The sequence below is a fragment of the Lampris incognitus genome, chromosome 19 (genome assembly GCF_029633865.1).
Source record: "Lampris incognitus isolate fLamInc1 chromosome 19, fLamInc1.hap2, whole genome shotgun sequence".
Lineage (NCBI taxonomy): Eukaryota > Metazoa > Chordata > Actinopteri > Lampriformes > Lampridae > Lampris > Lampris incognitus.
The window spans coordinates 3,024,121-3,162,871 of NC_079229.1; the positions used below are offsets into that span (position 1 = coordinate 3,024,121).

The 138,751-nt window shown below is 46.2% G+C and overlaps 2 protein-coding genes across 2 annotated transcripts in view; both read right to left on the reverse strand.

Moving 5' to 3' along the window:
* tgfbr1b (transforming growth factor, beta receptor 1 b) overlaps nt 1–10,813 on the reverse strand; it is a 66,543-nt gene extending 55,730 nt beyond the window's left edge. Inside the window, exon 1 of the mRNA XM_056299014.1 lies at nt 10,686–10,813. Coding sequence (XP_056154989.1) covers nt 10,686–10,755 — 70 coding nt within the window. The 5' untranslated portion in view covers nt 10,756–10,813. The remainder of the gene's footprint in view (nt 1–10,685) is intronic.
* A 17,574-nt stretch (nt 10,814–28,387) lies between these two features.
* On the reverse strand, nt 28,388–120,787 carry reck (reversion-inducing-cysteine-rich protein with kazal motifs). Its single transcript, XM_056299188.1, has 21 exons — nt 120,590–120,787; nt 93,792–93,850; nt 89,484–89,558; nt 87,632–87,668; nt 81,912–81,997; nt 81,419–81,466; nt 77,450–77,483; nt 72,354–72,551; nt 66,408–66,672; nt 66,089–66,262; nt 61,083–61,295; nt 57,796–57,932; nt 54,793–54,936; nt 54,366–54,554; nt 48,414–48,536; nt 44,905–45,076; nt 39,352–39,547; nt 37,848–38,058; nt 35,926–35,999; nt 32,576–32,731; nt 28,388–28,791 (listed from the first exon to the last, which is right to left on the reverse strand). Exons 1-21 carry the CDS (start codon nt 120,657–120,659, stop codon nt 28,573–28,575), a joined length of 2,880 nt encoding a protein of 959 aa, XP_056155163.1. The 5' UTR covers nt 120,660–120,787; the 3' UTR covers nt 28,388–28,572.
* Nucleotides 120,788–138,751: the final 17,964 nt, after the last annotated feature.

Consider the following 138,751-nt stretch of genomic DNA (forward strand, 5'->3'; position numbering starts at 1 on the left):
TAATGTTGCAAATGTGACATCACTGTACTTTTTATGCTCACCTTTCATAATAGCCTCCACTATTCTGTGCACTGAATTAGTCTCCGTGATACTCAGGCTTACCCTTTTCCATGTAGCCTACGTTACATTTAGGGATGGGACGTTACAGGATTTTATCGCGGATAGGGAGTATTGCAACAAAAAATTGACAATTTTTACACACTACATGAGCGAACAGGACCCATTCTGTGAGCTTGTGTGGCTTACCAGTTTGCTGCTGACCCGTTGTTGCTCCTGCACACTTCCACTTCACAATAACAGCACTTACAGTTGACCAGGGCAGCTCTAGCAGGGTTGTATATTATGAATGGACGTATGCTTAATTTTATGCACCTACCTGCAATGGATGTGGCTGAAAAAGCCAAGTCCACTGATTACAAGGGGTGCCCATATACTTCTGACCATTTAGCGTATCTTTAAACTATGGACCGTGAGATTCGCCCACACACTGAAATGAGTGTCCTAAATTAACAGACACTTGCTTTCTGTCACAGTCTACTACTACTTTCAGCTGTTCCCGTTTGGGGTCGCCACAGCAGATCATCCGTTTCCATCTCTTCCTCTGTCACACCAGCCACCTGCATGTCCTCCCTCACCACATCCATAAACCTCCTGTTTGGCCTTCCTCTTCTCCTCTTCCCTGGCAGCTCCATATTCAGCATCCTTCTCCCAATATACCCAGCATCTCTCCTCCACACATGTCCACACCATCTCCATCTTGTCTCTCTTGCTTTGTCTCCAAACCGTCCAACCTGAGCTGTCCCTCTAATATAATCGTTCCTAATCCTGTCCTTCTTCATCACTCCCAGTGAAAATCTTAGCATCTTCATCTCTGCCACCTCCAGCTCCACCTCCTGTCTTTTCATCAGTGCCACTGTCTCCAAACCATACAACATAGCTGGTCCCACTACCATCTTGTAAACCTTCCCTTTAACTCTTGCTGGTACCCTTCTGTCACAATCGTCACAAATTCACAAAACTGACAAATTGTCAAAAAAAAAAAGTCACGAAAAAAAGTGGTCACAGCGCCACTGGATTTTTCAAAGTGTGCTTTGCATCTTTGATTTCATTCTGTGAGACATAGTATTTTTTATGGGAAAACAAGCTGGCAAAAGCAGTTTTAGCAACATGGAATCTTGTTAATATGGTGAAACAAATCTTTTGATAGAATACAGAATGAAAGCAAAGACAAAATGCACACTGTGAAAAACATAAGTGAAGCTGAGCCACAAAACAAGGCCAACATAGGCTACGCTATGCGAAGTGCTCGTGTTCAAGCGAGCAACTTGGCACTCGAGAACATCCATCCATCCATCCATTATCCAAACTGCTTATCCTGCTCTCAGGGTTGTGGGGATACTGGAGCCTATCCCAGCAGTCACTGGGCGGCAGGCGGAGAGACACCCTGGACAGGCCGCCGGGCCATCACAGCGCAAAATCGCCAAAAGTTCATCATAATAATGGGAAACCAACTTCCTTGTAACACCAATGAGTACCAGCCCACTTCAAGCACTGGTGTCAGTTTAAATGAATGGCTGTTATGACCCCCCCCCCATCATACTCTGAGCGCCCACTGGCGAACGGTACCACCGTTGAGAAACCCTTGTCTATGTAGGACAACAAATACATAAGTTGTAACATTTATTACATTCTTTTGCATAATGTATGTTGTGCATTCTTTTGCAAAACAAGCAATGTGTGCATACTAGCAATTCAACATTTCAACAAACTAAGACAAAAATGGACGACATTGACATAGTGCTCTCCCAGCTGCAACAGCCTCTCAAAGCACATCACAATTCATGCTTCACATCTCCCCACGCCGATGGCACTGTCAAACATTCAAGGTAACAACCAACTCATCAGGAGCAATTAGGGGTAAGGCCTCTTGCTCAGGGATACATCGACTTATTTTCCCAGGAGGAGCTGAGGATCGAACCAGCAACCCCCCAGTTACTGGACGACCTGCTCTACTTCCTGAACAACTGCAGCCCCAAACAATTTAATAAATTAGTACCTTAACTTAATCGATACCTACTCTTATCGCTAAGAAAAACAGAACACACATTAGGACAGGAGTGTGTGTGCTGCAGCAGCACAGCAGGGAGGATGGTACGGCAGCATGGTGCCCGCCGGATCGAATCCCCGTGTTGCCTCCGGCTTGGTTGGGCGTCCCTACAGACACAACTGGCCGTGTCTGCGGAAGGGAAGCCAGATGTGGATATGTGTCCTGATCGCTGCACTAGCGCCTCCTCTGGTCGGTCAGGGCACCTGTTCCGGGGGGCAGGGGAACTGGGGGGAATAGCGTGATCCTCCCATGCGCCACGTCCCCCTGGTGAAACTCCTCACTGTCAGGTGAAAAGAAGCGGCTGGCGACTCCACATGTGTCGGAGGAGGCATGTGGTAGTCTGCAGCCCTCCCCGGATCAGCAGAGGGGGTGGAGCAGCGACCGGGACGGCTCGGAAGAGTGGGGTAATTGGCCAAGTACAATTGAGGAGACAAAGGAGGGAAACCCCCCCCCAAAAAAACTATCAGTTTTTAATTACTTTAAAGACTGCTTAAGTGACAACAGTGGGTTTTTTTTTTAATCTCAGCAACATGAAAGTGAGGTGGCAGAAATTAAACTGTGGCCCCAACAGTTCGATGCATTACTGGGAAACAGTGCTGCATACCTGAGCAGCTCTGCTATCATCATAAGACCCTGTGATTAGGGTGATAGGGTGAAGCTCGTTATCATCTAAAGTTTCAAGCACGTTGACCCAATCACAAGGCATATTCTCTGCAGCAGCCATGTCACAACTGTTTTTCATTTGGCTTTAGTTACGCAGGAGGCGTCTTCACGACTCCTTCCTATTACAGATTCTGGAGCTGGTTTTAGTACCAAGATGCTTGGTGAAATACACTTATCCCAAACATTTAGGAATCCTGACACGTCCATTGTTTTAGGAGTTGCTTCCATATCAGTGAGTTAGGAGCAACTTTTAGAGACGGTATGAAAATTTCATATCACGATTATACTGACCAAAATTATCACGGTTATCAGTATTATCATGGCATTGTTAAAATGTGCTGAAAATGTTCGAAAATAATTTTACCAAGTTGTATACTGAAAACCAGAAATGAACTTAGCAGTAGTATGTACATTGTGTAAACAGTAAAATAACAAATAAGATAATATTAATATATATAATAACAAAATAATAATAACAAATAAAAATAACACAAAATAACCTTATGTGAAATATGAAAACCATATCAAATGAGCAACACCAATAAGAATGGTACCATGTGGCCATGAAAGGCAGGTGCACTTTGTGCACATTGCTGATAAGAAAGCAGCCAGCAGGAAGACATGTCCTCACAGTCTACACTCCGGTCCTGAGCTCTAGTCTGGCAGGGTTCGCAGCACTGGTCCTGCCTGATCGGAAGAGCTCGTAAAGGCAACGTCACCGTTTCATGCATCGCTGTTGGGGGGTTTCTGTTGTGCAGCCAAACTCTGCTATTTGGTTTGCTAACGAAGGGATTTTTTTCATGAAAAGTTTCCCTAGTGCAGGTTTGAATGAACACAACCTTATGCACACAAATCACATGTGCATCAGAAAGCAATACAAACAATCTCTGTGCACGTTCAGCACACGGGGTGACCCTGCTTCCATCAAGTTTCCACTCTTATAAAAACCAGAACACGACCACACTTCAGACTTGTTCTTCTCATGCCTAGTCCACACACACACACACACACACACACACACACACACACACACACGGGTATTTTGAAAACGTAGATTTCTCTTTGCGTGTTGGTCTTCTGTCCACATGCAAACTGCGTTTTAGGTCACTGAAAACGGACCTTTTGAAAAACTCCTTCCTTCCAGGGTGAAGATTTTCACGAACTCCGTTTTCAGTGCTGAAGTGTAGACAGGGACAACAGAGTTTTTGGTTGTTGGCTTTTCTTTTTTCCATTTTCAGGCGTCTGATTGGATAACGTGGCTTTAAGGTTAGGGTTATATCGCCACCTGTTGGTTTAGCATGCTCTTGACAGCGCATTCATTGTGTTGAGTAGCATGTGTTGTTGCATTTTCATTTGGACGGAGATTTTTTTATTTTTAAGAACGATGGAGGAAAAACCCCGTTTTCAAAAATACCCGAGCACGTGAAGGCTAAACAATGTCCACTGGAGCACTGTCACTGCCTTCCGCTGTGTTTTCACTGCCGTAAAACAAACCCACGTTGCATGCTGCGCCTACACACCTGCTTCCACACTCCAGTCCAGTGGGTGGCGGTGGTGTACCTCTAAGCTGGAAGAGGACGTGGAAGCAGAAGCAGAAGCAGAAGCAGAGGCAGAAGCAGAGGCAGAAGCAGAGGCAGAAGCAAAAGCAAAGGCAGAGGCAGAAGCGGCAGAAGCAGAAGCAGAGGCAGAAGCAAAGGCAGAGGCAGAGGCAGAAGCAAAGGCAGAGGCAGAAGCGGCAGAGGCAGAAGCAGAAGCAGAGGCAGAAGCAAAGGCAGAGGCAGAGGCAGAAGCAGAGGCAGCAGCAGAAGCAGAGGCAGAGGCAGAAGCAGAGGCAGAAGCAGAGGCAGAAGCAGAGGCAGAAGCAGCAGCAGAGGCAGAAGCAGAGGCAGAGGCAGAAGCAGAGGCAGAAGAAGCAGAGGCAGAAGCAGAGGCAGAGGCAGAAGCAGAGGCAGAAGAAGTAGAGGCAGAAGCAGCAGAAGCAGAGGCAGAAGCAGCAGAAGCAGAGGCAGAAGCAGAAGCAGAGGCAGAGGCAGAAGCAGAGGCAGAAGAAGCAGAAGCAGAGGCAGCAGAAGCAGCAGAAGCAGAAGCAGAGGCAGAAGCAGCAGAAGCAGCAGAAGCAGAAGCAGCAGAAGCAGCAGAAGCAGAAGCAGCAGAAGCAGCAGAAGCAGCAGAAGCAGAGGCAGAAGCAGAGGCAGCAGAAGCAGAAGCAGAGGCAGCAGAAGCAGAAGCATAAGCAGCAGAAGCAGAAGCAGCAGAAGCAGAGGCAGAAGCAGAGGCAGAAGCAGAAGCAGCAGAGGCAGAAGCAGAGGCAGAAGCAGCAGAAGCAGAGGCAGAGGCAGAAGCAGAAGCAGAGGCAGAAGCAGAGGCAGAAGCAGAGGCAGAGCAGAGGCAGAAGCAGAGGCAGAAGCAGAGGCAGAAGCAGCCCTGCATGTGGGGGAGTGTTGCTAACTTCGGTTGATGTTGGACATTAGTTACCGGGTTTTTCAAAGCGCGGTAATCACACATGGTTTTGGTGATATTAAAATTGGAAACGTTAATATTAACCGTCGGGAATCGTAGCGTGGTTTATCATGAAACCGTTTCATCTCTAACCACTTTTAGCCTTAAAATGTTTTATGAATACAGCCCCGGGTCTTTAAAATGTGGAGAAAAATGGGAGGATTGTAGTGGTTATAGGGACACATAATTCCCCTTATCGAGCGAGTAGGAACGTTTGTCTACAGCTGCTGTTTTCTCGGTTCGTGTAAACTACTAATAAGACACGTTAGTCCCTAGCTAACGAGTCTAACCCTTTAGCCGAACGGTTAGTGATGTCGCCTTGTGATGCAGTACACCTCGTATCGAATCCCGCACCGGGCAAGAAAATAACCGGTTACAACAGTGACACACTTCCGCTGCGCGGGTTTTTGTTGTTGTTGTTAGGTTGAAGGAATAAGTGGTGCACGTTGTGTAGCCGAAAGAGAAAGTTGTCACGACTCCTGATGGAGCTCCTCTCCAGGATTAAAGATTACAAAGGTAAATTCTGCAATCGGCTGTGCACGACTGTAGGCCACTGACTTCCGGTTTCTACTGCAGCGGTCATACCAGTTTCCTTTTTGTTGGCACGTGTTATTGACAATGGCATATTTTTCGTGATGCCTGCAAGATTTACCATGGATAAATGTCAACGACATGCACACAACTGTCCACAAACTTTCACCTGCCAGCAAGTGGGGGGGGAAAGTTTCAAGTTGTACATATCAAGTTACGTCCACAATTACGAGGACGAGCGGACGGACGGAATTGTGGATGGATCGTGCATATTGTTGACATTTACCCATAGTAAATCTGGCAAGCATCGTGAAAAACATGCCATTGTCAAAAGCACACATCAACAAACAGGAAACTGGTATGACCACTGCAGTAGAAACCGGAAGTCTGTGGACTAGTTATGCAGAGTCGATTCATGTGCACAGCAGCTGTTAGGACTGTGGTAGTATGGATTTTTTTTCTTACCATGATGAAAAAGCAACGTTATCTGTAGTTTGGCGGTTTACCATAGGCCTACCTCCTTCGGCAGGAAATTTTGGCTAACACCACAGGTTTGTTAATTTTAGGATGTGGTCTTACATTAGATTTATTTCCTCTCGATACAGTTTTCTTATTCTGTAACACAACAAGAATATACAATCCACTGAAGGTGTGTGTGTGCATGGTCAGCTCTGAGTGTTCATCCATTCAATAGAACAGATTTCTGTCCCTCTTTCTCATGAAAAGCCAGACTCAGCAACTGACCCCCCCCCCCACACACACACACACACACACATACAAAGCAGAGCAAAGTGGAGTGGCTGTTCATGAACGCATCAGTGCCTCTGAATCTAATGGCCACTGGCATGGTTATAACCTCTCCAATTAGTCGTGGTTTCTTGGGCCAGGACAACGAGCATCCAGGGTCACCCACATGCCTGGCATTCCTGCACCACAACTCCAGACCCCTAGTATGGTATTGACAGAAAAAGCAAAAAAACAATGGAACTCAGGCATTTCCCTGTACAGACAACAGCCACAAAAATGGCCTCCAAATGTTGCGTGTATAGGTGTGTGTGTGTTTTTTTGTTATGTTTTTTTTTCGGGGGGGGGGGGGGGGTATTAAATTAACTTAAAGCTTTTCTTCTCCAGCAGCCACTTTAGCAGGGTAATCCATGCATTCACACATGCAATATGTAACCATAAAAAATATGTACGGGGAGGTTTTTTTTTCTTCCTTTTGTTAATTCCAACTTGGCATATCAAGCCTCCATTGTACGCCCACTATAACAGTCTGGGGGGCGGGAGGGACTTCATAAGTTGTACGTGCATCCTCACATTCACGTGGGGCTGCTTCCTTTCATCTACCATCTTTTTCCAGGGCAGCGTTAAATTTTTCCACCAGCACTGGCCGTGCTGGTACCAGAAAACCTTTTCACAAACTAGCTCCATGTTTCCATGGCTGTGAGAAGTGAACAATGACGTAACCAAATGTGGCTGTCACCTAGGAGGGAACAGAAGTCCAGTGGTGATTAATTTTGGCATTAATCTAAGTCATTTTTGTTTTAGTCAAACCTCAAAACACTCTTCGCTGCTCATATTGCTTCTTGTTTAGGCGATGACGGTATTACCCTGCACCCCGACCCCAATGTCCCAGGTTTCTGGATTCTAACAGGACCAGAGTGGAGCAGACTTTGCAAGCCGAGGAGTCGTTTCTTTGCAGTGCAAATGCTCGAGATGGTTCTACATTAGCTTCAGGAGCTGAGACCAGCACCAGCCCCATTTGGTGGAAATGGTGTCACAAAGGCCTTTCCCTCCAGAGCTTCCGGAAGCTGTAGGGCACGCCATCACCTGTAGGAGTCACTAAATGCAAGGGAGGGATCTATTACCCCTAAGAGTTCCCCGTCCAAAAGCACTGCCAATTGCTCTCCCTGCGACAAACCATCAACTTCAGCGTTAGGAGGCTCAGCAACAAAGATCGGAAAAGGAGCATTTTTGTATTCTGGACCATCTGCTTGGAACAAGTTATAAAAGGACTCAAAACTCAACAAATTAATCTTATTATATGATTTTAAATCCAAAATTAAAAAGAAAAATAGACAAACATTTGGATGCAAATATTTTAATCAGCTGTTTGGGCATACTTGTGTATTTGAGACTTCGGTTGTCTATTGCATGTGGTTTGTGACTGATTTTTTTTATTGTTTATAACTCTGTTATTGTGTTGCTGCCAGTCTTGGCCAGGACTCCCTTGAAAAACAGCTTTAATGTCAATCGTGGTTGAGTAAATAGGCCGAAACAAAATTAAAACATATTGGTCTGCTACACCAAAGCCTTACTGACTCTAACTATGACAGTATCAAAAAGAACTGGACCTAAACTCTACATTTGTTGACAAAGGATGTCAAGTTGCAAAACTGTTGGATGACTTACACAGACATTATTCCATGAAAGTAAGTCATTATACAGCCAGGAAGTAAGTTGTTCTGCTGTCAGGGGCGTGGGGATGCTGGAGCCTATCCCAGCAGTCATTGGGCGGCAGGCGGGGAGACACCCCGGACAGGCCGGGAAGTAAGTCATTATACAGTCATGACCAGCTGCCTTTTGCACTGGAAACCAAGACAGGTTGAATATATGATGTGAATCTTTGGCTGTATTTACTAAGCAGGCACTAGCTTCACTAAGTATTGAATAAAGTCAGCAAAGTCAACAGCTTTATCTTTGTAGCCTACTTTACGTTAACCCCCCCCCCCCAATTTGACAGTGGTATGCTTGGCCAACGGTCAGGCTTGCAAAACAGACTCCCTATATTGGTAGCCAGTTGGTAAACAGCTGTGTGATAATAGGCTGAACAAAACACAGGTCAGTATCAAAAATACATCTGCAACAGGTAATCAGTATTTGGAGTGGAAACCAGTACTAACCTTCAATACTGACAGTACTACTTTTGTCTACATGCATAGTGTTATTCTTTAAGGTCCATACTGCTAAAGAGCAACAAATACAACATACCAACGTACAGAGTTATGGGGAATGGAGAAGTAGGCCTACTAAATCTCAAATCCCACTCTCATTTCAGGCAGGGAGCTAAGATGCACTCTCTTTAAATGGCCTGCTCTGGTCAGTGCAAAAGTAAGGACAGAAAAATGAGATGGAGAGAGAATGCATCGCATTTACACAAAGTTATTGGTTTTCATTTCTGATGTGAATTATGTGGGGTTTTTTTTTACCACCATAGCTCGTACAATGACAATCTTACAGTTCTTAATAACATATGGATTTCCCCTTCCTTTTCCTGAGCAAATATGCTGGCTTGCTAGCCTTCTATCCAGCGGTGGGTTACACGAGAGGAGGGCTGGGAGACTGGTCCCTGCATAGGTAAACAGGGCATGGGAATCTCTTTACATCCTCAGCGTTTCTGTGCTAAAGTGTAAGGCAGCATGAATCAACAGCACATAAAGGAGTGTCACACACTAGGAGGCTGGGAGTCAATGGGGGGGAAAATTGCGTTTGAGGGGGAAAATGCACTACCCTTTTGAAATCACATGCTGGGTGTTGAAACAAAGAAATCAAATGTGCTTGCAACGCAAAATGCAAAACCACATCAGCCTCGTCAAAAGCACAACACAGACTGATGCCTCCCGACTGAACAGGGCAGGCGGAGTGTGACACACTGAATAAAAAGTAATTCCACAATTTCCAAACAGGCTGTTTAACATGACGTTTGAGGCGTTAACCATGTGGCCAGGCGGGACAATAAAACAAGCGTCCTTCCCTCTGGGTCTTCGCAGATAACAGGGCAATGCAGTCACCTTGTAGTGGCACTTCTGTTTTCCAGCCCTAAACTGGCATTCCGTAGCTTGCGGGGAAATACTTAGCATTGCCTTGTTTATAACCAAGTGCTCATTTAAGCAGCCCCGAGGAAGCCCTCCGAGCCACCACTGTGGCTCTGCTAGGCAGCAACACCTCGCTAGAGCACGCTGGCAGTTCCGGGCCAGGTTGCGGACTTGGTGGCTGGCGGTGCTCGAGGGCTGTTAGCCAGGAACATGGACGTCTTTGCCACAGACGTGGAGGTGACGGCTCGAACACGGCCGGTCAGTTGTGAAGCCGGACCGAACAACCGTGTTCGGCAACACAAGCCGAAGTACCGCCACGTCTCCGCCGATGTGTCAGTTGGCTGTCAGTCCGAAGTAAAGCTGGAAGACACTACAACGCCGATTCCGCCCACAAGACAAAGTAGTGACAGGGCTGAGACATGGTGGGGGGGTGGTGGTGGTGGGGAAGGGTACGGCAGCACCGTCAGATAACGGTCACCACCCAGCGGACGCGGAGCAGCCCGCCGCCTTCCACCGACGCGCAGCAGGGACGCCCCAACTTCCCTATGTCGGCACGGCTTCGCCGATCCCCCCCTCCCCGGCACCTCCCGCCCGGGACCTGTGACATCGTCCATTTCCACGAGCGACACCGAAAAGAGAGCGGAGGCAGAGCCGCCTCGGCGCGCGGCTGCTAACTTCGCTCTTGCTTCACTGACGCCTCCTAAGCGCTCGGGAGGGAGGAGCCCGCCGATCTTAGCCAAGCGGAGAGCAAACGCTACGGCCCAAACCCGACCCGTGGAATGTGGTTCCGACCGAACCGAGCCGACAGCCCATCACACACACACAGTCCCCCCCTCCCCTCCCCTCCCCTCCCCCCCACAACAGTCCTCCCGACAGCCAGCACTACTGGCGCCGACCAGCGCCATCTTTGTGAGCCTCGCTCGGCTGCTTCAGGCGGCCGCTTCTGTAACAAAGAGCTTCACAAGGGGATGGCCGACCAGCTACACCTTCACCAGCGCACGGAGAGGCGCGCGCGGTGCCTCCGCCGACCCCCCCCCCACCCACCTCCCCCCGGACACGCGGGCACTTACCGTCGCCTTCTTGTACCCTCGTCACGAACAATAGGATAACCAGAACCACACAACACGGGATCGTCTCCATCGTGGCCTCAGACGGACTCCAGACTAGTAGACCGCTGCTCTCTCGTCGCCTCTCACAACTTCTGCTTCGCTCGTCTGTGGGAAGAGAAAGCCGCTGTGATTGGCTGAGGCGGCGGCCACGCCCCGCCCACAGCGCCAGAGGCGCTGTAAACACACTGTTGCTGCTCCGCTTCTCCGGCTGCTCTCCAGCTTCCTCACAAGCCGCCGCCGCCGAAACTAAAGCTCCTCCGCAACTAAAGCTCCTCCAGTATATTAGGTCTGCGCCGGCAGCATCACGACCCTAATTTACTTCATGTTGCTAAAACAAGCGCCAATACATTTAGAGCCAGAAGCTCAGTTAGAACAGCGGCTGATTATGGCACAAGCCGTATTATTCAGTCTCAAACCATCACATGACTCTCCTGCAGATTCGCCCACAATACATATCGTATGTATAATATTCATTACAAACACATTTTGCGCTATATAAAGACAGAAGGGAAGCATGCAGCTATGAGACAAAAATACCCTATGTCACCGAGGAGAACATGTTGGGCCGGCAGTGCGTTGGGGGTCCATGTGCATTGTTCATGCGATACGTATGCATGCACCCATGCACGCTCACACAGAAACACATTCATTCTTCCCCAAACCCCTTTCTTCTCCCGCAGTGTTATGCTGCCTAACCACTCCTTTGTGTCCACACATGCTCTTGCTCTCTTGACCCATCCCCTTCCCCCTACCAAGTCACTGGAGAGTACGACAGAGATTGATGATGGCCAATTATCTGGTGTCCGTCTGTGCAAGGTCCTCGGTCTCTGCTCGTGCACTCGAGTAAGCAAGTAACCCAATTACATACCAGTGCATTAATTTACTCTTGTCCACTACTGTAGATTAAAATAGAATTGGGTTAACCACGACTTCCAGGGGTGCTGGCACCCCAATGCTAGTGTTGCCTCTGGCTCAGCCGGGCGTCCCAGGGAGTATAGTTGGCAGTGCACTTGAGTGGGGAGCTTGTAAGATGATGTGTTCCACTGCAATCAGTGGTTCCTGCAGATTGATCAAGAGTAAATTTGAGCCTCTCTGCAATATCCAAGCTATTTATCCAGTGATCCACCGTCCACCAGGTATAGTTGACATGCACGAGATACACATCAGATGTGCAGCAACTTACAACAAGTGCTCCCTTTCTGCTCTACTTCTATTTTCCTCAACCTTTGTGTATCGGTGTATAGTTTTCTACAAAGTACAAAGTCCTGTATAACTAACCTTGGGGAAGAGGCCCCGGTTGACAGTTTACTTAGCAAGAGATAAAGGATAGAAAGAGACGAGTGGGGATGCAACACATAGATGAGAGAAATAAATGGAGCGATGGACAGAGAGGAGCACAGACACAGAGGCAACAGCAGACAGACTGGAGGGGGAGGGAGGGACGAGACCACAGACATGAAAGAAAGTGTAGGGAAGTAAGAGAGAGCAGAAAGGACAGCGCAGGATCAAAGAAACAACATAAACAAGTAGTAGAAAGAGAGGAGAGAGAGAGAGAGAGAGAGAGAGAGAGAGAGAGAGAGAGAGAGAGAGAGAGAGAGAGAGAGAGAGAGAGAGAGAGAGAGAGTTTCTGATTCCCTCTTGGAGGGGACTGGGACCTAACACATGTGATAGGACATCAGTCATGGTACTGACTGAAGCACTACGCTCATGCTGATAGGCTGAGAGGGCATCAATCAGCCTTCTGGGCTTGGCCTCTGTCGTGCATCTACAGGATAACTGAATTATACAGCGATGAAGGTGTATCTTGGTCTTCCTCTTTTATTCGCTAGACCGTAGCAACATTACAACACGATGCGTTAAGCAGGCACGAAAACACGAGTGACCCTCTTGCTCTGCCTTCTGCCAAGGGGGGGCGCACCAGAGTGGCACGCGTACATTTATACAACACACACAACCAATACACATCGAGGGTCAGAGGTCAAACATAAAATACATATTACTGCAAATGAAAACATTTGCCTTCGTGTGTATCTCCACACACTACACTTTCGAACACGTAAATAAGCAGGACATGACGTAACGATAAGCCATTGTCAATAATCTGAAGTGGTTAACAAATCCACACACCAAACTCAGCCAACAAATCCCCCCATGCATCAGATTATTTGTTACACCTATACACTTATTTCCCCCTCCCCTACCCCTTCTCACTTACCCTTAAATTAATTCCGCTACTATACATTACAAACTCAATAGTCAGCCTCGTCACACTCTCTTCCGCATTCCGACTCGGCCAGCTCGATCATTTCCGGCCAGCACCGGCAGTGATACGGACGACTGACAACAACCGCGAAGCAATGGCGTTTTTCACTCGGCCCCCTCAAAATCCACCCAAACTCACGGTTAACGACGTTAGTCGCGTTATCCAAGAAGCATGCCATACGTCAGTTACCAAAGAGGTGAAGGGCTTCAAACTTTACATTTCAAGCTACAGCCACAATTACGACGGTAAGATCCGGGTGTGTACCGTTAGCACCTAGCATGTTTGTGTACTAGCCAATGCTAGCGTAGTGATAAGGTGCTGCTAACGTTGTGTTGCTGTGTGTCCGTCACTGTTACAGTTTTCTTAACGTCACTGTCAATCTGTTTCAAACACGGGTTCAACGGGAGAACTCTCCAGTAGGTCTGAGCGTTATAGATCCACGAGGAAAAGCCAGAAGCCTCCCAGTTTGAGCGTGAGGGAAAGTTATCCGGTAGGTTCCGTGCAGACTGATTCATGAGACAGGTTCCTGTTCGTCAGATCAGTAACGTTTCTGTGAATCATATCACTGCCATGACTCTAATGCTGTTAAAGGCTACGTTAAATATATTTCATATGATACCCCATACACAACCCTAGTGTGTCAAAATGTGTAAAAGTAATGGGATTCACAGAAACTAGTTCTGTCACTTCTTTAACACACACTCCGTGTTCCCTATTATTTTAAATGAGTAAAGTAGATTAGTAATGATTTGTCTACAAGTTTTGATTTACACATTAGTGCATATCAGCTGTGTGGGGGGGGGGGTTGTTCATTTTTTTCTCATTCATCTAATCAATTCATACATCATTCATACTTTTCTTGCTGTACTCATGTATTCTCCCTTATAACAAAAGTTCACTAATTTATTGTGTATAAAAAGAATGTTTTAATGTTTAACTGCACTTGCAGCAAGTACAGTATGTATTGTAACAGATGTGTATTTTTACAGATTGTACTTAGGGATTCCCATCCTGTGCAGCTACAAAGCTGCCAGTGTACCTGTGTGGCAGGTACAGCTTTATGCAACCATGTGGCAGCACTTCTTTACCAGACTGCACCTTATTCCCAGCTGAAGATCACCTCTGTTCCCCCAACACACAGCTGAAGAGCACCACTGTTCACCCAACACACAGCTGAAGATCACCTCTGTTCCCCCAACACACAGCTGAAGATCACCCCTGTTCCCCAACACACAGCTGAAGATCACCCCTGTTCCCCCAGTACACAGCTGAAGATCACCCCTGTTCCCTCAACACACAGCTGAAGATCACCTCTGTTCCCTCAACACACAGCTGAAGATCACCTCTGTTCCCTCAACACACAGCTGAAGATCACCTCTGTTCCCTCAACACACAGCTGAAGATCACCCGTTCCCCCAACACACAGCTGAAGATCACCTCTGTTCCCCCAACACACAGCTGAAGATCACCCCTGTTCCCCAACACACAGCTGAAGATCACCCCTGTTCCCCTGTTGTTGTGAGGAGGGTGTGTGGACACCCGGCAGGACTAAAAACAAAACCTGTCAAAGGGCGGATGAGTTCCTCTATGAACCAACGGCCATCCATACCTGGAGATGAGATAGGGACCACCAGGTACTCCCCCCCTTACTGGAACACAATGAGGACTCAACCTGTTGAGGCATCAGCTGTAGTCCTACGACCTCCATAGGTTACGGAACTGATGATGATGATGAGAACGAGCCCACAGTTTTTAAATTCTATATTGTGTCAAGATAAATACACAGTTGAGCTATTAATGCATTACATATGTTACTATGTCTGTTAAGAAACAACTGATACCGAAATTAGCATTTTAACAACTTTAATACTATTTTTCAAACTATTTAAAATGGCCGCTGTAGTCATGGTTCGTCTGTAACCAGACATGTTGGACATCATCACACATCAAGTTCAGACCATTTCTCTGCACTAGAGGGCGCTAGTGTGTTTCTAGGACAGAGCAATGAACTTCACGAAGGAAATGATGTGATCAACACACGTCATAAATACTGACATGACGCACACCATCACGCGCAAATTACAAGCGGACATTTTGACCGCTCATGGTCGTTTTAGGTAGATCTTATAACTTTTTTGTGCAATTGATCTAAAATTCATTTGAATTCAAATGTATGCAGTTTTAGGAGCAATCAGGGAGCGGCAGGACTTCGTCTTATTTTTTTTTCTAATTTATTAAACTTTGAAATCCAAAACGGTCAAAATGACCGCCTTGGTCGTTCTTAGCATGTTGGTGTGTTCACGATATCCTACATTATTAACTATCCTTGTGGCTCTTTTTTGTAGTAGATATAATGGTTATAGGTTGGTTTTGCAGGTGTTACCCCACACCTACACACAGTAGATCGGATATGGTCAAATAAATGAACACTAGAGTGTGCAGTGATTTATGATCCAGAATGTGACCCGCTTCTCCCATGACTGCAATGCTTCTTGCCAGCTTTTCTCGCACACGTGTTATGTGAGGTTTCCAGCAGATTTTGTGGTCTAGTATAACACCTCGGAATTTATTTTCATATACTCTTTCTAGGCCCTATGATGGCCTGGCGGCATGTCCAGGGTGTCTCCCCGCCTGCTGCCCAGTGACTGCTGGGATAGGCTGCAGCATCCCCGCAACCCTGAGAGCAGGAGAAGCGGTTTGGAGTTGGACATTGTCAATCATTACTTTAGTGTTTATTTTATAATTTCCAAACATAAAAACATGTTTTGTCAAGATGTAAGGATAGCTTGTTTTTGTGAAAACCACAGTTTTAATTTTTCCATTTCTAGAATGGTAACCCCCTAAAGCTGCTGTAAGTTCTCACCAGAACAAAATATATTCATGTCATCCGCAAATAAAACAAATTTCAATATTTTTGATATCTTGCATATGTACAGAATGGACAGTTTTGGGCCTAAAACCAACCCCTGGGGTACACCATAAGTAATAGCCATACATGACGATTTATGTTCGCCTAGCTTTATAAACTGCTACGTTTTACTTAAATAGCTTTTTAGCCAAAATCACATCCAGCACCCAGACAATCAGCGCTGGTGTCCCCAAGGACACAATTTTACACAATTTTGACTGCAGGTATCCCCACCCGTTATAAACAATACAGAATACAGTTGCGGTCCTGTCCACGTCACCGATCTCCCGAGCGGCTGGCCCATCCACATCATTGGCCTCCAGGTCATCCACCTGCCCGTCCACCAGAGCTGCTGCGCCCTTCAGCCCTGCATCCTGGTCACCCTGCCCCGGACCCCCTCCGCTTGACGCGCCTGGTCCGTTCTTTTGTTCCTGCCCCTGCTTTGCTCTCGTGTTCCCCATTCCCTTGTTTGGCTTGCCATTTCTGTTCCTGCCCTGCCCACCTGTTCCCTATTTCCCTGATTGGCTCCCCATGTATATACCCCCCCCCCCCGGTTTGCCCGGCTCATTGTCGGGTTATAAGTGAATCCAAAGGAGTTGAATCGAGTGCAACTGGACTTGGTATATAGCCGTGAAGACATTTCGCCTCTCATCCAAAAGGCTTCATCAGTTCGTGCCTTTCTGATTAGACCAAGCTAGTCCAGCTTGAAACCCCCCCCCCACACACACATTCCTAGGTACAATTTAGTACCGCCAATTCACCCTACTTGCATGTCTTTGGACTGTGGGAGGAAACCGGAGCCCCCGGAGGAAACCCACGCAGACATGCAAACTCCACACAGAGGACCACCCCCCAAGATTGGACTACCCCGAGGCTCGAACTCAGGACCTTACTGTGAGGCGACTGTGCTAACCACTGCGCCACCATGCTGCATATATACACGTACACACACACCACATTAGTCATTTAGCCGACGCTATTATCCAAAGCGACTTACAATAAGTGCATTTAATGTAGGAAATCAGGAGAACTACTAGTCATCAGAGGTCATAAGTGCATCTAAAAGCAAAACCAGTGCTAAAGTAAAAGCGCAAGACAGTTTTTTTTTTAAATGAGTGAATACAATAAGTGCTAAGAACAAGTAACAGGGTACCAGTAGTTCTTAAAGAGGTGAGTTTTCAACCTGCGCCGAAAGATGGGCAGCGACTCCGCTGTCCTGACATCAGTGGGGAGTTCATTCCACCACTGTGGGGCCAGGACAGAACAGAGCCGGGTCGACCGGCAGCAGGGGCCTCTGAGCGACGGGGCAACCAGGCGTCCCGAGGCAGCAGAGTGAAGTGGTCGGGCGGGGGTGTAGGGCTTGACCATGGCCTGGAGATGGGAAGGAGCTGTTCCTTTCACTGCGCTGTAGGCCAGTACCAGAGTCTTAAACTGGATGCGAGCAGCTACTGGGAGCCAGTGTAGGGACATGAGAAGGGGAGTTGTGTGGGAGAACTTAGGGCGGGTGAACACCAGACGAGCTGCAGCTTTCTGAACAAGCTCCAGAGGTCTGATGGCCGACGCCAGCAAGGAGGGAGTTGCCGTAGTCCAGCCGGGAGATGACCAGAGCCTGGATGAGCACCTGTGCTGTCTCGTCGGTGAGGAATGGGCGAATCCTCCTGATGTTATAGAGGAGAAATCTGCAGGAGCTTGCAACCGATGCAACGTTTGCAGCAAACGTCAGTTGGTCGTCCAGGATCACACCCAGATTCCTCGCAATCAAAGTCGGTGTCACCACGGTGTTGTCAATGGTGATGGCCAGGTCTCGGTGCGGGCAACCTTTCCCCGGGAGGAACATCAGCTCCGTCTTGTCCAGATTGAGCTTCAGGTGGTGTGTCGCCATCCACTCCGAGATGTCAGTCAAGCACGCAGCGATGTGTGTCTCTACTTGTGTGTCAGAGGGAGGAAAGGACAAGACCAGCTGGGAGTCATTGGCATAACAATGGTAAGAGAAGTCATGCGAGCGAATAACAGAGCCCAGGGATGTCATGTACAGGGAGAACAGGAGAGGACCCAGAACCGAACCCTGTGGAACGCCTGTAGTCAGTCTGCGAGGCTCCGACACCGATCCCCTCCATGTCACCTGGTAGAAGCGACCCGTCAGGTAGGATGCAAACATTGAGAATGCAGAGCCTGTGACACCAAGCCCCTTGAGGGTAGAGAGGAGGATCTGGTGGTTCACTGTGTCGAACGCAGCTGACAGGTCCAGGAGTATCAGGACAGAGGAGAGAGAGAGTTTGCTCTCGCAGAGTGCAGTGATTCCGTCACTGCAAGGAGGGCCGTCTCTGTCGAGTGACCCACCTTGAACCCAGACTGGTTGTGGGGTCTGTAGTTTTTGACGTCAGAGGGGTTAAGTGATGGTTTTTTGAGAAGGGAGGGTGACTCTAGCAGTGTTGAAGGCAGATGGAAAGCATCCTGCCTAGAGGGAGGTGATGAGGTGGGTTAGAAAGGGAAGGAATTCAGGTGCTGTAGACTGAAGAACAGGGGAGGGGACTGAGTCAAGGGAGCATGTGGTGGGGCGACTGGATGTGATGAGGACCTCGTTGGGGGAGAGGGGAACGAGGTTGGATAGGGTGGGACATGGAGAGGTGAGGGAGGGTGCAGAAGGTGGGATAGTGCAAGCAGCCCTAACCAGGTGGTGAGAAAAGGAGGATCTGATGTCATTTACCTTCTCGTCAAAGAAGTTAGCGAAGTCATCAGGGAGAAAGTAGGAGGAGGAGGTGGGGGTCAAGGAAGTATAGAGAAGGTTTCAAAGAGTTTCTTAGGATTAGAGACAGAAGATAGGATTTTAGAGCGATAGAAGGAAGCCTTAGCAACAGAAAGGGAGGAGGAGAAAGTGGGAAGAAGAGAAGGTCCTCTGGGAGTTTGCCTTTTCTCCATTTGTGCTCTGCCACTCTTAGGCTCCGTCTGTCAGTACGTACTGAGTCGGTCAGCCAAGGGGCAGGTGGAGTTGGGCGTGCAGGCCAGGAGGTGAGGGGACAGAGATTGTCCAGAGAAGAGGAGAGGGTAGTGAGAAGATGATCAGTAGCAGTGTCAGGGGGTAGGAGAGAGAAAGGTTCAGGTGTAGAGAAGATAGAGGTAACAGAGGAAGAAAGATCAGTGGCAGAGAGGGAGCAGAGGTGTGTACGGGTGGAAACCATGGGGATAGGGGGACAGAGTAGAACATGAAATAGTGGTCAGAGAGCTGGAGGGGAGTAACAGAGAGATTGGAAATAGGACAGTGTCTAGTAAAGATAAGGTCAAGCTGGTTGCCGACCTTGTGGGTAGGAGGAGAGGGTGAGAGGGAAGGTCAAAGGAGGAGAGGAAAGAGAGAAGAGGATCTAGCTTGTAAGTGTGGATGTTGTCACCGAGAAGGATAAGTGCAGAGTCATCAACAGGGAAGTGCGAGACAAGTGTGTCAAACTCCTCCAGAAACTCACCAAGGGGGCCGGTGGGCGGTACACAACCACGATGGTGAGTTTGACTGGATAAGAGACAGTAACAGCATGAAATTCAAAAGAGGGCGGAAAAAACTGTGGAATGGAAACAAGAGAGTATTTCCATTTCAGGGAGATTAGCAGGCCAGTACCACCACCCCGCCTCCCAGCTCTGGGAGTGTGAGAAAAAGAGTACACATCAGACAGAGCTGCGGGTGTGGTAGTGTTTTCTGGCATGATCCAGGTCTCAGTTAGAGCAAGAAAGTTGAGGGAGAGCAAGGATACATAGCCTGAGATAAACTCAGCTTTCGGCACCGCAGACTGGCAACTCCAGAGCCCTTCCGTCACCACTTGCTCAACGTGAGTGGAGAGAGTGGGATAGATGAGATTGGTAGGGTCACAGCGCCTAGGAGTGACCCAACGTCTATGCCAGCCCCGGGAAGAGGAAAGGACAGGAATGCGAAGGAAACACATAGTCTATACTAGGTACACAAAATACAGATGACTGACCAGATCTAAAAAGAGCAGGCCGTGCTTGACGAAGTCTTGGCTTGAAAAAGTCATGCTAACCCTCATTCAACCTAGAGTTGTTTGCCTGATGCTTCCAAGTAGCAGCAGTGATTTAAAGAACACTGATTGCTAATTGTCTGTCAGGAGTGCAGGCCACACCCTGGCCACTTAACACCCAATTGGCCAAAGAGGTACACTGAAAATAGGCCTATTGATCAGAAACTGGTCACTTATGTAAAACTCTATCAAACCTCACACAATACTATTAAAACTGGAAACAGCAAGTTACCAAGGAATATATTTATAAGCTTAAAGGATAGCTAAGTCAAAACAGCTAGGCAACAAGAAATATTTAAGGACACACTAGGTGAGAAAAAAAGAGCTACATCTAGAATAAGACAGCTACAGCTAGAATAAGATCCCACTAGTTCCCACTGGGAACCAGCAACAAATGTATAGAGAAAATGACTAATAGTCAAGCAGCTGGAATAAGACTAATAGCAACTTGTTAAGCAAGAAGGATGATACTTTATTCTAGATGAACCAGCAATACACACACACACACACACACACACACACACACACACACCTACACACACACACACACACACACACCTACATACACACACACACACACACACACACACATATATATATATATATATATCACGTTGGAGCAGGTGGCAATTTCTACAGGAACATGCTTTGGTTGCATGCAAGCAAACAGTCCATGTGGGGGCCGAAAGACGTGGAAGGTAAGGTATTGGCTGAAATGTCATCTGGACCTGAAACACCTACAAAAATATTGATGTTTGTGTATTGTGTGGAGAAATATTTGACTCGTGTGGACTATGTGAGGGCAGTTCATATTTGATGTTTACTTACTTTTAATCTTTCACCATGTATGACCTATACCATGTTTAGCTTCATTTTATATGGCTTAGATAGATGCTTAAAGTTCATGTGTAGCAGAACACAAGTAGTCTTATAAGGCGTCTTCTCCAGGTGCACAAATAAAGGCCTATTGTTAACTGTCGGTTGATAGCAGAGGAATTTATGGAAGACTCACGGAGTGTAGCAGGTCTTTACACACTAATCTGAGAAATGGCCTTGGTGGGGTGAGAGCTGGAAGACATGTGATAAGGAGGGGAAGAACAGACAACTGCCCAGCGCGCATTCAAGCACCTGGGCTTGGATGCGTCTGTTATTAAAATCGTGTGACAGTACTGCAAGAGATTTTTGTCTCGTAACTCATTTAATGTCCGAGTGGAATTAAATAATTGCCACGACAGCTACTTGTGAAGTAATTCAGTCGTAGACGTCATCTCGCCACTCCAACTTCATTCTCGAGCTCAAGTTGCTAATCCGACTGTACAAAATGATGGGCGCATGGAAGAGGAAGTCTTCATAGGAAATGGAAGCGAGCAGCAAGCAGCTACACCACAAACCCCGAAACATTGGCCGTTGCCCCCAGAGGCTAAATCGTCATCAGACGATAGCCAATGGGTTCTGAAACTGGTCACAACGTGGCCGGAGGGAGAAGTCAATGAACTGCAGGATTGTTTCGAATATACTGACTGGAATGTCTTCATTTGGGAAGCTACACAGGGCTCCAACACTGAATACACATCCACAGTGCTGGCCTATGTAAATTTTTTGAAGAGAATGTCACACCCCAGAAGTACATTCGGACATTCCCTAACCAAAACCCTTGAAGGGTGCAGAGGTTCACATCTCCTGACGGTGCGGGACACAGCATTCAAAGCCAACAACCCTGTTGCCCATACTGCAACCAGATCCAACCTGAACAGGGAGATCAGGAATGCTAAATGCAACTATTCTCTACAGATTGAGGACCATTTTCGTAAAAATACTGACCCCCGTCGCATCTGGTAAGGGACCTTAACAATCACAGATTATAAGAGGAAGTACTCCTGCCCCTCGAGCAACGATCCCTCCCTCCTAGGGGAGGTCAACAATATCTATGTTCACTTTGACATAACAAAAAAAGAAATGTCTACCACGGCACAACTATCCCTGGAAGACCAGATGCTCACACTATCCACCTCTGATGTAAGAGGCACTCTATAGAGTGAGCACATGCAAGGCTGCAGGCCCTGATGGCAACCCTGGATGGGCACTCAGGGCATGTGCTGACCAACTGGCTGAAGTCCTCATAGCGATATTTTCAACCTGTCACTGGTCCAGACGGTGGTCCCCACATGCTTCAAGTGCACAATGATTATCCCTGAGCCAATGTGACCGAGCCTAAATGACTACCACCCCATAGCATTGAGACCCATCATTATGAAGTACTTAGAAAAACTGGTTGTGGCCCACATAGAAGCCAATGTCCCTGCCACCCTCGACCAACACCAGTTTGCCTATTGTGCGAACAGGTTAATGGAGTAATATACATTGCTCTCCACTCTGCTCTGACCCACTTGTAAGGCAAGAGCACCTATGTCAGAATGCTGTTTGTGGAATACAATTAAGCATTCAACACTACCATCCCTAAGCTTGTAGCCAAACTACTACACACCCTAGGAATTAGTACTTCCCTCTGCAACTGGACCCTGACTTTCTGACCAACCAACCAAACTCAATCTGTTAGGTTAGGTCAACATACTATCTCCCCTACCTGAGCACTGAGCACTGGGTCCCCACAAGGTTGTGTGCTGAGCCCTACCCTCTACTCTCTCCTCACCTATGGCTGTGTGCAGTCATAGGCCTGATCTCAGACAACAAGGAGAAGGCCTACAGTGAGGAAGTCCAGCGTCTGGTATCTTGGAGCGCCAGAAACCACTTACACCTTACCACCAGATAGACTAAGGAGGTCATTATTTACGTCAGAGTGTCTAGAGGCAGTGGACACTCCCCTATCTAAATCATTGAGTCTTAAGGTGGATCAGGCCCAAAGCTTCAAGTTCCTGGGTGTACACATAACAGAAGACTTAACATAGTCTCTATCCTTGTTTTCCCTGATGAAGAAAGCTCAACAGTGCCTGTACCTCCTGCCCAGCGTATCATTGGCACCCAGCTACCAGCCATCCAGGATGTCTACCACAAACATTGCCTGCAGTGATCCCTCAGTGTCATTAGGGAACCCACTCATCCCCAGCCAGAGCCTGTTAGTCCTACTGTCATCTGGGAGATGCTATAGATGTTTCCAAAACCACACCACCAGGGTCGGGAACAGCTTCTTGCCTGGGGCTGTCACCCAGCTGAACTCCGCACCATCTGCCCTCTATTTTGCTTCATATTGTGTCTACGATTTCCACTTCATTTGCCACCAATTGCACTCCACCTGCCATCTGCAATTCACCTGCTATTAACATCTATGAACTAGGGTTTTTTTTCTCTATAGTGAGACATATTTATTGTAGTCTTTTATGCTTTAGTTGTAGTCCTCTATAATTTAGTTTTTAGTCTTTTATGGTTTAATTTTTAGCTCGTGGCACATTCTGGGAAGACACAGAACTCTTCACATTAAATGTGTACTTGTACATTCCAGAATGGCAATAGAGTTGAACTGAATTGTATTGAACTGAATTCCAGACTCAGCACTTATGGGGCACCTTGTAGCACTTTGGTGCGGTTTTTGGTAACCATGATTTGGTTTTGCATATCAGCTGTGGCGACCCCTAACGGGAACAGCCGAAAGTAAAAGTAGTAGATGACGCACATATCATTTAGGCACAGTGCTTGTGCGGATGAGCCACTAGGACATCATAAATCCTTGTTCATTTTGATTCAGGTCCAATTATACCAAAGACCTATCACAACATAGAACATTCCTTCAATGACAAACTGAAACACTTCAATCAAAATCCTAGACCACCAGGTTGCCTAAAGTAAATTCATCATCAATCATTTTAACAAACATCCATTTTGATTGGCAGTCTCTTTTACCCGGATACCCTTGCATTAGACTTCAATAGTGTGTGCTACAGAGGATGCTTTGTGACTGTGATTGTGTTTTCTCTCAGTAGACTAGAGGCTCTATGTTGAGAGAAAGGAAAGGGAGGGAGCGATGCTAAGAAATAAACTAGGAAATTATAAGTGTGGCAAAAACAAGTGGAACAAAGAGCCACACTGAGCTGCAGACACTATGGGTTTATGTAGCCAGCAGTGAGGATCTCTCTCCCCCTCTTTCCACAGACCTCAACATAAAGAGACAGTAAAACTGACCTCTGCACACCATCCTGAAACGTACTGACTGATCGGTGGCTTACGACTCTCAACCCAATGGTTCAGATAATGTGCTGAGACGAATCAAAAAGACACACATGCACACATTAATATCGAGAATTATCGGTGACCACACATGCAAAACACATTTCCATCTAAGTGTTTTTATACAAATGTTGTCATTTCAGATAAAACTGAATGCCAACAGCAAATACCATAAAATTCCCAAAATTTGCAAAAAGTTTGTACACAAACTTGATTTGATATCTTTATTTAATATAAAGGAATGCGATTAATCAGAATTGAAACGCGCTTTCCAAATAAAGAAATAAAATTAGCATTGAATCACATGGTCAACTGGTTCTGGATTCTAGCCGGTGCGTCGCCCCCCCCCCTTTTCTGGATTCTAGCCGGCGCGTCCTTCTTGTTTCTGGATTCTAGCCGGTGCGCCCCCCCCCCTTTTCTGGATTCTAGCCAGTGCATCCTTCTTGTTTCTGGATTCTAGCCGGTGCATCCTTCTTGTTTCTGGATTCTAGCCGGTGCATCCTTCTTGTTTCTGGATTCTAGCCGGTGCATCCTTCTTGTTTCTGGATTCTAGCCGGTGCATCCTTCTTGTTTCTGGATTCTAACCAGTGCATCCTTCTTGTTTCTGGATTCTAGCCGGTGCATCCTTCTTGTTTCTGGATTCTAGCCGGTGCATCCTTCTTGTTTCTGGATTCTAGCCGGTGCATCCTTCTTGTTTCTGGATTCTAGCCGGTGCATCCTTCTTGTTTCTGGATTCTAACCGGTGCATCCTTCTTGTTTCTGGATTCTAGCCGGTGCATCCTTCTTGTTTCTGGATTCTAGCCGGTGCATCCTTCTTGTTTCTGGATTCTAACCGGTGCATCCTTCTTGTTTCTGGATTCTAGCCGGTGCATCCTTCTTGTGGGTGTCAGAGTACGGTATGATGGAAGACATGTACAATTGCTCAGGGTTTTATTTAGCTAAGCAGATATGATGGAGATTGGCATTATTTATTTTGGGACGATAACTTATTTGCTTGAAAGGTATTCAGCAGTTGGAGTGAAATATGTAAGTGGCTGTGAAGCTGAGCTAGCAGTTTGCATTTGGGTTTTACTGGATCAGAAATTGAATGTCCAGTCCTGTTTTACCAGCTCTCCTGTACCTCTCAACAGTAGGGCGTTGAAGAGGCTCATGTATGGATCAGAATAATTTGAGTAGGGCACTCCATTTTTTTTAGGAACAAAACATCAGAATACACACGTCTGATTACAAACTACACTGATCTGAAGTCAGTCAACAGTTTCACAACACATTTACAAGTCATTCGGAGAAGGTAAATGTTGTTGGATTTGATGTCCAAGGCCACATTAAGGACTTTGAGAACGATCAGTATGAAGCCGTCTTCAGGTCTTGTGTGGTGGATTAAGTGAAGGTTCAGCATGCAGTGTTTAGAAGCAGAACTAGTCCTCATGTGGAACGAGTCTTACAGCACTTCATGATGAAACACTCAGTAAAAACTGCTTGGTTGTGGTATTGCTTTTTTATATTTAATGAAATATGCATTCTATGTTTTTCATGACATCTTTTCAAACTCTGGCAGCTTTTTAAAGTAAAAAAAAATAAAAAAAATGGATGCAATAGTGTGAAGACTTGGATATTTAACAGTCCCTTTCAGCAACCCCACCACTGAACAATGGTGCAACTGATGTGGTCAAAAAGCAGAGTTTCAATATTCAAGACAAAGCTTGACAGACTCAAATTCTGGGCGGATATGATTGTTTTATCCTGCCTCAGGCTCCCAGAGGGGTGGTACAATATTTTGAAAAACATTTGAAATTACATTCAGCTCCGGAGGACACAGAGCTGAAATAATATTAATAACAACAACACGGTCCTCATAAGACACGAGGGCCACGGTGTAGGTTTGCTGCTGCAGAGCTGCCTCATATCATACCCTATATCATATCATATGACACCATATCATACCAGATATGATATCATATCTGGTATGATATATCATACCATATGATATCATATGCCATATGACATCATATCATACCATATATGATATCATATATGATATATCATATATCATATATATAATATCACATGATATACAATATGATATGATATATGGTATGATATCATATACCATACCATATCATATCACATCATATACCATACCATACCATACCATACCATATCACATCATATAATACTGTTAGGCAAGGACACACAAGACGTGGTGACAGGACAACACTCATAAGAAGGTACATACATTCTGGCATAAAAACACCTGTCATCATGCGAGAAGAAAAACAACCATATGTTATAAAACATGGCACATAGGTGATCGTTTTTCAAAACATACAGGTACGTATGAAATATTCTTAGCAAATACAGTTATTGTATTTCATTACTTCATATAAAACACTAAATATGTGAGGAATACTGAGAACTCTTGTGTAAGTACAGTGAGCTGCAGGTAGGTATCATGATTGTCTTCATCATATGGCTATGGCTCCTGCTTTGATAATGTGCCATATGTACACATATACATATGAGATGGACACAGTGCCCGTCCCCTGTGTGCCTTTCTGACGGGCACATCAGTGAGCTGCCAGTCTGCCGAGCCTCACCGACAGCCAGGACACTGTGTTCTGGGACCTGCAGAATATCTGAAGTCTTACACGGGATAGTTTATTTGCTGTTGCTTCATTGCAAATATGGACGTGAAGGGTCGGGGAGTTTCCAGAGCCAGGTGACGGTAAGAAAGCCAGATATGGTTACAGGTCCAAGTTCACTCCTTCTCTGAGCTGCTTTTCCAAAGTGTGAAGCAAAATAGAAAGTTTAATCTGGGCTCTAAATACATTTTTTCCATCAGATTCCAGAGGGATTCCCACTGAATCCAGAGTTATGATACACAGACTGGCCGACTGCACGGGGCATAAGGTTTGGTTCGAGATCAAATTAATCTGAGTTGGCTCAATTTGTAAGAATGGCATAGATACTGCTGAGGTTAGAGGTACAAGCTACGTCAAGATATATCTTGCATGTACATGGATAATGCACTGTTACAGATTAAAATAATAATTTACAATAAGGCTGCTGGTGACCAGTCTCATTTAAGTGCATAATGGTCAGCAGACAAGATCAGGATTCATCAAAATACATGAATGACATCATGTCTGTACTCACTGATGGTATTCAGTCAATTTTACATGGGTGTCACTTTGCTGTGTGTGTGTTTACCTTGCTGACAAGAGTATCAGACTGATCTATAGACATGCAATGGTTTGTCCTTCTGTTTTATAACACTACACACACACGTGCACTAATGTGTATACTGAGACAAATCCATGTACACCAACTCAAGCATTCAAACACACACACACACACACACACACACACACACACACACACACACACACACACACACAAAATGTCCCTTCATTTCAAAAGGGGAGCCTTACTCTCATTCACTAAATAATACATAACAGAGTTTCATAATAGCTTTTTCACCACTTTGATTGTTCACACGCAGGCAAATCAAAGTTAATAAAAATGATTGTCGATTCAATGCTTCTGAAGGCTGTGCTGGTTGTTTGCCTGCACAAAAGTCGACTCTGCTTCCCTGCAGCCTGTGAAGGAAGTCTCGGGCTGGTGTGAATAGCAGGCCAGGAGCAGGACAGGCGTAAGTGCAGAGGTGTAGGAACAAAGGTGTAGGAACAGAGGCGTAGGAACAGGGCTGTAGGAACATGGGTGTAGGAACAGGGGTGTAGTAACAGGGGTGGAGGAACAGGGGTGTAGGAACAGGGGTGTCGGAACAGGGGTGTCGGAACAGGAGTGTAGGAACAGGGATGTAGGAGCAGGGGTATAGGAACAGGGGTGTCGGAACAGGGGTGTCGGAACATGGGTGTAGGAGCAGGGGTGTAGGAACAGGAGTGTAGGAACAGGGGTGTCAGAACAGAGGTGTACGAACATGGGTGTAGGAACATGGGTGTAGGAACAGAGCACAGGGGTGTCGGAACAGGGGTGTACGAACATGGGTGTCGGAACAGGGGTATAGAACAGGGGTGTATGAACATGGATATAGGAACGGGGTATAGGAACAAGGGTGTATGAACATGGGTGTAGGAACAGGGGTATAGGAACAGGGGTGTCGGAACAGGGGTGTACGAACATGGGTGTAGGAACATGTGTGTAGGAACAGGGGTGTAGGAACATGGGTGTAGGAACAGGAGTGTAGGAACATGGGTGTAGGAACAGGAGTGTAGGAACAGGAGTGTAGGAACAGGAGTGTAGGAACAGGAGTGTAGGAACAGGAGTATAGGAACATGGGTGTAGGAACAGGAGTGTAGGAACAGGAGTGTAGGAACAGGAGTGTAGGAACAGGAGTGTAGGAACAGGGGTGTATGAACATGTGTGTAGGTACATGTGTGTAGGAACAGGGGTGCAGGAACAAGGATGTAGGAACATGGGTGTAGGTACAGGGGTGTAGGAACTGGGTAAGAATCACTAGACTCGGTGGGTACCGGAGGCTAAAATGACAAGAAGGCCCAGCAGCAGGCACCGGCTGAGGGACAAAGACTGTGCAGTCATCCCCGAGGAGTGGATGGTGGCGGTTTTGATCTCAGAGGTTAGAAGTGCAGAAAGGGGCACATGGGAGACCAGCGTCGGGCTAGAATAGTTGATGAGAGAGTCAATCTTCTCAGCCTCCTTGCTGCAGGCTTCAATCTGCCAAAGAGAGGACACACATCCAACAGTCACTTGAGGAGGCAACTGACTTGTCTTTGCTGCTGTCCTCTTGTTCCCTCTTATGAATGAAGAACACCAAGTGCATTTACATTAGGGGTGGAATACAACACCACTGGTATCTGTACATGTTTTAGTCCACAAAATATCAGTATTTTAATCTGTTATTCGGAGTTGAACTGGGAGTGGTTGAATAACTTTGAAAGTTACAATTTCTAAGAATTACATTTTCAACGCAAAATCTATCTGTTCACAAAATCTGACAAAAATAAATGACATCAAAACTTAACCATGTGCTACACTGTAGCGCCATTTGATGATAAATGATGAATTTAGCATTTGACCTCCACCCAACCCTCCATCTGGGGAAACTGAACTCTGAAGTTAGATTCATTGAGTAAATTAGACTGAATTATACATCTGTTCAGAAGCGATGACAACCCCCCCCCCGTCATTTTCTGTGATAACAATAAAACTAGACATCCCAGAAAGGTGAACCAGTTCCTCTGGATACCACGTTTATTGACAGGAACGTTTCATCACTCATCCAGGCAACCTCTTCAGTCTCAGCTGACGGCAGGTATCCCCATCATTAAGCAGCCATTGTAACTCTAATGAAACGTCACGCCTGCTTGCACATGAAGCTGATGGTTGGTTTCATACTCCATGCTGCTGGAGTTGTGATGAGGAGTCAGAAGACAGGTTATAACTGCGGGTCTCACATCTCCTCACTTGTTCCCACTGCATCACAGAATCCATTTAAAATGCTGCTCCTCCTTTATGAACCTGTTGATGGTTCAGGGCTGAACTACATCATACATCACTGACCAGCTTGTACAATATCAACCTTCCAGACCTTGCAGGTCATCCGGGCTGCTGGTGAAGAGCCGCCGCGGTGAGGCCATCATGTAGCTTACATGAAGACATCAGACTTGTCCAAGGTGTGAGTACGTTTAGATCCAGGTTAAAAACTGCATTTCACTGAATAACACTTTAACTCTGTTTGAATGTTACATTAATATTATTTTTCGTACAGATGTTCACTTATTTTTCATACAGATGTTCACTTTTCAACCTAATGTAGCCTAGACCACACCTGTAGGCATGCACATGAGCGGTGGAGCGCTGAGTAACAACAGCCATTCAGAGTGATCCAGCGCTGAATCAGGACCGCTGCTGTGTACACTACAGGGACCTTGTCTGAGTGACACATAATTATGTAGTAATTCTTTTAAAAGTTTGTTCTCACAGTGTGCTGTGATGAGGTGATAATGAGGTGAGGCAGATGAGAGCTGATGAGGAGCTGCCACGTGGACACCAGGTCTGGTGCAGAGGGGCAGAAGAGAAAGTAGATGGTGTGTTGACAGCAAGAGAAAGCCGGTTCAAGCCAGCGTTTTTCAGCATCATGAATCATTTTCAGAGCGCCGTGTAGTTTTGCTTCCTTTTAGTATTTCCTCTCAGTGGAACAGCAGCAAGGCCACAGACTGCTGGCTGTTCATAAGGACACAGCGACACGGAAAATAAAAAAGACAAGGTATAAAGAAATGTAAACTCAACGCTCCTATGTGTCCTTCATTCCTTTATACCAATCTTTATCATCCTTTCTTCATACCCTCATTTCTTCCTCCTTCATTATTTTGTTCACCTCCATTTTTACCCATCAACATTTTGCTTATTTCAGTCGATCCTCTCATCCAGAACAAGGCCTCACACAGCACGGTTCCTCAGGTTCACAGCACGGCAGGTTCACAGGATGGCAAGTTCAGCTCAGTACAGGTTCAGTACAGGCTCAGTACTGGTTCAGTACAGGCTCAGTACAGGTTCAGTATAGGTTCAGTACAGGCTCAGCACAGGCTCAGTACAGGTTCAGTACAGGCTCAGTACAGCTTCAGTACAGGTTCAGCACAGGCTCAGTACAGGTTCAGTACAGGCTCAGAACAGGCTCAGTACAGGCTCAGTACAGGCTCAGTACAGGTTCAGTACAGGCTCAGCACAGGTTCAGTACAGGCTCAGCACAGGTTCAGTACAGGCTCAGCACAGGCTCAGTACAGCTTCAGTACAGGTTCAGCACAGGCTCAGTACAGGCTCAGTACAGGTTCAGTACAGGCTCAGCACAGGCTCAGTACAGCTTCAGTACAGGTTCAGCACAGGCTCAGTACAGGCTCAGTACAGGTTCAGTACAGGTTCAGTACAGGCTCAGCACAGGCTCAGTACAGGTTCAGTATAGGTTCAGTACAGGCTCAGTACAGGTTCAGTACAGGCTCAGTACAGGCTCAGCACAGGCTCAGCACAGGTTCAGTACAGGCTCAGTACAGGTTCAGTACAGGCTCAGTACAGGTTCAGTACAGGTTCAGCACAGGTTCAGCACAGGTTCAGTACAGGCTCAGTACAGGTTCAGTACAGGTTCAGCACAGGCTCAGTACAGGTTCAGTACAGGTTCAGTACAGGTTCAGCTCTGTGGGCCACCAAACAGTCCCAGTCCAACATGAGATGTGATGCTGAAGACGCAGACAGATGGATGGAGGGTGCTCTGCATCTTAAACCACATGGCTGGAGGACAGATATTCATCTCCAGCAGCAGGAGTGGGGGACCACTAGACATGGGCATGCATGTGGAACCTGCATGAGGAACTGTGTTGATGTGTGTTGCTGGTGTTTCACCGGCCTTCTGTTGATACGGAAACTCCCAGTGGTGTTTATCTGTGTGTGTGTGCAGCAGCGATCCTCAAACACATCGTTAGTTACAGTTTAACGAGGGCCTGACAGACCATTCACTGTTCTGTCTCTCTTACTGTCCCCTCACACCAAACATTACACAAAGAGTTTGTGTCAACAATTATTTATCTTGAAATATCCTCCCCCACAGCATGTATGTGTGTGTGTGTACACCAGTGCTTATGCTGCAGGTGTGTTGCACACACACATGCTTGCTTGTTTTATGACTAGTCTCATGTACACGGGTCTTTGTGGAAACAGTTTTCCGCAGCGTTGTGGTCTTTTGTCCACTCACACTGCGTCTCAGGTCACCGGAAATGGACCTTTTGTGAAAAACTCCTTCCTGGAGGAAGATTTTCAGAAACTCCGTTTTCAGTGTTGACACGTAGACAGGGGAAACAAGTTTTTGGCCTTTTTTCAGGCTTCTGATTGGCCAACATGGCCTTAGGGATATATCGCCACCTGTTGGTTGGACATACTCTTGACAGTGCTTTACATTACATTGTGTTTCTACATTTTCATTTGGACAGAGTGTTTGTGTGGATGGGATCCCCCCCCCCCTTTTTCTCCCCAACTGTATCTGTCCAATTACCCCACTCTTCCAAGCCGTCCGGTCTCTGCTCCACCCCCTCTGCCAATCCGGGGAGGGCTGCAGACTACCACATGCCTCCTCCCATACATGTGGAGTTGCCAGCCGCTTCTTTTCACCTGACAGTGAGGAGTTTCACCTGGGGGATGTCGCGCGTGGGAGGATCATGCTAATCCCCCCCGAACAGGTACCCTGACCAACCAGAGAAGGCGCTAGTGCAGCGACCAGGACACATACCCACATCCGGCTTGCCACCCACAGACACGGCCAATTGTTTCTGTACGGATGCCTGACCAAGCCGGAGGTAACACGGGGATTCGAACCGGTGATCCCCGTGTTGGTAGGCAATGGAATAGACCGCTACACTACCCAGACGCTCCTGGATGGGGTTTTTTAAGAACGAAGGAGGAAAAACCCTGTTTTCAGAAAGACCCATGAACGCGTGGACTCGGCATCAGTCACCTGCAGCGGGGTGGGCTTCTGGTCGACAGGAGCGATTAGGACCACCAGTTCATGGTTGATGCTCAGATAGCCAAAGACGTCACACTGTGGGATGGACACATGAAGCCGGAGCATATTGAGGACGTCATGCACCGTCACCGGCTGGTTCCTGTTCAGCTGGAGGATGGGGTTAAAGGTCAAACGGAAAGAAGACGGAGACAGAAAGAGAGATGTGGAGAGGTGACCAACATCATAATATCATGAACTGCTCAGGTCAATATGCGATTACACTTTAGATTTTCTCATTCAGGAGACACTTTATAAGAGATGTCTGTGGAGATGTATATCAGTCATCTGAACATGCACTGGACTGTCAACGACTATCTTCTTCAGTTCTCATGTCATCAAGGAAACCTGGCTTTTATTCTGTTCCTCCCCCACATGAAGGGCAGAAGGTTTTAAAAGCCACAGTGACAGTCCACAGTGTGTTTTATCTCATTTTGACCTACATGAGGGAACCAGCAGATAAACTCATGTGTCACCAACAGGCATCACAGTGGACTAGGTAGTCACAAAAGGAAGACTACATGTCCAGTGTACGTAGCATGATAAGAGATTCATATTGTAAAACAGCTGCACAATGCCATCTACCAATATTACCAACGTTACAGCCAACGGTGCCATGTCATGTCAAGGGCAGATTTTACTTCCTGAACACTTGTGGTGTATTTTATGGATTTTGGGCTGCTGATCATGAAAATCATCTTAAAAATGTCCTATCACATACTGTTTTGTAGATATGACTGGCTGTCACTAGCTATGATACCCTAACTGGCTGTCACTAGCTACGATAACATACCTGGCTGTCACTAGCTATGATACCCTAACTGGCTGTCACTAGCTATGATAACATACCTGGCTGTCACTAGCTATGATAACATGACTTGCTGTCACTAGCTATGATACCCTAACTGGCTGTCACTAGCTACGATAACATACCTGGCTGTCACTAGCTACGATAACATACCTGGTTGTCACTAGCCATGATAACATACCTGGCTGTCACTAGCCATGATAACATACCTGGCTGTCACTAGCCATGATAACATACCTGGCTGTCACTAGGTACGATAACATACCTGGCTGTCACTAGCTACGATAACATGACTTGCTGTCACTAGCTATGATACCCTAACTGGCTGTCACTAGCTACGATAACATACCTGGCTGTCACTAGCTATGATAACATACCTGGCTGTCACTAGCCATGATAACATGACTGGCTGTCACTAGCCATGATAACATACCTGGCTGTCACTAGCTATGATAACATGACTGGCTGTCACTAGCCATGATAACATGACTTGCTGTCACTAGCCATGATAACATACCTGGCTGTCACTAGCTATGATAACATGACTTGCGGTCACTAGCTATGATAACATGACTGGCTGTCACTAGCAATGATAACATACCTGGCTGTCACTAGCAATGATAACATACCTGGCTGTCACTAGCCATGATAACATACCTGGCTGTCACTAGCCATGATAACATACCTGGCTGTCACTAGCCATGATAACATGACTGGCTGTCACTAGCAATGATAACATACCTGGCTGTCACTAGTTATGATAACATACCTGGCTGTCACTAGCTACGATAACATACCTGGCTGTCACTAGCAATGATAACATACCTGGCTGTCACTAGCTATGATAACATACCTGGCTGTCACTAGCTATGATAACATACCTGGCTGTCACTAGCTATGATAACATGACTTGCTGTCACTAGCTATGATAACATGACTGGCTGTCACTAGCCATGATAACATACCTGGCTGTCACTAGCCATGATAACATGACTTGCTGTCACTAGCCATGATAACATACCTGGCTGTCACTAGCTATGATAACATGACTGGCTGTCACTAGCCATGATAACATGACTGGCTGTCACTAGCAATGATAACATACCTGGCTGTCACTAGCTATGATAATATACCTGGCTGTCACTAGCAATGATAACATACCTGGCTGTCACTAGCTACGATAACATACCTGGCTGTCACTAGCTACGATAACATACCTGGCTGTCACTAGCTATGATAACATACCTGGCTGTCACTAGCTATGATAACATACCTGGCTGTCACTAGCTATGATAACATGACTTGCTGTCACTAGCTATGATAACATGACTGGCTGTCACTAGCCATGATAACATACCTGGCTGTCACTAGCTATGATAACATGACTGGCTGTCACTAGCTATGATAACATGACTGGCTGTCACTAGCCATGATAACATGACTGACTGTCACTAGCTATGATAACATGACTGGCTGTCACTAGCTATGATAACATACCTGGCTGTCACTAGCCATGATAACATACCTGGCTGTCACTAGCTATGATAACATACCTGGCTGTCACTAGCCATGATAACATGACTTGCTGTCACTAGCCATGATAACATACCTGGCTGTCACTAGCTATGATAACATGACTGGCTGTCACTAGCTATGATAACATGACTGGCTGTCACTAGCCATGATAACATGACTGGCTGTCACTAGCTATGATAACATGACTGGCTGTCACTAGCTATGATAACATACCTGGCTGTCACTAGCCATGATAACATACCTGGCTGTCACTAGCTATGATAACATACCTGGCTGTCACTAGCCATGATAACATGACTGGCTGTCACTAGCCATGATAACATGACTGGCTGTCACTAGCCATGATAATATACCTGGCTGTCACTAGTTATGATAACATACCTGGCTGTCACTAGCCATGATAACATACCTGGCTGTCACTAGCTATGATAACATACCTGGCTGTCACTAGCCATGATAACATGACTGGCTGTCACTAGCCATGATAACATACCTGGCTGTCACTAGCAATGATAACATACCTGGCTGTCACTAGTTATGATAACATACCTGGCTGTCACTAGCTATGATAACATACCTGGCTGTCACTAGCAATGATAACATACCTGGCTGTCACTAGCCATGACACCCTAACTGGCTATAACTGCTGCCAGGACAGTAATCTGTGTGCAACCTGAGTGAAATGTAAAGAAGTTGTAGCATCTTCGTCTGTTACTGTCATCATTACATAATTCAATGTTGTCTAGCAGCCTCATGTCACCACATCATTAAATTATCTACTCATTTTGAAGTTGACATGTTTCAGTTAGCTCTCACCACCAGCAGATGTCAACAATGTGCACACTTATGAACTGCAGTTTTTTTCCCCCTAAAATCATCAAACTGGAAAGTGAAATGTGTACATTGTTACAGTGATAAGATCCTACTTGAATTAAAAGATGAACTGCGACGTTACTCTTACTTTAGCAAAGACGTTCATCTGTTCCTTGTTCCACAGGATCTGCAGCACGCTGGCACACAAAGAACAGCAGGCCCCTGGAGGATGATACAGAGATGATACAGAGATGATAAGGAGATGATACAGAGATGATAAGGAGATGATACAGAGGTGATACAGAGATGATAAGGAGATGATACAGAGATGATAAGGAGATGATACAGAGATGATAAGGAGATGATACAGAGGTGATACAGAGATGATAAGGAGATGATACAGAGATGATACAGAGATGATAAGGAGATGATACAGAGGTGATACAGAGATGATACAGAGGTGATACAGAGATGATACAGAGATGATACAGAGATGATAAGGAGATGATACAGAGATGATAAGGAGATGATACAGAGGTGATACAGAGATGATAAGGAGATGATACAGAGATGATAAGGAGATGATACAGAGGTGATACAGAGATGATAAGGAGATGATAAGGAGATGATACAGAGGTGATACAGAGATGATGCAGAGATGATACAGAGATGATGCAGAGAAGATACAGAGGTAATACAGAGATGATACAGAGATGATACAGAGATGATGCAGAGAAGATACAGAGGTAATACAGAGATGATACAGAGATGATAAGGAGATGATACAGAGATGATACAGAGAAGATACAGAGATGATACAGAGATGATAAGGAGATGATACAGATGATGCAGAGAAGATACAGAGATGATACAGAGATGATACAGAGATGATACAGAGAAGATACAGAGATGACACAGGTAATACAGAGATGATACAGAGAAGATACAGAGATGACACAGGTAATACAGAGATGATGCAGAGAAGATACAGAGATGACACAGGTAATACAGAGATGATACAGAGAAGATACAGAGATGACACAGGTAATACAGAGATGATACAGAGAAGATACAGAGGAAATACAGAGATGATACAGAGATGATAAGGAGATGATACAGAGATGATGCAGAGAAGATACAGAGATGATACAGAGATGATACAGAGATGATACAGAGGTAATACAGAGATGATTCAGAGGTGATACTGAGATCATACAGATGATACAGAGGTAATACAGAGATGATACAGGTAATACAGAGATGATACAGAGGTAATACAGAGATGATACAGGTAATACAGAGATGATGCAGAGGTGATACTGAGATGATACAGAGATGATGCAGAGATTATACAGAGATGATACAGAGATGATGCAGAGATGATGCAGAGATGATGCAGAGATGATACAGAGATGATACAGAGATGATGCAGAGAAGATACAGAGATGATACAGAGATGATGCAGAGATGATACAGAGATGATGCAGAGATGATGCAGAGATGATACAGAGATGATACAGAGATGATACAGAGATGATGCAGAGATGATACAGAGATGATGCAGAGATGATACAGAGATGATACAGAGATGATACAGAGATGATACAGAGATGATGCAGAGATGATACAGAGATGATGCAGAGATGATACAGAGATGATGCAGAGATGATACAGAGATGATACAGAGAAGATACAGAGTAATCACGGCGACAGTTTTTTATGAGCTAACTCAGACTCAGACTTTAACTCAGACTCAGGTTTAGACTCAGACTTAGATTTAGAGTCAGACTCAGACTCAGATTTAGACTCAGACTTCGTTGCAGATTTTATGATTATATGTATCTCGGCTGATCAGAATTGAGCTATTTATGTCCATCTGTACCATTAAAGCACTGTGAAATGAATTTTCATTGAAAAGTGACAGACCAGTTGTCTCACAAGTCACTGCTGCACAATAGTTTAAGTGGAGACAGTATAGGATTAGTCACCGGTCCAGACTTCCATGAGTTTAATGGAAATACCACCGTGCCCAGTGTGTCCCTGACTGTGTGCAAGAGCGTATCCACTCACCAGGCGGGGTTACAGGGACACAGCCAGGGTTTGACAGAGGAGGACAGGAGATGAAGCTGCACCCCGAGTCAGACACAAAGTCAGACACCACCCCCACTGCATGGCATGGCCCCTCATAGTCCACAGCTATGCGGTCTGAGAAGGCCTCACACACCGTGTTGTAGGTCTCACTGTTATGACCACAGATCTGCTGTGGCTTTGCACAGGCATCCTGAGAATAGAAGAGTAGAATAGAAGAATAGAAAAGAAAAGAATAGGATAGAATAGAATACACTTTGTCGCTGTACATACATTCAATGAAATTCATGCTCTCCATGTAACCAGCCTATTGTATAGGAGCAGTGGGCAGCTGCAGCACCCATGGACCATCTCCAGTTCTTTTTTCCATTGCCTTGCTCAGGGGCACAGGCAGGAGTATTAACCCTAACATGCATGTCTTTCTGATGGTGGGAGGAAACCCACGCAGACACGAGGAGAACATGAGGAGAACATGAGGAGAACACATACACATTCATGAACATGAATACACACATGCACGGAAAGACACACACTTTACTGACAGACACGACTACAGTATTGATGCTATACTGGTACAACTACAGTACTGATGCTATACTGGTACAACTGTAGTACTGTTGCTATACTGGTACAACTACAGTACTGATGCTATACTGGTACAACTACAGTACTGATGTTATACTGGTACAACTATAGTATTGATGCTATACTGGTACAACTATACTAGTACAACAACAGTATTGATGCTGTACTGGTACAACTATACTAGTACTGATGCTATACTGGTACACCTATAGTACTGATGCTATACTGGTACAACTACAGTACTGATACTATGCTCTACTGGTACAACTATAGTACCGATGCTATACTGGTGGTGGGAGGAAACCCACGCAGACAAGAGGAGAACATGAGGAGAACATGAGGAGAACACATACACATTCATGAACACGAATACACGCATACACATGCACGGAAAGACACACACTTTACTGACAGACATGACTACAGCACTGATGCTATACTGGTACAACTATAGTACTGATGCTATACTGGTACAACTATAGTACTGATGCTATACTGGTACAACTATAGTACTGATGCTATACTGGTCCAACTATAGTACTGTTGCTATCCTGGTACAACTACAGTACTGATGCTATACTGGTACAAATATAGTACTGATGCTATACTGGTCCAACTATAGTACTGTTGCTATACTGGTACAACTATAGTACTGTTGCTATACTGGTACAAATATAGTACTGATGCTATACTGGTACAGCGAAAGGGCTTTTTATTGTATGGCAGACTAAATTCTACTGCATTTGAGAACATGAGTCCAGGTTTTTTCAACCAGCAGCTGCTGCAGAGATGCTGAGATATGCTGTAAATTGGTGCTCATGGAGGAAGAGTATGAAGGCCTTTGATATGTGGACACAGGACTCATCCATGCCAAGATTCTGTGACATGATGTTTATCCTACCTGGCACTGGCCCATGTATGCCAGGCTCTTGCCCATCTGGTGCAGCTGGCAGAGGCTGGTGTGGACCATGCTGTCTGTGTCACAGGCTGGTTCCAGGTGACTCTTGTCACAAGTTGAAGACCGACCAACACACTCGTACTGGTGACAGGGGTAGTCAGCTATGTCACTTAGACACACCCGCCATTTTGGGATGCATCTGAAGGAAAAAACATACAGGAAGAACAGAAAAACAGAAAGGAGACTTGAATCCACAAACACACACAGCTCCTGAAACAGGCTATGGTTATCTCACGCATTGACTATTAATATTAATTAAGAATTAATTAATTAAAATAATATTACTGTGCCTCGTAAGGCACTGGAATATTAAACCAGTTTCACAGAAAAGAAGGTTAGCTCTGTTATCTGTTAGCTCAGTCAGCTGAGGGTTGAGTCCACACAGTTCTCACCAGGAGTGCAGGGAGTCAGTGCAGCAATCGATGAGCCGGTACAAATCCATAAAATATGTAAACCATAAAATAAATTAAAATAATCCAAAGGTCTCAAGGAGTCACCGAAAGTCATTAAAAGTAAGCAGAGCTACAAACAAACAAACCATAGATGGCGACCGAAAACCACAAGAAAATGGTATCAAACTCGTATGACACCTTTCTCTCCGACGAGAGAACTGAATAGGATGGCCACCAATCTACAGTCTAGTGTTAGTAAGTACTGCGGAGTTTGGGTTCCATGCAGAGGGGCAGCCACACAGTTTCTCTGTTGCCCTCCATGGAGAAAGCATGTAATACTACTACTACGAGACTACTAATAAATAAAAAAGGCTTCTATGCACCCTATGCATTGCCTTTGTGCACTGCCTGTTGAGACATATGTCCTATCGGACTTGAACCTAGTTTTTTTGCATTGTGGCTTCCTGACTAGATCCTTGTTTGTGTTGTATTAACTCTCAGATGTACGTTGCTCTGGAGAAAAGCATCTCGTATCGAATTGTAGCACTGTAACACACGTGTGTGGTTGTTGGGTTCTGTCTGAGAGCTGGTGATGGAGAGCTGAGAGGGAAGTTAAGAGTTTTTGTAAGATATGGCATAAGATTAGAGCCATCAATGTGTGATGCAGATAAGGGTTTGAGAGTTGTGTGTGGGTGTGGTGGAAAGAATAAAAAAAAATAATTATTCAAACACTCAAAAATGTTGACACCATCAAAACATGTTAAAAATGTATTCATATTTATGATTTTTCCTGGATAAAACAGGATTAAAACAACACTTATTATGCTAATGTTATTGCAGCACTTGTGACCACAATCATCTGAAAGAATAAAAGCCCTTCATGCCTGCCAACTAAGACAGCAGGGGGAAGAGAGACAGGTGGGGTGTTCTAGAAAGACAGGTGGGGTGTTCCAGAAAGACAGGTGTGGTATTCAAGAAAGACAGATGGGATACTCTGGAAGGACAGGTGGGGCATTCTGGAAAGACGGGTGGGGCATTCTGGAAAGACGGGCGGGGTATTCTGGAAAGACAGGTGCGGTATTCAAGAAGGACAGGTGGGGTGTTCCAGAAAGACAGGTGGGACATTCTAGAAGGACAAGTGGGGTACTCTAGAAAGCCAGGTGCGGTGCCCCCGAAAGCCAGGTGGGGGGGGGGGTTTCTAGAAAGACAGGTGGGGTGTTCTAGAAAGAGGAAGAAGAGAACGTGAGCAAAAGAATGAGAATCCAGATCAGAATAAGAACCCAGAAAAATCATCAGGAGAATTGTCCAACAACAAGGAATCAGATGAAAAGAGTCTGAAGAAAGGGCTGCGGGAATTCAGCTGAATCTGAGTCTGCTTGGTTTCCATCTTATCTCGCCAGTGGAAGATGGAGGGGACAGGATCTTAGTACTTTGCGTATCCAGTGAAACAAGAAAAAAGTTCAAGTTCAAACATTTTTTCAGCCAATAATATAGCCAGTACAATAATACAGACAGTCAGGTGGGGGACGTGGGGGTGTGGCAGCACAGATGCCCGTCATAGTTAAGACTACAGTCTTACATGACCTCGTTTCCCCCCTGGCTGTTTCTTAAAGCTGAAGTTGATTTTAGCATCATGGAACCGAGGAAAGACTGGGTGGAAAGCAAAACAGATTACTGTGCAAACCAGTATATAAGGAATCATTTCCATAACTGCTTACAGATATTTACTGACTGGTCAAGATCACCGGAGTGAAACAAAGAGATCTGAATTATTTTTGCAACCAACAAATCCTGCAGAAAGCAGCATGTATTTTGGCTTCTTCTGGACATGTTCTTGCAAGGGAATTTTCTCTGTTGCCATCGGGGTGTCATTATGTTTTACCTGCTTGTAAAATTAACTGTTATTCTAAATCATTCACGCCCTCTGCAATTCCACTACTAAATGTGCCGTGTTTTTAAAAAAAATCTGATCGTTTCATTGTGTTTACCAAGTTTATCTAGCCTATCAACATCATTCATTATTTATAGATCTTATAAACTTAGTCCACATTTAGCTGCCTGTAGTGTTCTGTGTTTGTTTGCACGTTTCTGTGTTTTGTGTACAATAAGGTGCTCCAAACATATTGCCCCTAGTGTGAGTAATAAAGTTGTTTGTATTGTATATGACGGAGCTATAGGAATGAGGAGGAGAGATGATGCAAGTGTGCTGAGAAAGATTAAGGAGGTGATTCTAAAAGTAGAACAAAGGTCATACAAATGGGGATTTAAACTTTCAGCCAGTAAGTCTTGCTATATGTACTTCACTAAGAAGAGAAAAATAGATGAACAGTCTCCATTTATATGGACGACCGATGAAAAAAGGAAAGGAATTTAAATATCTGGGAGTTTGGCTTGATGAAAGATGTACATGGAAGATACACATTGAAAAACTAGAAACAAACCCCCTCTTGTAGGGGGTGAAAAGAGGAGCTGAGTGCGTAAGTCGCCTTCTGCCGGTACATAGCCTCTCCGTCACCAAGACTCCTGCAGTGCCTCCTCATGGCCACACACGGTAACTGGGTACTTTGCGGTCCCAGACCAAACTGTAGGGGATCTCGGAGCAGCAGTGGGCCCCAGAGAGAAGCCCACCGGTGTGTGGACACGCCCTGGTGTCTCTCAGCCACTGTCCCAGCTATGGGCTAATAGCAACTAAGTCCTCAACGGCGGAGCGGGTGGAAGATGGTGGCTGTGAGGAGCGCCACAACGGCCGCAAAGGCAGAAGAAGGCTGCAGCAAAGAAGGGCCCCCAGTTGTCTTGGTCTCCATGCCACTGGATCCCGGTCTTTCTATGCCAAGGACTGTGTGGAGGCTGCCTGTGCACCAGCCTCCCCACATTAAAAGATTCCACGCAAAGGCATCCTCCCGAAAGGGAATCGGACCGTTTAACATCCCGGACAAAGTCCTGTGGCGATCAGGAAGTGGTGACGGGGGCAGGACCGTGAAGTCTGGCAGCTCCTTGCCACAACCTGACACACAGGCGGTGGGTGTCTGATTCAGTCGTTAAGCTCTTGGGCTGAGGCAGAAAAAGCTTTTCGGCAGCTGCACCACCCACTACTGAGCAGCCCTATTTAGGATCCACTCTGCTCACCCCAGTAGGGGAAGGGGCTGGAAAAGGTGCCCTAAACATAGCCTGCCTCGAAAACTCCTGTCTGGGCTACCGAACCCAGAGGGATCACCACTAACCGGTCAGAAACGTAAACGGAAGCAAACTTACATTGGAACCTGGAATGTGCGGACCCTCATGGACAACAAACACAGTGATCGACCCGAAAGGCGAACTGCCATCATCGCCAGGGAGCTAAGGAGATTCCGGATCGATATCGCAGCACTCTCCAGGTGGTCCAGTGCCCAAGATCCGGTGAACAAAATGATATCATAACAGGTATACATCATGGTAAAAACCACGAAAACAAGACCCAGGTTGCAAAAAACTGAATTAGGTATTTACACCAACATGGATCTGATTTACACCACCTTGGTCTGAATTACACCACCATGGTCAGTACTGTATACTTTTTAATGTTCCTATTGCTATGTGGACAGGCCTCATGAAAGGAAGTAAACTCCAGGATGCTGCGAGGCTTCATTTCCATTAGGCACATTATATAAGGTATTTCTTCAGGGATATGATCATAAATCAGGAGGGATTTAGCTGTGAGTCACAGTGCATTTAAAAGCTCAAGGCAGAAGCTGGCTGTCCGAATCCACACCAAGTTTTTCCACCTTGCCTTGTGCACTGGAGTCTTGTGGTGTTTCCAACATGTCTGTGAATGTTCTCATTCATCCAGGTCATGGTTCTCCAAAGGAGTTGAATCAAGTGCAACTGGACTTGGTATATATCCGTGAAGACGTTTCGCCTCTCATCCAAGAGGCTTCCTCACTTCGTGCCTTCCTGACTAGACCAAGCTAGTCTGACTGGCTGCTGATGAGACTCAGTATTTATCCTCTAGGAGTCGTTGTCAGAGCTATTGATATGCGTGGCTCTTTGTGATCAGATGTTTACCAACGAGAAGAACACAAACACCTGAGGGGAGCTTTAAAAACCTGCGGCTACCCCAGGTGGACCTTTGTGAAAACTGCAACACGTTCCAGAAAGACCAACCAGGTGAGCGACGAGGAGAAAAGGAACAGAAGGAATAGCACAGTCATCCCGTATGTTTCTGGGGTCTCCGAGAAACTCAGGAGAGTTTTCAACAAACACCGCATCCCGATATACTTCAAACCCAGCAACACACTCCCACAAAGACTGGTTCATCCCAAAGACCGTGTACCACACACCCGGAACAGCAATCTGGTGTATGCTGTACAATGCAATGAGGATTGCACTGACCTATACATAGGAGGAACCAAACAACCACTACACAAACGGATGGCCCAACACAGAAGGCCAAACTCCTCAGGACAAGACTCAGCAGTCTATCTACACCTAAAGGAGAAGACACACTCCTTCCAGGACAGCAACGTACACATTTTGGACAGAGAAGATAGATGGTTTGAAAGAGGGGTGAAGGAAGCCATCTATGTGAAACTGGAAAAACCATCCCTCAACAGAGGAGGAGGTCTGCGACACCACCTATCTCCCACTTACAATGCCGTCCTTTCATCTCTACCCAGGAGACTCCAGAAGCCTAGCCTCCAAGAACAACAGTCGCTCACTAACAGCTCCAACCACTCTCATCACCACTGAACAATGAAGTCGAGACTAACCCCCCCAACCACCGTCGCTGCTAAACAAATGCAAATCAACAGCTCCGATGGCGACGGGCCCGGCTGGACATTGGAGCACAGGAGAGCCACGCATATCTATGGCTCTGTCAGCGGTGTTTCCAACCCTTACGCATAGTTCGATCAGAGCCCCTGTGGGCATCTGCCCCAATCGCAGAGCTACCAGGCCTCAATAAATGTGACACATTGTGTGTAATAATTGGTAAAATGATTTCAGCAATGTTGACTCTGTTTCATCACAAGTGGCTCTGGGAGACTTGGAAGAAGTAAATACTGGCTTTGTTTGATTAGAAAACATACATGTCTCATCAAGCCTACATATTTTCTAACCAGGTGTCTACCTCTGGTTTCTCTGGCAGGGTTTGGTAGAGCAGGGGTCACTGCGGCGACAGTGGCCGTAGACAAACTGGTGATCCTTGAAGCCCATGCAGCGAGCCACACAGGCGCTGGGGTAAGTTCGCCCATTACCAGCACACACTGGGACAAAATGGTCAGGACAGCCACATGGAAGACCTGTAGGAGCACATGATTAGGGGGGGGGAGAGATGGGGGGGGGGGAGAAATAGCAACAGATTGAAGCTAAGAATCATTTACAGCATCAACAATGATATGCAGTGTATTACTCCTTAAGAACATGGCTTAGGACAAAGAGAGGACACATACAAACACATACACACACACAACGTACTAACACACACACTTGTTTTTTTCAATACTTGTGAGGACCCTCATTGACTACATTTATTCACTAGCCCCTAACCCTACCGTTGACCCTACTTGCATAAACTTTACCCTAATCATAACCTAATCCTCATTAAAACCTCAACGGAAACCCAAGTCCTAACCCTAAAAGCAGAGGATGTACTTCCTGCAGCAGCTGAACAAGTTCAACCTGCCAAAGCCGGCGATGGGGCACTTGTTACGGGTCCCAGACTTGGTACCACAGCAAGAACAGGGATATCCTGTAAAATACAGGTAGAGGTCAGCAGTAGTGATGACACGGAGTGTTCTGTTCATCAGCCACATTGCATTTATCCTCAAATTCATAATAAAATACTAAACACATAACATTTCTCTGCGTCAGTCTATATTTCAGTCCATAAATGCCGCTTAAGTGCATAAACATCCGTGAATCCAGTGGTCCCATAATATCTCACAGAGTGTCTCACGTTTCTGGTGTATTTCAAGCAACATTCTGGTACATATTCGGATACTTGTATATAAGGGAATCAGGGCTAATATGATGATATAGTGCAAGTTACAGCAATAATCAACCGTACTTAAAGCAAGCAACGTGTAGTCTGTGAGGAGTCTGGAGTTACACACTTCATTTGAACAGAACTATCATTCATAGAGAAATATAAAACATTTTCAATGTAAAACCATTAGGCTATAATTAAATATCACAGTATTACTTTAACTTGAAACTGCAGACATTACACTATTAACATTCTCCACAAACAAGTGCATCTCTGTAGCATAACTGTTTTGTTATATAAGGTACTTAACAATATACAGATTTTCCGTAGGCTATTATATATGTAGGAGCCCAAACAAAACACTGCAAAGTAAATCAACCTAAAACCTAGTGACCGGCTTGCAAGACAATACTTGGCTGAAAGAAACCCAAACATGCGTGGTGCGGTGACTGCCCACCCAGCGGCATCTGAACATGCCGCCTTTACACGGTGGTGGAATTTCAGTTTTAAAAGTTTGACACAAATCTTAAAATGCAATCAAAATATCCTTTGATATTAAATACCCCACTCACCCAACTGAGGCTAGGCTTTAAGAAGTTGATATTGGTAACTTTCGCCAACTACTAACCTGTAAAATTCAGTTAGAGGTCGCAGCAATGAAGACACGGTGCTCAGTTTGTCATCCAGGTTGCATGTGGGGTGTGGGCGGAGGTTTCCCCCTGAGACAACCTGGGGCGCAACGGCTCCAGTGTCAAAAGTTCCGTGTGGGTGCTGATTACAGTTACCATTTCTCGTCACAATACATATGAAAAATAAAGGACGTCATTGTCACCTACATAATTAGAGATAATATTAGGACCTGGAGATCAAAGAAATTACCGTTCAGCTAGTCAAATTAAATAACACAAAAGCGGTTGCACAATTTTGGGATGTACCACACATATTTAGACTACAGTCATTGAGCCCATCCTCACCTCCTCCATCACCTGGTAAGCTGCTGCAACTGCCAACGACAAGTGCAGACTGCAGTGTGACATTTGCTCTGCTGAGAGAGCGATTGGCTGCAACCTGCTGTCCCTTTATCACCTGTACACCTAGGACACTGAGGTGAGTAGGAAAGATCATGGCCGACCCTTCCCACCCAGGCCATGGTCTCATCAAAACACTCCCCTCTTGGGGGTGACTGGCGAGAGTAGTGGTCTATTCCATTGCCTACCAACACCGGGATCCCAGTTCGAATCCCTGTGTTACCTCTGGCTTGGTCGGGCATCCCTACAGACACAATTGGCCGTGTCTGTGGGTGCAAAGCTGGATGTGGGTATGTCTCCATGGAAATAGTGCCACCTCTGGTCGGACGGGGGCGCCTGTTCAGGCGGGAGGGGGAACTGGGGGGAATAGCGTGATCCTCCCACGCTGCCTGGTGAAACTCCTCACTGTCAGGTGAAAAGATGCGGCTGGTGACTCCACGTGTATGGGAGGAGGCATGTGGTAGTCTGCAGCCCTCCCCGGATCAGCAGAGGGGGTGCAGCAGCGACCGGGAAGGCTTGGAAGAGTGGGGTAATTGGCCGGATACAATTGGGGAGGAAAAAAAAAGGGGGGGGGGACAAAACAAAACAAAACAAAAAAAACAACACTCCCCTCTGGCAAGAGGCTATGGCCTATAAAAATCCGAACCTCACACCACAAGAACAGCTTCTTCCCTATAGAATTAGGCCTTTCTAATAAGCCCCCAGACACCCACAGATCCTGACATTGCCGCCCGCCCACCCCCTTTTATCTTCCCTGTGCTCCCTGTATATGGTCACTCTGCATAAACCTGCACTACCCTGTAAAAACTCATTCTGTAAATAACTTCTTTAAATTCTAATTTAACTTTTTACAAGTATGGCTCCTGCCACCCAGTGCCGGGCATCAGGGGCTGTCACGTGGTCTCATGTTCAACTCTGAACCACTGTTGATTGCACTTTCATTTTATCTTATATGAGACCCAGCAATTCATTTTTGTCCACGATAGTGGACGTAGCGTTTTTGCTCATATCTCTCATACTATATGTACATGCCACTGTATTCAGTCCTGTTTTCCCTTAAAGAGGACAAATGTGCCTTTAAAATGACGTCAAGTGTGTGTGTGTGTGTGTGTGTGTGTGTGTGCGGGGGGGGGGGTGTCCACTACAGTGGACATGTTGTAAAATTTGAACAAAATCAAGTTTTAACATGTTTTTCTTTGCAATGTGTGTTTTACCACCCCAACACTTAATTGATGTACAAAATATAGAAATTAAACAAAATTATTTTTCCTGGGTCTCAGGAGGCTACATAAAATATATATATATATATTTTTTAAACTTTTTATCTTTGCTATTTATTGTTGATTTTTCCCTCTTGCACCAAAATACCAAGACAAATTCTTTGTATGTTCTTGTACTTGGCAATGAATCTGATTCTGATTCTAAAATAGCTCTTTGAAGAGGTGAGGACCAGCAAAAATGTCTTCACTGCAAACATGTCATCACTCCTATGGCTAAAAACTCAAATCGGTCCTCACAAATACAGCTGTATAAGCGCACACACACACACACACACACACACACACACACACACACACACACACACACACACACACACACACACACACACACGTGCGCACGCACCAGTAAAGCGTTGGCGGTCCTCATCAGAGCCCTCCATATTGAGGCATTGTCTGGTGGAGCAGATGGTGTCACCAGCAAAACAGGAGCAGGGGTGGCAGTTGACCCTGAATGATGTCCCATGGCCTGTTGGTCCCAAAACAGCAAACATTGACACATCAGTACTCCCACCCTGCACTCAGCTATACCTCCACCTCTCTCACCCTCAAAACACAGGAGCCCCCCAAGGTTGTGTCCTGAGTCCCCTAGTCTTTTTACACACATGACTATGTGGTCAGGAGCAGCTCCAACACCATCATTAAGTTTGCTGACTACACAACAGAGGTGGGTGGGCCTGATCTCCAGCAACCTTGAGACGGCCTGTCTGGAAAAGATGGGAGGATCTGTCACTGGTGGCGGACCAACAGCCTCTCCCTGAACGTCACTAAATCCAAGGAGCTTGTTGTGAACTTTAGAAAGACAAAGTGAAAGACCTACACCCCTTCTTTCTGTCAAAAGGGTCCCAGTAGAGAGTGTGAGTAGCTTCAGATGGAGACATCACACATCACTGAGGACCTGACATGAACACTTCACACAGACACTTTGAATAAAAAAGCATGCAGCGTCTTTGTCACCTCAGGCAACTGAAGAAGTTTAGTGTCTCCCTACAGATTCAGAAAACCTTTTTCTCTGTTACCACTGACAGCGTCCTGGCAGGATGCATCCCCGCCTGGTATGGGAACTGTACCTCTCAAGGCCAACAGCCACAAGGCCAACACTGGCAGACTCACACGCTTTCCACTTTATTCATTCAGTCTATTTGGAGACCTGTACTTGTACTTGTTCTTGTATTGTATAGTAACTGCACATTGTATATATAAGTCTGGCAATAACATTACATTTCTAATATTGTGCTAAGTTACTGTTATCCTTGCAACAGTTCTTCGAAGTCCCTCGGCTATAACGTTATCCGTTACTGGTTTGGAGAATAGGCTCAACATGTCACGGTGAACGTTCGTGACGGCCCCGGTTATGCTTCGATATGGTTAATCTGTCATTCAGACATGAAATACACATGGCAGAATTACGTCGTGTTTGTCTAAATAATTTGCTTTTCTATGGACATTAGCAAAATCTGAGGCAAAGGCAAACATTCGTGAACATTTTCAAATGCTTTTTCGTTTGCTTTGCGTTCACTGCGAGGGTTTGCTAACACAACGAGGAAGCTGAGGAGGTAGTTGTGGCAAATCATGGACGCTGGACTAGGGGCTGAATGGGAAATCGTCATAGGTTGGTACGACTTCGGTAACGTAGCTTTCTGCTCTCCTTGCATCGGTATGATTATGTTTCTCTCTTTCGCCAGAGACTTTCTATGGCGTTCAAAGCCTTTCTTCCTAACTGCATCTGAGTGTTTATCTTTACAGGTAGATAACGTGGCTCTCGCAAAAAGGCAGCGTGCAGGCACAATAGAGGCCTCTGAGGGCCCCTGGGCTTCACCGGTGGTCAAGGTGCTAAAGAAGGGGGGAGAGTGGTGCTTCTGTGTGGACTACGGGAGACTTAATGAGGTCACCAAGAAGGACTCCTAACCCCTTCCATGTGTGGATGAATGGCTGGCTCCTCCTGGCTCCCCTCCTTGGACTTAAGGAGTGGCTATTGGCAGGTCCTGCTATCTCCTGAAGCACGGCCCAAGACTGCATTCTGCACAGGGAAGGGACTATGGCAGTATAAAGTTCTTTTGTTTTGGTTTGTGCAATGCCACTGCCACATTTGAGTGCTTAATGGAGAGGGTGTTAGCTGGGGTTCTGCATACTGAATGCCTGTTTTTTGGATGACCTCCTGGCTCATGGCAGCTTGTTTGGTTCAGCTGTGAGTGTGCAGCTTGATTTCTTTTTCTTACGGTTAAAATAAGGAGTGACTAGTGACTCAGCTACTGATATGGTATTTCATGTCTTCTTTGATGCAAATCTGCCAACCAGAGTTCATGTTTGCTGGAGTAGACCCCACTGATTCCCTCCCAGCCATAGCTAAATCTAACTGTTTACAGGGGATGGGGCATTGTTTGTCGAAACACCGTTAAGACAGAAGACAATGCTATAAATCACCAACTTATCTTTGCAAACACTTAATGTGATGTAATGTAATGGTTTAATGTAAGAGACAAAACTGTTGAGTAGAAGCTGGCCAAAATGGAAAGGGTTTCTCTGTTCATGATTATGGGGGGGGGTGTGTGTGTGGATTTTTATTTTTATTTTTTAGCTACATCTTCATTGTATACTTTTGTATACACTCAAATAGAAGTGTTGTAACGTGCATGGATAAGTAGACGCGTGGGCCGCTGGCTGACGGGTCTGACCCTTTAGTCGAGCGGTTAGCGATGTCCCCCGCGGTGCGGGCGATATGGGCGATACGGGCTCTCTGGTGCAGGGTTGTTCCTGTTTCAGTTTGGTTTTGCAGCCGAGGAATAAAGTTCAAACTCGCCTTCGTCTCCCGTGTCTTTCCTCATCCTGCCACAGTGTTGAATATAGTAAAAAAATTTAATCCATGACGGTATAATCCCACACGAGTGGCTGTTGCAGCTCGGAAAGTGCTATATAAATGCCATCCACCCATCCATCCATCCATCACTCTGAAGAATGAAAACAATATGCACAGAGAGTGTGGTGCTTTGCTGCCTTCCAGTGTCTATTCTCCTGAGAGGCCTTTTTAAAGTGAACAGAGTGGGTCAGCCCATTTAGGGTAAGGTCACACATGGTGGCCTGTCCAGGGTGTCTCCTGCCTGCTGCCCAATGACTGCTGGGATAGGCTCCAGCATCCCTGCAACCCTCAGGGCAGGATGAGTGGTTCTGATAATGGCTGGATGGATGGATGGATGGATGGATGGATGGATGGATGGATGGAATATTCACCTCCTCTTCACTTCTTTTCTATGCAAGCGAAGGGGCGAATAAAACATTCGCTTCCAGTGGGGAAAGAAATGTGCATCTTGACTTTGCATGGAGTTCAACTCTGGTGAACTTTGACCGGTGAATCTGCAACCTCCACAATAGCGAAGAAGTGTGTGTGGTTGACCCCACTCGGCTGTAATTGGCTGTAGTTTTCTCAGTGAGCCTGGATGGAGACACTTTGATTGTTGCTGTGTCTAACCAGCTTGTATTGTACAACATGAAAACTACAAACCGCCCCACAAGAGATGCTGCCTGGCTGGCAGTGAGTCGCGAGACAGGCACCGAATGTACCTAAATGGAGACATTATTAATAACATTAATTCATATTTCATTTTACACAAATATAACTTGTACAATAATGCTCTTCCTCCACATTTGTCCATAAAACTAAGATAACATGTACATAACATGAGACAATTAGGAGAACACGTTTATCTTTCTCTGGGCTTCAGTGTACATTTTCCCGTCACAAAACCAACAAATGCTCATGTGTGACCAAAACCACAACCACTCAAACGGACCACAACCCAGCAAACCGACTTCCATGTGCGTCACATCCTGCACTGTGCATATTCAGCAGGACCAAATATGAATTTCGCCTCGGCAGGCGATGGTCATTCATTCGCCTGCATTCGCACGTGTGTGACTGCAGCCTAAAGTCTACAGTCCATTCGCTCCATCACAACGCCCCATCAGTTCTCAGCTGATGGGGCGTTGGTCTGTTGGCCTGCTTGCTTTTAACTTTTTACCTTTGACTTTAATAACTAACAACTTAACAACCCCTTGGTGGATTTTACTTGATCATGGGCTCCTGCGCTGACTTGATCACACATAAGCCTCAGATTCTGTAGTGTTGGGTCTGCGTGGCTTGGTTCTAGCTTCTGGCTAAGCTAACCAAACAATTAGGCCAACTTCGCCTTGTGAGGACTGCGTGCTACTAGAGAAAGCAAAGAGACAGCTCGCTGACCTTGAGAGGATGTTCGACGGCTTTCTGGTGAACTCTATAAGAAGGAGTCCCTCTTGACCAGCTTCATGGGCGTGGCCTCTGGCCAGTCCAGACGGACTGCCGCTCTCAGTCTGACCATCCAGGACACAGTTCTGTGGGACCCCTCTACTTGTCGATGGCCTTCCTCCTGCTCGAAACCAAACCACCAAATTGTCCTGGGCCAAAGTGGTGGTCTGCGGCCGCAAGAGAGGCTCCGACGGGGCTGGGGCTGCTCCCCCCCCCCCTGCCTCCCCCCCGCCTATGCCTCTCCCTCTCCCTCTCCAACCGCGATGCGGCTCCGTCTGATGACACTCCGGTCCACCCAGCTGATGTTCCTGCGGCTCTGACGCGTCTTCAGACACTGCAGCTACCCTGCTGGTGGCGAGTGTTGTTCAGGTGGCTCGCTGTCATACTGTGAAGCCAAGAGAACAGCCCTCATCCTAGGTAATGACCTCTGCTTCCCGTCATAAGATCCTGAAAGAGGCCGTGATTAGACGCTCTCCAGGTCTTCTGTGCCCCGACCCGGCAGAGAAATCCATTCTCTGTCTCGTCACAACACTTGTTTGCTCCGACACCACATCCCCAGGCGGCGATGGTTCGTTTACACCCACAGCCGACCTCTCCTCGTCCCCTTCCCCCCCCCCAGCCACATTAATAGTTGGGGATGCCATAATCAAGGACATCATTGTCTCAACGCAGCCGCTCACTGTTCCCCTGGAGCCAGGGTCCCTGATATCCTGAAACTCCCAGGGTTGATCCGCTCTGTCCTGTCCTCCACCAATCAAGTGATCGTTCATGTGGAGACAGACGATGCAGCTCGTCAGCAGTCTGAACTAAGCAAAAAGGATTTTATTGACCTTTTCAGCTTTTTAAGTACTTGTGGAAAATACGCCTCGCTCCACACAGGCCAGTGTGGAGCGAGGCGTATTTTCAGCAGAATCCTCAGCCTGCACACCTGGCTCATCTCCGCCTGCAGAGCTCACGATACTGGTTTTACTGACAATTGTAATCTGTTTTGGGATCATCGCTCCTTCTTCAGATCTGACGGAGTCCACTCAGACAGGCTGGGTACCCGGATGCTAGCGGCCAACCTGCAGCACGCCATAAAGTCCTCTCCACGTGACTGACGGTTTACATCCCACGCTTCCCTCCCGGACCCTCCTGAAGGTACTGTTCCGCCCGCTGACTCCCTCCGCTGGCCTCATCTGTCATTGACCCTCTCACCGGGAGTTTTCCCCATATCATTAGGCACCGTGCCTCTCATCGACATGTCATATCTAATAGTAGAAACGTAGGTCTTACGTGCTTACTGTTACTTTGGATAATTTGTTCTCATTTGAGGCTTTATGCTTTTTTAATTACTGGCCCTCCCCCTTTACTCTGCATCTTAACTTATAGGCCCCCTTATTCAATTACTTTTATCTCATTTCGGACCTTTTATCTATTGTCATGCCACGATATGACAGGGTGCTTATTCTTGGTGATTTTAATATTAGTGTATGTTGTCCTTCCCATTCCCTGACTTCAAATGTTTTGGATCTTACACTCTTTTAACCTCATTCAATCTGTTAAAGGGGCCACACATTCCAAAGGCCACATCTTAGACCGTACTCTCATCTGGTTTCTATCTTGGGTGTCTTAATCTGGTGGACATGCCTGTATCGGACCATAAAGCTGTTGTTTTCAAAGTCTCACTACTACTACTACTACTACTACTACTACTACTACTACTACTACTACTACTACTACTACTACTACTACTACTTTCGGCTGGTGACTCCACATGTATCAGAAGAGACATGTGGTAGTCTGCAGCCCCCCCCCCCCTCAGCAGAGGGGGTGGAGCAGCAACGGCTCAGGAGAGTGGGGTAATTGGCAGAATACTATTGAGAGAAAAAGGGGAAAAAATCCACACCAAAAAAAGAAGATATGTGTATGTGTATACCTCCTCTACCTACTCTTGTCTCCCTACTTTAATGCTCCTTGGTCTGTCCAGTAGCAGACACACAGGTGGACAGATTGCTCGTGAGTGAAGGTCACGCTTACTTTTTTTGATTCCCCCTATGATGCAGGCCTTGCTGGTGTCCACACATGGCATTTCTTCACAGTTCTCTAGACGACCACTGGGACCACAGGAACACACCTCATAACAGCCCACTGGGCCACTCCGAGTTGGAACCTGTATATGAGCATCCTGCTGGACCAGAAACTCTGAGGCCTCACCCAGTTTACAACCTGAACACACACAAACAGGTGAACACAGTCACAAGGGTACACACACACACACACACACACACACACACACACACACACACACACACACACACACACACACACACACACACCCCTTGCATTGGCAACACCAAACCAACATGAAAATGTAGACATCTAGGGATCGTCGTTATTCATAATTGTCATGGGAAAATGTTAGTTGAGAGAGACGGAGAAACCCACTGGAGGCTCTTTTCCCTACCTGGCACACAGAAGTAGGGCTGACAGTTGAACTCATCGTAGCAGCCCTTCCTGTTGACCTGGCATAGGTGGTTACTTGGACAGGGGTTGGGATTACAAGGGTGGATCACCTCTTCAATGAAGCTGTTTCCTAAGGAACTGGGGGCTAGTGTGTGTGTGTATGTGGGGGGGGGGGAGTAGTGATATAATATTTTAATCATGACAGTATTCTTTCTTGGTGAGAACATTAACATGCTCTAACATGAATATTAGGAAAATGTGTATCCTTTGCTGAGCCACCATTTATCATTATGGATATGTATGGGCACACATTACTGCCAATATTAGCTGTAAGATAAGGTTCTTTATAACAAGGTGCGTACTTGTATTATAAGGTGTGTGAAGTTGTAACTTGACTTGCAAACTTGTAAGACTAACACACAAATGTGTACTCCAGTCTGTAAACTTAGAGAGCAAAATGTGTGTGTGTGATGTACAGTGCCTTGCAAAAGTCTTCAACCCCCTTGACGGTCATCAGTAACTTCTGGATTATAAAAGATACTCACACATGTGTTCCTGAACAATATTATTTTTGTGAACCCATAAGCTCTAACAGCATGTTCCCAAAGCCAAAATAAGTTACGTTTCGCTGACTTTTTAAAAAAAATAAATTAAAAACCTAAACATAGCGCTTGCATAAGTATTCATCCCCCACATATCAATACTTTGTAGAGTACCCTTTTTCTGCAATAACAGTAAGTATGTACAAGCTTTGCACATTGTCCTGGAGTAATTTTTGGCCATTCTTCTTGGCAGAATTTCTACAGGTCTTGCAGGTTGGTGGGATGGCACATCTGGACAGTGATTTTCAGTCTGTGCCACAGATTTTCAATGGGGTTGAGGGCTGGACTTTTTTTTTACTTGGCCACTCCAAAACATTGACCTTTTTGTTGCCGAGCCATGCCATTTTTGCTCTAGCCTTGTGCTTAGGATCATTGTCCTGCTGGAAGGCGAACCTTCCCCATAGCTTCAGTGTTATGGCAGACTGCAGCAGGGTTTCTTCCAGTATTTCCCTGTATTTAGCTCCATCCATTCTTCCCTCAATTTGCACAAGGTTCCCAGTGCCTGCAGAGGAAAAGCAACCCCATAGCATTATGCTGCCGCCATGCTTTACTGTAGGGAGGGTGTTTTTTTTTAGCAGTGTTAGGTTTGCATCACATATAACGCTTTGAGTTTTGGCCAAAAAGCTCAACTTTCGTCTCATCTGACCACAAAGCCTTGACATCCCAACTGGGTCTCTGTCATGCTTGGTAGCAAACTTCAAGCGTGCTTTTATATGCATAGCTTTGAGCAATGGGTTCTTTCTTGCCACCCTCCCATGCAGGCCAGATTTATGGAGAGCCGTGATATGGTTGACTCATGCACATTTACTCCAGTTTCAGCCACTGACCTCCGGAGCTCCTTCAGAGTGACTGCAGGATCATGTGTGGCCTTCCTCACCAGCCCACGTCTTGCTCTGACACTTAGCTTTGAGGGACGGCCTGTCCTACAGAGCGTCTGGGTGGTGTGAGACAGCTTCCACTTTCTCACCATGGATCCAACAGTGTTCCATGGGACATCCACACCCTTGGATATTGTTTTGTGTCCCTTTCCCGCCTTCTGCATTTTAATCACTTTGTCTGTTACTTCAGTATGACGCTCCTTTGTCCTCATTTTCTGATGGAGTTCACACCCGGCTAATCAACTTTACACAGAGTGCTTTTATACCCATAAACCAGACCCTTACTTTAACATCTTACAGCCGCACACTAGTTATGTCCCAGCTCCAGTAGCATATTTGTACATACATTTTTTTCTTTCCTGTTTTTTTTTTTTTAAGTCAAAGGTTTTTCACCTAATGGCTTATGGCTTGTGCCATACGACTTATGACTTTTGGCTTATGACTTTCAGCTAATGGCAAATGACTGATGCATTAAATCAAACTGCTGAACCTGCCAAAATAAAAGGAGGGAAATAGGAAAAGCTTTTTGGTCATTGAGTGGGAAAAAACCTTGGGGTAGATGCATCAGTCCCTTTCAGGTGGGGAAGCTGCACATATTCCAGAAACAACTTGACAATGTGACACAATGAAGTGACTGCTAAAGCAAACTGAGATTGGCCCAACAGCAGCATGAGTACATTAGCTATAATGTTTACCTGAATAAATGATGTGTTTTTTATCAAGAGCCACAAAACATACGCGGTTGAAGGGAGGTGTGTTGAAATGCACGTGTTAGATTGTTATACACTCAGTGTGTTTTTATTGTGTATCAGTGATAAATCTCTTTTAAAATGGCAGCAGTTATTTGCTGCACAGCTCAACAGAGGTGTTGTAAAGGGATTAGTTTAGTCTAGTCTAGTCTAGTCTAGTCTAGTCTAGTCCAGTCTAGTCCAGCCCCACACAACAGCAACTGAACATCCCTGTTGAGTGGGGATTTTTGACCTGATTATCGTTTATCGTACTACGAGGTGGGCAGTCTTATCCAGAAAGGGCTGGTGTGGGTACAGGTTTTTGTTCCAACCAAGTAGTTGCACACCTGTGTCTCCTTATCAAGGTCCTCAGCAAAGACTCTACAGGTTGATTAGTGGGATCAGGTGTGTCACTGCTTGGTTGGAACAAACACCTTTCTGGATAAGACTGCCCCCCCCCCCACCGGAAGAGTATGCACATCAAAACACAAATTTCACATGAATTTCATTGGTTTAAAACATGTGCTTGTGTTGTTTGTGACTGCTGAGGTTGCTCCAACCGTCAGTGGAAGGGTAGAAAGTGAGGAACAGTGTTGGAGCCTATATCCTTCTGGAAAAAAGATATATGTGTATATTTCAACATGCACATATATATCTGCAAGTACAGTTCATCAAGTATATGGATGAATATGTGTTAATTATAAAAGAAAAGTTACAATCACAATTTTCTAAACCCCCCCCCCCAACACACACACACACACACACACACACACACACACACACACATTTGACTCACTGAGGTATCTGTGAAGAGGGATGCAGCGTTCTGGGTCATCAATAGGGGACAGCAGCTCACAGATTTTCTCTGGGGTCTGTCCCTCATGAAAACGCATCCTGTCTCCACACTGGGTCAAAATGTCCACACAATCTGATCTAAGACGAGACAAGAGAAGAGAAGACAAGAGACCATAGAAAACAGAGCATATATGTAATGTATATGAGATGTGCTCATATGCACGTCCTCCCCCACACTGCACACAGACATGACATGGTAGATCCTGAGCAATGTTTACCAGAGGTTCCACATGTCCATGAAGACCCAGACAGACATATTATCTTGGGTTCTGTCCCGTTTGTTCAAATTACCAACTACATGTCTGCTTTCTGACTGACTGTGGGAAGGGATGAAGGAAGAGAAAGAATGCAGAAAAAGAAAGGTCTGTTTCTCTGCAGAGAGAGGGAAGACAGAGTTGACGGGTCAGAGGTTTTAGTGCTTGAAGTGGGTGGGTACTTACTCATAAACTGTGCAGCAACTTCTACATTTTGCTGTTAGGAGTACCAGAATTTTTTCTTACCACTTGTAATAAAAGTGTTCATGCCCACACCAGTTTGTCTCACCTATTTGCTCTCTCGCTCACCCTCCTCTCTGGACCACAGCCTTGGAACATTTAGCACTACGTTGCCTGGGAGAGATTTTTATCATTTTTCTCCCCTTTTCATCCCAATTTGACATGCCTAATTCCCTTTTCTCCTAAGGCCCCATCTTTGGCTGACCCCTGACCCCTATGATGGGTGGGAAGGGTGAACACTCCCACTTTTGTTGTCCCATACTCATGGAACCGGCTGCGTGCTTCTTCTCACCTGCCAGCTGCAGGTTTGTTGAGGAGGGTTCCTTCGATCCCCCCACAGTTGTACAGGCACCCTAGGAGTTACTGTTCACAGTGCTGGACATGTGATCCCTCCTGGCTGTTCACCCAGGAGCAGGGCTAAACAACACATAGTCTCAGACTCTATATGGCAATACACACATGTAGGGCATTCAGTATCACGGCTCCTACATTTTGGAATTCCTTCCCACAGAGCATCTGCAAGATTTCCACTATTACATCTTTCAAATCTCATCTCAACTCATCTCTTCTTTCAGTGTCACCCCCTCTCCTTTCATCTCACATTCCTCTTATTGAGTTATGTCTTATTTCTTGGCGGTCATGTTCTGATTGTTGTTGCTTGTGTTACGTTGATTCTCACTATCGCTAAGTCCCTTTGAGCTCTGGAAAGCCGCTATATGAATAAAATGTGTTGGTATTGTTATTATCATTTATAAGTGCAATAATCACAGTGCAAAGAATGCAATGTAAGGCTGATGAGCCCAAGAAACTGATAGAAAATAAAATGTAGCAAGGTCCACTCTTTTATGACTACGCATAAAGACATTTATTCTAGCACTTGTTACAGACAGATAATATAATGTAATCTGTCTGAATAACTTGTTGGTCAGAAGCCTTATTTCCCTTTTAAAATCACCCTAGCCAGTAACAGAGTGTTAGAGTCTTTGCAAATGGAGCTTTGAAAGTTAAAAGCTGCACACATCTGGTGAAATTATTTAAGTCTTTTTGTTTTTATTCTTTAATACTACAATACATATTGAAAAACTATTGAACAACTGCAACAGGGATTTTTTTTCATTGTTGTTCAGCCCTACCCGGGAGCATCACTGACTGAGCCCTGTGACAGCCAGCCAGGCCAGAGCCTGCCAGGGACTGACAGAGCCAGGCCAGAGCCTAACAGAGCCAGGTGAGAGCCTGACAGAGCCTGACAGAGCCAGGCCAGAGCCTGACAGAGCCTGACAGAGCCTGACAGAGCCAGGCCAGAGCCTAACAGAGCCAGGTGAGAGCCTGACAGAGCCTGACAGAGCCAGGCCAGAGCCTGACAGAGCCTGACAGAGCCAGGTGAGAGCCTGATAGAGCCTGACAGAGCCAGTCCAGACCCTGACAGAGCCTGACAGAGCCAGTCCAGACCCTGACAGAGCCTGACAGAGCCAGGCCAGAGCCTAACAGAGCCAGGTGAGAGCCTGACAGAGCCTGACAGAGCCAGGCCAGAGCCTAACAGAGCCAGGTGAGAGCCTGACAGAGCCAGGCCAGAGCCTGAAAGAGCCAGGTGAGAGCCTGACAGAGCCTGACAGAGCCAGTCCAGACCCTGACAGAGCCAGGTGAGAGCCTGACAGAGCCAGGCCAGAGCCTAACAGAGCCAGGTGAGAGCCTGACAGAGCCAGGCCAGAGCCTAACAGAGCCAGGCCAGAGCCTAACAGAGCCAAGTGAGAGCCTGATAGAGCCTGACAGAGCCAGGCCAGAGCCTAACAGAGCCAGGTGAGAGCCTGACAGAGCCTGACAGAGCCAGTCCAGACCCTGACAGAGCCTGAAGCCAGGTGAGAGCCTAACAGAGCCTGACAGAGCCAGGCCAGAGCCTGACAGAGCCTGACAGAGCCAGTCCAGACCCTGACAGAGCCTGACAGAGCCTAACAGAGCCAGGTGAGAGCCTGACAGAGCCTGACAGAGCCTGGCCAGAGACTAACAGAGCCAGGTGAGAGCCCGACAGAGCCTGACAGAGCCATGCCAGAGCCTAACAGAGCCAGGTGAGAGCCTGACAGAGCCTGACAGAGCCAGGCCAGAGCCTGACAGAGCCTGACAGAGCCAGTCCAGAGCCAGGTGAGAGCCTGACAGAGCCTGACAGAGCCAGGTGAGAGCCTGACAGAGCCAAGCCAGAGCCTGACAGAGCCAGACCAGAGCCAGTCCAGAGCCAGGTGAGAGCCTGACAGAGCCTGACAGAGCCAGGTGAGAGCCTGACAGAGCCAAGCCAGAGCCTGACAGAGCCAGGCCAGAGCCTGATAGAGCCAGGCCAGAGCCTAACAGCCTGACAGAGCCTGACAGAGCCTAACAGAGCCAGGTGAGAGCCTAACAGAGCCTGACAGAGCCAGGCCAGAGCCTGACAGAGCCAGGTGAGAGCCTGACAGGGACTGACAGAGCCTGACAGGGACTGACAGAGCTTGACAGAACCTGACATGGACTGACCAGGACTTGTTGTAAGAGTGGTAGCTAGGTGGGCAGGGTTGCTTAGCCTTTCCTGAACAGGTGGATAATATATACTTTAGTCCTGTAAATTCCAACAGTTTATGCAGATTATGTAACAGTTTATGCATCGTGCATATCTATACTAGGTTCAAACCATTTCCAGTATGATGAAACATGACAACCAAGGGGTTAGGAACCTTTTTTATGGGTTTTTTTTTTAGGGTTGAATGCATACTTGCAGATGACACTTCCCCTGGACTTGCTATGGCAGGGTTTAATCTGCAAGGCACAGGCCACAGCCTTCCACATCTCTGGCCGACACTTCCGGATGTCTAGAACAGGGATGTTCATAAACGGCATCTTAATCGTCCCATTGGACCACAGTTTAATGTCGTTCATGGCTCCTTGGTCTGACTGGATGTTGCAGCTGCGAAACAGCTCTGTCGGCCTACATGAAATGAGAAAAAGCACATCAAAATAAATACAATTCAAGATTTAACTATTGAATTATTGAATTACACCTTGCAACGCCTCAGCATTGATAAAAATCAGGAATTGCCAATACTTGTCAGACAAAAGTAGTTTACAGAATGAACAGAAAACTCATCCTTATTAGGTATTAATCACAGATATGACTTTTTATATGAAATAAGAAATGTATCAAAAAGATGGCCTCCTTTTGGAATATATGTAGTAGATTTTTTTAATGGGTGTTCTTAATATCAGAGCCAGTGTCTGGGTTGTTACTCGCAAAACAAAATATCACAACATACAAATACAAAGTATTACTTATTACACTGTTCAAATACTACATCACATTACGTATTACTTACTCCCAGAAACAAGGCGAGTGTGTCAATCAGCATAAAACGTGTTAGGCCTGAGTTTTTACAGGACATGTTACAAACGGCCAGTGATTCGCTCTGACGATGGCTGTTCAGGACTCAAGACCAGCAGAGTCCCACATGAAAGGTGGAGGGCTTTCCTTCTGGTCTTGCTGTAGAACTCCGGGTCAAGGTCTAAGATGTAGGTGTGGCCAGTGATACTATCTTATCGCTCAGTTGCAGCTCATCATCTGGAACGTGTCGTGAGACATGTCACATCACTGAACGGTGGCGACTACCATCAAATGATGTTTCCATCGTGGAAGAAGCGAAGAGAGTGGGGTGAGAAGATTTGGACAGTTGAGGATTTGAACCCTCGGCATTTTTAAAAGGGCTTTGGTTTAGCTCATGTTCACATTTTGGGTGTTCTTGAATTACGGGACATGGAAATCAAGCTGCAGAGGCAGAACTAGAGTATATCCCCAGAGGTGACGTCAGAGCCGTGTTTCTCCAACCTCCCAGCAGGATCTTGTCTGCAGGGCTGGGCTGAAGTGAGTCAGTTAATTGGTAGGTTCAGAAGGAGGTGGATGGAGGGCAGAGGCAGAGGTTTGGGTGTGGTTCCACCACTGTGCTTGCCTCTGATGAATGGGTACTTTGCTTATAACCCATGAGTGTGTGTGTATGTGAGTACATGAGTGTGGGAATACACGTGTGTCTATTTGTGTACATGTTTTTCGTGAAGTTTTGTGTGTTTGTACACACGTGTAAACATAGTGCAAGTTATTGGAGAAATAGGGGAAACTCAGCGTGGCAAATGAAAGCTAAAAACGTAATCTGAGGCGATTTGAGGGGTCTCTAACAACACTGTTGTGCAACTATACATTTGTGCATTTCCGTATTCTGTACCATTTACAATATCGTGGCCTCCCACAATCGGTCAAACACCACCCACCAGTACACCATCCTTGTGATCCCCATAGGCCTGCGTTCCCCCACACACAGTACTAGCAGCACCATACCATATGTATCATAATAGTTCCCACATACCTGAAAATAAAAAGGACAACTTGTTGCCTGTTGTTGGAAATGAAAACTATGTGTTTCACTGTGCTGGGCTAATACTAATACATAAGCAGGCATAACATTTTAGCACAGTAGCGCTACAGATGTAGCCTACTACACAGCCTTTCCACACACCTTTTTCAAGAGAACCCTTAGCCTAATCATTTTTCTTTGGGGGGGTGGTTCCCGCCTTTTTCATACTTGGTCAATTACCCCACTCTTCCGAGCCGTCCCGGTCTCTGCTCCACCCCCTCTGCTGGTCCGGGGAGGGCTGCAGACTACCACATGTCTCCTCCCATACATGTGGAGTCGCCAGCCACTTCTTTTCACCGGATAGTGAGGAGTTTCACCAGGGGGACGTAGCACGTGGGAGGATCACACTATTCCCCCCAGTTCCCCCTCCTCCCCGAACAGGCACCCTGACCGACCAGAGGAGGCGCTAGTGCAGCGACCAGGACACACACCCACATCTGGCTTCCCACCCGTAGGGATGCCCGACCAAGCTGGAGGTAACACAGGGAATCGAACTGGCGATCCCCGTGTTGGTAGGCAACAGAATCGACCGTCACACAACCCGGAAGCTAGCTTAATAATTTTAATAATATTAGGATATGGGCCTAACCCTAACCTGCTTAGCCAACACTAACGTTGGCTAGTTAACGTTAGAACAGTCAGGCACCACTGGTGACCCATGCTAGGCTACAAAGCCATGCTAAATAGCTTGTTCTGTGCTATCTGGCATTGGCTGACTGAGTGAGCACCAGCAGTGGCTGATGGTCTTACTTTATGATAGCATTACGATTATGTCATCTTATGTCATTATCATTAATTCAATTATTCATCATTCATCATCATCATCATGGCTTGTCACACACACTACCCCCTTGTGCCCTCCCTGACAGTCCCTGTTTCCCTGCATGCTGCTCCCTGCCCACCACTTCAACTACCCTCTCCTCCTCTTACTCTCTTCCTTGGTCTTCCTGTTGCACGCCTGCTCCTCCGCCTTCTTCTCTAAATGCTCATCTGCCTGCTCCTCTGCCTGCTCCTCTAACAGCTCCTCTGCCTGCTCCTCTGCCTTCTTCTCTAAATGCTTATCTGCCTGCTCCTCTAACAGCTCCTCTGCCTTCTTCTCTAACAGCTCCTCTGCCTGCTCCTCTAACAGCTCCTCTAAATGCTCCTCTGCCTGCTCCTCTGCCTGCTCCTCTGCCTTCTTCTCTAAATGCTCATCTGCCTGTCCTCTGCCTGCTCCTCTAACAGCTCCTCTGCCTGCTCCTCTAACAGCTCCTCTGCCTGCTCCTCTAACAGCTCCTCTAAATGCTCCTCTGCCTGGCAGTGGCCATGGCCACCCACCTTCCCTCCTTCCTTCCACCTGTTGCTGCACAATGGCGGGTACTGCTGTCGCAGTAGATGTTGAAGCTACTGCTGCTGCAGCTCCAGCAGCAACATGTCTTGACGCATGCTTGACGCATGCTTGACGCATGCTTGACGCATGCTTGATACTGAAACTGGCTGGTTTAAGTGGTTATGCAGCTGTGCTGTTTATCAGTTTGGGGATCCCTGCAGACAGCTGAGACTGACGAAGTCACGTAGATGAGTGAGGAAAGGGGTTGGGTTGTTGTTGGCCTTGGGGGGAAGGGGTGGGTGCTTCTCTTTCTCGTCTATGTTGTATTGTATCATACGCTGCTGTAATGGTACCGTTTTAGTGTCTTCACGCGTTCAGTTGGTTGCTTGTTAAGTTGGAGATCTCAGGAATGTAATTACTGCACTGCCCTTATCTTTATATTTAAATCTATCTGCCTTACATTTACTGTCTTCTGAAAGCACTAGTGCATCACTGTGGCCTCACGCTTCACTTCCCCCAGCTGCATTTCAATTGGCTGTTCACTCAGTCAGTCAAGGGTGGCTTTGACTGACAGAATCCTCCCAGCATGCACCCTGAATTCCCAGCCTCCCACCTCCAAGTTGTCCTGATTGGCCACATCAAATCTATGACGTGGAGAAGTTAGCAGAGCTCATCTTTTCAATGTAGGGGGTAAAGGTCAGACCCATATTGAGGCTACTAAATGCCTAAAATGTGACATCAGTTTGTATAGAATAAAGTTTTGTATTTTCAAATGACAAATTACTTGTATTTTAATTAAATACATTTTCTCATACCAATATTTTATTTAGTTTATTTATTTTTTTGAGGTGGGGGAGATTTCCCCCCCTTTTTCTCCCCAATTCTACTCGGCCAATTACCCCACTCTTCCGAGCCGTCCCGGTCTCTGCTCCGCCCCCTCTGCTGATCCGGGGAGGGCTGCAGACTACCACATGCCTCCTCCCATACATGTGGAGTCACCAGCTGCTTCTTTTCACCTGACAGTGAGGAGTTTCACCAGGGGGACGTAGCACGTGGGAGGATCACGCTATTCCCCCCAGTTCCCCCTCCCCCCCGAACAGGCACCCCAACCAACCAGAGGAGGCGCTAGTGCAGTGACCAGGACACATACCCACATCTGGCTTCCCACCCGCAGACACGGCCAATCGTGTCTGTAGGGACGTCCGACCAAGCCGGAGGTAACACAGGGATTTGAACCAGCAATCCCCGTGTTGGTAGGCAATGAAATAGACCGCTACACTACCTGGACACCCCTGTACTTTATTTTGATACATTTGATGAGCAAGTATCTGTAACAAGATACTTGTTGATGTATTTGTGCCATGTCTGATTGCTAGTGTAGTGTATTTATACTGCAGACATTACATGCGTCTACATGGTTGATGTTGCTGGGAGTCAACACATCTTGGTCTTACTATGTTTTAGTAAGTCCTGACAGTTTTCAGAAGTATTGTCTCTTTGTGCTATTAAAAACACAATACAAAAAACTGACCTTTAGGACACACAACCTATCAAGAGAGGCAAACTGATGCACGGATGAAGTGATGGTGTTACTGGAGAGAACGCTATATTTACAAATGACTATCCAGATATTTCTTTTTAAAAATTTTAGACAGAATGGTTTCTGATAATGCTGTCTAAAATCTGTATAACTTTAATATAATGTACAACTCTAACACTCTATATGAAACTGGGTGAATGCTTTTAAGAAGAAGAGGAAGAAGGCCACTTTATTTTGTAATTTACAAGGCCAACGCAATGCTTGCATACATTTCTAGTTATGGTAATTAGTAGGGAAATAAATTTTTGCTGAACTTGATAGTATTCCATCCAATTAATATTGGTGCTACTAAAGTTTTCTGATTTGTTAATAAATATACAAATAGTTTTTGACATTGTCAAGAAAATCATCACCAATTAGATTACAGATGCAGTATTCAAGATGAAATGCAGCTCTTCAGTTATATTTCTGACCTATTGTTGAAGTTGGTGCAGTAGCTGAGGTCCTTGCAGCCCAGCTGACAGGGCTCTCTGACATCAGCAAGGCAGGTGATGAGCTCTGACTCCACTGGGTTGTACTCACAGAGCTGGTCGAACTCCTGCCATGTCTGGGTGCCCCAGTTAGTACTTATCTCCTGACACATGTCCCTATGGGGAGATAGGTGAGCTTATACCACTGTATGCAATGGGCTTTAGGGTGAAGTGGCAACTTTATGATAAACACAAGAGGAAAAAAGCATTAGTGCTCTGCACTATCCACTGCCAATCCAGACAGTTGATGAATTGTTTGTACCTGCAGAGTGTCGTGTTGGCTTTGAAACAGCAGTGCAGCTTGGCACAGTCCATTTTGACTGGAGGTGAGGCCTCCATATCAGTCTTGGCGGGGGGATGAGCACTGCCAAGGAAGCACTGCCACAGGGGATCTTGGGGAAGAGGTTGGGAGCCACACTCCCCAATAAGACCCTCCATGATTTCATGTTCAGTGGTCATTGTGCGCAGAATGCGCCGGCATGCCACCTGGCAGTGGGTGTCTTCTGCCCTGTCGCAGCAATACAGGCCTAAGAGTGAAAAATGGAGGGATGGACAGAGAGAAGGTAGGATGAAAGGGTAAACAGATGTGATTAGATCGGTAGGTGACATTCCCCCAGGAATTGGTGGGTACTAGCTTGAGGCCAGGTATGGTTGCCACACCATTCCAGGTGTGAATGCAGTAGATGAGGCACATGAAAGAAAAATGTTTACATATACGTATTGAGCTAGCAGCACAGGCTAGGGAGCATTGATGGAAAGCTAGGGTGCAGCCTGGAGAGATTGGATACTGAGGATTTGTTATTGAAATTACTATGTAATTCCTACTTCAAGTAGGAATTTGTGAGTGGAATATGTGACAAGTGGTAAAGTATCTTTGAGAGGCTGCTGCGGAAGCTGAGAGGCTGAAGTTGAGGAGGAAACATTAGTAACTAAATCAAGTCTGAAATCAGGGGGGCAGGTGCAGTTAGCAAGTAGCTAGTTAGCATACAGTAACCTCTATGCTAAAGTGGCCTCGTGGTTTTTAGATTGAGTGTTGAGAGCTGCCTAGTGCTGAGTTACTCTTACATTAGTGTAGTAGGATGATAAAAATAGTAACTTATTAGTTGTATTAGGATGGTTTTGGATAGTAATTTATCACCTTGATAGCCATATTTAGTTAGTGTTTGTTAGGTTGCTGGAACTGGCATAAGTAGGTATCCCTCAATAGCTGGCTAGTATATGATTAATACTAAGCTGGTAGAGCTATGTTTACCATATTAGCTCATATTAGTCAACAGACGAATCTTATTGCAGTATTATAGTGAGCAATAAATAGGCCTTCTTAGACTGGCTGTAGAGAGGCTTAAATTCCTTATACAAGCTGACATAAAACAGCAAAGAACTGCAGCAATCGGAGAGGGCAGTCGCTCTGACTGTCGGCAGTTCTGCACTGGGGAAGCGCAAGGGATTCTGGGACTGTTAAAGTTCATGTTCAAATTGTTGTTTCAGTGATGTGTTCATATTTTAGTTGTTGTGGTTGTGTTGTTTGGGTTTCGATTTGGACTAAGTAGACGACAATTTTATTGACTGAATGACTGTAGGACCGTGACCAAGCCTAATGTTTCTAATAATGACCGCGGGGGGGCTGCAGCCATTTTTGGTGTGTAAATAAAAGAGCACTCCCAGGGTCGTGCGATGTATGAGGCAAGGGAGCTGCCATTTAAAAGAGATCTCTGCTTCTTGACTCCTTCCACACCAGCTTGCCACAGTATAATTGGTTGTAAATCCTTTCAAACATCCTACACTGAAGTAAGCAAGGTATTACATTAAGTCTAGCTATGCTATCCTATGTGCTGGATTTCAGGATTAGGTTTAGCTATGTATCAGATTTGCAGAGTTAGTAGATATTATATCAACAAATATGTGGCAATGTGGCAAAGAGGGAATATGGAACGAGTTACCAAACTCAATTCGATCCAGAGTCCCTCTCCATTTTTAAGAAGAAGCCAAAGACCCGGCTCTTTCTTAAACACCTCCATACCTGATAGTATCAAAAAATGGCTTCTATGCACCCTATGCATTGTCTTTGTGCACTGCCTGTTGACACCTATGTACTATCATACTTGAACCTAGTTTTTTTTATACTTACTTGCATTGTCACCTTCTGACTAGATCTTTGCCGGCTTTGCTTAGCTTGTTGTATTAACTCTCAGATGTACATCGCTTTGGATCAAAGTGGCTGCTAAATGAAATTGTGGTAAAGTTAAATCATTCCACGTCCCATGGAATGATTTAACTTTAAGACCAGAGGGTGTGCTCCAAATAATCAGGTCATCACACTGCTCAGCCAACCTGGGAAAGTCTACTCTAGGGTGCTGGAAAGGAGGCTCCGACTGATGGTCGAACCCGGATCCAGGAGGAACAATGCGGATTCTGTCCTGGCTGTGGAACAATGGACCAATTCTTTACCCTTGCGGAAGTGCTGAGGGGGGCATGGGAGTTTGACCAGCCAGTCTACATGTATTTAGTGGACTTGGAGAAGGCTTAGGACCATGTACCCCGGGGCACTCTGTGGGGGGTACTGCGGGAGAATGAGATACTGGGGCAGCTGCTACAAGACATCCGGTCCTTGTATAACCAAAGTGAGAGCTGTGTCCCCATTCTCAGCACAAAGTCAAACACGTTTTCAATGGGTGTTGGGCTCCACCAAGGTTGTCCCTTATCTCTGATTCTGTTTGTGATATCCATGGACAGGATCTCAAGGCACAGCCAAGGTGAGGAGTGTGTCCATTTTAGGAACCACATAATTGCATCTCTGCTCGTCGCAGATGATGTGGTTTTGTTGGCGTCATCAGAACGTGACCTCCAACGTGCACTGGGGCGGTTTGCAGCTGAGTGTGAAATGGCCGGGATGGCCGGGAGGCCACAGTTCTCTACAGGAAAATGGTGGATTGCTCCCTCCGGGTCGGGGATGAGTTGTTGCCTCAAGTGAAGGAGTTCAAGTATCTTGGGGTCCTGTTCACGAGTGAGGGTAGGATGGAGCGAGTGATTGACAGGCGGATTGGTGCAGCATCAGCAGTAATGCGGACGTTGTACAGGACCATTGTGGTGAGGAGGGAGTTGAGCCGGAGGGCAAAGCTAGCGACTGAAAGGGTGAGATTGCGGATACATGCAGCTGAAGTGAGTTTCCTCCATAGGGTGTCTGGGCTCAGCCTTAGAGATAGGGTGAGGAGCTCGGACATCCGGAGGGAGCTCGGAGTAGAGCCGCTGCTCCTTCGCATCAAAAGGAGCCTGTTGAGGTGGTTCGGGCATCTGATTAGGTTGCCTCCTGGACGCCTTCCTTTGGAGGTTTTCCAGCATGTCCAGCTGGGAGGAGACCCCGAGGTAGACCCAGAACTCGCTGGAGGGACGACATGTCCAGTCTAGCCTGGGAACGCCTTGGGATCCCCCAGGAGGAGCTGGAGGGCGTTGCTGGGGAGAGGGACATCTGGAGTGCCCTACTTAGCTTGCTGCCACCGTGACCCGAGAAGCAGATGATGATGAGATGAGATGAAATTTTAATCAATCAGTGAATATTCTGTAATTGAAGGTTTTTCTTTTTTACAATTAAATAGTTAAATGAAGAAATGTTATTCTTATCAATTCATGCATCAATTCATGTCATTTCATCGTAACACGTAGGCTTGGCCTACAGGACAGAGCAGTTTATATGCTGACTGTTGTGTTGATCATGCTATAGAATGATTTATTGCTGTGTTTAGTGGATAACACGGAAGATAATGTACTTTGAAACAAAATTGCATACTAAATCGCAATATTGGCCTAAAAAAAAAATCGCAATTAGATTATTTTCCTAAACCATTCAGCCCTAGTGGACAACCACATCAAGTTCACCAGGGAGGATGTGAAAAATGACAGGGTAGCCTTCTTAGACTGTGAAATAACAATTGGTGATGGGGGACATTTGCTTGTTGATGTTTACCGTAAACCAACACATACCGATCAGTACTTAAGGTTTGACTCTCATCATCCACTGGAGCACAAACTAGGAGTCATCAGGCCACCGGACCCCCGAGCTGACAACATCCCCACTGACACAGGGGAGAAATCCCACATTAAACAGGCCAGGTTAAGTGTGGCTATCCTTTTTTTCTTTAAATGTATTTCTAGTTTTCCCCTTATCCCAGCCGGTTAACCCAGCGGCATATAGCCGGAACTCTTGTGGAATAACTCCCCTGGCTCACGTGTCCACAGGAAGGAGATAGGCGTAACACCAGCTTCCTTCCAACTCGTGTCGCTGCTCTCGCTACTTTACACACTGAAGCCTCCTCACATGGATTGCGTCACCTCCAGGCCATGAAGGAGGCGTAGGGGGAATGCTTTCGGTTGCTTGGCTGCAGGTGCCCGGATGGGCCAGAGGGGTCGCAGGAGAACGACGAGTCCCCGAACACTACACCGATCTACACCCACTATCCCTCGGGTAAGGGTGGCCTAATGAATACCTTACCCCGTGGACGCTCTGGCCAGGACCGGTTATGGCGAGTCTGGGATACGAACCTCCCAGCCACGTGACGAGCGGACTGCAAGAACGGCGGGTTATTCCGCTCGGCCACCAGAGCGGCAAGTGTGGCTATCCTAACTGGGTGTTTGTCAAAGTCAGGACGACGCCCAAACAGTGCACCAGCCGGTCGAAGAGAGGTGAAGGACGACAGCTGTGTACGCATAAACCAGTGGTGATTCTGACCGTGTCACCGTGAGAAATTGGTCCAGACAGAGCAATATAGTGGAGCTGTTAAGTGCCGGAGAGATTGCCATGAATTTTACATCGGGGAAATCAAACGGACACTGGTCAAGAGAATGGCAAAACACAGGAGAGCTAACACGTCAGGCCAGGACTCCGCAGTCTACACCATCTATGCAGTCTACACCATCTACGCAGTCTACACCATCTACAGGCCAGTGGCCACTCTTTCAAGGATGAGGATGTGCACGTCGTTGATAGGGAGGAACACTGGTTCGAATGGGGAGTCAAAGAGGCCATCTATGTGAAGAGGGAACGACCATCCCTGAACTGGGGTGGGAGGTGGTGGTGGTGGTGGTGGTGGGGGGGTGTTGTTTATAAGGGTGGGGACGCCTGCAGTCAGTGAGACAGAAGAGGTCACTTAGATGATGATGAAACGTATCTGTCAATAAAGGTTGTGTCCAGATGAACCGATTCACCTTTCTGTGATGTTCTAACCTGGGTTACTGAGCATGCAGAAAGACCAATATATGCTTGAGAGTTAACACATTTCCGGCAGAAATCAACAATTTTGAGTGAGCATAGTGGAGAAATTGTAGGTTACAAGCTTAACTTGCTTGTAACCTACAATTTCTCAACAGTGCCGTAGGCACCTGACATGTATTGACCTCTCACACCTCCTGTTTACACGGTGAATGATTAAAAAAACCACTTTCATTCTTAGATTGACAAGACTGGGGTTAGAGTCAGTATGAAATGAACAGGTCTTGCAGCACCTGGGTCTACATGTTGACTGTATACATTCAGAGACAGTTTAGTTTACTTTCAGAAGGTAAAACAAACAGTATTACGGGCTCACAAACAGACACAGCTTTGTAGTGTTCCTTTTTTTTTTTGTATTTGGTATTTTTCCTCCTTTGTCTCCCCAATTGTATCCTGCTAATCACCCCACCCTTCCAAGCCTTCCCCGTCGCTGCTCCACCCCCTCTGCTGGTCTGAGGAGGGCTGCAGACTACCACATGCCTCCTCCCATACATGTGGAGTCACCAGCCGCTTCTTTTCACCTGACAGTGAGGAGTTTCACCAGGGGGACGTAGCGCGTGGGAGGATCACGCTATTCCCCCTATGCCCTGACCAACCAGAGGAGGCGCTAGTGCAGCGACCAGGACACATCCACATCCAGCTTCCCACCCGCAGACACGGCCAATTGTGTCTGTAGGGATGTCGGCCAAGCCGGAGGTAACGCGGGGATTCAAACCGGCGATCCCTGTGTTGGTAGGCAACGGAATAGATGGCTCCGCTACCCGGACGCCATAATCTTTGTCGTGTTATATTACCTTTCCAAACACTGCTGTTGACTTGTGATGATATACGCTAGACACAGAAGTCGAAGCTTGTTCATCTGTTGCTGTCATTTTCATCTATTCGGGCTGTTATTGGTACTGGGTTATGAGCTAAACTTACAAACTAAAATGTAAATGTACTCACTGTCTATAGGGCTTCGTATGGGGTAGGACTTGGTGTAGTTGCTGACACAGCTGATGAGCTGGGCACTGTGGCTCTGACAGTACTCTTTGATGGCGTTGATCTGGGAGATGGTTGGGGAGGAGTCAGTCCTGAAGATGGCCTGGCAGTAGTCCCTACAGGTGGTGTGACGCCCTGCGTAGCTGCAGCATGTTGAGCCCACTAGAGCAACATAAAGCCATAAACACAATTAAGTTGATGTAATGATGGAAGAGATGAGATATGATAGCACATAAAGAAAATGTGTGGTTAATACAAATACATTCCAGAGATAATTACCAGACACTCGTTCTTAAAGAGTAAGTAAACACTTGCTCTTAGCCCGTCCACGCCAACTCACATTTAGAGATCGGTGAAAAAAGGGGTGTAGAATAAGAGAAGAATAACGGATGTGTGGGTTAGAATGAAGGTGGTAGTGCTGCAGTAGAGCCCCAGCTTCTTACAAGTCTACCCAGTTTATTTGGCTGAAATGTGACACACACTACGTGACTTGAGACGCTTTCTATTCAGAGAACATGTCACAATTAAGGACTGCAATTCACTGGTCTTCATGTCCTAGAATATGTCACATTTCACTGGTCTTCATGTCCTAGAGTATGTCACATTTCACTGGTCTTCATGTCCTATAGTATGTCACATTTCACTGGTCTTCATGTCCTAGAGTATGTCACGTTTCACTGGTCTTCATGTCCTAGAATATGTCACATTTCACTGGTCTTTATGTCCTAGAGTATGTCACATTTCACTGGTCTTCATGTCCTAGAGTATGTCACATTTCACTGGTCTTCATGTCCTAGAGTATGTCATGTTTCACTGGTCTTCATGTCCTAGAATATGTCACATTTCACTGGTCTTCATGTCCTAGAGTATGTCACATTTCACTGGTCTTCACGTCCTAGAGTATGTCACATTTCATTGGTCTTCATGTCCTAGAATATGTCACATTTCACTGGTCTTCATGTCCTAGAGTATGTCACATTTCACTGGTCTTCATGTCCTAGAGTATGTCACATTTTACTGGTCTTCATGTCCTAGAATATGTCACATTTCACTGGTCTTCATGTCCTAGAGTATGTCACATTTCACTGGTCTTCGTGTCCTAGAATATTTCACGTTTCACTGGTCTTCATGTCCTAGAGTATGTCACATTTCACTGGTCTTCATGTCCTAGAGTATGTCACATTTCACTGGTCTTCATGTCCTAGAATATGTCACATTTCACTGGTCTTCATGTCCTAGAGTATGTCACATTTCACTGGTCTTCATGTCCTAGAGTATGTCACATTTCATTGGTCTTCATGTCCTAGAATATGTCACATTTCACTGGTCTTCATGTCCTAGAGTATGTCACATTTCACTGGTCTTCATGTCCTAGAATATTTCACGTTTCACTGGTCTTCATGTCCTAGAGTATGTCACATTTCACTGGTCTTCATGTCCTAGAATATTTCACATTTCATTGGTCTTCATGTCCTAGAATATGTCACATTTCACTAGTGTATTTCACATGTCACTGGAAGTCGCTGGGGTTGACAGATAACAAGACTCCCAGAGACCCATACTAATGAAGCCAATCTTCTTAATGCACCATAAGAAATAATGTGAGAGTGCCTAATTTAGATAGTCAATCAAAGTGCCCTACCCCGCGGTATAAAAAGCGGTACAAGGATGAGGAGGCGGTTTTGCTCCTCTCATGACCGTGACACCCATGGTAGATGCTGTTATTGTTGTTTTTGGAAATCATTGTTATTGTTTTCACTGGTCTTCATGTCCTAGAATATGTCACATTTCACTGGTCTTTATGTCATTTTTGCAAGAATTGATAACTACAGATTTTCTGATGTAATTATATGATTTTTCCACAAAAAAATTAAATAGCAACTGGTCAATGTTTTGTTGTTGTCAGTTTTGTTATCAAGCACAGATCTCTTTGTAACCAGCAATTAAATTTATTTTCCGTTTTTTAATCATTGGACTAAAATTAAGAGTGCATCTGTCTTGTTGATCCTTGGTTACAAGAATGCCTAAATAATTAACCTTTTCCTTGACAGGTATATCATCAATAGAGGTTATGTCACAGCTTTTTAAAGCAAATAACTCACATTTGTTTAAAGTTAGACAGACACCTGAAGCTCTTGAAAATACATCAATAATTTGGATTGCAGGCTTTACCTGCAGAGCATTTTTCAAGAACAAAGCTGTATCATTTAATAAACTATTTCTACCTGCAGTAGAGACACCTTCTAAGTTACTTGATTTTATGTAGTGACAAAAGGCTTGTGCAACAATAAGGAAGCGGTAAACAGAGACTGGACAGCCTTGGCGTATGCCTCTTTCCAGACAGACTCTGAGTTGTACCGTCACTTAATTTCACAGAGTTGTTCCCATTTGCATCGAGGGTTTTCATTGCATTGCAAAAGTATGTACCAAATCCAAAATTTTCAAGACAATATAAATGAAGGGGTGCTCAACTGTGTCAAAGTCTTTGTAGAAGTCAAGAAAAAAACAAAAACAAAAAACAAAACTGTCGTCAGTAACTAGTTCAGAATCATCAATAAGATCAAAAACCAGTTTTGTGGTAGTGGATATGTCTGTTCCTCATAAATCCAGGTTGATTTTAATCTATAATTGAGTCCAGAACACTTTTAAATCTCGTGGCAAACACAATAGCAAACTATTTATAATAATTATTGAGTAAACTAATAGGCCTCCAGTTGACAATTATAAGCAAATCTTTTTTCGGTTTAGGTATTAGACAAATTACACCCTGTGTCATGCTGGTAGGAAGTATAGATTTGGCAATGCTCTCTAAAAATACATTCAAAAGGAATGGTGCTAGCAACTAAGAAAAAGCTTATAAAATTCAGAGCTGACTCCATCATTCCCTGGTGACTTATTATTTTTTAGATGATTTACGGCATCTATCACTTCTTCAATAGCAATTGGTGAATCACAAATTAACTTATCCTCCTGGCTAATTGAATTTACACCATCCAAATATGTAGCAAATGTTGACATAACATCCCCATTGTACTTAGATTGTATAAAGAAGAATAAAATTCATAACAAAACTTTGAGATATTATTCTTATTATCAGTAACCGTTCCTGCAATATTCAACTGCAGGACAGAATTATACTTGGCTTGTGATTTTTCCAAGTTAAAGAAATATGCAGACATCTGCTCGCCTTGCTCTAGCCATTTCTGTCTAGCTCTTACAAAAGCTCCCTCTGCTTTCATTTATACATGTCATCTAATTTGCTTTGTAACTCAGCTAATTTTAACTTCTCCTCTTCAGACAAATTCTCTGGTGGGGGCATTGGACAGGGATGTGATTTCTGAAATAACCTCTTCTGAGAGTCGCCTGGATTTAGCCAGCAGGCTGCCATAATTCCTCAAGTATTTACATATGTCAAATTTAAGGAGCTCCCAATTAGTTCCAAAAAATCCTTCTCTTTGAGCTTTGTTCCAGTAGAGAGTAATAAGATTTTCCAGCTCTTGTTTTACACTGCTGTGATTTAATAGGAAACTATTCATATTCCAGTGGGAGACATTTTTAACCCATATTCACCAGACAGAAAATGAATACTAATGGTTACAGCTCTGTGATCTGTTATTGGTGTTGTTAAAATATTGACTGTAATACTGTCTTTATTTGACGTCTTACAGACAAGCCAGTAGTCTATACGTGAGCATCTGGAGCAGTATTTATTACTCCAGGTGTGCATCCTACTCTTCAGAAATGTATCCCTCCATAGATCAGTTAAGTCAAACCTGCTCACAAGTAGCTTTACTGTAGAGTTGGAGTTTGAGAGACGACCTGGAGGCCTTCTATCACTAACCTCATCCATAACGACACTGAAGTCACCCCCTATCAGTAAGTAAGCATCAGCACATTTAATTAACCAATAAGCCAGTCTACCTTCCAAAGAATCAAGTAGCTGATCGTTGTCCGCTTTAGAACTGAAACCATAGATATTGACAACAATCACAATTATGTTGTTAACCTTGACAACCAAACAGACAAAGTGACCATAAGTGTCACAGTGGGAATGCAAAACGTCTCCTCCAAAACTCTTTTCTAAACAAGGTACCCCTGCAGAGAACGCTCTGATCCATGAGACAGCCAAATGGCGTTTCCCCATCGTGACCTCCCAAAACTGCAATCTTTGGCAAATGAGTGTGCTTCTTGAAAAAATACAAAATCAGTTTTTAGCTGTTTGGCAAATGAAAACAAGGCCTTGCGTTTTACATCGTTTCTTAACCCCCTGGCATTTAAAGAGAGAACAGAAATGGACATAAGAAAAAAAAACCTACAAAAAACCCCCAACTATATAAAAGGGAACAAAAGTTGATCATGACCTCTTTTGTGTAGCTGTAGAAAAGGCTTAAAACCTTGGAAAATAGGTCAGTAGCTAACGCAGCACCTCAGTGTTTCAAATTACATGAAAAATACCTCTGAAAATACTGTATAAGCCAAGTTATACTCTTAATGTGGGTAAGATGATTAGCTCTTCCACAGTAAAATGCTCCTTATTGCAACAACATACAAGTAGATCCATGTGTCAAGGTGGCAAACTGTCAACTTCAACTGACTCGAGCAATTTTCCCTCCGTCTTTGTAAAGTGAGAGAGTCAACCACCTTAAGAGGGGGACTCTTCAGGCCAGCCTGCCTTCTGGCATGACATTCCACCCCATCTTGTGGGGCGCCCCCTGTCTGCAGCACATTCACTGCTCTTGGCTACTGTAAATGCCATCCACTACCCGCGACAAGTCCCCCAGCGCCACGGGGTATTTAGATGCTGGAAAAGTGGGGGGGTCAAATAGCCATCTTGTAGTGAAGTGTAGTGAAGTGCTTTTAGGTTTTCCACTACAGAGAAAGAGGGACTACATGTGAAACACCTTAACATGCACACGTCTTCCCCAGCACACACACACCAATACACACGGTGCAGTGCATACTTTATTCAAACACAATAAGGCAACAACTCAAACAGGAAGTGAAAAACTGCAAGAAAGGGACAGAAAAGAGAAAGACAAAGAAGGCAAGTAATAACTTACTTTCATTCTTGGTGATGCAGCTGTAAAGGGGTTTCTGGAAAGACAAGAGAACAGGCGATAACCACTGCTGCTAGTTTAACATCATCTACCTGCTTTACACGTTTCCACAGTTCCTGACATGTGTCCGTCACCTGTCTGACGTGGAAAGTAACTGACAGCTGTTCTACCTCCTGGCTTTATGAACATTTTGGACCAGTAATTTGATTATTTTTTTCCAAGTTGCTTCAAGATAAACCTGGAAAATACTACAATATCACCACCGCATGTCATCCTTCAATGGTACTGGGACGAAACTTGGATATTGGCACATTATGATACAAAACTTGGTTGTGTATCATAATGTGATACGCAACCCGGCCCGGTAAACCTTCCTTTGGAGGTTTACTGGGCACGGCCAACTGGGAGGAGACCCCGGGGTAGACCCAGAACTCGCTGGAGGGACTACATGTCCAATCTGGCCTGGGGATCCCCCAGGAGGAGCTGGAGGGCGTTGCTGGGGAGAGGGACGTCTGGAGTGTCCTACTTAGCTTGCTGCCACCACGACCCCCCCCCCCCGGAGAAGCAGCTGATGATGAATGAATGAATGAATGAATGAATCAATCAATTTAATTGTGTACCCTTTTGATAAAAAACAAAAAACAACCTCGGATCCCAATAAGAGTCCCCTTTGAGTCCACTTTATGATCTGATTGATTTTAGCATCCACACTGAAAATGGGCTCGATGCTATTTGTCTGTTATATTTAGAATATTTACTATTATATTATATTGCTTCTATTTGTCCTTTTCTACATGGCCTTAGTCCTCGAATCTTGTGCCCTCCCCCCCCCTTTGTCTCCCCAATTGAATTTTGGCCAACTACCCCACTCTTCTGCGCTGCTCACCCCCCTCTGCCCCCAACCGCTTCTTTTCACCTGACAATGAGCGTTTTGCCAGGGGGGCGTAGGGCGTGGTCCTCGCACCTTCTTGTTGAAGCTTTGTTCCATTATTGTATGGAGTAAAGACACAAAACAGTATTGATGGTAAAATGCCTTGAAAAAACAAACAAACAAACAAACAAACAAATATATATATATATATATGGTGGTCCTCTGTGTGGAGTTTGCATGGTCTCCCCGTGTCTGCGTGGGTTTCCTCCGGGGGTCCGGTTTCCTCCCACAGTCCAAAGACATGTAGGTCAGGTGGATCAAAGACATGTAGGTCGGGTGGATCAAAGACATGTAGGTCAGGTGGATCAAAGACATGTAGGTCAGGTGGATCAAAGACATGTAGGTCAGGTGGATCAAAGACATGTAGGTCAGGTGGATCACTGTACCAAATTGTCCCTCGGTATGAACGTGTGTGTGTGTGTGTGTGTGTGTGTGTGTGTGTGTGTGTGTACACACACACACACACACACACACACACACACACACACACACACACACACACACACACACACACACACACACACACACACACACACACACACACACACATACACTGATGAGCCAAAACCCATTGAGCGTAATATCCAGTTGGTCCCACATGTGCCATCAAAACAGTGCTGAGCTGCTGAGTCATGGACTCCACAAGACCCCTGAAGGTGTCCTGTGGTATCTGGCACTAAAACATTAGCAGCAGATCCTTCAAGTCCTGTAAGCTGTGAGGTGGAGCCACCATGGATCAAGCTTGTTTTTCCAGTACATCCCATAGATGCTCAGTCGGATGGAGCGCTGGAGAATTTGGAGGCCAGGGCAACACCTTGAAAACGTCATCAAGTTCCTCAAGCAACGTGTGCAGTGTGGCTGGGCACATTATCCTGCTGAAAGAGGCCACTGCCATCAAGAAATACCATTGCCATGAAGGGGTGTACCTGGTCTGCAATTATGTTTAGGTAGGTGGCACGTGTCAAACTGACGTCCACATGAAGGGCCAGACCCAGGGTTTCCCAGCAGCACATTGCCCAGAGCATCACACTACCTCCACTGGCTTGTCATCTTCCCGCTGTCTGTCCTGCTGCCATCACTTCCCCAGGTAAACAGCGCACACATACACGACTATCCATGTGATCTAAAAAAAGAAAACCAAACCGGGACTCATCGGACCGGGCGACCTTTTCCCACTGTTCCAAGGTCCAGTTCTACGCTTGCGTGCCCATTGTAGGTGCTTTTGACGGTGGACAGGGGTCATACTGGGCACTGTGACTGGTCTGAGGCTACACAGCCCCATACACAGCAGGGTGGGAGGTACTGTGTGTTGTGACACATTGCTCCCGTAACATTCAATAACATTTTCTGTGACTTGTGCCACAGTAGACCTTGAGCACCCGACAACCTGTTGACAGTTTGTGGTTTGTCCTTCCTCTAACCACTGTTGGTAGGTACTCACCACTGCTGAACGGGAGCCCCCCACAAGTCTTGCCGTTTCAGAGAGGCTCTGAGCCAGCCAGTCCATGACAATTTGGCCCTTGTCGAAGTTGCTCAGGTCTTTATTCCTCCCCATTTCTCCTGCATCCAACACGCTGACTACGAGAACTGATTGTAATCTACCCAGACCTTGACATGTGCCCTTGTTTGGAGATGATCAGTGTTATTTGGTTCACCTGTGACTGGTCATAATGTTTTGGCCCATCAGTGTATATTTGGTACCAAAACATTATGACCAGAGCAGCGAGCTTGGAACTAGAGAGGAACAAGCTCAGAACCCGAGAGGAGAGCACTCAGAACTCGAGGGATGCGAGCTCAGAACCCGAGAGGAGCGAGCTCAGAACTCGAGGGATGCGAGCTCAGAACTAGAGAGGAGCAAACTCAGAACTAGAGAGGAGCAAGCTCAGAACTTGAGAGGAGCGAGCTCAGAACTTGAGAGGAGCGAGCTCAGAACTAGAGAGCTGCGAGCTCAGAACCCGAGAGGAGCGAGCTCAGAACTTGAGAGCAGCGAGCTCAGAACTCGAGAGCTGCGAGCTCAGAACCCGAGAGGAGCGAGCTCGGAACCCGAGAGGAGCGAGCTCAGAACTAGAGAGCTGCGAGCTCAGAACCCGAGAGGAGCAAGCTCAGAACCCGAGAGGAGCGAGCTCAGAACTCGAGAGCTGTGAGCTCAGAACCCGAGAGGAGCAAGCTCAGAACTAGAGAGGAGCGAGCTCAGAACTTGAGAGCAGCGAGCTCAGAACCCGAGAGGAGCGAGCTCAGAACTCGAGAGCTGCGAGCTCAGAACTTGAGAGCAGCGAGCTCAGAACCCGAGAGGAGCGAGCTCAGAACCCAAGAGGAGCGAGCTCAGAACTCGAGAGCTGTGAGCTCAGAACTTGAGAGGAGCGAGCTCAGAACTCGAGTGCTTCGGGCTGAGTCCCTTTCTGAGTGATACAGAACTCTCAGAACGCGACAGAGAAAAAGAGAAGGAGGTTGGGATACGAGCAAGAGAAAGACACATGAGCAAGAGAAAATAAGAAAAACAGAGCTACCATGGTGCAAACCAATCCTGGAAAGTAATTTAACATTGATGAGACATATAAAGATATCTACTGTCAGTGGTGTGCACCGTCCAGGCTAAAACCGAGACGCGTTTGGTTGAAATGTCTTAAATTCTTTAGATATTTACAAAGTCTTCTAGATGTCTAAACCTCATATGTGAAGAACTAAACAGCCACTACTAAAACAAAGCTAATCAAAAGCATTCTAGCACGATGCGTATCCTAGACAGTTGCAGTTGATTTGGCTAGAGATAATAATGTAATGACTATTTAAACAATCTGGTCTCAACGTAGCCACATAAAAGCCACATAAAAGCTAACGCGTAGCTGCCGCTAGTGCTCAGTGGGTTTGCTTCAGGTTGTGCATAAGTGCTCATTTTTAAATAAAACTAAAGTGTCAACAATCATCCTGCGGACGGTACTTGAAATAATCTCTCTTTATGGCATGACTTGTATGGCAGCCAAGCAAACAGGTTGACCACAGACTTTCTGAACATATTCTATATGTGAAGCGTTCCCACTTACCTCTGTATCTTTTTTGCAGACTTTTGTTACATCATTTTTTGATGAGGCCTGGAAGAGGATAGAGAAACGAGACACAGAAATGAAGAGCCTAACATGACAGGTCATGTAGGATCATGACTGTACACAGGTCGTGTCTCACTGTGATGTGATACCGCTGCACCTCCTGCAGGCGGCAGACACACCTTCAGTGTCAGTATAGCAATGCATGGTCACTAGAGTCAATATATGACCCCACCGGAGGAGAGCTGCGGTAACGTGCACCACCGAGGACCAGCTTAAAAACCAGAGCTGGATCAGGATCACTTCATAACTGTAGCCCCAGTAGGTTTGCTGTAAAGATTGGGATCTCAATAGTGCCTCCTTTTATTTTATTCTCAGTCACTTAAATGAAAAAGGTTTACAACAAAAGAGTGGACAACACACTGCAGGTGAACAAGTCCTTTTTTGAAGTTGAAAAGGACAGCAGGATATTATATGATCCAAATCATGTCACCTGCTTGCATTCCCTGCGGCACTCAGCTGAGATGGCCAACTCACAGCATCCCAGCCCCACCCAACCATCAGACTTTCTGGACACTCCTGCGGAAAGAAAATCAAAACATCACAAGTGTTAGGACATGATGGGTCCTCCACCAGGACCACTGGGACTGAATTGTGAGTGTGGTTGGTCCTACGTATCTGTATATGAAACACTGACATGTCTGCTTACACGTTCTTGCCATGCACAAGTGTGATGATGCTAATGGTCATGTTAACAGCCACCTCAAGGCCCAAAGGGATTAAACCAAATTTGTGTTTGAGCTGGTTTGTTTTTCTTATTGTCTTTTGACCACTATATATATATATATATATATATATATATATATATATATATATATATATATATATATATATATACATACACTACCGTTCAAAAGTTTGGGATCACCCAAACAATTTTGTGTTTTCCATGAAAAGTCACACTTATTCACCACCATATGTTGTGAAATGAATAGAAAATAGAGTCAAGACATTGACAAGGTTAGAAATAATGATTTGTATTCGAAATAAGATTTTTTTTACATCAAACTTTGCTTTCGTCAAAGAATCCTCCATTTGCAGCAATTACAGCATTGCAGACCTTTGGCATTCTAGCTGTTAATTTGTTGAGGTAATCTGGAGAAATTGCACCCCACGCTTCCAGAAGCAGCTCCCACAAGTTGGATTGGTTGGATGGGCACTTCTTTGAGCAGATTGAGTTTCTGGAGCATCACATTTGTGGGGTCAATTAAACGTTCAAAATGGCCAGAAAAAGAGAACTTTCATCTGAAACTCGACAGTCTATTCTTGTTCTTAGAAATGAAGGCTATTCCATGCGAGAAATTGCTAAGAAATTGAAGATTTCCTACACCGGTGTGTACTACTCCCTTCAGAGGACAGCACAAACAGGCTCTAACCAGAGTAGAAAAAGAAGTGGGAGGCCGCGTTGCACAACTGAGCAAGAAGATAAGTACATTAGAGTCTCTAGTTTGAGAAACAGACGCCTCACAGGTCCCCAACTGGCATCTTCATTAAATAGTACCTGTTAGAGCCTGTTTGTGCTGTCCTCTGAAGGGAGTAGTACACACCGGTGTAGGAAATCTTCAATTTCTTAGCAATTTCTCGCATGGAATAGCCTTCATTTCTAAGAACAAGAATAGACTGTCGACTTTCAGATGAAAGTTCTCTTCTTCTGGCCATTTTGAGCGTTTAATTGACCCCACAAATGTGATGCTCCAGAAACTCAATCTGCTCAAAGAAGTGCCCATCCAACCAATCCAACTTGTGGGAGCTGCTTCTGGAAGCGTGGGGTGCAATTTCTCCAGATTACCTCAACAAATTAACAGCTAGAATGCCAAAGGTCTGCAATGCTGTAATTGCTGCAAATGGAGGATTCTTTGACGAAAGCAAAGTTTGATGTAAAAAAAATCTTATTTCAAATACAAATCATTATTTCTAACCTTGTCAATGTCTTGACTCTATTTTCTATTCATTTCACAACATATGGTGGTGAATAAGTGTGACTTTTCATGGAAAACACGAAATTGTTTGGGTGATCCCAAACTTTTGAACGGTAGTGTATATATATATATATATATATATATATATATATATATATATATATATATATATATATATATATATATATATAGTATCAGAAGCATTCTGGTTTCCATTTCTGCTTTAGTCTGAGTAGCAGTAGCATTGACCAGTCACATTTGAGTAGGCGGCACTTTCCACAGGAAGACGCTTTGGTTGCATGTTGGTTGGTCTGTGTAGGGAGCGAAAAAGGCAGAATGCCTTGACTGAAATGTCATCTGGACCTAAAACACCTACAAAAAGTATCATTCGCAGAAAGCTGAATTAGTTCATCTGGACACAACGTTTATTGAGAGAAACACTTCAGCACAACGGTCTCTTATGATGTTAAGTCTCTCTTCACGTAGGTTCCCGTTGATGAAGCAGTGGAGGTAGTCCATATGAAATTACAAAACGACCCCAGCCTCAGCAATAGGACCACCCTTAACACTGACCAAGTGTGTCTGCTCCTGAAGCTGTGTCTTCAGTCCACGTACTTCACATACAGGGGGCAGTACTATAGGCAGAGGCATGGGGGCGCTATAGGTTCCCCAGTCTCACCTGTAGTGGCCAACCTGTATATGGAGGAAGTGGAAAAGAGGCTCTGATGTCCTATCCAGGGACACCACCTAGCCACTGGTTCAGATTTGAGGACGACACCTGGGTTAAAATTAAATCTCAGGATGGATGTGCACATCCTTGATAGGGAGGAACACTGGTTTGAACAGGGAGTCAAAGAAGCCATCTATGATAAGAGGGAACAACCATCCCTGAACCGAGGGGGGGGGGGGGGCTGAGAATACATCTGTGAATAGTACACACGGCCATTGTAACTCTCGTTAATGGTCACGGCAAATTGCATATGAAACTGGTTGTTGGTTTGGGTGGTTATGCCACTGTGTTGTTTATAAGGGTGGGGACACCTGCAGTCAGTTGAGACTGAAGAGGTCACTTATGATGATGAAACGTATCTGTCAATAAACGTTGTGTTCAGATGAACTGATTCAACCTTCTGTGATTTTCTTTCCTGGATTACTATTCTTACCTGGATTACTATTCTTTCCTGGATTACTATTCTTACCTGGATTACTATTCTTTCCTGGATTACTATTCTTACCTGGATTACTATTCTTATCTGGATTACTATTCTTATCTGGATTATTAGTTTTCCCTGGATTATTAGTTTTACCTGGATTACTATTCTTACCTGGATTACTATTCTTATCTGGATTATTATTCTTATCTGGATTATTATTCTTACCTGGATTATTAATTTCACCTGGATTACTATTCTTATGTGGATTATTATTCTTATCCGGATTATTATTCTTACCTGGATTATTAGTTTCACCTGGATTATTATTCTTATCTGGATTATTATTCTTACATGGATTATTAGTTTCACCTGGATTATTATTCTTATCTGGATTATTATTCTTACCTGGATTATTCAGCATGCATAAAGACAAACAGTGTCAATGTTTTCGTATTGTGTGGACAAACGTTCAACTCGTGTCGACTACTTTTGAAACAATCTGGTCGTAGACCTCGTCTCTAAACGCCAGCTTTATTTATTTTTGTGTCTCAAGTTGCTAATCAGACTAAACAATGAGGGGCGCACGGAAGAGGAAGTCTTCATAGAGGAAGAGGAAGTCTTCATAGGAAACGGAGGCGAGCAGCCAGCAGCTAAACCACAAGTGCCAAAACATTGGCTGTAGTCCCCGGAGATTCGTTCCGAGATAGCAAAAACTATGACCTTATCTGACCACATATTGGCGCTACAATTACTTAATACCAGTTTTCACTGTGAAGGATGATGATGTGGATATCATGGCTCCTACTGACCCTTGCTCTACATGTGCACTTGTGGAATTTCTCCAACTTTCACACTGAATGAATTCACCATGACACGATTCTCCACGAGTGTATTTTGATATATTTGATATATAAACCACCCAGTTGGATGAAAAACATGGACACTCTTCGCAAAAAAAAAAAAAAAGTTTGACTGTGGTTGTGACCTTTTAAAAACGGTCACCACTTATCAGAAACCTGCCCAATTAACATGAAACATGATCCCAGTGTTAACACAAGAAATACGAGTGATGAGTTTGATTCAAGTCAACCCATCCGGCCATGAGTCAACCCGCTCATCCTGCTCTCAGGGCGGCGGGATGCTGGAGCCTTTCCCAGCAGTCACTGGGCGGCAGGCGGGGAGACACCCTGGACAGGCCGCCAGGCCATCACAGGACCGACGCACACACACACACACACACACACACAAAACTAGGGACAATTTAGTGCGGCCAAGTCACCTGACCTACAAGTCTTTGAGTCACCTGACCTACAAGTCTTTGAGTCACCTGACCTACATGTCTTTGAGTCACCTGACCTACAAGTCTTTGAGTCACCTGACCTACATGTCTTTGAGTCACCTGACCTACAAGTCTTTGAGTCACCTGACCTACAAGTCTTTGAGTCACCTGACCTACAAGTCTTTGAGTCACCTGACCTGCAAGTCTTTGAGTCACCTGACCTACATGTCTTTGGACCTTGGGAGGAAACCGGAGCCCTCGGAGGAAACCCACACAGACACGGGGAGAACATGCAAACTCCACACAGAGGACGACCCGGGATGACCCCCAAGGCTGGACTACCCCGGGGCTCGAACCCAGGCCCTTCTTACTGTGAGGTGACCACGCTACCCACTGCGCCACCGTGCCTCAAATCAACTCATAATGCCAAATGTATAAACGTGGTCACGTGGTTCTTGTCCAGTCACCACTAACCTTGCAGGCTACGCTGTGAACGTGTTTAAAATCAACCAATAGTGAACTGCCAAAGACACCGTACAAATGTTTCTATATCACATTGCTGAGTACGTTTAGTGGTACGTTTCTACCCAACAAAGATTAGCTCGACTCGCCTGATGGTGGTGCTGTAAAGTCTGACTGATACAAAAATTGCTCCACATAAATAGCTGCCCTTGTTCTACAACTTTGCAACTGGGACAATGCTGGACTTTTTTTCTTCTTTTGGATTTTTTCCCCTTTTTCTCCCCAATTTCTCCCCTGTTCCACCCCCTCTGCTGATCCGGGGAGGGCTCCAGACTACCACATACCTCCTCCCATACATGTGGAGTCACCAGCTGCGTCTTTTCACCTGACAGTGAGGCGTTTCATCAGGGGGACGTAGCACATGGGAAGATCCCGCTACTCCCCCCAGTTCCCCCTCCCCCCGAACAGGCGCCCCAACTGACCAGAGGAGGCGCTAGTGCAGCAACCACGACACATACCCACATCCGGCTTCCCACCCACAGACACGGCTAATTGTGTCTGTAGGGACCCAATTAGCCATGAGGTAACACGGGGATTCGAACCAACATGCCCAGTGGTCTTTTCTTTTTAAAGATGTTTTTCTCTGGGTTTGTTTGTTTGAGTGATCTGCAGCAGACATTCAAGCTGGCATTAGTGGACCTGGACACACAACTGAACCACAAAACAGCTTAACAGCAGAACCAACAAGGCCACAACAGTTAACCATCTCATTACCACATGTGACCCATGAAGTTCTATCCGATAAACTGTCTAAACGTTTTATCGCTGACTTGACTTAGGTCCAGGCAGTATGTGTGGTACCTGTCTTTCATATCTACAGTGCTGCTAGTCCTTCACTTGATTACTGTGCAGTCATCACAAAACCTGCTTCATATCTTCATCACACGTATTAAACTATAGCAGTGCCGAACACCACCTAAAGTAGGCCCCAAAATGCTAGAAGCGGGGTGCCGCTGATAAGGTGGGTAATAAGGGTAACAAGTTGAAGTGCAGAAGAACAGAGCAGAACAAGGTGAAGTCCACAACAATACCCCGCATATCTACAAGAGGTGATGGATAGACTTTAAACACTTTCACCTGCTCTGATCAGGACCAGCCCTCTTCAACACACTCACAGCTTTACTAGCTCACCATGTGACCTCATTCTGTATCTATACATACAGAAAAGTACAGCTCATGTCAGATTTCATGTTCCATGCCGTTAGATTCTGGAGCTTCATGTCAGAGTGCCGGAGAAAACCGTGCTTATGATGTTCATCCTCAGAGCTTCATCTCTTACCAGGAAGGGTAGAGTTGATGCAGATCCACAGTTCATTCTAGAAGACAGTAGAAGAAACATGATCACATTGAGTTATATATTTTTTTCTTAACATTACTGCTTTAAATCTAGACCAAAATTGAACTTATATACCAAGAAGTGTTTTGAAAATGAATGGAGTTAGACATATATATATTAGATAGACACACACATATAAAATGTATATAATGTGTATGCAATTCAACATATAATATATACAGCACAATACATACTACATATAACATTATATATACATTATATATACATTATATATACAGGCAAAATCTACGAAAACTGAAATCCCCAAGTTCGTAGGGAAGTGGAAATAAAAGTCAGAAATGTAATAGCAGTATTACACAGAATGGAGGGCTATGATGGGGCAGCGTCCATGAGCTATTTGAGCCCTTCCCGAGCGGAAAGGGAAGCCTCGCAGCAAACGGAAGTCAGACATTGGATGCACTAGACTACATTAGAAGTAAGCAGTTCATTATAATTGTCTTCGTTTTCATTCGGGGTTAATATTATCGGATTTATGGCAGCATATACGTGAGTTGGTGTTGTAAACACAGCCATGCTGTACTGTCTAACGTGCTCCGCATGTTTGACTTCCTGTGTCGTGTCCATAGCGACAGCGATGCTGTGACATCACTCAGACGCTGCCTAGGCATTCATTTTGGCGTCACCTTGGTTCACGGAGTGTAATTTGAAAGTCAGGACAAAGTGATGTGCAACTGTGAACTAGCCACTGTCTTCTGAAAAATAGAAATGTAGCGTGTGTATGTTCATATTTTGAACCTTTCACTAATAAATTCTTCTGGAAGATTACTTTCTCTGATTACATCTGACGGTCACTTCTCCATACAGATGGACAAATGTGGAAAAACTAATGTTCAGCTACAATCATTTGTTGTTCAACAGACAGCCTTCTTATTACTAGCTAGATATGGTGTGACTTTAGTGGTCCATTAAGAGTTTTATACCATGCTAGCTTGTAACTTTAGTGATGTTTCACGTAGTTGTATATCATATTTGCTACCATTTTAATTGTTTAGTTTTTAATTTTCAAGTGAAATTGATCAGCCATCGGCAAATAGTTGAACTTTGATATTTGGCAGACGAGAGGAGCCATGAGTGGAACCATGTCTACACCTTCTTGTGTCATTTTGTTCTTGTCAATCTGTCAAACCAAAGTGCTGTGTGGGCCTTGTCATAGAGTACCAAAAAATGCACATACAAACCAACAAAGTTGTGTTAACATTAATACCAATGATCTTTTGGAATAGCTAGTTTGAGCTTTAGTTTAAACAAGCTTCAAAATAAGGCCACAACCAGGACACGTGTGATGAAGGAGCCCGGGGAAAGAAGCGCCGCAGAGCCAAGCTGCAAGTCAGGAGGCGCGCTCCTTCATCTTCATCTGGGTGTGCGTGGTTATTTGTATATGTGTTTAAGTATCCAGATATGATTGTGTTCACATCTGTACTGTGTGCCAGTGTATATGAATTTGTGGATTTTTGTTAATGCGTGTGTGACTAAATGCCTGAATCATAAACCCGTTTGTAGTCTGTGTTGACTCATGGGCCACTAGCAGAAGCTCTTGAGCCCAACCAAAAGCAGCGTCCACGCTTTCTCATTACCTCGGCTTAACTGATGTGTGTGGTGGTGCAAGGTGGTACAGCAAGTCTTACCACAACTAGTGGTACACGTTCTGTATAGGTCTGATAACAGAGTTGCTAGTTTAAATCCCGTGATCCTTGTAACTGACCAAGAGTTTTCCACCAGTAACACAACGGCACATTAGTTGGTGTTGGTGCCCCAGTACAGTCAGCGGACTAACCATAGACTCTGGACAGTAGCTAGGTAGCCTCTGCAGAAGATGCTTCAGGTGAGACTCACTCTTTATACTTGCAAGCTGCAAGACAGGGAGAGAAACAGCATAGAAATTACAAATGCAAATAAGCACATGTGAACACACATATTGTTAGCAAAGCATTTTTAGCATGGGGAATTGGCATTAGTATGTTCAAAAATAGTGGCTCTTCATATCTCTGTTGTGTTCCATATGTACCCTCTAAGATATTGTACAAATACCACCCCAGCTCAACCAGGACAACTGGTGTATTTGAAGTATACGTTTTATTGTGCAAATGGCAATATCAATTTAAGCTTTGGCGATTAACCTTGGAGTACACTAAATATCAATAACATTGTTCACAATCCTCCTTACATACACACATACATACATAGAGCAGATCCAAACAGGTGGAGGGAGGGGTGGAGGGTGTTTAAGCAGCAAATGGATGGATGGATATATATATATATAAATATATATATATATATATATATATATATATATATATATATATATATATATATATATATATATATACACCACCGTTCAAAAGTTTGGGATCACCCAAACAATTTCGTGTTTTCCATGAAAAGTCACACTTATTCACCACCATATGTTGTGAAATGAATAGAAAATAGAGTCAAGACATTGACAAGGTTAGAAATAATGATTTGTATTTGAAATAAGATTTTTTTTACATCAAACTTTGCTTTCGTCAAAGAATCCTCCATTTGCAGCAATTACAGCATTGCAGACCTTTGGCATTCTAGCTGTTAATTTGTTGAGGTAATCTGGAGAAATTGCACCCCACGCTTCCAGAAGCAGCTCCCACAAGTTGGATTGGTTGGATGGGCACTTCTTTGAGCAGATTGAGTTTCTGGAGCATCACATTTGTGGGGTCAATTAAACGCTCAAAATGGCCAGAAAAAGAGAACTTTCATCTGAAACTCGACAGTCTATTCTTGTTCTTAGAAATGAAGGCTATTCCATGCGAGAAATTGCTAAGAAATTGAAGATTTCCTACACCGGTGTGTACTACTCCCTTCAGAGGACAGCACAAACAGGCTCTAACCAGAGTAGAAAAAGAAGTGGGAGGCCGCGTTGCACAACTGAGCAAGAAGATAAGTACATTAGAGTCTCTAGTTTGAGAAACAGACGCCTCACAGGTCCCCAACTGGCATCTTCATTAAATAGTACCTGTTAGTGCCCATCCAACCAATCCAACTTGTGGGAGCTGCTTCTGGAAGCGTGGGGTGCAATTTCTCCAGATTACCTCAACAAATTAACAGCTAGAATGCCAAAGGTCTGCAATGCTGTAATTGCTGCAAATGGAGGATTCTTTGACGAAAGCAAAGTTTGATGTAAAAAAAATCTTATTTCAAATACAAATCATTATTTCTAACCTTGTCAATGTCTTGACTCTATTTTCTATTCATTTCACAACATATGGTGGTGAATAAGTGTGACTTTTCATGGAAAACACGAAATTGTTTGGGTGATCCCAAACTTTTGAACGGTAGTGTATATATATATATAATTTTATATATATATTTAATATAATATATATATTATATTATATTATATTATATCATATTATACACTATGTGGGAAGAAGGACAGGATTAGGAACGAGTATATTAGAGGGACAGCTCAGGTTGGACGGTTTGGAGACAAAGCAAGAGAGACAAGATGGAGATGGTTTGGACATGTGTGGAGGACAGATGCTGGGTATACTGGGAGAAGGATGCTGAATATGGAGCTGCCAGGGAAGAGGAGAAGAGGAAGGCCAAAGAGGAGGTTTATGGATGTGTTGAGGGAGGACATGCAGGTGGCTGGTGTGACAGAGGAAGATGCAGAGGACAGGAAGAGATGGAAATGGATGATCCGCTGTGGCGCCCCCTAAAGGGAGCAGCCAAAAGTAGTAGTAGTAGTAGATACACTATGTGGGAGGATCACGCTATTCTCCCCAGTTCCCCTGCCCCCGAACAGCTGCCCCGACCGACTGACCAGAGGAGGCGCTAATGCAGTGACCAGGACACATACCCACATCCAGCTTCCCCCTGCACACACGGCCAATTGTGTCTGTAGGGACGCCCGACCAAGCCAGAGATAACACAGGGATTCGAATCGGTGATCCCCGTGTTGGCAGGCAACGGAACAGACTGTCACGCTACCCAGACGTGGGGTAGATATACTGAGTTGATGAGTAGGTGGAAGGCAGGTGTGCAGACTAGGCAGGTAAGGTGAATTAGCCGGAGAGCATCAAGGAAGAAAGTCACCCCCGCCCCCCAACACACACACACACACACACACACACACACACACACACACACACACACACACACACACACACACACACACATAGACAGGAAACAGGAGACACAAGGGAAAGGGGACAAAGGGCATCAGAAGGGAAAGTGCCGGCAGGGCGTGGATGTGACAGATCAAAGCATCACTAGTGAGGTACTGCAATACCTGCGGCTGCTGTGGTACTCTGTACAGCCCTGTTACAATACTGCACCTGTACTTCTGTACAGCCCTGTTACAGTACTGCACCTGTACTTCTGTACAGCCCTGTTACAGTACTGCACCTGTACTTCTGTATGGCCCTGTTACAATACTGCACCTGCACTTCTGTACAGCCCTGTTACAATACTGCACCTGCACTTCTGTATGGCCCTGTTACAATACTGCACTTCTGTATGGCCCTGTTACAATACTGCACTTCTGTATGGCCCTGTTACAGTACTGCACCTGTACTTCTGTATGGCCCTGTTACAATACTGCACCTGTACTTCTGTATGGCCCTGTTACAATACTGCACCTGCACTTCTGTACAGCCCTGTTACAATACTGCACCTGTACTTCTGTACAGCCCTGTTACAATACTGCACCTGTACTTCTGTACAGCCCTGTTACAGTACTGCACCTGTACTTCTGTACAGCCCTGTTACAATACTGCACCTGTACTTCTGTATGGCCCTGTTACAATACTGCACCTGCACTTCTGTACAGCCCTGTTACAATACTGCACCTGCACTTCTGTATGGCCCTGTTACAATACTGCACTTCTGTATGGCCCTGTTACAATACTGCACTTCTGTATGGCCCTGTTACAATACTGCACTTCTGTATGGCCCTGTTACAATACTGCACCCGTACTTCTGTACAGCCCTGTTGCAATACTGCACCCGCACTACTGTACAGCCCTGTTGCAATACTGCACCTGCACTTCTGTATGGCCCTGTTACAGTACTGCACCTGCACTTCTGTACAGCCCTGTTACAATACTGCACCTGCACTTCTGTACAGCCCTGTTACAATACTGCACCTGCACTTCTGTACAGCCCTGTTACAATACTGCACCTGTACTTCTGTATGGCCCTGTTGCAATACTGCACCCGTACTTCTGTACAGCCCTGTTACAATACTGCACTTCTGTATGGCCCTGTTACAATACTGCACTTCTGTATGGCCCTGTTACAATACTGCACTTCTGTACAGCCCTGTTACAATACTGCACCTGTATTTCTGTATGGCCCTGTTACAATACTGCACCTGTACCTCTGTATGGCCCTGTTACAATACTGCACCTGTACTTCTGTACAGCCCTGTTACAGTACTGCACCTTTACTTCTGTACAGCCCTGTTACAATACTGCACCTGTACCTCTGTATGGCCCTGTTACAATACTGCACCTGTACTTCTGTACAGCCCTGTTGCAATACTGCACCTGCACTTCTGTACAGCCCTGTTACAGTACTGCACCTGTACTTCTGTACAGCCCTGTTACAATACTGCACCTGCACTTCTGTATGGCCCTGTTACAATACTGCACCTGTACTTGTGTACGGCCGTTACAATACTGCACTTCTGTACGGCCCTGTTACAATACTGCACCTGTATTTCTGTATGGCCCTGTTACAGTACTGCACCTGCACTTCTGTATGGCCCTGTTACAATACTGCACCTGTATATCTGTATGTCCCTGTTACAGTACTGCACCTGTACTTCTGTATGGCCCTGTTACAGTACTGCACCTGTACTTGTGTATGGCCCTGTTACAGTACTGCACCTGTACTTCTGTATGGCCCTTTTACAAAACTGCACCTGCCACGTAGCGGTGGGAAATGTGGGTTTGAAAATGCACACAATATTGTGAAGGTAGTTTTGCATCAGTATATTTCTGACACCCAGTCTGGATTCATACAGAGTGAGAGAGTTTTTACTTCTGACTTTCATCACTGCACTGTAAAAAGGAAAAGGGTAAAAGACTTGTTATACTCTTCTTACCTGGTCACATGCATCTCTACATGGAGAGGGCTCCACAGCATGCTGGCAACAGGAGGGGTCTGCAGACACACACAGGACCAGTTACTTTGGTAGGGCAGAGTCTACAGCACTGTTCAACTGACTCAAGAGCAATAATGTGCTTCCTGCATTTAAAAGGTGTGTGTGTGTGTGTGCTCATTGGTCTGAATGTCTAGCTCAGATCTAAATCAATCCACAATACATAATGACAACTGACACACAGAGATGGGCACAAATAACATCAAAAAGTATTTTGTTACAACTTACAAATACTTGCTTATTGTCATAGTTGTCTGCGTTTCTTGTTTTATTTTAAAGGCTCAGCGGTCCTGCCATTTCTGTTCCTACCCCTGACTTGCGGACCTGTTCCCCCTTCCCTGATTGGCTCCCTGCAGTTCTAGCCCCTGGTTGCCCCGTCTCTTTGTCGGATTGTTACGTTAGCCTGGTGCTTTATGCCGTGTCCTTGCGCCTTCCTTGCTGTTTGTACCCTGCCTGTTGTTTTGGACTTTTGACCCCCTGCCTGCCTCTCCATTTGTTCAAAGCTTTATTCCCTCATTTCTACCATTAACTCCTTGTTCTACCCCAGTCTGTCTCTGCTGTCTGTGTTTGGGTCCTCCGTTCCGGCTCCCTGCGTGACAGTACAATCCAACCAGTATGGAACCAGCAGATCTGCTCAGTCTATCGTATACTTGGGAGAATTTCGGTGTGTCGAGGGACACTTTCCTCAATGAAGAGCCAGGCTTCTTTAACCTCCTCACTGCTATCTGGAAGCGGGACCCTGACCTTGCCCAGGAAGTGGTTTTCTTCAGGTGGAAATTCCAGCTGAAACCTGTTCCTCCCAAGTCCATCATTCCCGCCTCTCACGTTTCACTGGAGTCTTTAGCTCCTCCCTGGAGCAGCCAAGCAGCCCATCAGCTAGCTCCAACCCCGTGTCTCACGGGGCTAGCATCCAGGTAGAAAGTAACTGGCCTGTTCCTCAGCCTGCTAGCTTTGGATGTGCTAGCCATCATCAGCCTGTCTCTCAGCCTGCTAGCCATCAGCCTGTCTCCCAGTATACTAGCTTTGGGGCCACTTGCCATCAGCCCGTCTCAGTGTCTGTGAACCATCAGTCTGTCTCAAAGACAAGGGGGAGGTCCCTGACTAAGAACAATCCAACCAAGACCCCCATGGTGGAACAGGCGGAGAATGATGGCTGACTTCAAGGAAGCATCACAACGGCTGGGGAAAGCGGATGAAGGCTGCAGCAGAAATAAGCCCCCAGTCACCTTGGACTCCATGCCACTGGATCCTGACCCAGATCTGTCAAGGACCGTGTGGTGGTTGTCTGTGCACCACTCTCCCCATGTTAAAGTCACTCACAGGCGTCCTCCCAAGAGGACTGTCATACTTGCTTCGCGTGACCACCGATGATGATGCAGTGGTGAGGTGTACGGTAGGGGTGACGGATGGGTTCAAGGTGGAGGTGGGATTACATCTTCCGGACCAATAACAGAATTTACGACCCAATGACAACATCACATGAAACATTAAAGACACCCCCCCCCCAACACTAGCATGGCTGTTGAGATGACATCACAACTTCAGCAACAGCCGCTCGACGGATGACTGCTGCGATGCATATAACTTAGGGATGGGTATCAGTAAGTTTACAACAGTACTACTACTCTTACCGATTCTGCTTATTGATCCGGTCCTTTAACGGCACTTTTATCGGCATTTTTTGTTTTGTTTTTTTAAGAGAAAAAAACAAACAAATGAAGAACAGAAGTAACATTGCTTTATTTCCTCATGTCTGCACACAGCGTTACTTTTAATCATCAACCATGTTTGTACAAGTTAGCCGGTTCGCTCCGTGTGGGCTCCAGGCTGCTAGCAGACATATCAGACCTGAGGTGTATGGGCCAACCACAGACGAACTTGTTGAGTCTTATCTTTTGCAAAAGGCTCGCCCGGTTCTTGGATTCAGGTCGACATAGGCAAATAAGAAGTCAGACGGCTTCTTGCTGGTTCGTGATGGTTTATTTGGCGCGCAACAAATAGTTCACAGTAATGCTGCAGCGCTGGAGACGTACCCTCGGTGCAACCGGGAGTCGTCTGCCAAATAACAGAAACACATAGTGATATATACTAAAACAACAAGGCGTGGTGCTTTTTCAGAGACAGGCTTGCTTTTCTTTTTTGGTTTCCCTTTGTCACTGTCATCATGTTTTCCTCGTGTTGTTTTGCATGTGTAGCGCGTGTCCTAATCAGGTTTATGTGCATGGTGTTCCTGCTCCAAGGCCGTCCTAATCAGGCCGGCGTACACAGACTCCCTGGCCGTCCTAATCAGGCCGGCGTACACAGACTCCCTGGCCGTCCTAATCAGGCCGGCGTACACAGACTCCCTGGCCATCCTAATCAGGCCGGCGTACACAGACTCCCTGGCCATCCTAATCAGGCCGGCGTACACAGACTCCCTGGCCATCCTAATCAGGCCGGCGTACACAGACTCCCTGGCCGTCCTAATCAGGCCGGCGTACACAGACTCCCTGGCCATCCTAATCAGGCCGGCATACACAGACTCCCTGGCCATCCTAATCAGGCCGGCGTACACAGACTCCCTGGCCATCCTAATCAGGCCGGCATACACAGGCTCCCTGGCCATCCTAATCAGGCCGGCGTACACAGACTCCCTGGCCGTCCTAATCGGGCCGGCGTACACAGACTCCCTGGCCATCCTAATCGGGCCGGCGTACACAGCGTTCCTACTCCCAGGCCCAGCTCCTTTAAACTCACAAACCCCACCAACTAAAGTGCATAAACATAAAAAAAATTACAAATCTGTGGCTCTACCACTCTAAAAATATTTAGACAACTCAAAGTCATTGTAAGAAACATGTAATATGTTTTCGCTTCCGGTGTGGGAAGATGGCGGCGCGAATTCGCGTTTGCAGCGGCCTCACCCAGTACCGTCCATGCAGTGTCTTTGTCCACGTCTACGTCTACGTTTTGTCTTCGTTTGATGGGTGGGAGAGCTGGCGTTGGATCGGCTGGGGGAGCTTGGTCTGCTGTATCTGGTGGGCCCAGGGACCACGGCCCCTGTCTGGAGCTGCGCCCGAGGAGGAAACACCGAGGGCGGTCTGACAGGACGCGGAAGCGGGACAGGCTAAGCTAACTGCTAGCCCATGCAGACCGGCGGTTCCGACATTCATCCTGGCTGCTGTTCGTTCTCCTGGACAGTGATTTTTGTTTCGTTTGGATATGTGTGTTAGTTTGGATATGTGTGTTCTTGTAGTTTTGGGATGTGTTTTGTCTTTGTGTTGTACTGTTGTGGGCTGGGGGAAAGTGTTCCTGATTCGTGAATATGTAAACATGTGGATTGCACTTTTTAATAAAATCTAAAAAGAAAAAGAAACAGTGTGAACATTAATATAAATATTAATCTTACTGAGCTCCAGTCAGTAACAGTAACAAACCACACAGACTAAAGTGCACAAGGAGTATGGCTCTGTCAGCCACCATGTCATGCTATTGTATGGTTCCCTCTAACTCACAGGTTTGTTGCCAGGAAAACCTGCATATCGACTTTTGCTGGTTTTATGGGCGAACCAGTCCAAGTTACTACATTCCCTCCAGTGCTAAACACACATTCTAAGGGGGACCTGTGGTTGCTACACAAACATACTTGTAGGCCAGTTTGCTCAGTCTATGAGCTAGGCAGTCCAAAACTGCATTTGTCCACCTTGCTCTTCGTGGCTACTGCGTCCCGCTTACAGATTCCAATGTGCCCTTTTACATCGACCTGCAAACACACACCCATCACATCTTACTGAAATGCTTTTCTGTAAACTGAAAATGCTGCTTCCCACTGCTCATTCCTCCAGTGCTTATGCTAGCCAGCACAAACAGAGACCCCAGCAGTGATGTACTGACAGAGCAAACATATCTGGCAGGATGTAAAAGGGCACAGATTTAAACAGTCACAGTCATCCTGACTAGTTCACTCGCGTATTTGCAAATATCCATGTGTAATTTGTTCTGGAAAGCTGATAAATAATCTCCCCCATGCATCAGATCCAGCAGGCACATTTGTCATGGGATGTAGAGGAACATCAGGATGTCTAGTGACCCTGGTCTTGAACACATTATGTCCTAAACACTTGCTCATCATGCACATTTCAGTCACCTCCTACGTTCACAAAGGACAATGTTCTGTCCTGTTTATCGATTCACCTGAAATGCAAATTCTAAAAAGAAATTCTTGCCTAAATTTACAAAGCACCTCAGATCAGGGGTGCCCGGGTCCTCCATGTCTCGCCCATTGTGTGTAAAAAGAGGACACATCCCATGCGGGATTTTCTAGAACAGGGAAGTGCCAAGGAGCAGAATCGCCTTGAGGAGAGTGACACGAATACAGTACAATTCTTAGTCCTTTTTGAGTGACTTAAGTGACAAAATGACAAACTGTCAGCTTTGGCTGTAATGAGAGTCAGCACCTCCAAGTCTGAGGCCATGGTTCTCTACCGGAAAATGGTGGATTGTTCCCTCCGGGTTGGGGATGAGTTGTTGCCTCAAGTGAAGGTGCTCAAGTATCTCAGGGTCTTGTTCACGAGTGAGGGTAGGATGGAGCAGGAGATTGACAGGCGGATTGGTGCAGCATCAGCAGTAATGTGGACGTTGTACCGGACTGTTGTGGTGAAGAGGGAGCTGAGCCGGAAGACAAAGCTCTCAATTTACCAGTCAGTCTTGGTTCCAACCCTCACCTGTGGTCATGAGCTTTGGGTAGTGACCGGAAGGGTGAGATCACGGATACAAGCGGCTGAAATGAGTTTCCTCCATAGGGTGTCTGGGCTCAGCCTTAGAGATAGGGGGAGGAGCTCGGACATCCGGAGGGAGCTCGGAGTAGAACCGCTACTCCTTCACGTCGAAAGGAGCCAGTTGAGGTGGTTCGGGCTTCTGATTAGGATGCCTCCTGGGCGCCTTCCTTTGGAGGTTTACCGGGCACGTCCAACTGGGAGGAGACTCCGGGGTAGACCCAGAACTCGCTGGAGGGACTACATGTCCAATCTGGCCTGGGAATGCCTTGGGATCACCCAGGAGGAGCTGGAGGGCGTTGCTGGGGAGAGGGACGTCTGGAGTGTCCTACTTAGCTTGCTGCCACCGCGACCCGACCCCGGAGAAGCGGCTGAAGATGGATGAATGAATTAATTAATGAGTTAAGATTATTTGTTCTCTACAAACACTGAATTGTGTGTGAAGGAAGGCCAGAGCTTCAGATGCATGGCCAGAGTAGGGGGTGGGCCAGACTGGGCTGTGCCCGCTCATTTGAACTCCTTGCCCACTAACAGCAGCCCCACCATTATTAATAATAATAACAATAATAATAATGATGATAATAATAATAACAACAATAATAATAATAGTAGTAATAATAATAATTATAATAATACCACCAACAACAACAATGAAGACAATAATAATAACAACAACAATTATGATAGTAAAATGATGAGGATGATAATGACTCCTCACATTGGAATGATGAATTTGTTAAATATGATATTAATGCTCACCCGCGGTTAACGTGACTTTTCACTTTATTGTAGATTTGCATATAAAACGTTGCTATGGTGATTGCAGCACGCTGCTGTTGCTGATCCATGTAGCTAGCACGCTGTGTGAATGGTTTTCTTTGTGTTGTGTAGTTATCTGAGCTGTTTGTGTTAGTTTATGTAACCGTTTGACGATGTTGTCTGAATAAACAACACACATTTTAGAGTGCCCCATACATTCAATAAGTGACGTCAGAGAGTTTGGCTCGAGCCTTGGCATGACTGCAGCAAGCTAAGCTGTTGTGAAAACAAAACGCTTACATCATTTAACTTGACCATGTCACATGTTGTACTGCGGTCTTAACCACACACCTGCACCATGGAGGTGTGCTGCATGCCACGCTGCATGTTGTGTTGCTGCTCAGGAGAGGACACTACACAAAGCTGAATCATCTGGACACAACACAACATGCCATGCTGCATGTTGTGTTGCTGCTCAGGAGAGGACACTACACAAAGCTGAATCATCTGGACACACCAGCAACATGCCACGCTGCATGTTGTGTTGCTGCTCAGGTGAGGACATGACACAAAGCTGAATCATCTGGACACAACACAACATGCCATGCTGCATGTTGTGTTGCTGCTCAGGAGAGGACATGACACAAAGCTGAATCATCTGGACACAACAGCAACATGCCACGCTGCATGTTGTGTTGCTGCTCAGGTGAGGACATGACACAAAGCTGAATCATCTGGACACACCAGCAACATGCCACGCTGCATGTTGTGTTGCTGCTCAGGTGAGGACACTACACAAAGCTGAATCATCTGGACACAACACAACATGCCATGCTGCATGTTGTGTTGCTGCTCAGTGATGCAGGTGAGGACATGACACAAAGCTGAATCATCTGGACACAACACAACATACCATGCTGCATGTTGTGTTGCTGCTCAGGTGAGGACATGACACAAAGCTGAATCATCTGGACACACCAGCAACATGCCATGCTGCATGTTGTGTTGCTGCTCAGGTGAGGACATGACACAAAGCTGAATCATCTGGACACACCAGCAACATGCCATGCTGCATGTTGTGTTGCTGCTCAGGTGAGGACATGACACAAAGCTGAATCATCTGGACACAACACAACATGCCATGCTGCATGTTGTGTTGCTGCTCAGTGATGCAGGTGAGGACATGACACAAAGCTGAATCATCTGGACACACCAGCAACATGCCATGCTGCATGTTGTGTTGCTGCTCAGGTGAGGACACGACACAAAGCTGAATCATCTGGACACACCAGCAACATGCCACGCTGCATGTTGTGTTGCTGCTCAGGAGAGGACACTACACAAAGCTGAATCATCTGGACACACCAGCAACATGCCACGCTGCATGCTGTGTTGCTGCTCAGGTGAGGACATCACACAAAGCTGAATCATCTGGACACAACACAACATGCCATGCTGCATGTTGTGTTGCTGCTCAGGAGAGGACATGACACAAAGCTGAATCATCTGGACACAACACAACATGCCATGCTGCATGTTGTGTTGCTGCTCAGGAGAGGACATGACACAAAGCTGAATCATCTGGACACAACAGCAACATGCCACGCTGCATGTTGTGTTGCTGCTCAGGTGAGGACATCACACAAAGCTGAATCATCTGGACACACCAGCAACATGCCACGCTGCATGTTGTGTTGCTGCTCAGGAGAGGACATGACACAAAGCTGAATCATCTGGACACAACAGCAACATGCCACGCTGCATGTTGTGTTGCTGCTCAGGTGAGGACATCACACAAAGCTGAATCATCTGGACACAACAGCAACATGCCATGCTGCATGTTGTGTTGCTGCTCAGGTGAGGACATCACACAAAGCTGAATCATCTGGACACAACAGCAACATGCCACGCTGCATGTTGTGTTGCTGTTCAGTGATGCAGGTGAGGACATGACACAAAGCTGAATCATCTGGACACAACAGCAACATGCCATGCTGCATGTTGTGTTGCTGCTCAGGTGAGGACACTACACAAAGCTGAATCATCTGGACACAACACAACATGCCATGCTGCATGCTGTGTTGCTGCTCAGGTGAGGACACTACACAAAGCTGAATCATCTGGACACAGCAACACAACATGCCACGCTGCACGTTGTGTTGCTGTGTCAAATGAAAAGTTGTGCTGTGGACATGTGTCTTATGGACCTGAGGGTGTGAGTGTGAGCTCCACACTGTGGTATGTGACGCCTTCTGACACAACCTACTCCAGGACTTTGTGAGTCAAGCTGACTTGACGTTGGCCTTAATAGTGCTGGTTGATCCGTGGAGATGACAGGAAGTGAGCTTGGATCAGGACTCTGCTCTGCTCTGCTCTGCTCTGGCTCATGTGTTCATACCAAACATGAGATCACACCAGGCTGGAACTGGTCCTGAAGAACCAGGTCTCATGTGGGCTCTGCAGTGTAGCATGAATAACTGACTTGTACTGCAGCTGTACACATCATACGCTGTGAGCAGCAGCTGTGCTGCTGACTCTGTGTGTGTGTGTGTGTGTGTGTGTGTGTGTGTGTGTGTGTGTGTGTGTGTGTGTGTGTGTGTGTGTGTGTGTGTGTGTGTGTATCTGCATGCAGTTATGGAACATCAACAGTGCCCAGACCTTCATATGATGACCAGATGTGTCCTGAGAGGCGTGCGCACACACAACACAACACAACACAACACAACACACACACACACACACACACACACACACACACACACACACACACACACACACACACACAGTGTCCAGATGGCAGCAGTTGTCCAGCTCTGTTTCATTTCCAATTAGGTGTATGAACACAGGACACAGTGCTGACCTGTCCTACACACACTAATACTGCATGTGTGTACGTGTACACGTGTATGTGTGTGTAATAGTGTATGTGTATATGTGTGTAATAGTGTATATGTATACATGTATATATGTGTGTAATAGTGTATGTATATATGTGTACATGTGTATATGTGTGTAATAGTGTATGTGTATGTGTGTACATGTGTATGTGTGTGTAATAGTGTATGTGTATGTGTGTACATGTGTATATGTGTGTAATAGTGTATGTGTATGTGTGTACATGTGTATGTGTGTGTAATAGTGTATGTGTATGTGTGTACATGTGTAATAGTGTATGTGTGTATGTGTATATGTGTATATGTGTACATGTGTACATGTGTATATGTGTGTAATAGTGTATGTGTATATGTGTGATGTGTAGTGAGAGTAGGGTGCAGGTGGAGGAGAGCCTGGAGAGGTGGAGGTATGCACTGGAGAGAAGAGGAATGAAAGTCAGAAGGAGCAAGACAGAATACCTATGTGTGAATGAGAGGGAGGACAGTGGAATGGTGAGGATGCAAGGAGTGGAGGTGACGAAGGTGGATGAGTTTAAATACTTGGGGTCAACTGTCCAAAGTAACAGGGAGTGCAGGAGAGAGGTGAAGAAGAGAGTGCAGGCAGGGTGGAGTGGGTGGAGAAGAGTGTCAGGAGTGATGTGTGACAGAAGGGTACCAGCAAGAGTTAAAGGGAAGGTTTACCAGATGGTAGTGAGACCAGCTATGTTGTATGGTTTGGAGACAGTGGCACTGATGAAAAGAGGAGGAGGAGCTGGAGGTGGCAGAGATGAAGATGATAAGATTTTCATTGGAAGTGATGAAGAAGGACAGGATTAGGAACGAGTATATTAGAGGGACAGCTCAGGTTGGATGGTTTGGAGACAAAGCAAGAGAGACAAGATTGAGATGGTGTGGACATGTGTGGAGGAGAGATGCTGGGTATACTGGGAGAAGGATGCTGAATATGGAGCTGCCAGGGAAGAGGAGAAGAGGAAGACCAAAGAGGAGGTTTATGGAGGTGGGGAGGGAGGACATGCAGGTGGCTGGTGTGACAGAGGAAGATGCAGAAGACAGGAAGAGATGGAAACGGATGATCCATTGTGGCGCCCCCTAACGGGAGTAGCCGAAAGTAGTAGTAGTAGTAGTAGTAGTAGTAGCAGTAGTAGTAGCAGTAGTAGGAAGTGGAGCGTGTTTCCAGCTTTAAATTCCTTGGAGTCCACATCAGCGAGGACCTCTCCTGGACATTAAACACCCAGGCCCTTGTGAAAAAGGCCCAACAACGCCTGCATTTCCTGAGGACGCTGAGCAGCGCCCGTCTACCCCCAAAATTCTCCCCAACTTCTACCACTGCACCATAGAGAGCATCCTGACCAGCTGCATCTCAGTGTGGTACAGCAACTGCACCTCAGTAGACCAGAAAGCTCTGCAGCGGGTCGTCAAGGCGGCCCAGCATATCACCGGTACCCAGCTCCCAGCCATAAGAGACATTTATCACAAACGCTGCCTTCGAAGGGGTCTGAGCATCAGCAGAGATCCCACCCACCCCAACCATGGACTGTTCTCCCCCCTGCGCTGTGGGAGGCGCTACAGGAGCCTCAGAGCCCGCACTATCAGGCTCAAAAACAGCTTCTTTCCACAAGCTGTTGCCCACCTGAACCTGTCTACCCACTGAATGTCTGTAGGTATTTTTAAATATTTTGTACACGTGCTCTTTTTTAATTTATTTTTAGCTTTTGGTCTTCATGGTGTATACCTTATACTGTGTTTGCTGTGTTTGTCTTGAACTGTTTGGTGAAGCCACAGCCGTCATTTGATTTTTAACATGTGCCTGCACATTGTTTTTAATGACAATAAACTGAATTGAATTGAATAGTAGTGGTAGTAGTAGTAGTAGTGGTAGTAGTAGTAGTAGTAGTGGTAGTAGTAGTATTGCAGTAGCGGACCGTGCATTTCCGACCTAGGCCTTCGGTGAGACGTCACCTCCTCACAATTACCCAAAGCCAGCCGTCATATCGCCACGCTACAATGTTTTAGTCGCAGAAGTGGTTATCATCACCATCATCACCATCATCAAGTTATTTGACACTTTTCACTTCACAACAGCGACATCGTGTGGCGACATGGTGTAACGTACAGCCTTACTGGAAGTAATCCCGCTGGGCATATTATGCTATCAAGAAACTCAACCAACACGTCCCAGCCGGGCCGCTGGTCATAAAAACAATAAAACATTATACAGATCAACTAGATTATACAGATCAACCAGCTGTACAACAAAGACATTTGCCTCACGAGTGTTGTCCATTTGAAGACAAACCCCATTCTCCTTTCTTTCTGGAGGAGACGGTGGATCACACGGTCACAGAGCACTCCTTTGGCTTAAACCCATCAGAGTGTCCTTTTCAGTGGTAATGGAGGCCAGGGCTGTGAGTGGTGTCTGTCCCGTTGTGTTCCTGGAATATGTTTTTACTCTTTTAAGTGCTGAAAATGTCCTTTCAGCAGACGCCGTGGAAACCGGGACCGCCACAGCTAAACCAGTGAAACGCCACACATATAACACATATAATACATCTGCCACCACGTCATTCACGACTTCTCCTGGAGACATTATTCTCATTCACGGCTAGCTAGCTAGCTAGCTAGCTTAGCTAACGAAGTCAAAACCACAAACACTAGCTAACATTAGCCACCAACTACCGCGCTGCGCTGCGGAACCCAACCACAACGGTTTCTACCGCAGACCAAGGCGCCGCTGCTGATTGGCTGAACAGTCGGTCACATAGGCTGTATGCAGCGAAGGCCCTATGATGCTGGGCAAGCATAAAAGAATACGCCCATCCGCTACACATCAACATCTGATTGGTTGAGTCATCTATCAATCCCGCATTAACGCCTAACTTATTTAGATAGCGGAGACCTTCAGTGGAGAGGCGGAAGGCGCTGGCAGGAGGAGTCTCCTCACACGGTCACAGCAGAGGGGAAAAGCTGATGGGAGGACTTTTGGGGGGTTTTTTGGCTGTAAGCAGAGCCTCCCGAATTCATATGTGCAGTCGAAATCGAAATGTAATGCGATATTAACAGATTGATTAGAAGATTGTATTATATTTATGAAAGTGTTTTCCCTTTTCTGTGGAGTCTTAGGTGAAGGCCTAGAAGGCCCTGACGGCTCGCCGCAGAGGAGTAGTAGTAGTAGTAGTAGTAGTAGTGGTAGTGGTAGTGGTAGTAGTAGTAGTGGTAGTAGTAGTAGTGGTAGATAATATATGAGTAGTGGGGTGGTGCTCTGGCTCTGGGAGGGGCTTGGATCTAATTAATTAGATGGCAGCATTCCCAATGAATTCTGGGGATTGTAGGAACAAGGGTTGTCATACTCGAGTATGAAGTCTGAAACTTAGTCTCATGTCTGGTTCCAAGTCCACATTTCAAAAGGTCCTTGCCATGAGTCGGACTTGACTAAAGTCCAATCTAACCTAATTTGTTTCTCTTTTTACTATAATTCACGTAGGTTTTTGAAACGTTGGAAAACTGGAATGTAAAACATTCCTTCCTTGCTGGACGAAAAAAAAGGTTAAATACATATCACAGTGGAATGAAATTTTGACTTTTTGTGACAATAGTAGCGTAATATAATTACAGTTAATGTTTATTTGGACTTCATATGTGTCAGCCTATATGGTTTGTCAGTATAAACTATGTTTTTTTCCCACCTTTTTGGAGGTATATGGCCGTGTAAGACTGGGACATCTAGTCTAATATTTTTCCCCAAACAATGTGTCCAATTAATATGATTAGTCCAATTAATATGATTAATATAATTAGTTCACTTTCTCCCTTTTTTCTATTCTATACAACACCACTAGATGATGGGTCATATCTGACAGACATTACGCGAGGAGGAAGGGAGAGTGCACTTTTCTTATCGCTCCTAATTTACAGTGACAGAAAAAACTAAGATGGCCACACCAGAAAAACGAGCTGGACTGTCAGGGCGTTATTTACCAGCACGGCAACAGCCTTGCCCAAGCAAAATGAGATCATCACCCAAGGGAAGAGAGAGTTTAGTGTGTGTCCCTTGTGCAACAAGTATCACAGTGGCTGCATCCGGAGCGAATGCCTTAAAAATCCAATTTATCGCAACAAGCCACAAAGAAGCATGATCCCACTCAAAAACTTAAAAGCCAATATACATATATTTTGTTTCTACATCTTAGACTGCCTCTTAGACCCAGGTATAACTAGATCAATAGATCATCACCCAAGGGAACAGAGTTTAGTTCGTGTCCCCTGTGGAACAAGTATCAAGGTTGCTGCATCTGAAGGGTATGACAAAAATGCACCTCATCACAATGACCTGCAAAGAAATTTTATCCCACTCAAAAACTCATGTATATGCTAATAAAGATATATGTTGCTTCTACATCTTAAGCCTGCATAAGGAGATGCCACATCGTGAGGCTTTATTCTGTCAGTTCACTGCAGAACACAACCCATTACATCTATAGCTGAGCGTTCACCTTGCTCCTTCAGTGTTCACTGACAGCGAAGTAGCAAAGAGGTTTCGGTGCGACTATACAAGGACCACGCAAACTGTCAAAGGCAGTCTGGCACCTGCACACACCAAACCAGCAACTGCAGGGTGTAGAACTTGACCTTCTTTACTAATGACTGATGCTGTGATATCTGCACTGATGTAAGCTAGCCAGACGTTACCTGACGAAAACCACGATCCCATGCTTAATAGCTAGAGCAGCTAACATCAATGACTTATGACTGGAAGGTGTTTCCATGTTTATGCAGTTTTGACCAAAATTGTCAACATTTTGTAATGTTAAAGACTTAATTTAGCTAAATTAGCAGGCAGCGTCAAGGTTCTTTAATCATATTTCACAGGCAGGTCCTCTTCGGGTAGCTAATGCCCTCAAGGCCCTCAAGACAGCCTAAGATATTCTAAAAATTAATATTTAAAAAGTCATCAGTTCTAATTTTATTTTTTGAATTCATAATTTGTCAATCAATGTCTAAAAAATTTTCTGCGGAAATAAACCCTTCATATCTGCCTATTCAGTTTCTGTAGAAATGTGAAAGGTTAAATGATAGAACTTCCTTTTTCTCCCTATCAGAATGTTGCTGCCTCTACAGTTGCCAGGAAGGAAAAAACTGCTTTCAGCTCTGTGATTGGTGGTCCAGCTGTGATTTCACAGAGGTCCGAGCAATAGCAATTCAATGAGAGCAATATCAAATGACAGTAAAAGTGACCAATCATATCTTCCCTCCAGCTCAGACATGGGCAACTGGCGGCCCGCGGGCCGCATTCGGCCCCCGTCCTCACTCAGTACGGCCCGCGGGTCAGTTTCCAAATATCAATAAATTGTTGGTTTCACAGGTGTTGGAGTTGGAAGCAAGCGGGCCATTTGACCACATCTGAACCGAATCCAAATTGTAATTACACTGTCCACTGATAGAGGGCGCTCCCTCGGAACACAAGAGGCCCGTAGCCAAGCAACTGCTTGCACATGATCTCGTCTTGGTCTTGGCGGGCCTCTTCCGCAACGACACGTGACAAAGAGAGACATAAGCGGCAAAAAAAGAAAACTTGACCTGGAGAACCATGTCTTCCAGGCAAGATGGGAAACAGAACATCATTTTACGGAATTCAAAGGCAAACCCGTGTGTTTAGTTTGCCTGGAAACAAAACCAGCTATGAAGGATTTCAACTTGAGTCGCCACTACAATACCATGCTCAAAGACAAATATGGCGCGTACACTGGAGGTGCCAGAGCCTTTTTACAAAAGCCACGTCTACACAGGAGTCCTCTCTCAAGGCATCTTATGCTGTTTCCCTTGAGTTTGCTAAAGCAAAGACGCCCTTGTTGGATGGCGAAGTAGTAAAGCTATGTGCCATAGAGATGGCTAAAGCTTTTGGAGACGATAACATGGCTAAGAACTTTGAAACGGTCTCTGTCTCGTCGCACAGTGATGTGTAGAGTTTTTTACATTCAAAGTCATGCGGAGGGAAAGCTAAAACAAGTCATACATGACTAGAAGTACTTCTCCTGAGCGTTGGATGAGAGTACAGATGTGGTGGATGTAGCCAGCTTCTCATTTACACAAGAGCCATTGGCAGTTCATTTGAAGTGCACGAGGAGTTATTGAATTGGTGTCTTTGCATGACACTACCAAGGGCAAGGATGTTTCCAACACAGTTAAATGTGTTGTAAATGAGCATGGAGGCTTTAACAAGCTCTCACCTGTTGCTACCGATGGTGCACCATCAATGCGAGGAAGACACACTGGATTCGCCAGGCTCCTCCAACAGAGCAGCATTGACTGTCCAATATTGCACTGCATCCTACATCAGGTGGGTAACGTTGCTGCTAGCTAACTATTAATATATGGTTATGAACGTGGGTTTTCTTTGTGAGAATTTTTATCATAGGCTAAATCCTATTTCATTTTGATCGTACAGGAGGCCCTCTGTGCCAAGACAATGAACTTCAGCCATGTCATGGATTTAGTTACCAAGGTTACCAATCTCATTCCAGGGGGGAACAAGTCTCTCCATCATAGAAAGTTTGTAGCCTTTCTGGATGAAGTTAGTTCTGCTTATGGGGATTTACAGATGCACACTGAGATCAGCTGGATGATTTTTGCGCTGCGCACTGCAATGCATCCAATGTGATACTATATGTGCTTACTGCAGTAAACTCAGGGATACAGATTTTCTCTGCGACATGGCCTTCCTGGCGGATATTACCTCGCATCTTAATCACCTTAATATGCAGTTGCAGGGAAGAGGCCAAACTGTGTCGGATCTCTATGCACACATGAACACATTTAAGTGTGAATTAGCCCTGTTCAAAGAAGACGTTTCATCCGACCAGCCAAATGTGGCACACTTTCCCGCCTGTGAAGAGATGCGCAAAGATGTCCCCGAATGTGAGAAGACATTTCTCAAGTACAGAGCAGACACAGAAACAGTGCAGCAGCAGTTCAAGGAACGCTTTCAAGATTGAGACTACGACCCGAGTCCCGCTCTCCACTCCTCAGGGATTTTGCACTCTCCATGGCAGCATGTTTGGGAGCACTTACATCTGCACAGCAGCTTCTCAACAATGAAGCACATCAAGTCCAAAGAGAAACAGGCTGACAGATGAAACTCTGGTCCAGCTCATGCAGACTGGCTGCACAGACATTGACATTCAGTCTATTGTACACCAGCAGGAGAGGCCACGAGTATCTCACGAAGAGAGAACTTTACGCTGACCCACCTGTGGGTGAGTTTCAATGGCTTCATCAGTGTATGAATGTGTGTGTGAATGGGTGAATGTGAGGCATACATTGCAGAAAAGCACTTTGAGTGGCAGGTAGACAAGAAAAGCGCTATATAAAATGCAGTCCACTTACCATTTTGAGCTAAACGGGTTTATTTGAAACATGTTATGGAATGGGAGGGCAGAGTAGAAATGCACTACGAACATGAACATTAGTTGTTGCACTTAGTGTTAATGTTAACTTTTGTATCGTTATTGAATGATGGTTTTTCAGACCCCATTGCACGGAAATAATGGTACATCACTCAGGAATGTGGACGTTTTGTTTCTGTGTTAAGCTCATTAAATATAAATGTTGGTATAATAAACTTTCATCACCGGTATATGCTTTATTCTTTTCATTAAATGAGTAGCTATAATTGGTTAATTAAGTGATGGGGTTACAGTATCCCACTGGTGCAAGTACACGGTCACAATCAGGCCCTCTGGTAGTGAGGACAACATTTTTGTGGCCCTCTCTAAGTTGCCCATCCCTGCTCTAGATGGGTGGGCTTTGTTATCGCTAACTTTAGGACAAGTTCCACCCGGAGTGGGGCCACGAATCACAAGCTGGGGGGGGGGGGACACCGTTACACTCACTAGCTAGTTAGCCTGTTGGTTCAGGATGGAAGCCGCGAGTATCGTTAACATGACTGAGGAGGGCATGTTTTGAATTTATTATCCACACCATTTTCTATATGAACCTTTAACTAGAAAAGTGCAGTTTTGGGGGAAAGTGCGTGGACTGGATGAAAGCTGAAATAATTTGCAAAACATTGCTGAAAAAAACTGAAATCTGAGCTGAACTAGCTGAAAAAGCTGAAATGCAGTGCATTGCTTTACTGAAAATCCAGCAAGCTAAAGTGTAGTACTGGCAGAGTTGGGAACAAAAGACAGTACCTAAAGAAGCTGGAAAAGCTGACCACTTAACTGCAGTCGCTGAAAAACTGAAATAGACTGCATTGTTGAAAAAAACTGGAAGCAGAAATAGAAAGAAAGATGAAGAAAGCCACTTTACTTTGTCATTGTACAGTTGCTCGGTTACAATGAAACAATGAAATGTGTTCTCTGCATTTAACTCATCCTATTATATAGAAGCAGTGGGCAGCTGCAGCAACCCAGGACCAACTCCAGTTCTTCTTTCTATTGCCTTGCTCAGGGGCACAAACAGGAGTTTTAACCCGAACATGGATGTCTTTTTGATGGTGGGAGGAAACCCACGCAGACATGGGCAGAACATGCAAACTCCACATAGAAAGGACCTGGGAAGGCCTGGGGTTTGAACCCAGGACCTTTTTGCTGTGGGGGAACAGTGCTAACCACTGGGCCACCGTGCTGCCCTATAAATATAATCGCCTACTGGCAGAACTGGAAGCTGAAGTGCATTCCCAAAATAAAAACTCTTTGGAACCTTAAGAGCAGAGAACTTAGATGTTTTTGCTTGAGCATGGAGCTGAATGGTATTTCCTGAAGAAGCTGAAAGCCTGAACAAGCATGTTCCGGTGTAAAACAGGATAAATACATGAATTAAAAAAACATGTAAGTTAAATTTCAAGCAGTTGATTCAAAAACTTATATATGACCTGAAATTCACTGGATGGGGATTAACTTTAAATTTAAGGTAAGGTGTTTTAAATTGGGTAAGTGCAACATGTAAGAAAAGAAACCAAAGAAATTGTTTTTTTTTTCAGTTGTATATTCCCGTTTTCAGAACAGTTGACCTCGACTGTAGATAATGGTGCAAATTATTGACATTAGTTGAGTGCCAGGTGAGAAGCTAAGGAGAAGGTAAGGAGAAGATAAGGTAAGAAGGTCAGGAAAACGTCAGGAAAAGGTAAGGGGAAGGTAAGGAGAAGGTAAGGTAAGGAGAAGGTCAGGAAAACGTCAGGAAAAGGTAAGGGGAAGGTAAGGAGAAGTTCAGGAGAAGGTAAGGGGAAGGTAAGGAGAAGGTAAGGTAAGGAGAATGTCAGGAGAAGGTAAGGGGAAGGTAAGGAGAAGGTCAGGAGAAGGTAAGGAGAATGTCAGGAGAAGGTAAGGGGAAGGTAAGGAGAAGGTCAGGAGAAGGTAAGGAGAATGTCAGGAGAAGGTAAGGGGAAGGTAAGGAGAAGGTAAGGAGAATGTCAGGAGAAGGTAAGGGGAAGGTAAGGAGAAGGTCAGGAGAAGGAAAGGAGAATGTCAGGAGAAGGTAAGGGGAAGGTAAAGAGAAGGTCAGGAGAAGGTAAGGAGAATGTCAGGAGAAGGTAAGGGGAAGGTAAAGAGAAGGTAAGGTAACGAGAAGGTCAGGAGAAGGTAACGAGAAGGTCAGGAGAAGGTAAGGAGAAGGTCAGAAGAAGGTAAGGTAAGGAGATGGTAAGGAGAATGTCAGGAGAAGGTAACGAGAATGTCAGGAGAAGGTCAGGAGAAGGTAAAGAGAAGGTAAGGTAAAGAGAATGTCAGGAGAAGGTAAGGAGAAGGTCAGGAGAAGGTAAGGGGAAGGTAAAGAGAAGGTCAGGAGAAGGTCAGGAGAAGGTAAGGGGAAGGTCAAGAGAAGGTCAGGAGAAGGTAAGGGGCAGGTAACGAGAAGGTCAGGAGAAGGTAAGGAGAAGGTCAGGAGAAGGTCAGGAGAAGGTCAGGAGAAGGTAAGGTAAGGAGATGGTAAGGAGAATGTCAGGAGAAGGTAACGAGAATGTCAGGAGAATGTCAGGAGAAGGTCAGGAGAAGGTAAAGAGAAGGTCAGGAGAAGGTAACGAGAAGGTCAGGAGAAGGTCAGGAGAAGGTCAAGAGAAGGTCAGGAGAATGTGAGGAGAAGGTAACGAGAAGGTCAGGAGAAGGTCAGGAGAAGGTAAAGAGAATGTCAGGAGAAGGTCAGGAGTAAAAATGGTTGGAGTGTTGGGTAAGGTGTAAACACAGGAGTCAAAATAGTTTCAGTGTTTGGTTGTAACCACTGGTCTCAATGCATTATCATGTATCACACACACACACACACACACACAATGTATTTCAAACACAATTGCACCTTTTCTATCTATCTATCTATGTCTGTCTGTCTGTCTGTCTGTCTGTCTGTCTGTCTGTCTGTCTCAGAGAGCATGACTGCACTGAGGGACTCCCCCCTCCCTCCCCCCCTGTGTGCATCACCATGGCAACGCGACAGTTAATTTTCAAACGGTGTGACAGATAATTTTTGAACATTTCTGTCAATGTATGTTCTATGGAGGCACAGCCTCCGAACAGATGCTGGTATCTCTAAAAGTACACACAGCTTAGAACCTCACACTGTGCCACAAGAAGCCACGAGAGGCCACGAGAGGCCACGAGAAGTGGGCCAACATGTTGGTGCAGCATGTGTCTGAACGAGTAAGAACTGAGGACATTACAGAGCTGTATAAATAATAATGTCGTTTCTGGGTTGTTTTTTTGGTACTGCAGTCTGTGGGGCGGTTGGATGGCGCTCCTGTCACCTTGAGGCTCATAGTTCAAACTGTGTAAGTCACGGTGCTTTGGTAATCACACGTCTGACAGAGCAAACATGTCACTACATTTTCAATTTAAACACGGTATGGAGTTGGTGAGACTTATAGGGGCTAAACTCTGGAAATGCTGCATAAAGCAGAACGGCTGACGTTTAGAGTAGGGGACGTCGTCAAAGACTGAGCATTCCACGCAATACACACCCATTATAAACTCAACAACTGAGAAAAACAGCATAAAACTGTAACTGTTATGATTCAATAACTGCTAAAGTTATCAAAAAAAGTCTGGACGAACGTTTAACAGTTCAAAGTCTCGTGACCCGTTCAGGTTAACTGGTGTCGGTAGCTGCGAGTATGCAGAGGTGGTTGGAGTTGAAAGTGGAGAGTGATTCAAGAGCATTAAAACATTCCCTCCATTTACTCCCATTATGCAAATCTGCTGAAAAAAAATCTGAATATTTTAGAAAAGTTACAAGATACTTGAATGTAAGTACAAATGTCCTTAAATGACGACCGGGATTTCCCTCCTACCTAAAACGACCATGGGCGGTCACAACGACCGCCGGTTTTTAAACTCTATATTCTGTCAAGATAAATACCCAACTGAGATATTAATGCACTGCATGTGTTAGTATGTCTGTTAGGAAACGACTGACACCAAAATTAACGTTTCAACAACTTTGATATTATTTTTAAATAACTTAAACTTCCGAGAGACATGGTCGAACTTGAATAGCAAAATGGAAAAAGTGAAAATATTACCTGCAAAACAAAACAGACAACACATGTTGCTAATCTAACCAACGCAACAAGGCCTTTAAAACGTGATATGTAAAAAAAAGAACTGAAAAGAAATATTGAAACAGTCCCACACAACGACCGGAACGCTAAAAACTACTAGAATGACCGTGGGCGGTCATTTTGACCGCCAATTCAATTGATAATTGGCGGCCTATTTCATTATTGAATAATGACTACACATTTTTTGTTTTGTTTTTTGCCTCAATAATTTCTTAGCGAATTAAAAATGTATTGGATCCAATTATTGATGAAGTTCAATCAGGTAGCATGAGAAAAAGACACATTTCCAGTAATATCAGGCTCATTTCAGATTTAATGAATTGCTCATTCTTATGTCCTGATCATAGTTTCCTCCTCTTTCTGAACTTCTATAGAGCCTCTGACACGGTACAACACAATTTCCTCTTTCGCTCCATGGAACAATTTGGATTTGGTGACTTTTCCTGTAAAGCAGTTAAGACAACGTACACCAATGGTACCAGCTCCATCAGAATGAGAAGTGCTACATCCCCGAGGCCTGGTTTAAAACGTGGCATCCATAAGGGTTGTCCAGCCTCCCCAAATTTAGTCATAATTTTCACACTACTTCTTACTGATCTTATTAAAAACTGGCACATTAATAAAAAGACTGTCCATTGCAGACGGAGATATTATAATTAGTCAACTTGCTGACGACACTACCTCATTTGTAAAGAATGTTAGTCAAATGCCTATTGCTGTAAAAGCAATAGAATCATTCTCTGCAGCATCTGGACTTTGTTTGAACTTGAACAAGTGTGAGCTTTTCTCCCATAAAGAATACGCTAGATCTCTAACATACCAGCTAAAGAAAAGGTTAGGTATTGGGGGATTACCTGACGAAGCAAGATGTTCTGAAAACTTTAGCTTGTTCATTGATAAAATGAGAAAAAAGCTCAACCAGTGGTTGCAAAGAGATTTATCTGTAAAAGGGCGAGTGTTTCTGACGAAGGCAGAAGGGTTATCCCGTCTCACATATGCAGCAGTCTCTTTGTCAATAAGCAGATATGTAATACATTTGATAAATTACTCTTCCGTTTTATATGGAAGAGCAGTAAGGTCAGTAGGGCACTCCAGATGTCCCTCTCCCCAGCAACTTAATGAGTCTTGTCCCTCCCTCGAGAGGGAGAGGGACGAGGCTGATTATGTAAACATTTAAATAAATAAATAGAAAATAAAATCTGTTACTATGAATACCTTCAACTGCGGTGGACTCAACGTTCTGGATTTTGCTACTCTTGAAAATAGCTTTAAAATGAATTGGATAAAGCAATTCCTAAACAACCCCACATCTACCTGGAACTTCATACCTAATTACATGTTCTCTAAGATGGGAGGCCTTGAATTTGTACTTTTGTGTGATTATAAGCTAGAGAAACTTCCCTTAAATCTATCTAATTCCACAGACAATTGCTTCTAGCATGGTATTTAATTTACAAACATCATTTCTCCCCCAATAATACTTTCCTTTGGAATAATCGGCACATTATGTTCAAAAATAGCTCCCTATTCTATCAAAACTGGTTGGACAATAATATAATTCTAGTAACCCAATTAATTAATTGTTAATGGACTGCTGTTGAACTATTGTGAATCCCTTAATACTTTTGGCATTCCTGTTACCCCAAAGGTCATGAATGCAATTCCTTCTGGAATTCTAATTCTCCTAAAAGGGGCAGAAAGGCCAGTTGCCAACAATGGCCCCTGCTCTAACGGCTCCACAACCGTTTTCTTGTTTTTCTCATCATGACTTAAAACTTCGCCAACATACTAGTTGCACGCGTCTTAATGAGCTGTGTGGCAAGCCACACGAGACTGGCTGACCTGTAGAGGTCAAATTGCCTCTAATAATGAGTGAGCACTTCATCAGCCAATCAGTGGCTGTCAAGAACTGTAAACCTATTGAAAACAGTGGTAGAGGGCGGGAGTTGTGTGACAACGGGGGGAAGAAGAACATGGCGACTAACTAGGGAAGCCGGGGAAAGTTTGATTGTGACGACGTAACCAAGAGGTTAGCGGCTGTGAAACGGCGTTGTGCGAGTCCGGGTAGGCCGTCTGCACACACGTGCGAGGTGAACGGCCCGTGCTGCAGTAGGAGCTGCATCATCAGCCAACCTGTTCAGCAAGTTTGGATGTTTCTCCCCCCCTTTGCGCCCACCTCCCCCCTGTGAGTATTCCCTGCCACTGGACTTCGTCCACTGTAGCACTGGGCTTAAGGAGGAAGCCGTCTTTAAAACAATGTTAACAAGTTTAAAAAGAACACGGAAAATACCATTGTTTAATACATGGCTGGTGTGCGTCTGGTCCGATCCCAAAGAGGAGCTACTTTAGCTGAAACTGCTGGCTATGATAGACAGGTGTCAGAGCACACAGTGCATCACAGCTTGCTGACTGCAGACTGGTCAGAGTCCCCATGATGACCCCTGTCCACCGCAGAAAGAGCCTACAATGGGCACGTGAGCATCAGAACTGGACCATGGAACAATGGAAGAAGGTGGCCTGGACTGATAAATCAAGTTTTCTTCTTCATCATGTGGACGGCTGGGTCCGTGTGCATCGTTTGCCTGGAGAAGAGATGGCACAGGGATGCACTAAGCCAGCAGCGGCAGTGTGATGCTCTGGGCAGTGTTCTGCTGGGAAACCTGGGGTCCTGGCACTCATGTGGATGTTACTTTGACAAGCACCACCTGTCTTAACATTGCTGCAGACCAGGTAAACCCCTTCATGACAACGGTATTCCCTGATGGCAGTGGCCTCTGTCAGTAAGATAATACACCTAGCCGTCCTGCAAAAATTGTTCAGGAATGGTTTGAGGAACATGACGAAGAGGTCAAGGTGAGTCTTTGGCCTCCAAATTCCCCAGATCTCAATCCTATGGAGCATCTGTGGGATGCGCTGAACAAACAAGTCCGATTCATGGAGGCCCCACGTCACAGCTTACAGGATTTAAAGGCTATCCTGCTAATGTCTTGGTGCCAGATACCTGAGGACACTTTCAGAGGTCTTGTGGAGTCCATGCCTCGATGGGTCAGAGCTGATTTGGCGGCACAAGTGGGACCTACACAATATTAGCCAGGTGGTTTTAATGTTTTGGCTGATATGTATGTATCGAATGCGAAAAGGGAAAACGTACGCTTTTCTACTGTCTTGGGCAGTGTAATCAAATGAAGATGTTTTGGGAAGCAGTAAGAGAGTGAATCCAGGACATATTATCCTTACAAATACTTCTAGACCCTAAGCTCTTCAACTAGGACGACATCCAGCTAATCATCACGTTAGAATGAGACAACAATTTTTTTTCTACCAACACAGGGATCGCTGGTTCGAATCCCCGTGTTACCTCCGGCTTGGTCGGGCATCCCTACAGACACAATTGGTTGTGTCTGCGGGTGGGCAACCGGATGTGGGTATGTGTCCTGGTCGCTAAACTAGCGCCTCCTCTGGTCAGTTGGGGTGCCTGTTCGGGGGGGGGGACTTGGGGGAATCGCGTGATCCTCCCACGCACTATGGCCCTCTGGTGAAACTCCTCAATGTCAGGTGAAAAGAAGCGGCTGGCGACTCCACATGTATGGGAGGAGGCATGTGGTAGTCTGCAGCCCTCCCCGGATCAGCAGAGGGGGTGGAGCAGAGACCGGGACGGCTCGGAAGAGTGGGGTAATTGGCCAAGTACAATTGGGGAGAAAAAGGGGGGGAAATACTGTTATTGGCCAAATGAGCTGTTGCTGTATTGTGGAAAAAGGTCGGTAGGGCAAGTATAGGCACATAGTAAATAGTATAGGCACATAGTAAATAGTATAGGTACATAGTAAATAGTATAGGTACATGTAAATAGTATAGGTACATAGTAAATAGTATAGGTATATGTAAATAGTATAGGTAAATAGTAAATAGTATAGGTACATGTAAATAGTATAGGTAAATAGTAAATAGTATAGGTAAATAGTAAATAGTATAGGTAAATAGTATAGGTAAATAGTAAATAATATAGGTAAATAGTAAATAGTATAGGTACATAGTAAATAGTATAGGTAAATAGTATAGGTAAATAGTAAATAATATAGGTAAATAGTAAATAGTATAGGTACATAGTAAATAGTATAGGTAAATAGTAAATAGTATAGGTAAATAGTAAATAATGTAGGTAAATAGTAAATAGTATAGGTACATGTAAATAGTATAGGTAAATAGTAAAGGTACATGTAAATAGTATAGGTAAATAGTAAATAGTATAGGTAAATAGTAAATAATGTAGGTAAATAGTAAATAGTATAGGTACATAGTAAATAGTATAGATACATAGTAAATAGTACATATAGGTACACAGTAAATAGTATAGGTACATAGGTAAATGGATTTCTGAATTATGTATGACTCTGCCCCAAGGAGAAACTACGCATGCTGTCGGGGGTACTCGGTGGGTCCATGTGGGATCCTTCATGTGATATCTAGAGGACAGACTTGGCCCATGCGACGGAAACACGTGGGGGGGAGGGGGGGTAAATGACCCTCTGCAACGTCCGAATCCGTCAAGAGTTTTTATTTTCAGCATTTGCACGTTCATTGAGATGTAGTGAAACTGCAGTGTATCACCCTGATACGAGCCTCAGTCATTTTGGTTTTGAGGTGGGGTGGGGTGTGGGGGTGGATTGTGTGTATGGGTGGAGGATGTTGTGGTTAAATTTTTGGTTGTTGCACTGGAGATTTTGTTCGTATGCCCTGTATTCTTGTGTGTATGAGTACTGATTTATATATATACAGAGTTGGTCAAATCAGTGAAGACATTGTTGGGGGAAACATAATATGGGTAGGTGTGTCCATTCCCCCCCCCTCATTTCCATATAAATACTGAGACCACTGGTTCAGAACGACGTGTACAAGTTGAGGGTCCGGTATTTCATGAGGCTTATGAAAAGCAGTTAGGTTTGCCCAACTCAAGCCCTCTGAATATGCACTGATATTTGTCAGTGGACAAGGCAGCCCACAGGGAAAAGGGCTGCCATTCACTCCTTCCCTCTCCCCCTCTTCGCCCCCTCTTCGCCCCCTCTCCCCTCCCCTCCCCCCGCTCCCCCTCCCCTACAACCCTGCGGCATTTGCTTTGAGGAGTCAAATTGGTTACAGATGCATATTGTGGCTAGACTTGATAGCCGAAACTTGAGAACAATGAGTAGAGTTTTCACACGAAGCAAGTGAGCAGGAGCAGGAGAGAAGGTGGAAGGTAGGAGTAGAGGGTAGGCTAACCCGTCATCCTCCAGCAGGGATGACGGGACGTAGACCAATGCGTCCTACGTGACGTCAGAATATGCACAGATGAAACGTCGTGTCCAGATCAACTGATCCAACTTCCTGTCATTACACTACCAGCCATGCGAAATCTTCATTACTATGAGACGAGCCAGCTGGAGACGGTGAACACACAACCCGGGTCCAGAGAGTGGGTTGTGTTGTGTTGTGTGCTAGACAACTGCTCCCCGTCAGAATAAAGTACGGAGTAACGGTCTGTGGAACCGGGGCAAGTCCACATCCTGCAGCCATATGAGGAGAATGTGGAAGTCTCAGCCAACATCAAAGAGCTTCACACCAGCGCTCAGTGCAACTTTATGGCCCTGCAGACTCCATTTGGATAATTGATGGATACAAACCAGGACATACTTTGGCCAAAATAAGATCCTGATTAAAAAAGAGCAGTGCCAGCACCCCCGTCTCCCATGAGCCCACGAGGCAGACGGCTTGTGGAGGACTGGCAGGACTCAGATGCGGATAGATCACATCATGGCACGGAAAGGCAGGGCTGCTGACTTGACTGATGAACATTTTGGTGGTAGTTCGGGTCCGGCAGGCTACACCAGTCCGCATGCAGGCCTACTCACTGACCCGTTTAACCGCGGAATGAAACGGTCTACATGTGACGTAGTACCCTGGACGGGAAACCCGCGATGACGAACTAAAACGGTAACACGCCAACACTGCCGACAACACCTTAACGTGGGACCCTCGAAAACCGTGCGCGCGTGCGTGCGCGCGCGCGGAGGCGTCATGGCTTTTTATTGCACCGCAGCACGAGAGCCGGGGCGAGCGGGGCAACAGATCTGAGTGTAAACCGGCAATGCCACATTATGGAGATAACCCATGTTCCCCAGTAACGCGGGGAAGCCCACTTCCTCTCCAACCTTCACCCAGACCACCACCGTCCCGCACTGCCGCCGACAAACCCTAACCCTAACCCTAACCCTAACCCGTGCGTTACGTAGTCTCCAGTTGGGTCGTTTTGTTTCTTGTTTCTTGTTTCTGTTTGTTTTAATCGTCACAAGGAAAGCGCAGTTATAAAAGCTGAGGTTTGTTAGAGAGACGCAGCCCGGGTGTCATGGTAGACCAGTACAGGATGCGGTACTGGATCAACAGGTCACTAGAACAGCGCAAAGACAACTTGAGAGATTACCGTGTGATTGGTACAAGTCCTACAAGTCGCCGACAAGCCAGAGCCAGGCTGTAGCGTCAGCTCCCAGTCCTGGCGCATCAAATGCAGACGAGGAGCGAGTTCATAAGCAGGACTTACCCTGAGAGAGTTAATAAGCAGGACTTGCCCTGAGCGAGTTCATAAGCAGGGCTTACCCTGAGCGAGTTCATAAGCAGGACTTACCCTGAGAGAGTTCATAAGCAAGACTTACCCTGAGCGAGTTCATAAGCGGGACTTACCCTGAGCGAGTTCATAAGCAGGACTTGCCCTGAGCGAGTTCATAAGCAGGACTTACCCTGAGAGAGTTCATAAGCAGGACTTACCCTGAGCGACGGTCACACCGATAAAGTTGACGACGAGAAGAAAAGTGGTTATTTCGTAACACACATACATCTTAGTGCAGTCCGAAAGTACATGGTGAAACAGAAGACTTGTATAACAGCACTCCTCTGACGAGCTCCATGAGACCCAGCCGATCTATCTCCTGCTATCTCCTGCTACCTCCTGCTACCTCCTGCTCCTCGGCGCTCCGCTCTACTGCTGCAGGCCGGGAACAGCGGCGCTGCAGATGGACACTGGACTCGTAACGGGCTGCACACATAGTAGGCGCGCACTGCGCATGCGCGGGGTGGAGAACGGGAGAGGAAAACATCGTTTTGAGTCACTCTTGCAGCCCGGTTAACGGTTTCCAAAGTCAACACAAATATTCCCGTGCTGAACATCAAAGCCTGTGTGTGAGAGACCAGACGCGTTGCGGAGCTGGAAGATCACGAACAAAACTGCCAACAAATACTTGCAGCGCTTACGAGCCCGGTCCCGGACAGCTCTAAAAACCGAGAAAGACAACTTCATTGTGCTGCCTTAAACCTGACCATTACACTGTACTCAAACCTGCAGCCTACTGTACAGGCCGGTTAGGATTTATTATAGTAGACCAACTTAAACCTGACCATTACACTGTACTCAAACCTGCAGCCTACTGTACAGGCCGGTTAGGATTAATTATAGTAGACTAACTTAAACCTGACCATTACACTGTACTCAAACCTGCAGCCTACTGTACAGGCCGGGTATGATTTATTATAGTAGACTAACTTAAACCTGACCATTACACTGTACTCAAACCTGCAGCCTACTGTACAGGCCGGTTAGGATTTATTATAGTAGAATAACTTAAACCTGACCATTACACTGTACTCAAACCTGCAGCCTACTGTACAGGCCGGTTAGGATTTATTATAGTAGACTAACTTAAACCTGACCATTACACTGGACTCAAACCTGCAGCCTACTGTACAGGCCGGTTAAGAGTTATTATAGTAGACTAACTTAAACCTGACCATTACACTGTACTCAAACCTGCAGCCTACTGTACAGGCCGGTTAGGATTTATTATAGTACTAACTCTTCACCGGTGAGGGCATTCTTGGGTTAACTACGAGGATATTTAAATCAAATCAAATTAATTTTATTTGTATAACCCAATATCACAGATTACAGATTTACACCCATTTATCATCGTGCTCAGGTGAATTACTGCTGCTAGTTGCTGGGCAGTAAATACATGCATGAGAATCCTGGCAACACTTTACAATAAGGTACACAACATGTTGAGTAGTTACCAGGGAACAAATGAGGGAGTGACGTTACTAGCAAGCCGTTAATTAACGGGCAGTTCCGGAGTAACTCCTAATCACATTTTATAGAGTAGCTAAATATATATATATATATATATATATATATATATATATATATAATGATTACTTCACTGAAAAATGACTGTTAGGAATTATGTTAATGAACTAATATGTGATGAATTGTTCATGGGTATCTGATTCCTTATAACGGTCTTTACTTCATGCATATCACTCTCGATTACTTCTGATTAATGCACTAAACTGCCCCTTACAGCGCACCACCCTTACAGCAACACGTCATTATTGGTCGTTTCACCTCATGTACTCCTTGCGCACATTAAAGAGCAGGGTAACCAAATTGACAGATTTGCTTCAAAATACTGTGGCGAACGTAGAAACAACGACAAAGGTAACTTTGCAGCCCCTTTATTGAACTCACACAGAAACAAGAACTTACCGAAATGTGACACAATACATGGGTGTCATCAGCTCGAACAACAAAGTTGTTCACGGTTTCAGTTCCAAGGTTACACAACACAACAGAATGACAACTGCAATTACACCACAACAAATAGTAATCACATAAACACAAAACACTTACAAAACATTTAATAACAACTGACAAGCTGCACGCAGTGCCTGATGGGTAAAACAGGACAGTTGGCACAATTCTGACGTGGTAGCAACTTCGCTACATTACCCCCTCCAGCGTGTCGCCTGTCCTCAACCGACAACAAAGTCCCTATAGCGAAGGGGAAGCCGTCTCCGCCGCCGCGGGGGCACGGGTCCCTGTTCCCCACTGTCTGTCCGGTTAGTAGGGCCTGTGGGTGTAGGAGGGACCGTCCCGGGTGGGCTAAACTGATCTACAGGTTCTTCAGCCAAGGGGCGGTAAGGTGCCAAACGGTCCCGGTGCAGAACTACCACCCGCCCTCGGACACACAGTTTCACCCGGTACACAACATCCGAAAGCTGCTCCAACACCTCACAGGGCCCCACCCACTGGCTGGCGAGCTTGGGGGAGACTCCTCTCTTCCGGGTTGGATTGAAGACCCACACCTTTGCTCCTGGGGTGAAGGAGCGGCCCTGACAACGAGTGTCATATGCCCGCTTTTGTTTTGCACCTGCCTGTTCCTGATGCTGCCGAGCAAACTCATGTGCCTCGGCCAGACGTTGTTGGAGGTCCCGCAGGTACTCGAAACCGGGTATCTTGGGAAGGTCAGTACCCGGGGGCGTGCCAAAGGCTAAGTCCACAGGGGTCCGCAGTTCTCTCCCGAACATGAGCGCGGCCGGTGTACACCCAGTACTTTCTTGTGCCGACCGGTACGCCCACAGGACCAGGGGTAGATGACAGTCCCAGTCTCGCTGGTGCCGTGAGGTGACAATAGCGAGTTGTGTGGTGAGCGTTCGATTGAACCTCTCCACCAGGGGCGTTGTCCTGGTCTTCTTCACCCCCATGCGTTGACACACCTCAGCGAATACCTGTGCCTCGAAGTTCCGCCCCTGATCGCTGTGTATTTCTTCGGGCGCACCGAACCGACAGAACATCTCACACACCAGCCGCTCGGCTGTAGTGGCAGCGCTCTGGTCTGGGACCGCATACGCCTCAGGCCATTTGGTAAAGTAGTCCATGGCCACAAGGACGTACCGGTTTCTGTTGTCTGTGGTGGGAAATGGGCCAAGAAAGTCCACACCGACCCGTTCCATGGGGGCCCCCCACCTGATATTGTTGTAGAGGGGCATGGGAGCGTCTGGTTGGTCCTTTCTTGGCGGTGCAGGCATCACAACAGTGCACAAAAAGTTCAGTGTCATGCCTGCATCCGGCCCAGTAGAACCGTTGGCGCAGTTTGTTCAGCGTCTTTGCCACCCCATAGTGACCTGCCCCCACCGAGCCGTGGGCTGCCCGCAGCACTCGTTGGCGCCAGTCCTTGGGCACCAATAACTGCCACACACTTCTTCCCCAGCCCGGCGCTTGCCAGACCCGGTACAACAGTCCATCACGCCGGGCCAAGGAGGCTCACTGGGAAAAGTAGGCCTTGGTCTCCACCGACATGGCAGAGACAGCTTGCCAGTGGGGGCGTGCCTTGGCGTCGACCCACTGTCCCACCCTGGCCAGGGTGGGATCACTATCCTGCGCTGTTTGCCACTCCTGCTTGTCCATTGCCATCAGCCACGCCTCCTCTGGCTGAACCTGCCGCGTGGTGGACACTTGGAGGATTGCTCTGTCTCGCTCCTCTTGGCGTTCACAATGTCTACAATCCTTGCAGGGACGACGGGAGAGGGCATCTGCATTGCTGTGCAGGCGCCCAGCTCGGTGCTGGGTCTCGAAGTCGTAGCTCTGCAGCTCCTCAATCCACCTTGCCACCTGGCCTTTGGGCTCCTTAAAGCTGAGCAGCCAGATCAGGGCCGCATGATCCGTCCGCAGGAGAAAGGTCTGGCCATAGAGATAGGGGCGAAAATGATTGAACGCCGCGACCACCGCCAGGAGCTTGCATCGTGTAACGCAGTAATTGCGTTCAGGGCGGCTCAAGACACGACTGTAGTAAGTCACCACTCTCTCTCCCCCAGCAACTTCCTGAGACAGGACGGCCCCCAGCCCCACATTGCTGGCGTCTGTGTCCACGATGAAGCGGCACTTAGGATCAGGAAGGGCCAGGATGGGTGCAGTGATCAAGGCGGTGCGGAGCCGGGCAAAGGCGGCTGCACAGTTGTCGTCCCAGTGGAACTCACGTCCCTTCTCGGTGAGACGGTGTAGGGGACTGGCAATGGAGGCAAAGTTGCGGACAAAACGTCGGTAGTAGGAGACGAGCCCCGTGAAGCTGCGCACCTCGCTGAGGTTTCGCGGAACTGGCCATTTCTCGACCGCCTCCACGTAGTAGGATCAGGTGCCACGCCCTCTGCCCCCACCACAAGGCCAAAAAACTTGGTCTCACGTCGAAGGAGGTTGCATTTCTTGGGGTGCAGGCGCAGGCCCACCCCCCGAATGGCTTGGAAGACCTGACGGAGGTTCTCTAGGGCCAGCTCGAAGTCAGCGGCATGAACCAAAAGGTCATCAAGGTAAACCACGCACCGGTTGCGGGGAATGTGAGCCAGCACACTCTCCATTAGTCTCTCGAACGTGGCGGGGGCATTGCAGAGACCAAAGGGCATCACACGAAACTGCCGGAGTCCCTGACCGATGGTGAAGGCCGTCTTGGGTCTGGCTTCTGGTGCCAGCTCCACCTGCCAGTAACCACTCCGTAGGTCAAGTGAGCTGAACCACTGTGACCCGGCGATGTGGTCCAGAGCGTCGTCAATGCGGGGCAAGGGGTAGGAGACCTTGCGAGTTGCATTGTTCAGCCGATGAAAGTCCACACAGAACCTCCAGGTGTCATCTTTCTTTTTGACCAGGATGGCCCAAGGGCTATTGGATGGCTCTATCACCCCGGCCGCAGCCATCTCTAGAATCATCCGCTCTGCAGCTTCACGCTTGGCAAGCGCTAACCGGTAGGGTCGCAGTCTAATGGGTGGGGTTGTACCAGTGTCGATTGTGTGCTGCACCAGGTTGGTCTGGGTGCACTCCTCTTCACGTGCAGCGAAAATCTCAGCGAACTGTTGGAGCAGGACTTTCAGCTGTTGACTCTGCTGAGGGTCCAGCCCTTCACTGCTCCGCTGATACAGATCCTGGATGGCGGCAACAGTGTCCGGCGAGGGTGTCTGAGGAATGGTAGCCTCAATGAGGGTCGTCGTCATTGTTGGTGGGCTGGGCAGTGTCGTCATCCCCTTGGTTGGCAGTGGAGGTGGCGGCGGCGGCAAGGTGACAGGTGGAGTTGGCTGGATGTGGACACGTCCCACCTTCCTCTCTGGACGGCGCCGGAGGGCCAGGGTCTCTGTGCCAAGGTGAATGGCATTACTCGACACATCGACCAGAGCCCCCCAGCGAGTCAGAAAATCTAGCCCGATGATGCAAGGATCTTGTATTTCAGCCAACCAAAACTCGTGGGTGGCTGCAACTTTCCCTGCCCGCACCTGCAGTGCTCTTCCCCAGCATGCTGGTTAGTTCCCCAGTCACAGTTCTGATTTTACAGGTGGTTGGCCTCCACTCTGTCTCTGGCAGCATCACTGGGCGCACAATGGAGATTGTGTCCACAAGGGCCCAGCAGTGGTGTCCACCAATGGAGCAACAAAGATAGAGACCGTGTGCGTGGCCCACTGCCGATCTGGGAAAAGTTCTTAATGGGGGATATGGTCGGTTGGCTGTGTGGGGCCATTACAGCCTCCACCCTCTCTGCCTCTTCCAATGCAGTCTTGAAGGCTGTAGGTGCCATGATGTGGAGGTACTCCTTCAACCTCTCTGGGGTGAGCCCCTGGATGAAGGCACTCAGGGCTAACTCGTCACGAGCTGCTGGATCAAAGGTGGGGTAGCCACGATGTGCAAAGAAGTGCACGTCTGCTGCATAGGTTCCCAGGGTCTCGCCCTCTTGGCGGCGCCGGCGGGCCAGTCGGTCTCGCATGCTGTCAGTAGAGACCCGTTGACCAAAAGCGTCGGTCTAAAGCAGCGGCCAGTGTCTCGTAATCCTGCTGTTCTGACGGCATAAGGTCGAGCAATACCTGCAGCGCATTCCCTTCGAGCGCCAGGGCAACATGAGCAGCAGTGTCTTGGGTGCTCCACTGGTTGTGACTTGCTACCAGTTTCACTTGAGCTGGGTATGGCTCCAGGGCTGCGATGCCCGCATACCGTGGGAGCTTGAAGATGCTTGGGGATGGCAGCATCACATTAGCAGGGGGTGCTGGGGTTGTAGTGACATTGGTCAGCGAAGTGGTGACGGTGACCGGTGACGTAATGGCGGCGGCCGGCGGCGACATGGCGGCTGTTGATAGTGGATGGGCCGTGGCCGGCACCGGCGATGAGACGGCGGCGGCTGGCGATGACATGGTGGCGGCTGGCGGCGGCATGGCGGCTGTTGAAATCAGAGTAGGCCGCGACTTCTCAGCGGCAGTTGCCGCCTCCGAATCGCTGAACCGGCCGGCCGTGTCGGGTCCTGAAGGACGGGGGGCGCTGGCTCCGTCCGCCCTTCCTCCGCGGGACATCTTCTTCCGAGCGGCGATGCTCTCTCCGCAGGAAAGCTCTTTTTCCAGACACTCGATGAACACCTCAATGTGCCGGAGTTCTACATCGAAGCTTCTTCTTGACGTTGCCCTCTTCGATTTGTGGATATTGGCTGCAATCCCACTTCTGACACCAATGTAGCGAATTCGGGGGGCAGTCCGAGATACCGTCGCCACAGCCGGGACGCGAACCCGTATCTCCTGCACCGCAAGCGACAACGTTAACCAGTCGACTAAAGGGTCAGACCCGTTAGTCAAGGACCAACGTGTCTACTTATCCATGCACGTTACAATACTTTATAAATGTGGGAGATGTGCTGCTGTTGACGTGTTAAAATGTGCTGAACCATGTATAGAACTGATTTGCGGAGTTAGACCGTTTTGGGGTATTTTTCCTGTTTTCCTTTCTTGATTTTTTGGCCGTCTTCCTTGGTGACGTCACCGTCTTCCTTTGCATTGATTTAGAACACCTTTGCGTATCCCACCCAAGGTTACTATAGTAACCTTAGGTGGGATACTATAGTAACCTTAATCTCACCCGTCTGTCCCCTATATGAAGCTCGTAACGGTAGCCGTCACTCCGGGGCAGTTGAAAGTAGCCAGTAGGAAGTCTTGTGAATGCTATGCCTGCGCATAGAAAGCTGGTATCTTTCGGGGTCTGACACCGTATACCAACTCCCGAAGGAAGGAGAAAGAAGAAGGCTCAAGTGGGCAGAATTTGTTAGGGCCATGGGGTTGGAGAGGGCATCGTTGCCAGCAGTACCACCCGCCTGTGCAGCAAGCACTTTGCAACGGAATGTTTTTCAACCTGGCAGAGGCGACAGTTTGGTTTTTCAGACGGGCCACTGGCACTGGTTAGTTCGGCCGAACCAACCCTTCCCGGTCTCCAGTCTCCTCCAGGCCCTTCAGCGTCGATTTTTGTCGCCAACAACGCAGTAAATAGCCTTGTTGTGTATCATTAGCTGGCTAACGTTAGCTATACAACAACGACATAACGTTCGCTAGCCATAGGAAAATGCAATGCTAGGGTAACGTTAGCTAGCAACAAGCTAACGTTAGCTAGCTAGCTAACGTCGGCTCGGATTTTATAGCTAGAATTATTCTATCCGAGCCGACGTTAGCTAGCTAACGGCTGTTGCTAGCTGACGTTAGCTTGCATAAATGGGCGGGGGAAAAATAGATTAAAGATGAAGTTACCATTCTTCAACAGGGATAAGGGCACGGGGATTATCGGGCAGTACGTCGTCCTCTGTGTCCTCTGGTTCGAACATACAGGGCTGTACTTGCCCAATTCTGCTGTTGGCAGCCATCTCTTCTTGGCAACAGCAACCAGGGTAGCTATTTGACAGGTTCGCCCCACTCTACAGCGCGTGGTTTCGGTGCCACGCCCCCAGAGTCTGAAAGCAGTGGACGCTGCAGATTTTTACACGTTTTTGAAGCTCTGTTTTATATACTTCCCAACATCTTTAATCATACAGAATTGGCTGGGTGTTTACTGATATGTTTTCCTGGGGTATGGGTATCCCAAAACACAGATTTGAGCTCAGTTACCCCCGACTTTAAATGAAACGAAACGGCGTTTCCCCCGCAGCAGCGCAACACAAAGACAAGAGCCCACATACCCAAACCAACACATCCAAACTACAAAAGCACTGTTAAAGGGAACAAACGCCAGCCAAGATGGCTGTCGGAACCGCCAGCTAGCTAGCTGTTAGCCTAGCCTGCCCCGATTACGCGTCCTGTCAGACCGCCCTCCGTGGTCCCTGTAGCAACCAGAAAAAGCGGACCAAGCCCTCCCTGCCAGACACCCCAGACACCCCTCCCCGCACTCCCCACGACCACGTCAAAACACCACAGTCAACGGCAGGCGAGGCCGCCGCCAGACCGCCCTCGGTGTTATCGGAACTGCCGGTCTGCATGAGCTAGCAGTTAGCTTAGCCTGCCCGGTTTCCGCATCCTGTCAGACCGCCCTCGGTGTTATCGGAACTGCCGGTCTGCATGAGCGAGCATTTAGCTTAGCCTGCCCCGTTTCCGCGTTTTGTCAGACCGCCCTCGGTGTTATCGTAACTGCCGGTCTGCATGAGCTAGCAGTTAGCTTAGCCTGCCCCGTTTCCGCTTCCTGTCAGACCGCCCTCGGTGTTATCGGAACTGCCTGTCTGCATGAGCTAGCTAGCTGTTAGCCTAGCCTGCCCCGATTACGCGTCCTGTCAAACCGCCCTCCGTGGTCCCTGTAGCAACCGGACAAAGCGGACCAAGTCCCCCCTGCCGATCCAGCGGCAGCTCTCCCAGCCAGACACCCCTGACACCCCTCCCCGCACTCCTCACAACCACGTCAAAACACCACAGTCAACGGCAGGCGAGGCCGCCGCCAGACCGCCCTCGGTGTTATCGGAACTGCCGGTCTGCATGAGCTAGCAGTTAGCTTAGCAAGCCCCGTTTCCGCGTCCTGTCAGACCGCCCTCGGTGTTAAAGGAACTGCCGGTCTGCATGAGCTAGCAGTTAGCTTAGCAAGTCCCGTTTCCGCTTCCTGTCAGACCGCCCTCGGTGTTATCGGAACTGCCGGTCACATACAGGGGTCAGTATCATAGGCAGAGGCATAGCTGTGCTATGGATTCCCCAATCTCACCTATAGTGGCTTAATTGTCTACGGAAGAAGTGGAAAAAAGACTCCGACGTCCTATTCTGGGACACCACCTAGCCATTGGTTCTGATTTGTGGATGACACCTGGGTTAAAATTAAATCTCAGGATGTGCCACATTTCACCGACCACATTAACTCCGTGGACAACCACACCAAGTTCACCAGGGAGGATGTGAAAACTGATAGGTTAGCCTTCTTACACTGAAATTGCAGTTGGTGATGGGGGACATTTCATTGTTGATATTTACCGTAAACCAACACATACTGATCATTACTTAAGGTTTGACTCTCATCATCCATTGCAGAACAAACTAGGAATCATCAGGACTCTGTACCACTGAGCTGACAACGTCCCCACCAACACAGCGGCCATGGAAGGGGAGAAATCCCACATTAAACAGGCCCTGGTTAACCTAACTGGGTGTTTGTCAAAGCCATGAAGACGCCCAAACAGTGCACCAGCCAATCGAATAGAGAAGGACAACAGCTATCCAAGTCTAAGCCAGTGTTGATTCCGTATGTGGTGGGAGTGTCAGAAAAGCTGAGATGCATATTTTCTAAACACAACCTGTCAGTTGCTTTCAAACCCAGAAAATGGTCCACCCCAAGGATCAGGTCCCCCGGCACAAACAGAGCAATATAATGTATGCTGTTAAGTGCCAGGAGGATTGCTGTGACTTGTACATCGGGGAAACGAAACAGACGCTGGCCAAGAGGATGGTACAACACAGGAGAGCTAACACGTCAGGCCAGGACTCAACAGTCTACACCATCTACAGGCCAGTGGCCACTCTTTCAAGGAGGAGGATGTACACATCCTTGATAGGGAGGAACACTGGTTTCAATGGGGAGTCAAAGAGGCCATCTATGTGAAGAGGGAATGGTCATCCCTAAATGTGCGTGCAGGAAAAGGTGTCCATGGTCCGTGATCCAAGAGAAGTCCGAATGTGGTTTTCCAGGATCCGTAATCCGTGAGAGAGAGTGAGTCCTTTAGAGGTCCTAATCCAAAAGCCGGGAGTTCCAAGTGAGAGGTTAGGGTCCGTGGGAAAGGGCAGAGCTCGATGGGTTCTTGAGGAGACAGGGAAAACAGGATTAAACAGGGCACCAGAAGACACGAAGGAAAACTTGGGTTGACAATTTGACTAGAACGCACGAGTAAACTAGGCAGGCTAGACGACGTTACCAACTGTCGCTTAGGCACGTTCTGGCGACGACACAATGGGTTGGCTGGGGTCTTGTAGATTGGTGATGAGCTGATCACTCGCAGGTGTGGTGGTAGTAAGTTGTGGACAGGTGCGTTGTTGTTGATTGTGTCTACGCGACGCTCCATGAACGCGCAGACGTGACTACAAAGTCACTATAAATCCATGGTTGAATGTGGAACAATATCCATTACTCAGGACTCAAGATTTGTTTGCCAAGCTGTCAGGAGGTCAGAAGTTTACTAAACTAGACTTGTCACAGACATATCAACAAGTGCAGGTAAAGGAAAGCCCCAAACGCTATCTAACTATTAATACACACAAAGGGTTGTATTATTACAATAGGTTGCCATATGGTGTCGCCAGCACACCTGCAATTTTTCAAAAGATCATGGATCAAGTCCTCCAGGGCATGGATGGTGTCATCTGTTACTTAGATGATATTTTGATAACTGGGAAGGATATACTTGTGTAACTTAGAAGAAGTTCTTAGGAGGCTAGAAACCCACAATCTCAGGGTAAAACGGGATAGGTGTGAATTCATGCAGAGTAGTGTGTCATACTTAGGGCATGTCATAGATGCCATGGGCATCCACCCAATGAAAGAAAAGACAGATGCTATTCAAAAGGCTGCAGTTCCGAAAAATGTAACCGAACTCGGGTCATTCTTAGCCCTGTTAAACTACTACGGAACGTTTATCCCTAACCCATCTACCTTGATTCACCCGATGACGGCACTGCTGCACAAAATGGGATTGGTCTGAGAAATGCCAGAGTGCATTTGATAATGCTAGGAAATCGCTAGTCAGACCAAGTGTTAGTGCATTATGACCCTGAGTTACCCATCATTTTGGCCTGTGATGCGTCACCTTGTGGGGTTGGTGCTGTAATTAGCCACCAAATGAAAGATGGATGCGAGAGACCAAATGCTTTCAAATCCAGAATGTTGACAAAAACAGAACAAAATTACTCACAAACTGAGAAAGAGGTACTAGGTCTTGTATTTGGGGTCATGAAGTTCCATGAATATCTTTATGGTGGAAAGTTCCTCTTACTGACAGACCACAAGCCATTGCTGAAAATTTTAGGTCCTAAAACCGGTGCGCCAACTCTGGCCGCCGCTAGAATGCAAAGATGGGCACTAATTTTAGCAGCATATACATACGAAATCCAGCACAAGAGGTCTGAGCAGCATAGCAATGCTGATGCCTTATCTAGGTTACCTGTGAAGCCTAGTGGCGATGTGGTGTCAAACCCCATATGTAGAGGCTCTTACCTTGATGACCTACCTCTCACCGCTAGAGAGATAGCTAAAGAAACAGACAAGGGTCCTGTTTTGAAAGTAGTGAAGCAGCTGGTAATGACTGGCTGGTCTAAATACGTACAGGATGAGTCACTGAAGCCTTATTTTCATAGAAAATTTGAGCTGGCTGTGGAAGATGATTGTCTATTGTGGGGGTTACGAGTGGTAGTTCCTGAGAAACTCAGAGACGGGTTACTAGTAGAACTGCATGAGCACCACTGGGGCATTGTTAAGATGAAATCACTGGCTAGAAGTCTCTTCTGGTGGTCCACATTAGATGAGCGTATTGAACGTGTAGTGAGTGAGTGTACTATTTGCCAACAGCAGCGTAGTATGCCTGTTACTGCACCAGTACATACATGGAAATGGGCTGCAAGTCCATGGCAGAGCGTACACTTTGATTTTGCTGAGGACAACAAGCAGATGATCTTGGTAGTGATGGATGCTTATGCTAGATAGCCAGAAATCATTCACATGCACACTACCACCTCAGCTAAAACAGCTGAAGCACTGAGAAATGTGTTTGCTGCTTATGGTTTACCAAAAGAAGTAGTATCAGATAACGGACCTCAGTTCATATCACAAGAATTTGAATCCTTTCTGACCAAAAATGGGGTAAAACACATCAAATCACCGTTGTACCATCCTGCCAGTAATGGCTTAGCTGAAAGGTTGGTGCAAAATCTTAAGAAATCGTTAGCCAAGAATAGAGCCATTGGTGGTATGACGCTTGAACACTGTGTGGCCAATTTTTTGTTTGGTTATAGAAACACACCCCATACTAAGACAGGGAAGACTCCAGCTGAGTTATTTCTGAGAAGACAGGTGTGAACCAGGTTGTCCCTTATCAAACCTCAGGCAAAATGAAACAGAACCAAATCTTCCTCATCTCAGGTCTTTCACGGTTGGTCAACAGGCGTTAGTAAAGAATGACAGGAGAGGGGAGAAATGGCTGAATGGAGTTATAAGTGAAGTGTTGGGTCCAGTGACGGAGTGTGGAAGTGAAAGGAAATTGTGTGAAAAGGCATGTTAATCAGATGCTGGATACCAAGGGAAGGCAAACTCAGTTGACACGGGAGAGGATTCTTCTTGTGTAGGAACATGTTGGGATTTTGATGAGTTGAGTACAGACAATGAGTCAGAACAAGAGTCTGTGCCACCAATTTTGGAGAAACAACCAAGAGTACCACCACCGCAGGTTGTGGAACTGAACCCTCGTCCAGTGAGGAACAGACGCCCTCCTGAAAGACTCAACTTGTGATTGAGATGTCTGATTGTGAAAAAAACAAAACAAACGGAATTGTAAGAAGTAATGTCTGATATATTGTTGAAGAATACATACGATCATTGGTTGCAAGAAAAGGAAATGTTTGGGCACCCTTAGTAGAGTTATAAAAATAAAATAAAAAAAAGAAGTATATGTAACCCACCCATGGGTGGGTTACATATGGATTTACAGGGGAGGGGCTGTGGTGTTCTCAGCACAGGAAAGTTCATTTGAATGTATACCAGTAATGGGTTGGCGGTGGGACTCACTCATTGGTTGATATGTGAGAGATAAATATGAAGTACACTCCTCTAACAGCTCCCTACAGGATAGACAGTGTGTGATCGCATTCAATAAAAGTAAAGTGAGTTTTCGCGAGTCTGCCGTGCAGACATTCCTGTTATTTACTCTAACCTATGGAATATATTGTGTTGTGCTAATACACGACAACTACTACTACTACTACCACTATTACTTTCATTTACCTTTATTTAACCAGGTTAGTCCCGTTGAGATTAAAGTCTCTTTTACAAGAGAGACCTGGCCCAGAATGGCAGCAGTACACCAGTTCCAGCACACACTCACATGAAGACAACAGGACAGCTCCAAGGGCAAACAGCATAAAAATGAAGGGAAAAGATACAAACCTGTTATCGACGGAAACATTTACAATTTCCAGTAGACTCAGCTTCCATAGACTTAACCACACCTGTAACTTCGGACGGCGTAACCAAGTCCTGCAGTTTAAGTGTGTTCTGCAGGCTGCTCCAGGCAGATGCTGCAGAAAACCTCAAGGCCTTCTTGCCCAGCTCAGTCCCAACTTCAGGAACAGTCATTTGCAAGGTGTCCTGAGACCGTAACCCATAAGTGCCATGTTTTATGGACAGAAAGATAGATAAAAGATAGATACTACTACTACTAATATTAAAAATAATAACGATAATAATAATCGTAATAGCAGCAACAACAACATCTGCACATAAAAAAAAAAAAAAAACCCGGACGTTTTGGCCCTTGGCTTGGCAAGCATGACATGATTTGGCCCTTGAGGAAAACTAATGGGGGAACCGTGGTCTTGGATGTGGGGAGTGGTGGGCGGCACCCTAGTGCCCTCTATTGGCCAGCTGCCACTGCTTACACCCCTGAGGGTTGAGTTAAAGAGGCATTAAACGCTGATGTTTTCTGAGCTGTAAACTGAGTTATAGGACTGCATGGTGATGAGACACTCAAGCTGGTTTAATATTGACATTTCTTAACACATTGATAAAAATCGCCATTTTCATCCATCCATCCATCCATCCACCCATCCATCCAAACCGCTTCTCCTGCTGTCAGGGTGGCGGGGATGCTGCAGCCTATCCCAGCAGTCTACGGGGCCATGTTATGGGTTTGTAATGGCCCAGCGCACCATCTGCTGTTTCACATCAGCCCTGGTCCTTGCAAGGCCAATGCTGACGCAGAGCCGACCGATCGGGACCTGCTGTCTACGTCATGAAAATGAAGAAAAACAAAACAAAAACCAATGCTAACGCCCTCTAACCAGAAGGGGGCTGGCCCCCCCTCCCCCAAGGGGCCGGGCCCCCCCTCCCCCAGCCCCGCCCTCCCCCAGCCCCGCCCTTCAGCGCTCGTTTCCAGGAATCAGAGATCAGGAACACTTACTTGTCAAAAACAAACTAAGGTTAAATGGCTGACACATCTTTTACTCTCCGTTGAAAATGCAGTTTTCTAAGATGGTTTCTGCATTAAAACGCGTTCCAGAAATGTGACTTTTATTTTCATAATCTTCGCTGAGTTTATGTATATGAATTTTAGTTTGTTAATTATTACGATAATTAACAACTAACCCGAGCCCGGAAATATGTCCGCCATTTAACCTTAGTTGGTTTTTGCTGCAAAGAAACAGTCACGTGACGTGGACGCAGAGATGACACGTGCCGTGACCAAATGAACGAATCGATGATAACGCCCTACTGAGCCAATGAGGAGGGAGAGTAGGCCCACGCTGCCTCATATCGATGGTCTGATGACACCTGATAACGCCCTACTGAGCCAATGAGGAGGGAGAGTAGGCCCACCCTGCCTCATATCGATGGTCTGATGACACCTGATAACGCCCTACTGAGCCAATGAGGAGGGAGAGTAGGCCCACCCTGCCTCATATCGATGGTCTGATGACACCTGATAACGCCCTACTGAGCCAATGAGGAGGGAGAGTAGGCCCACACTGCCTCATATCGATGGTCTGATGACACCTGATACCAGCCTACTGAGCCAATGAGGAGGGAGAGTAGGCCCACGCTGCCTCATATCGATGGTCTGATGACACCTGATACCAGCTTACTGAGCCAATGAGGAGGGAGAGTAGGCCCACCCTGCCTCATATCGATGGTCTGATGACACCTGATAACGCCCTACTGAGCCAATGAGGAGGGAGAGTAGGCCCACACTGCCTCATATCGATGGTCTGATGACACCTGATAACGGCCTACTGAGCCAATGAGGAGGGAGAGTAGGCCCACACTGCCTCATATCGATGGTCTGATGACACCTGATAACGCCCTACTGAGCCAATGAGGAGGGAGAGTAGGCCCACCCTGCCTCATATCGATGGTCTGATGACACCTTATAACGGCCTACTGAGCCAATGAGGAGGGAGAGTAGGCCCACACTGCCTCATATCGATGGTCTGATGACACCTGATACCAGCTTACTGAGCCAATGAGGAGGGAGAGTAGGCCCACTCTGCCTCATATCGATGGTCTGATGACACCTGATAACGCCCTACTGAGCCAATAAGGAGGGAGAGTAGGCCCACCCTGCCTCATATCGATGGTCTGATGACACCTGATAACGCCCTACTGAGCCAATGAGGAGGGAGAGTAGGCCCACACTGCCTCATATCGATGGTCGGATGACACCTTATAACGGCCTACTTAGCCAATGAGGAGGGAGAGTAGGCCCACACTGCCTCATATCGATGGTCTGATGACACCTGATAATGCCCTACTGAGCCAATGAGGAGGGAGAGTAGGCCCACCCTTGCCTCATATCGATGGTCTGATGACACCTAATAACGCCCTACTGAGCCAATGAGGAGGGAGAGTAGGCCCACACTGCCTCATATCGATGGTCTGATGACACCTGATACCGGCCTACTGAGCCAATGAGGAGGGAGAGTAGGCCCACACTGCCTCATATCTATGGTCTGATGACACCTGATAACGCCCTACTGAGCCAATGAGGAGGGAGAGTAGGCCCACCCTGCCTCATATCGATGGTCTGATGACACCTGATAACGCCCTACTGAGCCAATGAGGAGGGAGAGTAGGCCCACCCTGCCTCATATCGATGGTCTGATGACACCTGATAATGGCCATTTCATTGACTGAGAACATTCGAAGTAGGTGATATGGGCTTGGATCACAGACCTCACTCGCAGCCTCCCGCCCCACAACTGGTAATCTGACACTTGCAAGTCAACATATCAAATAACGTGTCAAACGAGAGGCTCGTTGACTAACTTGACAATGAGCCTCTCTTTTGCATGAACTTTGCCCTTCCCAAGGGAAAACCTCACTGCCTAATTCCAGACATCCTCGAGCTTGGACACGATGGTTACCTTTTTATTGACAACAGGCGGCTTGAAAAGAGCATCAGCTTTGCTCCCCTGACAAATCAGAGCAGGGTAGAGGTCATCCACCAGCTGGTCCACTGGGTACTTCCTCCCGTCCTTTCCAATTGGCTCTCTCGAGCGGATGCCACACATCTGGATATCCCTCGGTTGGCAGTTCAGACACCAACAGCCCCCGTCCGGTACCAACAGGCTTACTCAAATGACAACCTGATTTCGCCCTCGTTCTGACTTGAGCCATTTTTTGTGACTAGTTCACACTGAAATAAAAACAACAATACACAGCTAAGTATCCACCACAGACAGGTGTTACAGTATTACACAGGTAGCAGTTACAGAAAACCGTCAAAACATTCCCTTCACAGGTAACTTAGGCTAGCAATAGGTAAGTACACAAATCAATTAAAAAATATAAGACAAGGGAGGGGGCACGGTGGCGCCCTGGTTACACAAATCAATTAAAAAATATAAGACAAGGGAGGGGGCACGGTGGCGCCCTGGTTAGCGTGGTCGCCTCACAGCAAGAAGGTCCTGGGTTCGAGGTAGGGTTGCCAACTGTTCCTTACAATAAGGAATTGTTCCTTCAATATATATATATATATATATATTATATATATATATATATGTGTGTGTGTGTGTGTGTGTGTGTGTGTGTGTGTATAGTGTAAGGCACATTATATTTTTTATGCTGTGCTGCCCCGTCCATCCAGCCCCCGTCCCCTGTTCCTTATTTCCATTTGAAGGAGTTGGCAACCCTAGTTCGAGCCCCGGGGTAGTCCAACCTTGGGGGGTGGTCCTCTTCTGTGTGGAGTCTGCATGTCCTCCCCGTGTCTGGGTGGGTTTCCTCCGGGTGCTCCGGTTTCCTCCCACAGTCCAAGGACATGCAGGGTCAGGTGACTCGGCCGTACTAAACCGACCCTAGGTGTGAATATGTGTGTGTGTGTGGGGGGGTGGGGGGGGGGTGGGTGGTGGGGGGGCTGTGTGATGCCTGACGGCCTGTCCAGGGGTGTCTCCCGCCTGCCGCCCAATGACAGCTGGAATAGGCCCCTGCATCCGGCGACCCTGAGAGCAGGGTAGGCGGCTCGGATAACGGGCGGGACGGATACAAGACAAGGTCATTTATGTGGAATATCATTATGTATTTGTCCCTCGGGTTCCTACTGGCAGCGCCACAAGAAGAGAGCAGACGGCTGTAGAAGGACCGCCCAGCCTCCCCAAGTGCTGCTTTCAGCAACAGGATGGCTACAACTGCCGTCCCAACAGGAAGTTACCAAAATAAAATCCATAACTTCAAATAAAAAGTTTGTTTCCTTTCTTCCAGAAGAATAGCAAATCAATCAGCATTTTATTAATAATCAAATGTAAATGTGATGTAGGTTGGGGATATCCGAATGATAAAGACAAAATCTTCATATGTGTGTTCTACACGCCAACATGTGTTATTGAATACCCACCTCCACTGCTTTACAAACAATCTAGCATGTCTATCTGTCTTCGCTGCAGCCCACCGGGGAAATCTGTATGTTTAGTATTTCCTTTATTAGTTTGTCATGTGACACAACAGAACTGAATCCCTGTCCTCTACGCCTTGGTGTGTCTCTCTCTCATTACCCCCCCCTCTCTCCCCCCTCTCTCTCTCTTCTCTCTTCTGTCTCTCCTCTTCTCTCGTCTCTCTCTCTCTATGTCTTCTCTCTCTCGTCTATCTCTCTCCTCTCTCTC

What these genes read in the sequence shown, in the direction of transcription:
- reck (XM_056299188.1), bottom strand. Translation starts at nt 120,659, where the DNA reads ATGTATGTGTGTTACGAAATAACCACTTTTCTTCTCGTCGTCAACTTT. An exon ending in GTAGAGATGCATGTGACCAG is followed by an intron (nt 89,559 to 93,791) that starts GTAAGAAGAGTA and finishes CCTGTCTTGCAG; the next exon opens with CTTGCAAGTATAAAGAGTGA. An exon ending in AGATGAACGTCTTTGCTAAA is followed by an intron (nt 32,732 to 35,925) that starts GTAAGAGTAACG and finishes CCCATCCTCCAG; the next exon opens with CTGAACAGGAACCAGCCGGT.